At 40.6% G+C, this 144,179-nt stretch overlaps 1 long non-coding RNA gene across 1 annotated transcript; it reads left to right on the top strand.

Annotated features, from left to right (window-relative positions):
• The first annotated feature begins 25,084 nt into the window (after positions 1-25,084).
• LOC135972241 (uncharacterized) lies at positions 25,085-101,403 on the top strand. The gene is made up of 3 exons (XR_010588646.1): positions 25,085-25,243; positions 27,329-27,516; positions 100,414-101,403. It is a non-coding gene; the product is annotated as an uncharacterized LOC135972241 (long non-coding RNA).
• Positions 101,404-144,179: the final 42,776 nt, after the last annotated feature.

The raw sequence follows: 144,179 nt of genomic DNA, 5'->3' as shown, positions 1-144,179 counted from the left end.
GACATACTCCTCCTATCTCTCATCTGAACGAGCATGCTAAAAATAGTAGTGTAGCTGTCGTAGCATGAGCAGTGGCTGTACAAGCTAGCCTCCCCAAATACATACCCACGGTGATCAGGTGGGTTTGTATTTGGGTTGCCCAGCCCATGCTGCTACCCATGGAACCACAGCTACAGTACTATTCTTAGCGTGCTAGCACAATGAGAGTTAGCATTAGTATGTCTACACAATACTAGCACCTAGTGTAGACATACGTGTTTATGTAAGGAGAAGGAGAAAGTATGAGACAAATGAAGGTAAAGAGCATGATCAGGAATGAATTTGCTGTTAACTACTCTGTGATAAAAGAAACTGACAAATATACTAAATGCTTATATTGTTAAACATATTTTTTGAAAAAATGATCTAACATAGCATGGATAGATAAAATACAAAATGTACAGCGGGGAGTTACTTTTATCTCTGATTAAAAATGGTGTATGTGCTGAATGTGCTCCTGATATAACAGTGATCATTTTATTTTGATGGATGAAAAAATATCAATGCAGGTCAGGGCAAGGAATACAGAATTATTAATTACATGAATTTTGCAGAATGCTCTGTAGTATAGATATGTAGATTGAGATATGTAATATGGCATATAGAGTTTGAAAATTAAGGACAAATTTCTGTCTTCAGAGATGAGAGCAAGGCTCCCTTGAAGACAACAGAGGCTGCGTCCTTCATCCAAGATGAGAAATTGATGCTAAAAGTTTGCAGTGAGGTTTGCAGAAGATCTTTGGGCAGACAAGTAGAATTTGAAATGCAACAATGATAAAATTCTCACAACAGTCACTGAATGCTGTGATAGGAATAACTTGATCAGGTACTTCACTGAGACTGGCTTGAAAAAGCTGATGTCTAGGCCAGAGTTCTTAAAATTATTCAGGCCATTTCAAAGAGATTTTTCCTATATGTACCAGTAGAATTCCAAAGTGTTCGAAAATGTCCCCCTCCCACCCACACAACTTTTGCAAATATTGTTTTTTAATTTAAAGGGATGTGTAAACCCCAAAAATGGAAAAATGAAGCAGAGACGTGTTTAGCATATATATGTGTTTACTATGTATATCTTAGAATATTCATGTATACTATATATTAGTCCAAACATTGGACCTGTCTGGATCAGAACTTCAGTCTCTAAGTGCTTGATACAAGGTTCACTATAGAGATAAGGACCCACTGTGAAACTCAAATCCCCATCCTGAACCTCGTTGGGTGAAATTCTAGACCTAACTGAAGTCAGTGAAAAAACTCTATTGACTTCAGTGGGACCAGGTTTGGTTCCATTTCTCATGACAGAAGACCTACTTTTTAAATAGGTTGTAGATGCTAAAATAAGTGGAATGTACTTAGTGCATCCAGTATACCTCTGCCTTTCTAATTTACACCTCAGAGGTCTGAACAAGAAGGAAGTGAGAGATAATCTGAGACTGCTTTATCGCCACAAAAACTGTGATGATCTCCTGAAACGGGGCATCTGTTTACTAGCTAAATAATACAAAGTACAATGAAACGTATAAGAACAAAATATTTTAAACTGCATGGGTGTGCTATTTCTGGCTTGTTTGCAAAACTCACTAGATACCAGTAGTTTAGGGAGGTGTGAGAGCAAGAAAGAGGGCAATTACAGAGGAGAAAGTACACAGCATCATTAAGTACCTCTTCCCTTCTTCTGACAGCTCTTCTTTTAATTCCTTTCCTTCTAATGTTTTCTTAATTTACTCCTTTATTTTCTGGCACCCGTGCTAAATGTTGAAGAGACAATACTTGTTCTAATCTCAGTGAGTCATGTTCAGGTAATTAATTCAAGCTCCAAACATTTTGATGTGGATTTGTACAGTTAATTGCATGGTTGGGTAACCAACCCACCAGCACTACTAGGAAGCCGCTGGAGGCATATAATTCAGTTTTAATCCATCTCAAATGTATAACTCTACTTTGGCCCTACAACTGCTATATAATGCTTTTATATAATTAATTTATATTAATATTTTAAAAATATACATTAGAACATAAGGATGGCCATACTGGGTCAGACCAGTGGTCCATCTAGTTCTGTATCTTGTCTTCGGACAGTGGCTGGTGCCATATGCTACAGAAGGAGTGAACAGAATAGGGCAATTTATCAAATGATCCATCTCCTGTTGCCCAGTTCCAGCTTGTAGCAGTCAGAGAAACATCATAAAGTATATTACTTAACACTTAAGTATATGTACATTTAACACAGATAATAATTTAGAACCCAATCTTGCTTTCCTTTTGCAATTGATGACTGCAATGTATTTAGAGTTTGTAATATTACTATACTGATCAGGTGAGAGGTTTTTCCTTGTTTGTTTATATATCTTTTTATAATTCTCTAAGTAAGGTGGCTAGGTGATCTAGCATAGCAACAAGGCAGGCAATGGAGAAGCCACTTTGGGAAATTCTGCTTCCTGTGTACATTGAGTCTGGTTCTGTAGCAGTGTGAACCAGGGACTTGCGGAACATGAAAAGGTGTAGCTATTGGGACTATTTAGGAGGAGAATGGGGAAATTATATCTATTTGTAATGGTTGTACTGTTGCTCTGTGGCCTTGGGTTGAAGGTACTTTTTTCCCATAGAGATCTCTTGAACAAAGCCCATTTACTCAGATTTTGTTCAAGTCCCTTCAGATAATAGGAATCTAGTCAGAAGACCATAAAAGAGCGAACTGCAAAGTTAAAACAAGATGGGATTAAGGATTCAGCAGAGACAGGATCAAGGCAAGGATGAATTCTGGCCATGTTCCAGAGGTGGGAATAGGCAGATTTACAGAGAGAAGTGACATACAGTCAAAATACAGGGGAAAAGTAGCTCCGGGTCAAACTAAATTAAGTGTTTAAACATGCTGCTTTCCTTTTGTTCTGGGATCAGAGTTATTCCTTCCAGCCAACTGATCTCACTTTAAGATAAAACCAAACACCTTCCTTCCCCCTAAAACAGCTTACGTTAAAAGAAAAACATATGTGCTGCTGCCTTTCTTCCTCAGACTGATCTAAAAACAATGTAGTTTTATTTATAAAATCTTGGGAATGGGGAGAAGACAGAGACAGAGATAGGAAGAAATGCTTCTGTTTTTATTCTGTTAGGGTATTTAATTGAAATTTTTCCTCGTCTTGGAAGATACTTATTTATAATTAATTCTGTGTAAAAGCTGGACAAGGACAGCACAGTAGGATATAGTATGATATTTTTAAAAGTTTTGCTGATTAGAAAGGTAATTTAAATTGGCTATCTCTCAATCTGCACACTCTGTCTCCTCCCTCTAGGCACAGCAAAGAAATCATATACAGAACAACACTGACACAATGATCTCATTCTGAACGCTATGTTATCTCATTTCAGCAATGGAGGGATTAGATCTGTTAGTTCCCATGCTGACAGTGCACTGGCTGGCTCAGCGTAGTATGTTTCTCAGCAGCTTTCTGGCTTGCTTTTTATCTTAAGACTAATGGGCAAATGGCAGTGAGCTTTCAAGCTTTCTGAAATAGGCCTGCAGGATTTTCACCGATTGCTGGGTAGTTTATTTTACTTATGCTCTGAAAGTTATATTTATGCTTTGTTTTGATAACTACATTTACAGGATAATCTATGGGAAAACATGCTCAATTTTTATACAACTGCTCCATTAAAACCATAAAGAAACAACTGGCAAAATGCAGAATGTGATGTTTATGCAGACTGCGGTTTTGGTCTGAATTTGCCTATTTGCATTTGTGTAAAAGACTTACAAATTTGGAGCAATCTTTCAAAATTTCCATGAAATAGTGTACAATATTTTTCCCTGTTAAGTCTGACAGCAAAACATTGGCTTCAGATTTTCACATTTCTTTTTATGATCAAGTTGGGCTGGTTATGATTGGTCAAATCAGTGAGATGGTATTATTTCTGACTCTGTGATCAGAATTGTTTGTCATATGGTCAGGAGTGTGTGCAGAACCCATTATGACTCATTTTCTTACGAGCAGCCGCTGCTTTGTTTGGAGCACTCTTTAGCCAATCACAAAATGTTGGCCTTCACCTTTCTGTGCCTGAGTTTCCTCATCATTATAAGTAGATTAATAGTATTTACTTCTCATGGGTATTGTGGGGATTAATTAGATAATGTTTTTACAGCACTTTGAGATCCTGGTAAGGAAGAGATGCTGCTGCAGCACAAAGTATTTGATTTTTCCTTCCTCGGGGCTGGATTAAGACATAGGCCTATAGTGCTTATACCTAGGACCCGAATTCCTAGAATCACCTGATCAGATCAGAATTTCAGCTTTCACTTTTAAGAATTGTCTAATCTTTATGACTGCAAAGAAAAGCTTGAAAATGTGATTTAAGTGAAACCCATGATTACCTGAACCTGCAGGGAGCCTGAAAAATAGCTTCAAGAAGTGCCAATTGCCCCATTCATCTTAACTCTGAAACCTGACACCTCTCCAAGGAGAGTAAGAGTATTGGCGTAAAATCAGGGTGGCTTTGGGACAATGGTAGGCCCCATATATTGCCTGATTTTGCCTAAGAAGCCTTTTTTGAGGTTACTAGCACACAATTCTTTCTGTGCCTAGACTCAAGCTCTGACACTTCCAAGAAGTATGAGATGGGAATTACAAATATTATTTGATATGAACAGTATGGTAATTTATATAGGAATGGAGGTTAGACATCTTGTCTATGGTACAGTTAAGATGGCTGTTAATAGTCACAATTAAAAGGATGGAGAGTTAGAGAAGCAAATATTTATATAAACACTGTACATTTTTTAGTGTTTACAATGTATGCTGCTCATCTGCTCAGCTTTCATCTGTAATAACATTGTTATGAGGCAATAAATGTGGATGTAGTTTAATAACAGATGTTAAATGACATAATTTATTTAGAAATGTTAATAATTACTGCAGTGGCAGCATATAAAAGTATTGCATCTTACATTAGATATTTCTTATGTGAAATCCAGCAGAGGCAGTGGGATTGATACATTTACAAATAAAGTCATCTGAATAAAGTTATGATAGCTTTAGAGAAAGACAAGTTACTATAAAAAAAGGATTAGCAATTTTAATGGCAAAGTTAAACAAGATGTAATTGTTTCTTCTTGTTTCTTTAATCCGTCACAGCCCAGTCCTACATTCCTGTGCAGCAAAAATCTTCATTGACTACAATTGGAAATGGAATAAATGAGAGCTGCTTAGCACCTCTCAGGACCAGACCCTATTGGTAATGGTATGAAACTATAGTATATAAAGCTCTGTTCATCTGCATAACTTTTAGCATCTCAGTATGTAAATACTCAATTTCTGAGCTGTGCTATTTTGTGGCTTCCATTTTTGCCTCCATAAATGGGTAGTGAATTTTCTAATGACTATTTGTGCCCACATTATTGCTTATTTTCAGGCACAAAATCAAATCATTATAAAAGGAGGCCATCTCTAACAGTCAGGCCCAGAGTCTTTCTTTATCCTTAGCTGAGTACACGATAGAATTGGTGATAAATTGTGAGTGAAATAGTGGTAAAATGTTAGTGATCTAGTGCAGTAGTTCTCAACCTTTCCAGACTATTGTACTCCTTTCAGGAGTCTGATTTGACTTGTGTACCCCAAGTTTCACCTCACTTAAAATCTACTTGCTTACAAAATCAGAGATAGAAATACAAAAGTGTCACAGCACACTATTATTGAAAAATTGCTTCCGTTCTCATTTTGTCTGTATGAAATTTTAGTTTGTCCTGACTTTGCTAATGCTTTTTATGTAGCCTGTTGTAAAATAAGGCAAATATCTAGACAATTTAATTTACCCCCTGGAAGACATCTGCGTACTGCCAGGGGTGCACGTACCCCTGATTAAGTGTTTCCTGATTTTTCAGACAGTAATGTTGCCTCAGCCTTTCACAATAGAGAATGAAGTATAATATATGGATACCAGGGATCAGTAATGTATATAAAATTGATTACCTACAAGAAGTTGGTATAGCAATAAATAATCCTCACAAAGGGCCTAGTCCTGCAAATGCTTACTGACACAAGTAGTTGTCAAGTCTGTTTATGGGAACAATGGTTAATGTGTCACTCCTGTTCTCATTGGATTTAAAGGAAGTTTTGCAATTGACGTCAGTAGGAGCAGGAGGATTTGGCCTCAAATTGTCATAGCTGTAACATGCAGTTTCCAAAATGGGTGTAAGACTCCATAGGTCTAGAACACAGACCTGCAAAGCTACCAAGCAGCTGCCGTCTCCAAGCTGCCACCCAGTGGCAATTTCAACCAGCTTGTGCTCCACTTACCATAATCTGCTGTGGACACAGATCATGGGAAACTCCTTCTCAAGGGTTTGATAGACAGCAGCCTCCTGGCTGGCTCCCTGCCATATATAAACCCAAGAGGCACTCCAGGAAGTTTGTAGGCAACAGCATGTAGCTGCCATGATTGCACCTGAATTCCTGGCTTTGGTTTTGGCTTGATTTGAACTTCACCTCCTGAGTCAGACCCTGAAACCTGAGTCAGACTCTGATCCTTGGTATTGACCCCTGCCTAAAAGCTGACTATTAACTCCTCCACTTCTCCCAGCTGCAGGTTTGCCCCTGCTCTGACCTTTGGTCCTGACTGCCCTCGTAGGGATCCTGACAATGGGAAATTATGGACAATTGCTATGTTGTGCATAAGTTCCCCCCCACATTTGGGGCCTGATTCTGCTTCCATACTCCTACTGAATAGCGGCTTGCCCCCCAGTAATTCCTTTTACCATGATCCAAATTCTTCTTCTTGTTCATTTTATCATGAGGCCAAATGCTCAGCTGGTGTAAATTGGAATACCTCAATTGTAGGTAATGGAGTTACTGATTTATACCAACTAAGGATATAGGCCTAAATATCAATTTGTTTCCTGAGCAACATCTCAACACTGGCTTGAGTTTCCCTGAAATATACAGTAAACTAGAAAGGTGTGGTTTCCCAGAAGTTGGTGGTAATAAAACACTGACAACAGCCTTTTTTTTGACCCTCTGGAGAAGCCTGAGGTTTGCCTTCCCAGCAATTGTCAACTGTAGATTAAAGCAGAGGCAACTGTGTCTATCTGAGTGATGTGGGAGTTAGGAAGGAATCTAACTAGCCAGCATGTTTCATGTTCTGAAGGCTCTCCCTCCTGGTGCAGATCCATCATATTCCCTGCAAAGTTATTTTTATGTCTTGAGGTTTTTTTCCCCCCCCTAACCACAGTAAAATATAGCCCCATACTATCAGGTCATGCAGTAGCATTATAGCTGAAACAGAGCTAGGATCATTGGTTTAATAGAAATGTGTTTTAGGTAATGGTTTGAAAATCAACAGTTATTTTACAGATTTAATTATCCATGGACTTTGTTCTAACTAGCATACTTCGCATGTATGCAGGACAGAGTAGGGAAGGAAATAAGATGACTTTCCCCTTATGTGGCTCACATGTGAGCCAGATAGAATTGCAACCCCTGCACGCAGTGAAGCATGGGAACTATTTCTAAGTTACTCCTGCAGAAGCACACAGGACTCAAAAGGAGGTTTTGCCTTCCCCGCACTGTGCAGGAAGAAATATGCTGCACCCCTTAAAGAGGTACAACCATTTTCAGCGCTCCCGTAGGCACTGATTTTCTGCTTTTTTTTGTGCTCCCTTTGAGCCAATACAGCTTGGTATTACCCACAATCCAGGACAGGGCCTCAGAAGCACGCTGTAGCTCAAGATTGTAGATGACTCTTCAATATCTCCCCATCTGTTTTCTCTCAAAATATGTATTTTTAAGTTAACCCCAGATGCCTGCTATATTTTCACTGAGTAACCAGAGGCTGCCCACACCAGTTATCATTTAGTTACTTTACAGGGCTGAGGAGATAGGTAATTTGTGGGGGTAGAATCCAGTTTTACTTGCTTCTCTTGCCTGGCTTAAAGGATTAGCTGTGTTAGCTCAAGTCAGTGATAAGCAAAGACTTTCTTTCCCATTATTCCTCACAATAAATAAATTATAAAACACAAGCTATTTCAATGGGCAAAATCCTGGATGGCGCTGAGCACCTGCTAACCCCATGAAAGGTCATACATTGTATATTCATAGATTCATAGATTATAGGACTGGAAGGGACCTCGAGAGGTCATCGAGTCCAGTCCCCTGCCCGCATGGCAGGACCAAATACTGTCTAGACCATCCCTGATAGACATTTATCTAACCTACTCTTAAATATCTCCAAAATATGTTTTGCCATATGTAGAATCTCAAAATTAATATTTCAATTCCATGTATTTTATAGCAACCAAAAGTGCGTGAGGCATTGCAACACATAGCTTACTGGGTACAATTTTCAGAAGTGCTTAATTATGTAGCAGCATAGGTCTCATTAGACATACCTCCACTAGTTATGTTTGAGATAACACCTAACAATAGCACTGTGTCCACGGCGATATGGGTGATGACTTGAGCTAGCCGCCCCAAGTACAATCCCACCTGACCCCCCCGAGGTACGTACTCAGGAGGCTAGTCCAAGTCACTGTGTATGCAGTTGTGGACATGCTATTATTTTTAGGTGCTAGCTCAAGAAGAACTAGTATGTCTACAAGCTGGGAATCACACCTTCCGAGTCAAATGTAGACATATTCTTAGTCATCTTTCTTTGGAACTCTGCCTCAGGTTTGTTCCAGGCAACTGGTATGTGTTTATTTAGCATTTTGCCACTTCAGCCTTAGATGGCAGAGTGCCTATGGAACCCCTGGATTATCTAAAGCTGTCCTCTGAAGTATAAAACTGAGGGATGGTAGTGGTGGAAAAGTACCTGCCTTCTTCGAGTACAGCTATCTCCCTCCCTGACACAGGTAGTTGCCCTCGCTTCTTCAGCCGTGAATTTGGCCTCTAGTTTAAATGTTATAAATCAGAGAGAAGAGAGTTCAGAATGACTTGTTGGGGAGTGGGAGGAAGAGGCGGGATTTTAATTTAATGAGATTGCACTTCAAAAAAGCTGCATATGTCCACTTTTGTTTCCTTTCTGTCAAAAACCTGGGAATACTTCCAAGCTTGGATTTACAGAATTATTGTATTCCTACCAAAAAAAAAAAAAAAAAAAAATTCTGAAGTCCTTGGCTTACTATAATATTAGAGCTTGCTTGAAGCAGCTTGGCTGTGATTGAAACAAAATTCCCTCTGCAGCTTCCAAGTGACCAGTTCTTTCTTATCAGTCTGACAAGCAGGGATTGGGGTGAGGTAGGTTGAGACACAGGCAGAAATTTGTGAGCAAAGGATAATACTGAACATGCCTGTCAACAGTTCCTTGTTGAGAAACCCGGCTTTGCTACTTGGATCCATTTTCCTGCCCGTGTTCCCCAAGTGGAAAAATATGTTGGCACCTGCTTGCTTCCAACTGGCATGTGGTATCACGCACTTAGGAAGCAGTTGCCTGTGATGTTGACAGTCCTCATCATGTAGTTTAAGACCAGTACAGAATTGAAGTTTACTCTTATGATATTAAAATGAGTGGAGATCACTAGATCACCTATCCACCTTACTTAGAGAATTATAAAAAGATATATAAACAAACAAGGAAGAACCTCTCACCTGATCGGTATAGTAATATTACAAACTCTAAATACATCTCAGTCATGTGAATTATTAGGCTAAGGCTAATGTGATACAGGATGCTGAAAAGGTCAAACTTCCACATTGTAATTACTACCACAACTCAGAGAATATATTCAGCTTTCAGCTTCTCTAATTACTTGTATTTATGGAAAAAAATATGACAATGAGCATAAAAAGGGTCAGCTTGGACTGCTTTTGAGTCAAAGGTTAGTAATGAGACTTGGAAACTGTACAGTAAGTAGTACTCTTTCAGATACAGTCTTTAAAGCATATATTTTATAGTCTCCTTTTAGGCATAGACGTGAATTTAAGGACCAACATAAATTTTCAAGTTGTTGTGTTAAAAATTAAAAGGAGAAACCGATCTAAAGACAATTCATTTGGCACCTGGTGAGGGAAGAGAGAACATAACATTTGGGTGTGGACCATTCCCCAGCCTCTTAAGTGATATCTACATTGGGGAAAGGTTTCATGTTAACACCTCAAGAAAACAGGGGCAAGCACTGTTTAAAAAACTGCTTGATCATTCCTGGGCTTAACCACAACCAGCTAAGACATTTGTAGACATGACTGTCTTTACCTATAATAAGGGCAATATTATGTTTAATGTAGTGTTAGTTAATGTTTTCTAACATAATGCATTTTCTCAGTGCAGACTAAGCTAACAAAATTTTCTGGTCCACCATTTACACAAATTATTCATATTCTAATCACGGTCACCCTCAGTCCCAGTTGAAATTACTTGCTGTGGAAACTGTTCTTCATCTAGAAGGATAGTATATTTAGGGGACATTTTTGGGTGCCTGTCTGCTGATCAAATGATGGTGGTGTCTGTCCTTTTAGTCTTTTATTTGCTGGGTGTTTTTAACCATTTTTTTGCAGATGCGGACCTTCCTACAATAGTCCAGGCATTTGTCACTTCAGAACTCGACTGCAGTAATGAACTCTACATCTTAAATCAACCCAGAAATCAGAAATGCTCTGCAGGCTGCATTGGCTGTCTCTTGATTTTTGTGTGGATGTACATTTGATTTTGACCTATAAAGCCTGAAATGGTTGTGGACCTATTTATTTGAGAGACCGCCCTTTTCCCAGTATAACACAGCCACTGCTGCTATAAACAAGGGTGCCCGAGGTGGAGTCTCTTCAGTTTAAAAGAGAGAGATGCACCATCTGGTCATTTTCCATAAGTGAATTTACTCCCCTGTTTGCTGTGAATTAGCTTGAATTTGTTGTGTTTCAGGGCATAAAAGGCCCATCTATGTAACCATGCTTCTGGGAGGCCAGGACATGATAATGGCTGGTGTCCTTGGATGAGAGATGTTACTGTCTGGCGTTGGTTATTTTCTGGTTTAGGGCTGAGTGGAAATGGCTGGCTTATTCTGTGTAACTATTATTTGTAACTTATGTCAAAGGTGCCTAGAGCCTGGGAGCTTTTTTCATATTTACCTAATCTTATTATGAACGAAAAGAGAGAAACTGAAATGAATAGTTCTCTCAGAAGGCAATTAATAAATCTACTGGTATCTGAGCAGTATACCATTCCTGCATGAATGGCAATCCTTCCATTAAACTGGCAATTCCATTGTTCTGTGTAACAAATGTGATGGTCATCTTTATTTCCTAGGAACTAGACTGTTACCATAATATCACTTTACATTCCTGGGGAACAGCCATCAAAAGATTTCAGTGGTTGTCTGGGCCACAGTCAAACCAGTAGAGGTGTATAGCAGTAACTCTGTCAGTTCTCTGATCAGCCAGTGCTTTCAACAAGAAACTTTTTAGGTGTCTACAGACAGGGTGTAAAATATAAAATAAATGTGTTACCCTCCGTAATAGATATATGAATAGCAGTGTTTTACAGGGCCTTCTGAAGACTCCCATTGTACTTACTGTGATTGGAAGACCCCTCCCCCAAAGAAGCAGTGGGTGAGAATATTAAATATTGTTTCATTTTCTTGGGCTCCTGTAGTCTACATACATGTGAGAGACCTTATGTGTACGTTGGGTCAATTTTTTTTTTAAATGATCAGAAAAATAGTGCTGAAAAATGCCAAACCGATCTAGCCAAAGAACCATTTCCCTCATTTTATTTGAAACTTTTGGGATTTCTTGTCTTCCCTAGTTTTGATTATTAATAGACTTATCCTTGTAGTATTGTTATTTTTGCTGATGTTCTATTCTAAGGCTGCAATACTTTTCAAATTTTGGTAAAACAGATTGGGTCAGAATTTATCCATTGTGAATGGTCCCAAACCACAAATTAAAGTAATTACATCAGTGCAATACCTTTGACTTTAACAAAGAGGAGAACATGGGCAATACTATGCAAAATAAGCTTTAGCGTGTACATGTATTCTGTCCAGCAGCTGCCCAATTAGCCAATAGTGCCGGCATAGAGTAGAAATAGACTGACTGAAAGAGGAAGGATAGCCTTGTGATTATGGCACTGGTCTAGATTCCTCAGGAGACCTTGGTTCAGTTTTTGGTTCTGCAACACTTCACTTCAATACCTGTGCCTCAGCTCCTCATTTATAAAATGCATCCCTCTCTCACAGGGGAGTTATGAAAATAAATCTATTCTATTAACATGTATGAGAGTCTTAGGTAAAATGCCATTCTAAGGAACCATAGAAGGGCAGAGATTGATATGTGAGTGCCATTGTATCTCATTGCTTCTGTGGCTTCTCTAATGGAAGGCCTGTAAAATAGTCTCTGTGTCAGTGTCGGTAGGAGCCAGAATGGGAGAGGAAAATTCCCACCCGGTTCTCTCCCCTGTTGAATACAGGCTTTCTTGCTGTCAGAATTTGAGCTATGTTTTTTCTACCTAGGTAGCAACTAGAACTACACTGATAGCTATTTAGAAAATGCAAGGCTATTCTTATCAGCTCTGAGCTACTTGAAGAAAAATTTAATATTTGTAATGTTTATATAGAGATTTATCTCAGAGCCACTTCTCTCATATACATTATTTCCTGGTCTAATCTAATATTTGCTTGGAATCTTTCTTGTGTTCAATACTTTTTAGAACTGTAATAAATAATCCAATTCAATTTAAAAAATAATGTTTTCCTCCAAATTCTAATAATCCTGTGATACAATCTGTCCCCAGTTATAGTAACATGTAGTAATTTCCTTTCCTTTTCAATTTCTTTTAAAGTTCTTTTTTTTCAATTAATTTCTTTTTTCTAAGAGGCTCTTTTGTTCAAAGGGTTTGGAATGGGATGGCAGGATCTTTTTGAATTCATAGTTTCATATCTTTTTCAATTTCTTCATTTAATGTACTAAATATTACTCTTGTAAAATTATATACAGTTATTAACGGATATTATTGCTTGCCAGCACACACTTTTCATTCATACATATAAAGTTAAACATAATAAGTGTCTTGATTGTTTGTTTTTTCTGTTCCATCATCTTGTGGAGCACACAGTTGAGGACTGTGTGGCGTGATTGGTTCCTGCATTATTTTAGATAGTTTAAATAGACATCCTATGTTCTTTTTATTAATGCATTGATCTTGGAGGATAAGGGGATACATGTCATATTTGGGAACATTATTGTCACCAAGCAGCCTAATGTCACTCCAAGATGTAGTGTTACGATATAGTACCCAGCTCTGTCTTAAGATATGTCTTCACTGCAATTGGAGGTGTGACTGTAGCACATATAGACATACCTGAGCTAGATTTAATCCAACTAGCTTGTGTACAAATAGCAATGAAGCCATGGCAGTATGGGCTAGCTACCACCATGTATATCCAGGCTCCCTGGTGGGCTTGTACTTGACTGACTAGTTCATACTGCCGTCTTTGCTGTTGTGGCTTCACTGCTATTAGTATCTGAACTAGCAAGAGTAAAGCTAGCTTGGGTATGTCTACATATGCTGCAATCACTCCTCTGACTGCAGTGTAGACGTACCCTTAGTGTTGCACTATTTGTACTACAGACTGCAATCCACCAGGGCTCCGATATGCGGGAATAAATGCCTAGCCTTGTGTCACCTTACCCTTTTTTTTAAAGTTATAATTTATCTTTATACAAGCTTTTAAACTTTATTGTTCATTGCAAAAGTTAATGTTTTCAGTATAGCACCATGTAGAATAAATATTATTTTCTGTGACTAGCTATTTATTTGTGCAAACCATTTTAATGGGTGTGGGATTGTGGGGAGGAGAAAATAAGTTGTGTTGCCAAGTGTGGATAATCAGAGGGAGCAGTACAAATCATGCTCTTGTGTGATAAGGTGACTGGCCTCACAATCAACTAGTACATGGTTTGAATGGAACCCCTTCTCCCATCTGAAGTAATCTCATTCCCTGAGGAGACTGCGCTAAGGGCAATACAAGGGCAGTTGATCATTAGAATTTTCTCAAGACTTGCTGTAGGTATATCCCATCTCTAGGGAAGTTATATTAACTAACCCTCCTATGAATGGCACATGGCACTTCCATGCAGGAGAAGTGGCAGGCTGGATTCTAATACCTGTGATTTCTTCACATAGCTCTCTGGTAGGCACTTGTTGTGCTCACATTAACCATCACAGATAGAGCATGGCTCCTGTGTGTTTGGCTTTACAGATTGCTCCATAGCTCCACAAATTGGTTCATGATTGCTTCTGTCACACCTGGATCTTTGCAAGAATTTCTTCTGTGACGTACAGAGAGCTACTCTGTAGGGCCCCAACACAGCCATTCTTTCAGACACTCTTTCCCCTTGTACCACATTTGCTTTGATACTCAGTGGTTGGGCACAAACTCAGGCCATGTAATAGCATCCATAATGGCCTAATGTAGGGGCATTCAATGCTTTGAAATTTTGGACTTAGGTGTCTCCATTTTTTCCTGTAAATTAAATGTGTCACCTCTGTAGCACATATTCCCTGCTCAGCAGAGTTTGAGTGCCAGGTAAACATCGACACAGGTTTAATTAGGGTGGCTTAGGGAAATATTCTTTATTCTGGTAATCATTTAAAGGATACTATTGATTCTTGCAATTTTAAAGAGAAAAGCACTAAGGATTTCTACATAAATTTAAAAACCTACATACAGTGAGCTCAGATGGGGATCTGATGTCTTTTTTTGTTATTTTTTCTTTTATGACTGACTAGCATTTCCTCTTAGTTTGGAGACCAAATCATTTTCTACTAAATAACTAGCACTGCTCCGAGATGTGATATTACCTGGTACAAAACATGGTCAGCAAAACAACTTCCCAGAACAGTTAGTCATATCTTAACTCCCTGGAACAATCTTACTTTACAAAGTCTAAAAACATTATTTTTGTTTTTCTTAATGCCTCTAAGTCAAACCTTTTCTTTTTTGCTGCTGTGGGAGACAGCTAGAAGACCAGTAAACTGTTTTCTGAAAATCCTTTTGTATCAAATTTTTTACTGGACTATTTTTCTCTCTGTAATTAGGATTATTATGTTGTAAACCTATTATTATGCCAAGCATGCTATTATTAAAGTATTACCATACTATTATGTGATGATCACTAGAACATGCTTTATAACAGTTAAGCAATGAGGCAAACTAGTATGTCTGTTACTGTCATAGAAGGACACACCCTCTCAAGTTTGTATTACTGGGGATTAGGCCAAAGGATGCATGCCCCCATCAAACATCAGGTGTGTTTTTGTCAGGCATTATAAAAGAAGTCGTTCAAAATGCAATTAAGAAACCAGATTGGCTAATGTAATAATGAGATATTTAAGTCCCTTTACCATGGAAGCCACCATGTTGAAGCCTCCTGATCAGTGTGATTCTGGGTAAAGAAGACGGCTTCCTCATAACCTTTCCAAACTTCAAGGTCCAGCCTTCTCCCAGACACTAAAACCTTTCTGTTCCATTAAAAAAAAAAAAGATTATGAATATTTTATTCATTACTTATTATTAGGGCTGTTGATTAATCGCAGATAACTCACAAAATTAACTCAAAAAAATTAACTGTGATTAAAAAAATAATCACAATTAATTGTACTGTTAAACAATAGAATACCAATTGAAATTTATTAAATATTTTTCTACATTTTCAAATATATTGATTTCTATTACAACACAGAATACAAAGTGTACAGTTCTCACATTACATTATTTTATTACAAATATTTGCACTGTAAAAATGATAAAAGAAATAGTATTTTTCAATTCACCTCATACAAGTACTGTAGTGCAATCTCTTTATCATGAAAGTGTAACTTATACATGTAGATTTTTTTTGTTACACAACTGCACTCAAAAACAAAACAATGTAAAACTTCAGAGCCTACAAGTCCACTCAGTCTACTTCTTGTTCAGCCAATCACTAAGACAAACAAGTTTGTTAACATTTATGGGAGATACTGCTGATTGCTTCTTATTTACAATGTCACCTGAAAGTGAGAACAGGTGTTCACATGGCACTTTTGTAGCCAGTGTTGCAAGGTATTTACATGCCAGAGATGCTAAACGTTCATATGCCCCTTCATGCTTAAGCGACCATTCCAGAGGACATGCTTCCATGCTGATAATGCTCATTAAAAAAATAACACGTTAATAAAATTTGTGACTGAACTCTATGGGGGAGAATTGTATGTCTCTTGATCTGTTGTACCCACATTTTGCCATATATTTTATGTTATAGCAGTCTCAGATGATGACCCAGCACATATTCATTTTAAGAACACTTTCACAGCAGATTTGACAAAACTCAAAGAAGGGACCAATGTGAGATTTCTAAGGATAGATACAGCACTCAACCCAAGCTTTAAGAATCTGAAGTGCCTTCCAAAATCTGAGAGAGACCAGGTGTGGAGCATGTTTTCAGATGTCTTAAAAGAGCAACACTCAGATGCGGAAACTATAGAACATGAACCACCAAAAAAGAAAATCAACCTTCTGCTGGTGGCATCTGACTCAGATGATGAAAATGAACATGCGTTGGTCCACTCTGCTTTGGATAGTTATCAAGTAGAACCCGTCATCAGCATGGACGCACGTCCTCTAGAATGGTGTTTTAAGCATGAAAGGACATATGACTCTTTAGCGCATCTGGCACGTAAATATCTTGCAACGCCAGCTATAAAAGTGCCATGCGAACATCTGTTCTCACTTTCAGGTGACATTGTAAACAAGAATCGGGCAGCATTATCTCCTGCAAATTGTAACCAAACTTGTTTGAGCAATTGGCGGAAGTAGAACTGAGTGGACTTGCAGGCTCTAAAGTTTTACATGTTTTATTTTTGAATGCAGTTATTTTTTGTACATAATTCTACATTTGTAAGTTCAACTTTCATGATACAAGTACTGTAGTGCAATCTCTTTATTAGGTGAATTGATGTACTTTTGTTTTTTACAGTGCAAATATTTGTAATAAAAAATATAAAGTGAGCACTGTACACTTTGTATTCTGTGTTGTAATTGAAATCAATATATTTGAAAATGTAGAAAACAACCAAAAATATTTAAATAAATGATATTCTATTGTTTAACAGTGTGATTAATCACAATTAATTTTTTTAATCATGCAATTAATCGTGATTAATATTTTTAATCGCTTGACAGCCCTACTTATTATTTCTATTGCGCTATTAGTGTGCATTTTACTTTACTGACAAAGAATAAAACAATGGGTAACATTTTCAAAGCACCTAGCAGCCAGATTTTTTAAGGTATTTAGACACCTTGTGGGATTTTCAAAAGCTTCTAGGGACCTAAAACTCATTGATTTTAATGGGTATTAGGCACTAGCTGCCACTGGATAATCCCATTTGCTGCCTAAGTACCTTTAAAAATCTGGCCCTAAGTGATTTAGATGCTTAAATCCACTGACTTTTAATGCAATTTAGGCTTCTGAGTGCTTTAGTTACTTTTGGGAATTAGACAGGCTCCTAGAGCGGGATTCACAGAGTTATTTAGGTGGAGTTCAATGGGAGCTGGGTACCTAAATATCTGTGAATCCTACTCCTAGTCACTTGTCCGAGCTCCTAAGTGCTTTTGAAAATTTTACTGAAGATCCCTGGCCTACAAGGATTGGCTACCGTGTTTATAGGCACCTTATAAAATTTTAGGTTAAATGGTTTTACAGTCTAAGTCCCTGTTGCATCAAGGGGAGCATATTGACCAGAGTGTGTGTTTAATACAAAGCATTAAAACCCAGGTCATCTGCAGAAAGATTGGGAATAGGTCATGTTTAAGGTTTTCTATATTGTTAAAGTTCTCTGGTTGTACATTTTGACATTTTCATGAAATAGCACTTGAATTTATTATGATCAGTACTTTCACATGGAATACCACATTAATTCATAATGATTGATGGGATACTTAAAATAAAGTGGTAACCTTTTCATATGGTGACTAGGTGACCCAGCATCCACTTCATTAGTAATATTCCTTGTACTGCATTTATGTAGATGAAGAAGAAAAAAATCAGTAGGCTACTTCACTCCACATTATGATGAGTAAGTCTACACTTAACTAGGTTCTACACCATGCAAAGCATAGCCCTGCTTTAATTCAGTGTTGTACAATATTTTATTCTAATTTCTGAAAGATGTAGTGCACTTGAAATAGCCAGAATGAAATGAGCCACTCATGATTAAAAGTACGCCATAATTCCTCTCACAATGTTTAAAGGAGTGCTGCTTGTGTCTCTCGTTGTCAGAAATGACTATTTAATTTTGCTTTAACAAGTCAGTGGTGAATCCTGGTAACATGATTCAAATAATGTTCTGGTTAAATACTCATGAAGCAAAACTAAAGCCCTTAGGCCACTGAAAATGGTACTTTAGAATAAACGTTATTTGCAAAGGTCTGATTTTTAATATTTAGAAACTGCAGAAAGTGAAAAAGGAAAACATTCCCAACTGTAAATTACTTGGTTATTTTAACACTGTAGGTGTCAGACGCCACAGTTACATTTAGTATTTGTACTATGACAACTATTACTCATACTAGAAATAAGCCTGAACCAACACTCTGGATATAAGCAAGTAGCAAACTTTGGGAAAGTTCCATGCTGGATCCAGTCAGTGCAGTTCAAGTACATCTCTGATTCTTACCAGTTCTATTCTATTATAAACCCTTGTAATGCAGATTTTTATGAGAGAGAGATATATAAAGAGGGTCAAATTTTGCTCAGAGTCCCTATGTGCTTATACATTCCATATTGCAGTAGAGATTTGATTTTTAAAAAATGCTTTAAAATGACTGTTATGCTAATACATTGGGCCATTGCACAAGTTGATGTGTTCAAAAATAGTCAACTTTCTCTTCCATAAAGAGGGACATGTGTAGAACAGAATGAACTTAAAAAAGAAAAACCTTTCCAATTTTGGGGGTTATAAGGTGTTTTTTAACCAGAAAAGGGGTTAGAGGAGGGAAAAGAAGGTGTTAGTTTCTGAACTAAATAAATAAACTATAGATCTTCAACAAGGTTCTGCTTTACATCAAAAAGTTTGGAGATTTACATCAGAAGCTTGGATGTTACACCAAACTTCTTGGGTCTGGAAACTGGGCTGAAAGTCTTGCAACAGTAAGCAGTAGTACAAGAGTGCCAGCATTTTCTGACTTGAGCTGGCCTGGAATAGCACAAGAGTAACCTCATTCTTCTGGTATTTGCTGTTTTGATCCTTCCTGAAATCAGGAGTGGAAGTAGCTCAGGTGATTTTTATTTCTTTTAATTTGCAACTGAACCTTTTCAAACTTAAAAAAAAAAGGTGAAGGACAAATTCTGCCGCCTTTGATATGACTGCAACCATAAGAATGTGACCCATAAAGTTGTAAGCCTGTTCTAGCTTTATCTAAACTGGTTCATCCTATTGCTGTATATTAACTAGAGCTGGGTCTCAGATGCAAAGTTCAGATCCAGATTTGATCTTGCCCTAGTGCTGATTTGGAACCATATTTTTGGTTCAGGACCAGCTCTATCTTTAAACACTTTCATCTTGGTTGACAGAGTCACTCCTTCCAAATCTACCACCTGAATGGGGGTGAGAAACTAGAATCTTATCTCCTAGGCCATTATTTCAAGCACTGGCCCACATAACTTCCTGGACACTGCCCTGCTCCCTGCAAAACAGCACATCCAATCAGAAGCTTATTAGTGTCTCAAGGGGCATGGGATTGCTACAGAACTTGGTATTCCTTAAGTAAATTGCTATAAAAGATCTTCTATGCGGGGGTGGTGTAGCACTGTTGGTCCCTGGATATTAGACAAAGAAGATGAGAGGGACAAGCTTTTGAGCTTACACAGAGCTCTTCTTCTTTATTGGTCTACAGAAGTTGGGCCAGTAAAAGATATTACATCACCCTCCTTGTCTCTCTAATAAAAGATCTGGTCAGCTGTTCCAGCTTCTCTGTGGGATGTGATAAGACATAGCTTCAGGAGACAAATTTTTCCTGTTGAATATGGGAGCCAAATTATTTTGGATTTGGTCTACTCAGTTCTTTAGTGAAGACCTAATTTAAATAATTACCAGCTGGTCCAATCCAATACTGAGAAATTCATATAATCCATGGAATAATGCATCCAGACGTTTCTTACTAGATTATCACAATGGTTTCTTCTGACCTTGGAATCTCTGAATCTTACTGTGATGTTTTATAGCCTGTGATCTTTTACTGTCTTTTTCTAACTTCCATGAACTACCTCTGTGTATTCACCTTACCGTTCAAGATCCATCTTCACAAACCCCAGTGGAAGTCCCTATTAATTAGAAAAAAGGTAAACAAAAGCTTAACTAATCAGGTGTTAACAATCAGTACCAGATTACACTAATGCAGTTTGAAAACCAAATAAGGAAGGGGGGACCCTTAACAATTCATGAAGTAGGTACTAAATCTTGCTGACAGAAGATAAACTTCTTCAGCTCTGAGGCAATGAAAGTGATGTTGATCTATATAGCTGCAGATGTGGCTCCAGGGTGCAATCTGTCCAGCTGCTCAATATCAGCACTGCCACATGGGCACTGCAATAGGGAAGATAAATAATAAAACCTCTTAGTCAAGGAGATAAATACAATCGGTTGTCGTTAGTTTTTACACCAAAAGCCTGCTGCTTCCCATTGTTAGGGAGAGAAAGTGCTACTGAGAGGTATCTAATGAACAGAGAGAAAAGAATAAAGTGTTTTCATGTTAATGCTCTCATTTTAGGCAAGCAAGCATGGCTTTTGAAATTCAATGAAAACTACTGTATAGAATTCACATTGCAATCAATTTCAAATGCCATAGAACATCCTAAAAATCAGGGCTCAGTGGATAGTTTGAGTACCAATCCAAGGAGGCCTAAACTAGTAGCATTTGAGTCTGCTGCCTTCAGCCTGACTGCTGTGAACTCATTTTGATAGACAAAGGGTTACTATTTGTGTCATGATGTAATAGACTTTTCATGTTGCGCTGTGAGCCTAGAAGAATCCTGCATGCTTGGACACTAGTCCTGGAATGCCGAGAGAAGGGGACTGGTTGTGTGCTCATTTTACACCATTGGAATTCAAGAGTAACCCCAATAAGGTCAGTAGAGGTACACTGAGGAAGCTATACAGTGAAAGTCGAATCGGGCCCAAGCCGTTCAGTCTGGGGCTTTGTATTGGACAAAGGTTATGGTCAGCAGCAGATCTGAAAGGCAAGCCTTGGCAGGTTCACCCACCATTTGTAAAAATTATCTTTAAAAACACTGACAAGTCAAAATGAGTACAGGTTCTCACATGATATTTTGCAGATGACAGCTCCATGTCAGTACAAATTTTACCTACCCCGTGCAAATTTATATCAGATGCCAAGTGCTTGATTCATCAATTATAATTCCATCCAGAAGTTAATTGGTAAAGTATTTTGTCATTTCCCCACAACTCTCATTTTGATTTTTAAAAAATTAGTTGATTTTTCTTTTTGAAAGGATTAGAAATTTCTCAGCATGGCTTTTGCTTCCTGCGATCCATAGCACCTCATTGACTAACTCTTTTTGCCTGCTTATAGGTGATCATTTTCAACAGATTAATGAGGTGCAGCAAAAGGTATTACAATAGTCTCCCTTAATTTTATCTGGTGGGAAACTGCTGGTCCAAAGTTATCAAGAAGCCCCTGAGTGTGGGCTTTTAAAAAATTAATAATAGAAGAAAATCAAATCATCTTGCAGGCAGGTGGAAGGACACTGCCTGCAGGACTGTGTTTTCCAATGGCATCCAGTGAGATAATGAGTCCATGTCTATGGAAATTGATTCATTAATATTTCATTAACTCTGCTTCAGTACAATTCATGAACTGCTCCTAGAAATTCAGTAAGTGAATTCAGTGACTCACGGAGCTTAACAAATTTGGAGCAAAAAGTAAAAATACTGGGAGATGGTAAATACCAATGGCATTGGCTGCCTACACTGAGCCTTAGCAACAACACAGTGATGTTAAACTTAAACTAAATCCAAATACAGTAGCCACAACAAAGCTTAATGCAGCTCTAGACCTGTAAAATGATGCTGAAGTAGAGAAACATGGAACTAGTTATGAGACTGAAATAAACCTCAGTTCCAAACACTCCTGGACTTTGGGTTGTTTGAAATCAGCACCCTCTGATAGCCACTATCATTAAATGAAAGAACTCCTCCATCAAACACTACTCAGAGAGGGAAAAATTTATGGGACTTAACAACATAGAGAAAATACAAAGAAAGGCCCAGGATCGACAAAGACGGGAGAGTATTATGATCACTGGAACTGGAGTTAGAGGGACCATGTTTCCTGGAAGGACAGTTATTGACGAGATACCAGGGAAATAGAGAAGGAGTAGACAGCCACATGGACAGAGAAGTGCACAGGGTTTAATAAAGTTCCATTTGTTCAACCTAACTTGCATTCAGCGTCTCTTTTTGTGAATGAAACGGGGAACCTTGTTTGGACCCTAAGTGACATCTGACACCAGGGGAATGAGTTAGACTGTCTTTATAATGAGCCCCTGGTATGTACTACCCAAACTTTGTCATGTTCAGATCCAGATCAGAGTGCAAATTTCATGGCATGACTCTCTCTCTATGTAAATGTGTGGGAAATAAAAATTTTACCACATATACAATGGAACTCATTATTTATGCTTCAGAATCTTAGGCTATGTCTACGCTATGGGGGGGGATCAATTTCAGATACGCAAATTCAGCTACGGGAATAGCGTAGCTGAATTCGACGTATCTGATCCAACTTACCCCGCTGTGAGGACAGCGGCAAATCAACCGCAGCGGCTCCCCCATTGACGGCGCTTACTCCTACTGATGGAGTACGCGCGTCAATTCGGGGATCGATTATCGCGTCCTGACGAGACACGATAAATCGATCCCCAAGAGATCAATTTTCTACCGCCAATCCGGGCGGGTAGTGAAGACCAGCCCTTATTATGTACCCAGAGAATGTGGGACAAATGTGAACATACAAAACAGCTGGAAAGGAGGAATAGCCATTGAATGGTGCATAGCTGAGATTTGGTCACAAACATAACTGTACAAGTAGCTCAATTTACCACACAGCATACGTATCAAGAAAGGCTGATTAGGAAAAACAGATTCAAATTACCTTGTTGGCTAAGTAATTGGTCTTCCGGTGTCCCTAAAAAGGAAACTATAAATTTTATTTTCATTTTGTATCAGTGTCTCCTAGCCCATGTCTAACTAACCTGTATTGATGTCTTTTAATTAAACCACGCTTGATATGCTTACACTGTAGTGGTGCATACTGAGTGTGCATGCTAGGAATTCCAGATAAAGTAATTATGCTATTTGTCACTGTCATGATTAATGTGTGACAGCTGTTATGACAGCTGTGCCACTGTTTTGTCACAACACTATGTTCATCCATAACAAAATTAGCTGTCTCGCTCCAAGGTACACACTTGCTGCTATTTCCTTAAGAAGTCAACAATGAAGAAAACTGAGAAGGAATATTACATGAACTCTGTGACAAATAAGAAAAATGGCATCTTTATTTTTTTTTTTCTTTAAATGAATATATAGACTGACTGCATTGGGAATGTAGATAGCTCACATTTAGCAAACAAGCTGTCACACTGAGCCAATCTCCCACTAATCTAACTAACAAGGTCTCTGTATGTGAAGGGATCGCTTCATAATTTGAATTTACCTTGTCAGGCCAGGCGTTAGATGTTACTCAAATTAGCACCGACTGTAGCTTTCCTGTCTGTCAGGGTGGCAAACAGCAAACACAGTATACAACAGATGCAAAGGAACACATCATCCTCTCCTTTAATAGCCAATCAAGCAGAACACAATAAATAACTTTCCAGGTAATACCGCCCTCCCCCCTCCACATACAAACACATGAATCTCCACTGGGTTTAAGCTAATTCAAAATTGAGACTTAAATCATTAAATTAAATGCTGTTATTAATGTTAACTAATATAATTTCTTATGGAGCCTTGAAACTGGACTATAAAAATCATAAAAGACTGATGTGAAGAGACAGATGGCTACAATAATAGCATAATTTCATTATTCTCTAGATTTGGGTGAAGTGCTTATTGTGGATTTCTTTAAAAACAGAACAACATGCTTTGACTTCTGTTTGGCATGAAAAATAAATATTGGAACGTCAGGACTCTCAGCTGTATAGAAGAAAAATCAAATCCTGCACATTTATGTTCATAGGAGTGTGTATATTTAATAATAAGAGACACACTTCTAATTAATCAACTTATTAGGAAACATTAATATCTGCATTAATTGTACCTTCTTTTCCCCAGGATTCAGTTCAAATAAGAGACATGTGGTGCCTCTTGCTGCCCCAGCCCACTCACAAACCCAGAGGAAGAATATGCACAGTGTTAATTATATTTTATCACATGCCTAAGATAAAGGGGACTAACTCAATTACTGTTATCACCAGACATTTTATGTCAGAAATCATAGGCAGCCAGCACTGCTGTTCACAGCTCAGTATTTAGATCTTAGCCAAAGTGGAATATTTGGAACAAACAGTTAAAAAGTATCTTTATTCCTAATTGGTGAAAGATGATGCATCAGAGACTTCCTGAGTCAGTCCAAGGATGTATTTGATGCATGGCCACTTCTACTGCAAACGATCATTCCAGTAGCATGCAAACAAAATGCTTTTTTATTAAAAAAAATTATCTTGAATAAATAAAAGGTAAACAGCAACCTCTGAATTTCTCTGTAGTTTGTTTCATTCTTTCTCTTGGCTGTATAGATGAGATTAGTGCAGCATGTTTGTGCCAGTAATGTGGTATACAGGGAAATACAATGAACACTTTATTTAGATAAAGAGTGATAGGGCAGAAATTAAAACATAAAAACATGGATGATATTAAACTCCCACAAACACTATATGCAGGTATTTCCTATGGGACGGTCTAGATTCATGGGACTAAAAACACACTATAAGGAAGCCCCAACTCTTTAGGCTCACTGCAACATTGGCTGAGATTAATCACCAAGCTGTTACAATTTCCCAATTAGGAGGGGATGCTGGATTTTACAGAGGTGGCGCTCCTCCTTTTACCAGACCTAAATAGGCAGTCTTTCTTTTCCTGTTAAGAAAGCCAATGTCTTTAGGTGTTGGTGTGGAAATTGCAGAGTCAGGTTCTTTCTCTAGTGGAAACTGCCCTACAAGTGAGTATGAATCTGGAGAATTTTTTCAGCTGTTAATTAATAAAAGTCTAGTGTTTCTCTCCAAATAATGGATATGGACAGTAGAAAATGTGCTACAGCAGCATAAAGTGCCCTGATCTGTGATTAATACCATTGAAAGATGCAAAAACAGCTTCCTTAAAAGTAAGCACAGCCCTAAGATCTATGTTCCAATTTTATAAAGTCAAACAAGCCTCAGTATTACTGAGAAGCATTAGTCATTCTTAGTCATAGGGAGATTACAAAGAGCTTTTTCTCTAAAGTTCTCTTCCTTTTATAGCTTTGGACTGGAAAATTAATTTGGTCTGAAAATTGCCAGGAAATATTTCTGTAAGCACAGTTCTGAGTTGAAATTAATTAAAAATTACTCTGACTTGGAATTTTGACTTTTGTATAATGAATGTTGTGTCCCAATCTAGTACCATTGTGGTTTGTGACTCTCTGTTCCTTTTATGAACTTTCCATATAGTTCAGTTTATTTTACAGCTCAACAGTTGTTTATAATTGAAGAAACTAGCCTATACTAGATTAATGGGTTTGTTGTTATTGGTTGTTGTTGTGGATAACATTTGGATACATCCTGCTCCTACTGATTTCAGTTAGGGTTTGTTTATTCCCATTGAAGTCAATAGAAGCAGGGTCTTGCACTGTATGTATTTGTGAGTATTTTCCTTTCTCTTGGCTGGTTGCAGCTTATAAAGAACATAATGATCCTGCTAGATCTGAGAATTAATAGAAGTTGTATTTTAGCTCACGTGGTAGAGGCAGTTGTTTCCTTGAGCTGTAGAACCAGCTCTTCCAGTGTGTGTGGCTTGTCATGCAGAGGCAGTGGCATCCCCAGAGTGAAGCTTGCAACCAGGGACTCAAAAAAAAGTTGATTTGATCTCCTTTGTAACTATAATATAAACAGAGACTTACCCAGTCATCTTTCTCACAAAGATCAGATATAGGCACACCTGCAATAGAATTTAAGGTCATGCATCTAGGAACAATGTGAGCAATATTTACAGGGTGGTGGCTTGGTCGAATGGGGTGGCCTGTATCCTGGAATACAACTATGCTGAAAAGGTCTTGTTAATAATTATCATCTGACTGTGCATTCCTAGTTTGATACTGTCGCAAAGGGGCTAATGTGATCCTTGAATGAATAAACATAGCCATAATGAGTACGGAGGTGATGTTTCCTCTGTACAGGGAATTGGAGAGACCACTTCTGGAATACTGTGTCCAGTACTGGTGTCATTTTAAAAAGAATGTTGAAAAATTGTAGAGGGTACAGAGAAGAGCTACAAGAATAAGTGATCTGGAATACATGCCTTACAATGAGTGACTAAAAGAGTTTAGGTTATTTAATGTTGTGTGATGACTTAATCGTGATTGCCTTTTAACCTTACACCACGGTATAATTATCTACATAAGGAAAAGATAGCCCAGGTCTCTCTAATCTAGCAGGCAATGACCTAAGATAAGATCCAGCTGGAAACTGAAGTCAGCAAAAGTCAAACTGGAAATAAGACATTTTAAAGAGTCATTGTAATTAACTTTTGGAACAGATTATCAGTTAGAATCTTTAAATCAAGAGGTGATCTTTTTTTCTAAAAGATTAGCTTTGGTTCCTACACAAGTTATTGGGCTAGATTCAGGAATGCTATGGCTTGTGTCATGCAGGTGGTCAGACTACATGATGATGATGGTCCCATCTGGTCAGAAAATCTATGGCTCTTACTGAAATGATATGTACCTTTGTGATATAACTCAGATTCTGGCAGGAATAATTTTTCTAACTATCATTAGACTCAATATCAAGCATGTGTGTGAACTCTCTTATGTTCAAGAAAACTACACTATTATAGTGATTTGTATACTGGAAATTCTACTTTTCCATTTATGTTTGCATTCCCTTCCCCTTTCTCTCTTACACTAAACCAGGGTTGTCCCTATTGTAAGCTACAAAAGGTTTGCCGATCCAGCTTTTCTCAAAGTACTGGCATTTGGGTTTGAACCATTTCTGGTTTTAATCATCTTCTGCACCTGAAGTTCTTTGTATATGTTTTACTTATCTTTTAGAATGTGCCAAGAATATGCTGTGCTACCAAGCAGAGCTCTTTGGACATCCAGTGTGAACAACATCAGGAGCACTTAACAAGATCTGACAAAGTGGAGGTAGTTCTTTGACATGATAAAATCAAGTCAAGCTTTCTCCTGACTCCTGATGTGCCAGTGAAACTTCTTCCCATGTTGCTGCTGAAGATCAGGTAAGGTGTTTTACATCTTATATACAATAGTTCTTGCTCTTTTTTGTACTGTATATGTTTAATGGGAAATGAAAGGTATCCCTCTCCTCATGAAATAAAGGGAAATGAATCCCTCTCCCCACTCCTCATGTAGGTTAGACACCTCAAATGGCAACAGAATGCTGGCACCTGAACTCATGTTATTGTAAATGTATTTTCTGATGGGTGGCATGCAGCCAGCATACTCCTCCTGCCAAACAAGAAAACAGTGGGAAAGACAAGATGCATGAGGCTTGTGAGCTTAAGTCAGTTGTCTAGGAGCAAAACACTGAGCATCAGAAAGTTTAATAGCTGCTGAGGTTATGTTAAATGGAAGGACTGAGTCAACTGATTCTCTCATATTAAACCACTATTGCTGTGCTTACAAACAATAACTCATAACTTTGTGCATGGGTGGGACCAGATGGATTCTAAAGAATTACAAGCATTTAATAAAATATTAATGTCTCAAGCCCAGATGAGTATTAAATAAAGTAGAGTACCAACACTAAAAGTTAAAGGCTTTAGAAGTACAGTATGTCTAGCAGACAGTAAAATCAGATGATTTCACTAACAGTAATGACAGGGAAATCAGAGACAAGAGAAAAGGAAAGAGCAGAGACAAACAATTACTTACAGCTATCTTTACAACGGTTTAAGGGCAGACATTTGTCCCACTTGTGGATCAGATTTCTAGGAGCGAGTGGAAAAGAACTGGAAAGTGTGTAGATAATAGTAGAACTAGAGGCATGAATAAAATATAGTTAAACGGATAAGTTGCCAGCCCCTCTTTCCTCTCCCCCCCCCCCCCCATAAAAAGAAGAAAAGGGGAAAAAACATTAAAGAGAATTAAAAGAAATTGGAATAGAGACTGGAAAAATTTTAGCAGACATGTTTTATAAACTTGCATTGCACCAAAAAAGGTGTGAGAGGGTTTAGACTGCAGATATTATTACTGTTTAATAAACTATGGACTAATGGTTTTCACCCAATCTCTGTCTCCGCTTACTGAAACTTGGACCCTGACCTGCATGGCACAAAGTCATAAAGTATCCCATAACATGCAACATGTATTTGGGATTGAAAGAAACCTAGAAGAGCGAAACCTAGAATAGGATAACTTTTAGCTCATCTGTAGAGCTGTTTCCTAGAGCCCATGAGGATCTTAATTCAAGCTGAACATTTAGCATGCACACACCATCTCCAGGCATTGGATGGAGGATTCTGATACTAGCTACGATAGTACCTGACCACTAATTGGAAGACATGTGAGTTGTGATGAAATTGCATCAGTTCCCAGAAAGAGATTGGGTGGAAATAAGATATGCAAAGAATGACCAAGCTGAGACTGTAACTAACCAAATACATTCTAATGTCTGACACCATGTAGGAAAACAATAATGTATAGCTCTGGTTGGGTAGGTGAAGAAACTAGATTTGGCTCATTCAAAAAAAGTAGAATTGTGTAATTTCTGCTCCTAGAAAATGCATTGCTTTCACCCTCGGCAATGACCGTTGAAGGATTATCTGCATGAGATCATATTTCACATTCATATGCTTTGCATACTTTAGAGCCTTGGAAGATGTGATCAGCATTCGTGGCTTAAATAAGTCAGTAGGCAAAATGGAACTTGCACATTATGCATAATCACCAAGCAGAACCAGGTTCTGTGCATCAAGTCCATAGGGGAGCAAAGGTAGAAGCCACTGATGATCACGTTATTTTCCTGCAAATCATGGAAGATGGCAGCACTGGAGAGGGAGGAGGCCTGGGCAAGTATGTTGCTGCCTATCAATCATACAGAGAAAGAAATGAAGCTGTGAGGTTAGGATTGTCACTGGGGTACAGGGAAACTGTTTCCTGCTCTTGTGCCTGATTGGAGGGTTGTTGTATGGGAGCACTGAGGATATAGAGTAACTCTCACTGACCTCAGTGAGAGGTGATTTTTGTTTTGCTTTTAGCAGAGGCGGTTGCTCCCTCCCATTCCTCCTTTAAACCATGACCAGCATTGTATAAAGAAGGTGTGGTTTTCTTTTTGTTTTTTAGTTGTTTTGTTTTTGAGAATAGATACTACAAAATTTCACTGACAGTTTAAAGTTTCAGTCAAACAAAATAATGTAAACTTCCTTTCGTTCTGTATTGACGATCTAGCCTGATCCTGGCTGTGGCTAAACTTGTGGAGACTTTCTGCACGTGTCCTATTCTTATCAAACTGATAAGTACTTGTATAATTGTTAGCCTTCTCCTACTAACATAGGAATTTGATTCAAGGGCAGAAAAATGGCATGCAACACTCTTGAATATACTAACTATATTCTAGGTAGATGGTCTGTCCGGGCAGCAAATCTTCACTTTCAAGAATTGTAGCTCTGCTATTTTGCCCACGTTCATTTTCTGGTTTAGTTACTCATATTTTTTTTCCTTTTTAAAAAGAGAAAGCAGGCTTGATTAGAATTGATATTGCCTTTCCATAATATTTGGTGTTTTTGTCTGTCTGTCTTTTTCTCTCTCTCTCTGTCTGAATGTATAAATATGCTTATATCTTCTCATTTTACCTCGAATGTAACACATTAGATTCCATCCCTGCAAACACTTATGTCTGTGTTTCCATTTAAGCTATTGCAGTCAATGGAACAAGTAGTTCCATTGAGTTATGCGTGTGCTTATGTGTTGTGCTGAATCATATCTTAGTTTGCTCAATGACGTTTTTAAATAAAATGTTGCCATCATATAATGATAGTGAAAGAAAATTGAAAGAAATAAAAAATAAGTCAGCTACAGAATTTAATTCCTTCACATTTAATTTTTTTTTTCATTTTCAAAAAGGTTTCTAATATGTAAATAAGACTGGTGCAAATGCATGACAAAATTCTATCAGTGCTCCATACTTGGAGGCGTATGGGAAAGATGACCCTAAAAGCTCCAGAGAGATCTGGAGAATAGGGAATGGAGCTGAGAGTAATTTTTGGGGTCTGGCTTTTTAGCTGAAAGTATTTTTTCCCCTCAATGTTGTCAAATTTGCTGTCACATGAAAGTGATTTGTGTAAATAAGTATCGTTGGTTAAAACATCACCAAAAAGCACCACATGACCATGGTCTTGTTGTACTTCCCCTCCAACAACTTTCAAAATTCAAACCTAACCTGAACTTAGAACAAGGACAGGAATATTTAGCTTTTACATCTCTCAATGCATTGCCATAAAACTACCAAAGTGGCAATTAGACCTTAGGTGCCGTCTTTTCTGATTATCCACTGTTAGTTTTAAATAACTGACAAATTAGCAAACATGAAAAAAAAAATCACACTCTTGGACAACACCCCTCTTTCTGATTATTTTAAGTTAGTTTTGCTTAACTGTACAGCCCTGCAGAGAATAACAAAATAATTGCAGAGTGATATCCCGACAATGAGATGCCATGATTCCAAATAATCCATCACACATTGATGCAGTGCTCTAATGCTAGCATCACATTGCAGTGGCAGGACATTGTATCATCATTAAACTGTGTGTCTGGAATTCCACACAATCCAATATCTTATCCCGCTCCTTCCTCATGCCTGTCAGGAGGCGTGAAAAGGGAGCCTGGCAGCTACTAGTCCATTAGTTTGTCATTGCCTGTCCTGCATTGTGTGTGTCAAAGAATATCAGGAGTGCACAGCTTACTCTGCCTATTGATGGTCTGATCAAATCTGTGAACTCTAGAAGAACTGGATGCAATAAACCATTACACTGTGTGTGTGTGTGTGTGTGTGTGTGTAATAGGCATTTCAAGTCTTGTCCAACTGCATTATTTAGGTATGTTCTGCCAATTACTTACCAAACTACAGTGAATACTGAGAGTACTGCTATTCACCAGCATTGTTCTGGGCACCTTAATTGACAGGTCCTGCTAATTTTTATCACCGGTGTCTTCTATTGAACTTCTCTATGATATGTTGTGAAATCCTGATGACTGACAAGTGCAGATCAGGTATCCCACTCCCATGAGCGTTGCTTTAAAATCCTATGTATAGTACCTGCAAAATATATTGATCAGATTAGGTAAGAAATAATCCCAGACATTAGCAGGGCTGTATGTCTACTAATCCAATAGGTTTCTACAGATATGCACCAAAGGGAAGAGAAGTATTTAGCAATCACAGTCTCCACTTCTATAACGATGAGAGTGTTCCCTATTGGAATGTTTCAGAGTAGCAGCCGTGTTAGTCTGTATCCGCAAAAAGAAGAACAGGAGGACTTGTGGCACCTTAGAGACTAACAAATTTATTAGAGCATAAGCTTTCGTGGACTACAGCCCACTTCTTCGGATGCATATGCATATGCATCCGAAGAAGTGGGCTGTAGTCCACAAAAGCTTATGCTCTAATAAATTTGTTAGTCTCTAAGGTGCCACAAGTCCTCCTGTTCTTCCCTATTGGAATGTTGTTTCATTCTGCTTCGTATAATACCTTTTCCCTAGCCAGTAAAATCTATGTAGAGAGGACTATAAAAACATCACTTACTGCTGTGTGGCCAGCTTTCTGCCACAGCAATTTTTTTTGTCCAGTCAGGTTACAAGGACTTTCCTTCACTGGGTTATCACACATGGCACCGTCACAGGTTGCTTTACTGCTTTGTCAATGGCAGCCAGTCAGAAACTGACATAAATCAAATCCAAGTCAGCATCAGGAATGTTACACAACACTTGCTTCCAAGTTTTACTTTAATACCTGAGGTTTGCATTACTGATATTAAATAAAAATTCTTTGCAATGAATTTTAAATGAAGCAAAAGCTCTCACCAGAGATTTGTTAAAAGCAGACTAACAGTTGTTCTCTCTCTTTTTTTTTTTTTTTTTTTTTTTTTCATCCTTTTTAGTAGAAGGGCTTTAAATTATATATTAACCAAAAAGGTAAACAGAATAAAATGGGCAATTAAATATTAATGGAAGATGTAGTGGAATTGTCCTGTGCTGCACTTAAAACGGCCTGAAAGATTGAGCTGTGAATTGCTCTCCCTTAGGTATTGAAATATTCATCAGTTCTATTTAATAAATGTTCGTATTCGTAGCCACTCATGTTTACACTACAGCACTTGCAGGAGAGTGCTTACTAAAGAAAACATTTTAATGGAAGGTGAACTTTCCTGTACAGTGAGTCACCTTAAATTATACAGAGTATGGAGCAGAGGAGACAGAGAAATTTCTGAATTGACAAATGAGAAGGCTGCATAACTTAAGAGCATCTTTTGTTAAAAGAACTGCCAGTGGCTGGGAAAAGGGCCTTATGGTTCCAAGTCTATTTTGAAGTTTTTAAAAATTCATTTTGTTTGCATTTTAAAAATATTTAACTTTGCCTGCCTGTGCTGAAGTTGTTTTCTGTGATGACTTAGTCTCAATATGGGATTACTGTAAAACCCATCTGCCTGACAGGAAGGAAGGGGGACATGCAGCAGAATAGAACTTGCATCACAAATTAATTAAACAATTGAAGTAAAAGTTCTTCTTCAGGTGACACGGCACTGGCTCGGTTTGCTTATACAGCATGTTAAACTGTATTAATGATTGGTAATTAATATTTTGGGTTAATTAATGACCACACCAATGATTAAGAAATAACAATGCTTAATGCTGATCTAGAAACTAGTAAGCATCCAAGGATCTCAAAATACTTTATGAACATTAAGAATTCAAACATAGTCCTGCAGTGGGGGGTGCTAGGAGGCTGTGTTTGCCTTTGGGGAGCACCTGGAGAGGATTTCCTCCCACAGCTCCTGGATGCGCAGAACCTATGCATTCCCTTCCTTGTGCGTTTGGAGAGAGAGGATGGTGGAGAGAGCCATGTTCTCCCTATCTTTTCCATGCTCTTGAGAGGATAAGCATGGAGCAGCCCCTGTGCTTTCCCAAATGACTGCAGTTCTGCCTGGCCTTTACTTTAGGTATGTAAGGGGGTGGGAGGGAGGAAGGGGGGAGATTTCAAAATTTTACAGTAGTTTCTTCTGAGCTGTGAAAGCCAAATTGCTCATAGTGAACCTGATTTTCAAAAGGGCAGAAACCCTGAGTCATGCATAATAGTACATGGCTAAGGGGTACTATGTGTACAGCTGTGAGCTTCATTTGTGCAATTATCATGACTACATGCATGAATCAACTGGCAATTAAATTGTGCAAATGAGCATGGTTCAGAGCTGCTTCCCTTTTGGAAATCAGTCCAAGGATGAAGTTGACTAGAAACAACAACTGTGGGCATTTGGCGGCTATATCAATAGCTACAGTATTGGGAAATTGGTTTGGATAAATTGGTCTAAAACTTCACTTAAAACTCAAACTGAACCAAACCTGAAACTTTTCTTACTGAAAAATGAGTGAACCTCAATCTTCTACATTCTGGAGTTTGAGAGGGAGGGGAGAAACTCCACTGTGTCAAGTCATTTAGCAGCCTGGGCCCCATTAGAGAGCCTGGCTGACAGAACAGTGTTAGGCCCATTCAGTGAAGATGACTAATTGAACTGATAAGCCCCACAGATCTTCAACAGAAGGTGGTGACTAGAGCCTGGGAAAGAAGGAAGAAGCTAACTGTGGTGCGGATTTGGGCAATTGGCTCACCTAGAAACTTCCAGGGGAATGTGAGGTTATATCAAAAGACTTGAATTTGAGGATAAGAATCTGAACTGTTGTTTCAAGTTGATGGATATACCAATAAAAGGCAGGTGTTGTCACACATGCTTTCTTGATTTGCATCAAACCCTTTGAGTTTTGCCTGTCATTAACTCATATAATGAATGATGCCAGAACTGTGGGTTGCTCCCCTTCAGATGGCATGGTGATAATACAGAGTTGAACATAGAGACTGAATAGATCTGCTACATATTTCCTTGTGGACGGTCGTTTTCTTTATAAAGTAGTACGTTGAAAAGTCAGATTTGTCTTAATTGCAGTACTGAAATCTGTTGGTGAACTAAAATTTAGTTTAATGTTTTTCAAAGTTTAGATTTTAGCTGTTGTGTGCTATTCAATGTAATTTAACATAAAGTCAACCTTTTCAAAATTCAGATCTGGCATCCAAGGAACACTTCTCAGAGGTTATTTTCAAGCTTGCAGTAGCAAACACCTATCACAAACCAAGGATACGCCAATCATAAACTTTTCAGTATAAAGTGCTACCCAGTGAAGTTGAGTGGAAAAGTTGGTACCATGAAATCCTGCTTTACTCTTATTGATGTCCCTTAGCTTGATGCATGTACCCGTAAAAGGGGAGGCGGGGAGCTTTACCACTCAAGTGAAATGATAATTTTACAAGATAAAATTGAAGATGTCTAAAAATCTGAGAGATTTTTCTTCATTATTTGCCTTTAAAAAAAAACAAAAAACAACTAGATAAGATGAACAGTTTTTTTTTTTTTTTTAAAGGGGGGGTATGCATGGGGAAAAATTTTTAAAACAAGATAGTTTTAACACTTTGAAAATGTTTTACCTGCAAAGCCTTATAATAAGGGAGAAGAGTTATACAAAACATGAAAAATGTCATCTGAATTCATTCAAAACTAATCTGGATTTGGTTGTCATTAATGAACCAGAAACTCACTCCGAGTTTGTGGATAGGTTTCAGGCCCTCTTATGCTGACACGTTTCGGGAGGAGTGGTAGGGGCTGCAATGTTTGGCACTATGCAATGTTTTTGTTTTGTTTTGTGTGGGAATACCCTGTAGGCAGAAGCTGTGCCTAAGAAATTATTCTGAGAGAGAGATTTAGGGTGGAACAAACTTTTCTGGTGACATACTCAGCTTCTAAAAACTGCCTCTGAGTTGATTGAGCTTTGTTTCAAGAGTGGATTGTTAAATTTTCACTTAGTGTTATTGTTATGCTTATCTGCAGTAATGTTGTCCGGTTTCTCCCAATGATCTTACAACGGCTGTTGCACTTCAAGTCCTTGAACTATGGTTTGGGAATGTCTCTCTCTGTGTGTCGGGGGGGGAGGGGGGTTTGGTTTTTTTTTTGTTTTTTTTTTAATGACCGCACAAGGGATCATAGAGCACAAGGACAACATAAGAGATTATAGAACATCTCTCCCCAGGCTAAGAACATGTGGTTGCTGATAGGAGAAACAGAAGCTTCAGGACTGTATAGAGGCAGAGGCTAGGGCTTACACTATCAACAAGTGTTTTGGAGGGCAAGTGAGAGAAGTTACAACAGTTGCTTTCCCACCATAGATTCAAGTTACAGGAGAGTGGTTGTCCAGCACCCACATAGGGACTAAATGGGCCAAAAGTGGACCAGAGGAAGAAAAGCATGACTTGCAGGTTGGGATATGCTCTCCCCCAGAAGCATTCAATGGTATTGGAGTAAGGATCCTAGGATTGTGATTGGGGACTCAAGCAGACCTTCCTCCCTCCTAAAAAGAGTAATCTTGATTAAGCCTTTTAAAGTTTCTGGAGCAAAGTCTGTTTTCCAAACAAACCAGCTGACTCAAAGAGATTAAATCATCTTCTGTCACATGTCACGAGTTCACATGTGACACAGCATGGCCATTTCCTCAGAAGAAAACCTAAAGTGAAATCACAGATTTCCCCACAAAGCATCTGTGTGAGAAAGATGTAGCATTTAAATAATTCTTCATATGTGCATGGAAATAATGGACCTCAAGCTCAGAAACATCATAAATCACATTGTTGCTATGCGTAATATTCTTGCTAATTGCAAAAGTGAAGGAAATGTGTCTAGCTTCCTATTATCCAGAGCTGGAATTGACTGATGTTACAGAGAGCTCTTATTCCTGTTTTATTTGGGGATGAATATAAATCTATATTTTCTTCAGCACTCTGCTCACACAAACACAGCTCTCAGGTTCCACTGTGTGACTGGAAAAATGCAGCTGTCTTTGTAATGAGAACATTGAAAAGTTGCTGGATCAACTGGTTTAAGGCCATCCTGCCTTCGGAACAGAATGGATCAAAGAAATTTGCTGAAAGTTAGGACAAAGAGGCTGCAAAACCCATGCACTATGAAAAACAGTCCACATACCGTGTTGCAATTTCATCAGCATCCTTTCAAAGGTAGAATCACAATAGATCCATACAAAGTTCTCACCATTGCATTGACTAGGCAGTGTTGCCTCATCTTGTACTGTTGCAAGTATGGAACTATTAGTGTTAATACAAGTATGTATACTATTTGAGAAAAGTACTGTCTTAAAAGTAGGAAACCCTCAAGGTGAACACACAACACCGCTTGTCTGTCTTATCACAAGTATAATGAAGCATAACCATCTTCCATTTTTTAAATTTACACTTCCTCCCCATTCATTTATCTAGTTTAAAAATGGTTTTAAGATTTTCCTCTATGGATTTACTCCAGGCCACCTCATAAACCTCTGTTTTCTATTCCCCTCTCTGTTTATTTAGCACCAGGCTCCCCTCTCCTCATCAGACAATTGCACTACTACTGGCATATGAGTCTTTTTCTCTGAAGATCACCTAGTACAGAAAACTTATTGTACCTCTCAATCTCATTTCAGATCTCTGCTGAAAATTTCTCTTCTTTTCCTGTACCTCTTAATTTATTTCTTCCTTTGCTGTGCATTATTAACATGGTACCTGAATTATTTACAGTAACTTGGTAAAATGTCATTAGTGAAAGCAGTTTCACTGATGAGGAGAGGATGAAAGCCAGGTTGCAGGAAGCTGAAGAGGAGACAGGAGATGATGGAAGTTGGACAAGCCAGGTGGAGAGAAGAGAGGGATTTTAGGAAGGCAGAAACAAAAATGTAGAGAGGAAAGTGCTTGCAGAGGAAGAGAAGATTAGGATAAGAAATAAAATGTGGTACAGCATGGCCATTCACTTGGGGGGAAAAACAGAAGAAAATACTAAAGGGAGCTAGACATTGGGGTGGGGTATTGGTTGAGAGAATAGGCACTCGGATACAGTGGTGATGAGCATGGAATGAAACCCTAGATGGGGTGAGGTTGGAGGAAGACAGGAGAGAGGCTCATTCAATAAAGGAGGATGAGCCTATGAAAAGAGGTAACAGGAGAAGGGGAGGAGAGAGGTGCTGAAGAAGAGTTTGTGTTGGATGGTGTTGATTTTTGTTTTGAAATAGAGAAATCTTGAGGAAATGGAAGGCGATGGAGTAGCGAGTTGAAGAGGAGAAGCCAACGTAAAGAAGGGGTGGTGATGGTGAAAGTCGTAGGTGTCCCATTAAGGAAGGAGAAGAATAGTTTCTTAGCATGGGAGAGATTTTGGGAGAGCAGTACTGAAGAGGAGAATCATATATTGAAGGCAGACAACTTCTTCAAAGAAACTCCATGTAGGAGTGAGGTTATAAATAGAAACTCTGGAATCTATGAGGGGAAGAACACTCATACAGGAGGAGAAAGCTGAGAAGTCAGAATGATCAATACACTTGAGATTCTGGAGGGAGTTAGTGATGATGGAAAGGAAGAGTAGTTGAATATTAGAGATAGGGACCTTCTAGAGAGTAGTTGCTGGTGAAGATCACTTTGTTCCATTTTCCTTGAAATCGTTCTATCTGCGCCTCTTTCTCCCCCCCCCCCCCCCCATTCTATAGCTGTCTCATATAATGCGCTTTGTAACATATTCCTTTAACATCAGCCAGAATCCTCAGTACACCTATTAAAGTACCCCTTGTCCTTCCCTAAACCAGATTAGGTATATTATCAGATTTTGGTGATTCCCATTAATACATAGTTGTGGCAATTTTAGTATTCCATGTACTTTCTGTAAAAGATTAGTCCGTATTTCATAGATAATGGGGATATTTTAAACTTCACCAAGTGAGCTTGCATACAGCAGTTCTGAGCAGTTCTGTCTTGGACCTGCAGGCTTCATATGTAATTACCATTGAGGTATATAACACATCTGGCTTACACGTAAATATTCACACTGTAACATGGTATGCAGTGACATGTTCACTGAATCTTCTTTATTAAACGGAAGGGGCCATCCTGTCTGCCCTCCCCACACATAGCTCCCACTGAGGTCACTGGGAATTCATCTCACGTGCTGGATCAGGCCCCAGAACTGCATATCATTTGTGAAGAGAAGGGAGGAGAGATTGGTTTGGATTGAGAATCTAAACATTCAATGCAGTTTCTTTTATAATTAAAGTATATTTGACTTCATTTTCCATTGATGTGTGTTTAAAATAAAAAGCATGGAAAAAGGTGCTCCAAAAATGTACTACAAAAGTATAAATTGCATCCTATTCTCCCATTGAATCCACATGAACCTGCAACGTGATAAACAATCAGTCGCTGGTAGGTCAGTTTCAGTGAGAATAGGGGTTTTGCATCAGGAAGTGCAAACAATATTTTCTTAAATGTGGAAAAGTACAATCATATACAGCCCCGGAAGACTCAACAGATTGCTGTGGTAACCAGCAATCTTCTCAATATGAAATATCACTATTGTGCATAGCACAGATGCGTGATGGTGGCAGTTGGAGCTATCAGCAGAAACGGGTAGACAGGCAGCAAGAATTGTTAGATGAGTGGATAATGTGAATGCTGTTCTGTATCCCAGGTGAACAGCTAGTAGGAAAATGGATGTGGGGGTGGAAATTGTTAAAAACTGAGTTCCTAGTTTTGATCAATTTTTTTTTTAATCCTGTTCTACCTGTAAGATATAATGAATTATAACAAGACTAATGGCTCGAACCACACCACGTTTTGGAAGGTCATGGCAGCGTTTTCTGCAGTTTTCTTAAAATGATCAGGATATATGTACAACCTTATTATGTTCCCTATCCCCTTGCTCATAAATTAGCATAATTTTTGGTGTAACTTGCATTTATTTGGTCAGGTGTACCATGCACCAGATGGAAGAATTGAACCTATATTTTCCCCACTACATGACCCGTTCAGTGATGATGATATAGATGCAGAAGACAGCATTTAAACTAGTCTGCTTTCTTCCTCTCCTGCTTCCTACATGGATTAAATAATATGAACTAATGAAGTAAAATATGTGTAATGTTGACTTTTCTACCAAAGCAAGCAGACACATAGATGGACTGGCAGACTTCAGTTTACAGTTTCCACAAGAATACAAGGGAGATATCTTGTTAGTTCAGGTACAGCATTAAGGATACAGTTGAGTAAAGTATCCAGTAGGATATTAGACATTTTTAAGACTTAACCAGTGTGAATTCTAGGTAATAGCTCAGAAGGAGCTGAGCTAATTAAATATTTTCAGTTTTTAACTGAATGTTGGTTATTAATGGAAGCTGCAGAAAATTCAAGAAGAAATAGAGCAAGCACAAAACATGAAATGTAATTTGTTAAAATATCTATATTACATAGCAAAGGTTTAAAAGTAAGATCCATGTTCATATTCTTAATCAAGTAACTATGTTGAATCAGCTAGGTGTAGTGGATAGGGTAATGGATTGAAAATCATGAGACCCGGTGCTACCACTCTGCAAACTTGGACAAGTCATTCTAGCTCTCATTTTCTCTCCCACCTTTGACTGTCTTACCTATTGATATGGTAAGCTCTCTGGGACCGGACTTCTAATTTGTGTAGATCCCTCTGTATGCTATCCCTACCCTCCAGCGTATCTACCACTCCTTCCAGTTTAGTGTCCTCTGCAAACATGCTGAGAGTGCAGTCCACGCCATCCTCCAGATCATTAATGAAGATATTGAACAAAACCGGCCCCAGGACCGACCCTTGGGGCACTCCGCTTGATACCGGCTGCCAACTAGACATGGAGCCATTGATCACTACCCGTTAAACCTAATGATCTAGCTAGCTTTCTATCCACCTTATAGTCCATTCATCCAGCCCATACTTCTTTAACTTGCTGGCAAGAATACTGTGGGAGACCGTATCAAAAGCTTTGCTAAAGTCAAGGAATAACACATCCACTGCTTTCCCCTCATCCACAGAGCCAGTTATCTTTCATAAGATGAGGGATAATGTTGTCCCTAGAGAATAAAGTCTGGTCTGCACTACAGACTTACGTTGGTATAACTACGTCACTCAGAGATGTGAAAAATCTGAGCGACCTAGTTATACTGGCCTAACCTCTGGTGTAGACAGCGCTATGTTGGTGGGAGAGCTTCTCCTGTTGACATAGTTGCTATCTCTCAGGGAGGTGGATTAACTATACCGACAGGAGAGCTCTATTCCATCATCATAGAGCGTTTTCATTAAAGTGCGACAGTGGTGCAGTGGCATCGTTTTAATGTAGATCTGCCCTAAGTGAATTACAAAATGAAATATGGTTATGCCTGGAATGAAGACATGTAAAAGGTAACTCAGAGCAGGGAACAAAAAAAAAATCAAGTTGTTATTAATATATATATATACACACACACACACACACACACACACACACACACACACACACACACTCCCTGTTTCAACTGGATAATGTTCAGGGGGTTCAGATGGGATGGGATAAAGCTCTTGAGGGGGACCCAAGAATATCTTTGTATGTTTTCAGTTCACAGTGGGCAAACCATGCACTTTATTAGCTTATTCCCTTTGTTAGGTTTGGGGTGGGAAGAAGGGAAAGGGAGAACAAACATGAAATCTTTATGGGTAAAAAAGTGCATATCTTAGCTGCTCAGATCCTCCACCTTGAATGGAATAGCCTCTGAGCACTGCCTCTCCCCAGAAGACTAGCACAGATAGGGTGACCAAATCACAACACTAAAATATCGGGACACATTTGGGGTGCCATCAGCCCTGCCCACAGTCCACCCCTGCTCCTCCCAGGCTCCGCCCCAGGTCCCACTCCCTCTCCACTCTGCCCCCACCACCGTGCCCTTCCTCAACCCCCCTCCCCAGCCCCCTGCTGGCTTACTGCGTCCCTCCTCACCCCTCTGCCCACCTGCCAGTTGCTCACTCACCTCTTCACCCTCCCTGCTCACCCCTACGGTGCCGACTTCCCCTCTGCCTGGTGGGTGCTCACCCACCCCCTGCCTCTTCCTGCCCAAGCATCCACCCCTATTCCCCCAAGTCCCCGCCCCTGCCCTGCCTCTTCTCCACCTCCTCCTCTGAGCGCATTGTGTCCCCGCTCCTCCCCATCCCTCCTGAAAATCTCTAAGCACCGCTAAACAGCTGTTTGGTGGCAGGAAGCGCCTGGAGGTAGGCAGAGGAGCAGGAATGCGGTGCACTGGGGGGAGGGGGAGAGAAGGAGGAGGGAGCTTGGCTGCAATTTTTCCCTGTGGGTACTCCAACCCTGGAGCACCCACGGAGTTGGCGCCTCCCTCCTGCTCACCTCCTTATCTGAATATCGGGACAAATGGCATCCCGATCGTATGTTGATCAGGATGTGGCACAAAGGGTTAAATATAGTGACATCTGGTCATACTAAGCACAGAAGATCCACTGCTTTAAATTAGTGGTTCATAGAAAAAACAATACCATCTTCCATACCTTCCCATATATAACACATTCATAATGCTTCCCCGCGGGGGAGTTTTTTGGCAAGTACATGCTAGTTGGTGCATCATGGAACATTTCAAAGGCAAATATTGTGGTCTTTTGAAGTATCTTTGTGAGCCAGGGATAAGTCATTGCTGGAAGAATTGCTTCTAAGATGCAGTTGAATAATACCAGAGGCATAAGAGTCCCTGCGTCTCTTTTTCCATTCAAATACCAACCAAACTTGGTTGAAATGCTTCTGTTGGTGTCACATGTATTCCAATCAAAGTCTCCATCAAATAAATGTGAAGAGCTAAGGGGATTTGAAAAGCCTGCCTCCGTGAATCACACTGTGCAGAATACTTATCCTGAATACACTTATGTGGGATATCTAAAGTTAGAAATAGTTTGTCATACAGTGTGAACATTGAGTGATTAGCTATTAAATCCTCTGGCACAAGATGGAGATCCTCTGGCACAAGATTTTTGAATGTGAATGCCCCTTATATTTCATGTAAAGCAGGGAAACCAGAGATACGCGATCAGTCGCCTGTTAGAAGGGCAGTGACGGTATGTTTACTGTGATAGATTAAAAAAAACTGCCACAAAAGTAAAATGTTTTCTTTTTGAAGATAGCAGTCTATAAATAATGTTTCTCAGAACAATCTTCTGGTTTGAATGTGGCTTTTGTGGCAATGCAAACAGAACAATAGGGTAATATATGTATGTTTTAATTCCATACGTTTGATTATATATGGTCATAGACTCCAAGGCCAGAAGGGACCATTGTGATTATGTAGTCTTACCTCCTGAATAGGGCTTCCCCAAAATAATTCCTAGAGTAGATCTTTTATAGAAAAACTTCCAATTTTGTTTTTAAATTGTCAGCGATGGAGAACATAAGAACAGCAATACTGGGTCAGACCAAAGGTCCATCTAGCCCAGTATCCTGTCTTCTGACAGTAGCCAAAGTCAGGTGCTTCAGAGGGAATGAACAGAAACAGGTAATCATTAAGTGATCCATCCCCTGTTGCCCATTCCCAACTTCTGGCAAACAAAGGTTAGGGACACCGTCCCTGCCCATCCTAGTTCTTTTGGAACCCTGTTATAGTCTTGGCCTTCACAACATCATCTGGCAAAGAGTTGACAGATGTTGACTGTGAGTTGTGTGAAGAAATACTTCTTTTTGTTTGTTTTAAACCTGCTGCCTATTAATTTAATTTGGTGACCCCTAGTTCTTGTGCTATGAGAAGGAGTAAATAATACTTCCTTATTAACTTTCTCTGCACCAGTCATGATTTTATAGACTTCTATCATAGCCCTCTTTAGTCATCTCTTTTCCAAGCTGAAAAGTCCCAGTCCTTTTAATCTCTCCTCATAGGGAAGCTGTTCCATACCCCTAATAATTTTAGTTGCCTTGTTGATCTTTTTCCAATTCTAATGTATCTTTTTTGAGACGGGGTGACTCCATCTCAAAACCCACCATTACCCTTGATATATTGATGGTTAATTACTCACTGTTAAACACTTAGACAAATTCAGACCAGAAATAAGGTACATCTTCACCTTCCAGTCATTTGTTTGTGTTTAAATCTTTCTCTGCTAGACTGAAGAGCCCGTTATCAACTATTTATTCCACATGCAAGTACTTATAGACTGTAATCAAGTGACCCCCCCCCCTTAACCTTCTGTTTGTTAAGCCAAATAGATTGAGCTCCTTCCACTCCACCTGGTTCCAACCCAGGGCCTTAGGAGGCTGGTTCAGCTGCTCACCCGTTGGCAGCATTAAGTCAGCTTCCCTGGGTCACTTCCTAACTTGGTCTGCACCCCATCCGGCTGCCGCCCGTCTCTGGATCTCTCTCCAGGCTTTCAGCCCTGGTCCCAGTCGCTGGGTGCTCTGCCTCCTCTGCTCTCTGGCTCGGTGTGGGCTCAGCTCACATCCTCGCCTGCAGCTCCCAGGGCACACCCTCCTTCCTGGCTTGCCAGCCCCTGACTGAGCTGCCTGACTGGGTTTTAAACCCTGCTTCCAACTCGAGCATGCTTGGCATGGGCAGAAGAGTGAAGCCTCCTTAGCCCAGAGTTGCTCTGTAACCCCCTCTGTTCTAGTGAGGGGTTTATAATAATCCACCACAACACCAAATCTTTTTGAGTCACAGCGTCCAGGGATGGAGTCCCCCATCGTTAAGTATGGCCTGCATTCTTTGTTCTTAGATGTATACATTTATATTCAGTCATATTAAAATGCATGTTACTTGCTTGCACCCAGCTAACCAAGTGATCCAGATCGCTATCAGAGATCTGTCCTCGTCATTATTTCCGACTTGCCCAGTTTTTCTGCCAGCTGTAAACTGTATCAGTGAGGGTTTTGTTTTCTTCTAGGTCACTGATAAAAATATTAAATAACATAGAGCCAGGAACCAACCCCATTGGAAACAAACCCGCTCAATGATGATTTCCCATTTACAATTACATTCTGAGACACATCAGTTAGCCAGCTTTTTAATCCATTTAACGTGTGCCATATTAATTTTATATCCTTCTAGTTTTTTAATAAAAATTTCATTAGGTACCAAGTCAAACACCTTGCAGAAGTCCAAGCAGAAATCCAACACTATTGCTTTTATTAACCAAACTTGTAATCTTATTTAAAAAAAAAAAAATCAAGTTAGTTTTGACATGATCTATTTTCCATAAATCCATGTTGGCATTAATTGGCATTAATTACATTACCCTCCTGTAGTTCTTTATTAACAGAGTCCGGAATAAACTGCTCTATTATCTTGCCCAAGATCAATGTCAAACTAACAGGCCTATACTTACTCAGGTCATCCCATACCATTTTAAAATGTTGGTCCATATAGTAGTATGCAATGGATATTTCTGCAAAGTTCTATTATCTTTTCAGCTTCCTGCAAAATAGCTTTCATGAGTCTTTTTTCTTTCTTTGGTTGCTGGGTTTCATGTAGAATTAAACTGTTAAGAATTGATTCAATCAGATCATGAATGCTGCTTATATAGATTTAAAACCCAAGAAATTGCGGTTTTAAGTTGAAAATAGAACCCACCCACCCCTATATCCATAGGTATTTCAGAAGTCTCACATCAGTGCACTACAGAATATCCCTGTATATTATGCATATACTGCAAATCAGGGAATGGAGAATAATTAACGTTAGTGTTTCTCCTCATTGTGATTGTCCTTGTTTTTTTTGATGTGTGTGGTGGGTTTTTTATTTTATTTATTTATTTAATTTTTTAGAGAAAGAGCTTTTATTGGACCCACTTCTTTTGGGGGAAGGGATAAGCTTTTGAGCTTCACAGAACTTCTCTTCAGAATCTCAAAGATTTGCCCTTCTACCTACAGAAGTTGATTCAATAAAAGATATTACCTTACCTACCTTGTCTTTCTCATATCCAAGGACCAACATGGCTACAACAACACTGCAAACAACTTGGTTTTTGTTTTGTTTTGTTATCCCCTTAAAGCAATTAATCTCATTTGGATTTATTTTTTCCTATGGTGGTATTCAATATCTCTGGATTCTGTGCAGGTCTGCCTTTGAATACATATTTAGTTACTTCTTTTAAATGTATATTTATTAAATTAGGATGTTGAAGAATCTTGAGAGCAATTAAGATGAAGTATGGTGTAAATACATGGGGTGACATTTTATATGCCAGGCATTATCTGTGTCCTTTGGAGCCCCTCCAGATCTGTAACTTATTATTAATCCATAATATTGAATCATTGCCAATTAACAATGCCGTGTGAACTCACTACATTTAAGGCTTCACTGGGATCACTATGTGCTCAGCATCTCTGCATATCAGGCCAGTTTTTAATTACATAACTTCTGGCATCCAGAGCTGAAAATTTTGGACATAGTTTTTGTTGCTGCTGCTCTGAATATACAAGGCAATGTGCATAGAGATCATGTGCTTTCGTAAATGCTACATTGGCCTAACTCTGTCCCCTTGAAATCCATAATAAAACTCCTATGACTGCAAAGCATACTCTATTATTTTATTTATTTATTTTATTATGACCATAGCACCTAGGAGCCCTAGACATGGACCAAGATCCCTGTTGTGCTAGGTGCTGTACAAACCTAAAACAAAAAGATGACCTGTGCCCCAGAGAGTTTACAATCTAAGCATAAGACAAAAGACAATAGATCAATACAGAAGGCCAAAGTAAGAGCTCGGGGGTCACATAACTAATTATGGTCTTAGTCCAGTGCTGAGCCCATTTGAAAATTTCAACCTACATGTCAGGAGTACGTTGAGACCCCCCACACACACACACACACACTACTCTCAAACCTGCCCTCCAGAGAGGGCACTGCCAAGGAAATTCCATGGTGCTCTCTTCTTCCCTTCCCAGCTCTCGTGAGATTTTCCCCCAAGGAAATATCATTTTGACAATTACACTGGAAGTTCACATGTTCGCTTGGGGAAATATAGGACTTGAAGAAAATGCAGACGCTGGAGATGCTGAGTAGCATTGAAGTTGAGCAGGCAACATACAATTCTAATTAAATACATCCATGCAGTAACTTCCGAGCCTGATACAGATATATATGATTATATTTTAATCATACATGCAATGTGTCTGGGTATTTTTACTCAGATTATGAATGTTAAAGTCATGAGTCATAGAATATCAGGGTTGGAAGGGACCTCGAGGTCATCTAGTCCAACCCCCTACTCAAAGCAGGACCAATTCCCAACTAAATCATCCCAGCCAGGGCTTTGTCAAGCCGGGCCTTAAAAACCTCCAAGGAAGGAAACTCCACCACCTCCCTAGGTAACGCATTCCAGTGTTTCACCACCCTCCTAGTGAAATAGTTTTTCCTAATATCCAACCTGGACCTCCCCCACTGCAACTTGAGACCATTGCTCCTTGTTCTGTCATCTGCCACCACTGAGAACAGCCGAGCTCCATCCTCTTTGGAACCCCCCTTCAGGTAGTTGAAGGCTGCTATCAAATCCCCCCTCATTCTTCTCTTCTGGAGACTAAACAATCCCAGTTCCCTCAGCCTCTCCTCATAAGTCATGTGCTCCAGACCCCTAATCATTTTTGTTGCCCTCCGTTGGACTCTTTCCAATTTTTCCACATCCTTCTTGTAGTGTGGAGCCCAAAACTGGACACAGTATTCCAGATGAGGCCTCACCAATGTCGAATAAAGGGGAATGATCACATTCCTCGATCTGCTGGCAATGCCCCATTTATACAGCCCCAAATGCCGTTAGCCTTCTTGGCAACAAGAGCACACTGTTGACTCATATCCAGCTTCTCGTCCACTGTGACCCCTAGGTCCTTTTCTGCAGAACTGCTACCTAGCCATTCGGTCCCTAGTCTGTAGCAGTGCATAGGATTCTTCCGTCCTAAGTGCAGGACTCTGCACTTGTCCTTGTTGAACCTCATCAGGTTTTTTTTGGCCCAATCCTCTAATTTGTCTAGGTCCCTCTGCATCCGATCCCTACCCTCTAGTGTATCTACCACGTCTCCTAGTTTAGTGTCATCTGCAAACTTGCTGAGAGTGCAGTCCACACCATCCTCCAGATCATTAATAAAGATATTAAACAAAACCGGCCGCAGGACCGACCCCTGGGGCACTCCGCTTGAAACTGGCTGCCAACTAGACATGGAGCCATTGATCACTACCTGTTGAGCCCGATGATCTAGCCAGCTTTCTATCCACCTTACAGTCCATTCATCCAGCCCATACTTCTTTAACTTGGTGGAAAGAATACTGTGGGAGACCGTATCAAAAGCTTTGCTAAAGTCAAGGAATAACACATCCACTGCTTTCCCCTCATCCACAGAGCGAGTTATCTCATCATAGAAGGCAATTAGGTTAGTCAGGCACGACTTCCCCTTCGTGAATCCATGCTGACTGTTCCTGATCACTTTCCTCTCCTCTAAATGTTTCATAATTGATTCCTTGAGGACCTGCTCCATGATTTTTCCAGGGACTGAGGTGAGGCTGACTGGCCTGTAGTTCCCCGGATCCTCCTTCTTCCCTTTTTTAAAGATGGGCACTACATTAGCCTTTTTCCAGTCATCTGGGACCTCCCCCGATCGCCATGAGTTTTCAAAAATAATGGCTAATGGCTCTGCAATCTCACCCGCCAACTCCTTTAGCACCCTCGGATGCAGCGCATCTGGCCCCATGGACTTGTGCACGTCCAGTTTTTCTAAATAGTCCCGAACCACTTCTTTCTCCACAGAGGGCTGGTCACCTTCTCCCCATACTGTACTGCAGCAATCTGGGAGCTGACCTTGTTCGTGAAGACAGAGGCAAAAAAATCATTGAGTACATTAGCTTTTTCCACATCCTCGGTCACTAGGTTGCCTCCCTCATTCAGTAAGGGGCCCACACTTTCCTTGACTTTCTTCTTGTTGCTAACATACCTGAAGAAACCCTTCTTGTTACTCTTAACATCTCTTGCTAACTGCAACTCCAAGTGTGATTTGGCCTTCCTGATTTCACTCCTGCATGCCTGAGCAATATTTTTATACTCCTCCCTGGTCATTTGTCCAATTTTCCACTTCTTGTAAGCTTCTTTTTTGCGTTTAAGATCAGCAAGGATTTCACTGTTTAGCCAAGCTGGTCGCCTGCCATATTTACTATTCTTTCTACACATCGGGATGGTTTGTTCCTGCAACCGCAATAAGGATTCTTTAAAATACAGCCAGCTCTCCTGGACCCCTTTGCCCTTCATGTTATTCTCCCAGGGGATCCTGTCCATCTGTTCCCTGAGGGAGTCAAAGTCTGCTTTTCTGAAGTCCAGGGTCCGTATTCTGCTGCTCTCCTTTCTTCCTTGTGTCAGGATCCTGAACTCGACCATCTCATGGTCACTGCCTCCCAGGTTCCCATCCACTTTTGCTTCCCCTACTAATTCTTCCCTGTTTGTGAGCAGCAGGTCAAGAAAAGCTCTGCCCCTAGTTGGTTCCTCCAGCACTTGCACCAGGAAATTGTCCCCTACACGTTCCAAAAACTTCCTGGATTGTCTGTGCACCGCTGTATTGCTCTCCCAGCAGATATCAGGGTGATTAAAGTCTCCCATGAGAACCAGGGCCTGCGATCTAGCAACTTCTGCTAGTTGCCAGAAGAAAGCCTCATCCACCTCATCCCCCTGGTCTGGTGGTCTATAGCAGACTCCGACCACGACATCACCCTTGTTGCTCACACTTCTCAACTTTATCCAGAGACTCTCAGGTTTTTCTGCAGTTTCATACCGGAGCTCTGAGCAGTCATACTGCTCTCTTACATACAACGCAACTCCCCCACCTTTTCTGCCCTGCCTGTCCTTCCTGAACAGTTTATATCCTTCCATGACAGTACTCCAGTCATGTGAGTTATCCCACCAAGTCTCTGTTATTCCAATCACATCATAGTTCCCTGACTGTGCCAGGACTTCCAGTTCTCCCTGCTTGTTTCCCAGGCTTCTTGCATTTGTGTATAGGCACTTAAGATAACTCATCGATCGTCCCTCTTTCTCAGCATGAGCCAGGAGTCCTCCCCTCTTGCGCTCTCCTGCTTGTGCTTCCTCCCAGGATCCCATTTCCCCACTTAACTCAGGGCTTTGGTCTCCTTCCCCCGGTGAACCTAGTTTAAAGCCCTCCTCACTAGGTTAGCCAGCCTGCTGGCGAAGATGCTCTTCCCTCTCTTCCTTAGGTGGAGCCTAGCACTCCTCCTTCGTGGAACACCATCCCATGGTCAAAGAATCCGAAGCCTTCTCTTCGACACCACCTGCGGAGCCATTCGTTGACTTCCACGATTCGACGGTCTCTACCCCGGCCTTTTCCTTGCACAGGGAGGATGGACGAGAACACCACTTGCGCCTCAAACTCCTTTATCCTTCTTCCCAGAACCACGTAGTCTGCAGTGATCCGCTCAAGGTCATTCTTGGCAGTATCATTGGTGCCCACGTGGAGAAGCAGGAAGGGGTAGCGATCCGAGGGCTTGATGAGTCTCGGCAGTCTCTCCGTCACATCGTGTATCCTAGCTCCTGGCAAGCAGCAGACCTCTCGGTTTTCCCGGCTGGGGCGGCAGATAGATGACTCAGTCCCCCTGAGGAGGGAGTCCCCGACCACCACCACCCTCCTCCTTCTCTTCGGAGTGGTGGTCGTGGAACCCCCATCCCTAGGACAGTGCATCTTTTGCCTTCCAATCGGTGGAGTCTCCTTCTGCTCCCTTCCCTCCAGCCTCCATTCTGCCAAAACAGAGCACACTGAGACCTGGCAGAAAAGATGTACCATAATGTAACAGCCAGGATAAACAAGCTATTCTCATTCAGTAGGAAGACAGGTAGGCAGAACTAGATTGTAGGAGAATACTAAGAAGAGCGGGATGGGATGGGCATTGAAAATCACGAGTCAGCTGGATAGATGTCCTGGACTCTGATGGTGGTTGGATTGTTTGCTTAAGAAGGATAGAATGGTATGTTTATCACTGCTCTCTCAATTCTATAAAGCATGTTTTTAATGCAAGATTGAAAACAAAAAGCATGTCCCATAGAATCAGAACACATCATCTCTATATAAATTGCAGTACTTTATTACTGTTTTTTGTTGTAGTTTCAAACTTCCATTCTGGGGCCGGGGGAAGGGGCATTCTGCTGGTGAGAAGAGAGAATTCACAGTGCTCAGTGCCTGCTTGCTGCATTAATAAAAATCAAATGAAAAAAGCAATCTGATTAAATTATGTGTGTCTTTTTCTTATGCCAATGTAGCTTAACTAAGCAAACAGAAGCAGTGAAGTAAATCAGTGTTGGTTTATTAAAGATCAGAATTCAATATCTCAATGGTTGAAGGGCTTATGCACCAGTGTGCTCACTGTTTAGCTTTTCTATGCAAAGAAAGTAAACTCAATGGCATTGAAGGAAGTCTTGTTAGGAAAGTGACACAGAAGCTTAGTTTCCTAGCAAGGAAGATGCTGTTCTCTCTCTGTTGCAACATGCTCCTTGCTGAAAGATTAAAATGGAAAGGTCAAAACTACCTGCGCATTAGGATTTTATGTTACGATAGCTGTATCGCAATGTAAAATTCACTTTTTTTCCAATGAATGCATAGTTTAAGTTTCAGAGTGAGAATAAGACAATCGTTTACTGCACTTCATTCTGATTTAGATGTGGAATAACCTAGAGCTTGGCTGTTTTGGTTCACAGCAGTTAGTAAAAAAACTTTTTTTATTTTGTTTTCAATTCACTTGTTTTACTCTGAGTATCTGTGAGATCCTGCTTCCTCTCCTTTTTGTTCGTCATGCACAGGCACTGAGCGCAGTCACAGTCCTTGGGATCTACACTAGCCATTCCCACTGCCTCCTTCACCCCAGTCATTGGAGATAAAGGGCCACAAAGAGGAAAGTACCCAGAATGCTCTTCAGGAGCATACCAGCAGTAATGCTCCTTCTGTGAACCAGGAACCTCTTGCTGTACATTATACTGTGTCAGAGTGGCAACCATGTTAGTCTGCATCAGCAAATAGAACGAGGAGTCCTTGTGGCACCTTAGAGACTAACACATTTATCTGAGCAAATTTGTTAGTCTCTAAGGTGCCACAAGTACTCCTCGTTCTTTTCATTATACTGTGTGTGAGCCACAATACCTCAATGTGTTCCTTCTAAGTGGCACACCTTTGTGTGGCCCCAACATGGACTAGTGCTTAAGAAACCCAATCCTGCCCATTATGAATATCTGGAAAAATAATAGATTATTGCCTAATGCTTCAAGTATGAGAGGAATTAATGAAGAATCATGAGTAAGAGATAGGCAACAGTAAAATCATTATCTTGGATAAGATCTGAATCCAAAACTTTGCCTGAAGTTGGCAAGAGATTCCTCTTCCTTTAAATAGCTGTTTTTTTCAGCTGTGACGCGTATTGTATCATGTATCACAATATGTGCAGGGTGAGTATGATAGGGTGAGCTGCTCATCATACCTGAAAGGCTGGGAGGAGATCTTCTCCCCTCCTCTCTTCTGCAAATACTATTGCCTGCTCTTTCTTGCCCCTCTCATACCAAAAAGTCCTCTCTACTCCTGAGGTTCAGGGTGAGGGGAAAGCTGTGTCTGCCTCCTGCAGCAGCTGTGATTCCTGCCTCCTGGGAAAGAGCAGCTAAAGCAGGGAAGTCAAGCAGTTCAAAGGGGGGGTTTCCCCTGTTCAGTGATGAAAAGCACATGATGTCTGAAACTTCTTGCATCCTCCATTGCCAGACCAGCTCCAGCAGGGGCTAAAATCATGTTACTCCATTAAATCTCAAAAGTTGGCAACACTGGGTAAGTTCTTAGAAGGCTTGGTTAAGGCCGAATCATGGGACTCTGCTGCCTCTGGGCTGAATTCGTTAGTGCCTTGCAGCCACTTAATGCCAGCTACACTAGTGTAAGGTGGCTGTGAAGGCCTTGTAGTTCCCTTGAGGAATAACCCTGACATTGAAGACTTCTCCAATAGGTGCAGAGCTGACTCCCTCACAGGAACCCTAGTAGTGTAGTTGGCAGGGACAGTGAGAGGAGGCAGAACAGTTTCTAGCTCATTTCTGGCTGCTACAAGGCCAATAGGGGCCCCAGCCATGAGGGTTCCACTGGGAGCAGCCCTCAGGCTGACCTCATCTCTGACTGGGATTGAATTGTCCCTTTACAGCCCCTAGAATACGGAGGTGAAGCTACTTCCATTCAATTCCTTTGAAAACAGAAAGGGCACAGGGGAAAATGGAAGCCCCTTGAATACGTGGGAGGCTCCCCCTTCCTTTTCTCCTGCATATGAAGAATTTGGGCAGGACCTTTGTGGGGTTTTTTTAATTTATTTATTTTTGAATGCTGGATACGAGGGGAATTTATCCTAAGGAGTTGTCTCTGGGTGCGTATGCTGCTGAGAGGGGGCAGTATCTCGTGAGGGTAGGCAAACTTGGTTATAGTTGGAGGTGCTGTTTGGGAAGAGGAGAGAATCAGCTGGCCTCACCTCAAAATTTGCAGGAATGGTTTCTTCTCCAGAATTGAGTGGTATGTTTGCAAGACCTTGTGTTTGCTGAAGTTCATCTAATGGACTGTTATTGGTGGTTATAATATTTCTGTTTGTTTTTCTGTCAATAAGTGGCCATTTTTACGACATCCAGGACTTTGAATTTTGTTTACCAAGAGCAGGATTCATTGTCTATCTCTGTCACAAATGAAGAAAAAAAGATAATATCTAATGGCATGTTCCTTCACAAAAGCCAAATTGTCCAACAACTGGGGTCATGTTCAGAGCCTTAAATTATCTTGTGGTTTCTGGACAGAATCCAAACTTTGGGCTATTTTTTCAGTCCATCTCTTGGCATTTAAAAAGAGAAGCTCACCATCAAATCTTGAACAGTGGTTGTTTGAGAAACTCTCTGGAAAAAATAAATGTTTAAATATATGATATTCACTTAAGAGCAATGAACCCAGCAGAGAATTGGAACTGCCCACTACTTATAGAATGACCTAAAAATAATATTAGCTTTGATTGGATACTGTAAACATCTAAGATTTCCAAACTGCTGGATTGTTTGATCACTCTTGCAAATTCTTGCCAGCTATAGAAAATAGAAGGGGAAAAGTTGTACACTTAGGGTATGTCTACACTACGAGAGTAGTTCAATTTTACTTAAAGCAAATTTGTGGAACCGATATTACAAAGTCGAACGTGTGTATCCACGCTAAGGACAGTAATTCGACTTTGTGAGTCCACTCTAATGGGGCAAGCGTCGACATTGGAAGCGGTGCACTGTGGGCAGCTATCCCACAGTTCCCGCAGTCCCTGCTGCCCACTGGAATTCTGGGTCGAGCCCCCAATGCCTGCTGGGGCAAAAAATGTGTCGAGGGTGATTTTGGGTAACTGTCGTCATTCAACCCTCACTCCCGCCCTCCCTCCGTGAAAGCGCCGGCGCTTTCAATCAGTTCGCGCACTTTTCTGGTGATTGACAGCACGGACACCACAGCACTGCAAGCATGGAGCCCGCTGCAATCATCGCTGCAGTTACGGCCGTTGTCAACACCTCGCACCTTATCATCCACCTTTTTCAGAGGCAGATGCTGAGCAATCGGGCGAGGAGGCTACGGCAGCGCGGTGAGGACATGAAGTCTGAGAGGGGCACAGACCTCTCACAAAGCACGGGACCCCACGCCGTGGACATCATGGTGGCAATGGGTCATGTTGATGCTGTGGAATGGCGATTCTGGGCCCGGGAAACAAGATTCTGGGCCTGGGACCGCATAGTGCTGCAAGTCTGGGATGAATCACAGTGGCTGTGAAACTTTCGGATACGTAAGGGAACTTTCCTGGAACTTTGTGAGTTGCTGTCCCCTGCCCTGAAGCGCAAGGACACCCGTATGCTGACTGTCCAGAAGCGAGTGGCCATAGCCCTCTGGAAGCTTGCAACGCCAGACAGTCAGTCGCGAACCAATTTGGAGTGGGCAAATCTACCGTGGGGGTTGCTGTGATGCAAGTAGCCAACTCAATCGTTGAGCTATTGCTCTCAAAGGTAGTGACCCTGGGAAACGTGCAGGTGATCATAGATGGCTTCGCCGCGATGGGATTCCCAAACTGCGGTGGGACTATAGATGGAACTTGCATCCCTATCCTGGGACCGGACCACCAGGCCAGCCAGTACGTTAACCGAAAGGGCTACTTTTCAATGGTGCTGCAAGCACTGGTGGACCATAGGGGGGGATGTTTTACCAACATCAGCGTCGGATGGCCGGGCAAGGTTCATGACGCTCGTGTTTTCAGTAACTCTGGTCTGTTTAGATGGCTGCAGGAAGGTATTTACTTCCCGGACCAGAAAATAACTGTTGGGCATGTGGAGATGCCTATAGTGATCCTCGGGGACCCAGCCTACCTGCTAATGCCCTGGCTCATGAAGCCATATACAGGCGCCCTGGAAAGTGAAAAAGAACTCTTCAACTACCGGCTGAGCAACGGCAGAATGGTGGTGGAATGTGCTGAAGGGGAGATGGAGAAGCTTACTGACTCGCTCTGATCTCAGCGAAACCAATATCCCCATTGTTGTTGCAGTTTTCTGTGTGCTCCACAATCTCCGTGAGAGCAAGGGGGAGACGTTTATGGCGAGGTGGGAGGTTGAGGCAAATCACCTGGCTGCTGATTACGCCCAGCCAGACAGCCGGGTGATTAGAAGAGCGCAGCGGGATGTGCTGTGCATCCGGGAAGCTTTGAAAGCTAGGTTCCAGAGTGAGCAGGGTAACCTGTGACTATTAAGTTTGTTTAAACAGAAGCTGAACCTGCCCCCGTTTCTTTACCCATTTAATATTGACTATCCTCTCCAGTTACCAACCCCTTTCCTCCACCTTCCAACACACCTTTAAAAATAAAATAAATGAAACTTTGTTCATTAACACCGTCTTCTTTATTAAGGATTTTGTGGTAAAGTGTTGAAACTGGGAAGCAAACTGTGGTGGGGAGTGGGTGTAGTGATGGAAAGGATGCTTCTAAACTCGAGGATTGACAGGCTCCTGCTCCTAGAGTGGTCCGCAGTGGTGGACTGGTTGTTTCAACGGAGCCTGCCATCCCTCCTTTTCGGGACTCTGTGTGTGGGGGCTATGTGACTTTGTGGTGGGTGAGGGCGGTTACAGATCCCCTGCTGCGTGGCTCTGTCATCCAGGCTAAGGACCGCTGCATAAGATCTGTAACCACCCTCCCCCACCACAAACTCACATAGCCCCCACATACACACACAGAACATGAAAACCACCTCCCAGACTGACCAGGGTGCCTAGTGACTGCAATGTGTGTGTGACCTTCTGCTGAACCTGCCCCCGTGTCTGTACCCTGGTAAAGGTGACTGTCCTCTCCAATTACCAACTCCCTTTCCCCCCCTTCAAACACACTCTCCTCTAAAAGAACATGACGGAAACAGTAATTAACAGAAACGTATTTTTTATTAACTACACAGTTAGGGGATGAAACTGGAATGGGGGCTTGGGTGAGGTGCTTTTGGAATGAAGGAAAGGACTTATCAAATCTTTGGGAAAGAGAGCCTTCTGCTACTTGAGCAGTCTGCAGGGGTGGAGTGACTGTTTTCACGACCTCTACTGCCCCTCCTTCTTGGGACATTGGGTGAGGGGGGGATGGGACTTTGTGGCGGGGGAGGGCGGTTAGAGAGAGACTGCAGCGGGGCTCTGTCCTCCTGCCTCCGGTCCTGCAGAACCTCTACAAGGCGCTGGAGCGTGTCAGTTTGCTCCTTCATTAGTCCGAGCAGCGTTTGAGTCGCCTGCTGGTCTTCCTGCCGCCACCTGTCCTCCCGTTCGCTGTGTGATCGCTGGTATTGCGACATGTTCTCCCTCCACTGGGTCTGCTGTGCCGCCTCAGCTCGGGAGCAGCCCATAAGTTCTGAGAACATCTTGTCCCATGTCCTTCTCTTTTGTCGCCTGATCTGCGCCAGCCTCTGGGAGGGGGATGCCGGGGTAGCTTGGGAGACACTCGCAGCTGTGGGATGGGAAAAAGGGAATGAATTCCTCACAAAGATACAGTTTTGCGAACAATGAATATACTCTTTCTCTGTGAACAAGACCATGCACAGTACCTATCACATGCGCACTCAGTATAAGGTCGAATTTTCGGCCTTCACATTGAGTGCCTGGGGTCTTGCTGTACAGATCACACAAGCGGGGCCGGACAATGGAATTCGGCTAGCAGGCGGACATGGTAAGCCGTAGACTTTTGGCTGCTTAAAGCTTAATTTATAGCAGTGCCCTGCTTTCACGTTCCAAGCAATGCTCCTATCGTTGGCCAGTTCCTGTTGCTGGCAATCTGGCCAGCATGAACTCTGCCCCTGTCCCACCCCCCTCATGGTTGTCCCCAGGAAAGATCCCTGCACGCTGCCCCTGTCCCGCCTCCACTGCGTGGCTGTAAACCGCCGGTTACAGATATGTAAAGGAACAGGCAATCAGTCCCAATACTAACATTCCCCTAATTCAAAGCAGGTCACCATGAGTGATATCACTCTGATGAGGATTTCAGAGACAGAGAAAGACCGCATGCTGTGTGAATGCCAGCAAACACCAGGGCCGTATGCCACCATGCTTTGCCAGGCAATGATCCCGGAGTACTTGCTGCTAGCCTGGCTAGGAAAAGTTTCCTACCATGGAGGACGCAATAAGGCCGCTCTCCCCGGGAACCTGATGCAAAGGCTTTCACAATACCTCCAGGAGAGCTTCGTGGAGATATCCCAGGAGGATTTCTGCTCTTTCCCCAGACATATTGACAGAATTTTCCAGTAGCTGCACTGGCAAGGACTAAAAACTAAAGCGCCTAGGGCAAAAACTAATCATGAAAAACCCATTGTTAAGATACCATTCCTATTCTGTTCAAAATAAATGTTTAAAACACTTACCTACTGATCCTTCCCCTGATTCACAGTCCGGGTTACCGCCTTGGGAGGGTTGGTAGTGGATCTCCGTAAGGGTGATGAAGAGATCCTGGCTGTCGGGGAAATCAGCGTTGAAAGCACTGTCGACTGCCTCGTCTTCCTCATCTCCTTCTTCATCTTCCCCGTCCGCGAACATCTCCGAGGAAGCGGCCGTCGACAGTACCCCATTGTCAGAGTCCACGGACAGTGGTGGGGTAGTGGTGGTGGCCTTACCTAGAATGGAATGCAGTGACTTGTAGAAATGGCATGGCTGGGGCTGGGATCCGGAGCGTCCGTTTGACTCTTTGGTCTTCTGGTACCCTTGTCTCAGCTCCTTGATTTTCACGCGGCACTGCATTGCATCCCGGCTGTATCCTCTCTCCGTCATGGCTTTTGAGATCTTCTCATAGATCTTCGCATTTCGTTTTTTCGATCGCAGCTCCGAAAGCACGGACTCATCGCCCCACACAGCGATCAGATCCAAGACTTCCCGATCAGTCCATGCTGGGGCCCTCTTTCTATTCTGCGATTGCATGGTCACTTCTGCTGGAGAGCTCTGCATCGTTGCCAGTGCTGCTGAGCTCGCCGTGATGTCCAAACAGGAAATGAGATTCAAACTGGCCAGACAGGAAAAGGAATTTAAATTTTCCTGGGTCTTTTCCTGTGTGGTTGGTGGCTGGTCAGAGCATCCGAGCTCGGACTGCTGTCCAGAGCGTCAACAGAGTGGTGCACTGTGGGATAGCTCCTGGAGCTATTAGCGTCTAATTCCATCCACACCTACCCTAATTTGACATGGCCATGTCGAATTTAGCGCTACTCCCCTCATCGGGGAGGAGTACAGAAATCGATTTAAAGAGACCTCTATGTCGAAATAAATAGCTTCGTTGTGTGGATGGGTGCAGGTTTAATTTGAGTTAACGCTGCTAAATTCAACATAACCTCCTAGTGTAGACCAGGCTTGACTGAGCACAATGTGCACCACACAGTATTCATAATAGAGTGTCAGTATATAAATTATTTGCAATGTTGTTGTTGTCGTCCTGTTTGTCCCAGGATCAGAGAGAGAGAGAGAGAAAGTAAGTGAGGTAGGTGAGCTTATCATCAAAGCAAGCTCCCCACAGACCAGGCCACACCAATTCAAAGGCCTCTGCCAGAACAACAGACAGACCGCCTGTAGTGTTATCTCCACTGTTACGATGATCAATAACCCTTACAACACACCTTTCAATGTCCATGGCCCTACGCATGCCTGTCATCACATGTGGTGTGCCACATCCAATGCATCAAATACCCCAACAACAACTATGTGGGTGAAAACAGGTAATCACTATGTTCCTGAAGGGACTCTCAGAAAATTTAAGACAAAAACCAAATCACCCCTGGATAAACGCTTCACAAAGCGATCATTCCATATCTGACCTCTCAGTCTTCATTCTCAAAGGAAACCTGCACCAAGCCTTCAGAAGACAAACTTGGGAACTTAAATTAATAATTTTGCTAAACACTAAAATCCCTGGACTAAATAGATACACTGGTTTTATGGCTCATTACGACAATTGTAACACACCCTACTGCTTGCTAACCTGTACTTGTTCACATCATTTTAAGTGTGAACCCCTTATTCTTAACAATGTATCTCAACTTGTTAGCTTAGACACTCTGGTTACCTTCCCCGGACCTGAAGAAGAGCTCTGTGAAGCTTGAAAGTTTGTTCCTTCCACTAACAGAAATTGGTTCAATAAAAGGTATTACCTCGCCTACCTTGTGTCTCTCAGTATATAAATTATACTAGTTTAATGATGGAACATTAACAGCACCTGAAAGCCACTGGTAAACAAGCCAACTTGGTAAGCTGAGGTCAACAGCTAAAATCATAGCTGTTTTAGGATGTACGCTGAATATCAATATGGCTCTTTTGATAGCACCTGCTTTCATTCAGAAGACACTATATTCAATCCCCTCAACAAGAGCTGGGCTCAAACCCAGTGCTGACTCTACAGTCCATTACTAGATAAATGCTGGAGTCTTGGTAGGTGGCATTGACCTTTAGCTGAGACATTAAAATCCCCTTGCCAACATTGCCAACTGAGCATTCGGTGGGACTGTATGAAAGACATTGCTGAGGGAAACAGCACCAGTGGTTGCCCACAATATTAACACAGTAATAGAAGCTTGTAATTTATTCCTCCAAAAAATGGGTGTGTAATAAAACCCAGTGTAATAAATCTCTTTCTGCAAAGATTATGATGGCTGAAAGTAAGTGTCCCTCAGCCTGCTTGTAATGTGGTTTTTTCATATGAGAAACTATTTTTATTCCGTTGCAAAGTCAGAAATCTTTGTTACACTGTAGCCCAACCTATTTGTATGTGAAGATTGTGCCTTTTATTGGGTGAGTAGTCTTGTTATCAATACACAAAGTGAATAGGAAATGTGTAAACATTTTAAAGATAAATTTACTAGTCTAAACATCACAAATGGAACTTGGATTCCAACACTAAGCATTTCCATCCAAGAAGACTTCAATAATTCATCTGAAATATTTCTCTCTTTAAAAAAACATAAAATGAAGTCTCTTAAACAAAGATGTGATATTAGAATGGATCCTTTATGTATTAAGTTAATGGAGCACTAGAAATGGGTTAACCAGATTTTGCTGAACTGGTTTATCTTTGAAGAGAGGTGTAGCGAGGCGAGGACTCACCCGTGCGGCGCCTCCTGCTGGTCATCCTGGGAATTAGCTCTCCAGCTCCAGAGCACCCTCTGCTGGCCGATGTCCCGCTTGCCTCAGCCCCTCTCACCCCCCCCGTGTCCCTCCCAGATCCCGGTGCCCCTTACCTTGAGGTTCTGCCCTCTGCAGTACCCCTGCAGTCTCTGGGTCTCCCGTCCCCAGGGAACCCCCAACCCTCTATCCCCACCTTGCCTCAGTGGCTACTGCCAGTTATCGTCTAGCCCCCCACCCACTGGGGCAGACTGCAGTCTATAAACCACTCATTGTCGGCAAGGGGGGTTTGGACCTGCTGCCTTTCCTAACCGTGGGCTGGACCTCTGCAACCCCAGTACCTGCTTTGGGCCTTTAGCCAGGCCTGCAGCCTGGGGAATTGCCATTTTCTGTGGAGAAACATTTACTGCTTCATTCATGTTCTATAAAGCTGCTCGGAAAAAAATTGACAACCATTTTCTATTGGAAAATGTAGCTCCATAAAAAGTGAAATAATTCACAAAATTGACTCAATTTCATTTTGGAGAAAAACCAGAAACATCAAAATACCCTGTTTTTACATTGTCAGAACAAAATGTTTTGGTTTATATTGTTGTTTGTTTTGAAACACCTTTACATTTCTAATTTTTTAAATTATATATTGTAATATAAAAGTTTAAAGTAAAAATCAAAAACACATTTCAATTTTGTTGAAGTGAGTTCTGATTAATCTGGGAAAAAAGATTAAAAAAATCAGAATTTTCTTTCACAAAGAATTTTGAAAATTTCAGGGTTTGTTAGAATTTAAAACAAAGCAAAATTTTGAAATATCAAATTTCTTCACCAAACAAAATTTCTGTTCTCTTTACAGCACTAATATTTTACTTTCTTGGCTCCAGAGACCCTCCTTTGAATGTTACCGTCTTTGTTGCTTTTTGGCACTGTCCAGAGTCACTTTTACAAAAGTGAATGCAAGCTACAGAATATTAGGATTGGAAGAGACCTCAAGAGGTGGTCATTTAGTCCAATCCCCTGCTCAAAGCAGGACCAACACAAACTAAATCATCCAGGCCATAGCTTTGTCAAGTTGGGCCATAAAAATCTCTAAGGATGGAGATTCCACCACCTCCCTAGGTAACCCATTCCAGTGCTTCACTACCCTCCTGGTGAAATAGTGTTTCCTAACATCCAACCTAAACCTCCCCCATTGCAACTTGAGATCATTGCTTCTTGTTCTGTCATCTGCCACTACTGAGAACAGCTTAATTCCATCCTCTTCGGGAACCCCCTAGTTCCCTCAGCCTCTCCTCATAAGTCATGTACCACAGCCCCCTAATAATTTTCGTTGCCCTCCACTGGCCTCTCTCCAATTTGTCCACATCCCTTCTGTAGTGGGTGGGCCAAAACTGGACACAGTACTCCAGATGTGGCCTCACCAGTGCCGAATAGAGGGAAATAATCACTTCCCTCAATCTACTGGCAATGCTCCTACTAATACAGCCCAATATGCCGTTGGCCTTCTTGTCAACAAGGGCACACTGCTGACTCATATCCAGCTTCTCATCCACTGTAATCCCCAGGTCCTTTTCTGTAGAACTGCTGCTTAGCCAGTCGGTCCGCAGCCTGTATCGGTGCATGTGATTCTTCCTTCCTAAGTGCAGGACTCTGCACTTGTCCTTGTTGAACTTCATCAGATTTCTTTTGGCCCAATCCTCCAATTTGTCTAGATCACTCTGTACCCTATACCTATCCTCCAGCATATCTACCTCTTCCCCCCCCCCCCCCCCCCCAAGCCTAGTGTCATCTGTGAACTTCACAAATTTTATAGCACAAATCACAAGTCTTCTGGGGCAAACTGTGAAATTCTGTGAATTTTCTCCAGGGGACCATTGCCATGTTTACCAATCAATGTCACCCTTATTCCAGTAAAATGACATTTTTTTTTCTGCCTGCAAAAAGAAACAAACCAAATGCTTTCTTTTTCTTAGGATGAGTAAAAATAAAATGATTTCCCCATGATTTTCCCCACCAAGAATTTATTCTTGTCTCACAAGAAATGTGATTATTTTTCGCACAGTTCTTGGTAGAGACATTGATGGCCCCTGTGAGTCTGACATGACAAACATAGCTTAGTTTACAATGGAAATGACTGATGAGACTAGGTCAGAGTATTCACCCGCTATGACATATCAATCAGACTAGTGGCTGTTTGTGGTTCACATCTAAGCAATGGAGAGCATAATAGTCAGGCATTGCTATAACTTGTTCAGTGGATCGGTTGTCAGCTACAGTTATTGCTGTAATTTAAAATATGTATGATAAAATAATTATAATGGGGGGGGGGCTCACAACTGGTACCTGACGGCACCTAAAGTCTCTGCTGCCAGTTTCTTTTTGCTGGTATTTTACAATCACATTATTTATATCGGATTGTATCCCTCGCCCCTACTCTCTATAGTTCTTGTCTTAAACTGTAAGAACTCTGGGGCAGGGAGGGTGTCTCCTTACATGTTGTAACATCTGATAGCAGAAGCGGGACACATTACTAATTGGAATCCAAGTGGAACCCATGTAGCCCACCCCCAATGTGTTCCCACCAGTCCCTTTGCTGACACAACCGTCCCTTCACAATGATGATCTGAGACCAATGCAGGGACCCTATCTACAGAGTGAATTGCCTGAGCTCAGGAGTCCTACTAGAGATAAAGCAGAAAGAAGGGTAGCCCAGCTGATGGAGGTACAAACGTTCAATGATGTTAAAGAAGAGAATATCCCAGCAGACTGAACTGGTGGCAATTGTATCACACAAACCGCACAAGCAACAGTTGTGATGACTTGAGCCTATATAATGTGTTTAAAGACCTACTCCTTTGGAGGGCACCTGTGTTGCGCTTGAAGGATAAAAAGAATAGTAAATTCAATGTCGCAAACTGTTAATGGTGCATTATAACCTAACTGGGAAGCTGCACATATAAAAGCTTTAAGGATCCAATTTATTTTTTTTAAAAAAGAGGACTGCTCTGTGGACAGAAATAAGCTCACAATTTTGTGTGCACAAATGGTGGCTGAGGCACCAAAATATTCACTTGCATGTGCCAATCATTTGATATGCATATGCAGTTGTGATACATGCACACAAAAGGAGATGCTTTCGAGTGCACACACTCCAGGCCCTCCTAGAATTTAGCACAACAGCTAGAATATTACATTAATTCTACATAATAAATATGCACAAGAGACAGAGCTATTGTTGCTGTTAGAAGTATAACTTAGAATTCTAGACTCTTGCACATTTCAGTATTAACTCATTTGATCTACTCTGGAATGGAAGTGGTCTTTTACGGAAGGCATTTCATACTCAGAGTTTCCACAAACAATGCATTAGATCTTGATAAAGAGATGACCCTGTAGAAAAACTCAGCAGCTACTACATACTGAGCAGTAAGTCTCATTCAGCCTCAGACAACCAATGTAATTGACAGAGAAGGTTGGCCAGAATAGTGGTACTATTTCGTCTGCCTAATCACAGGCTTTTGGCCTGAGACTTGGGCTTTTAGAGGATTTCCCATAAGAGTGCCTTCAAAACCTCAGGAATTTAATGATGCCATCGGTACAATGCAGTATCACAGCTGTGAAAGGTATGATGAATAAAACAGAGGCAAAATGGAGATTATAAAAAGTACTAGAGTACCGCGATGGTACAAAATGCAGCATTGTTTTGGGTAATCAGTGTGGAATGTTGTATTGCTTAGAGGGGTGTGCGTTGTCTAAGCAGCCTGCAGAAAGATAGTACTCTGCTTCCTCACCACCATTGTTTGACTTTGTAAATTAGAAGATCTATTTTCCTCATTTAAAAAAGTAATTTCAAGAAAAACTATTTTTGCCCAGTGGCAAAGTCTCTTCTCACCCCCAATAGGGGCTAGGTGCAGGTGTCAACAGAAAGAAAGGAAATTGTCAGTCTTTGCACTTTGCCATTATAGGTGGAAATGCTTATCTCCTACTCTTTTCAAAGTGGGCCCAAGTATCTTTAACTTTCATCTGGATGGCTGACCTCCCAGAAGGGCTCCCTGGTTTAACAACTCACTCGAAGGATGAGACTTTGAGAAAGTATATTGCCCTTCCTTTAGCATATACTATACTGTTAGCTTGAGCCAAAGCCCTGCAGTGAAATTCTGCATCCACTGAAATCAGTGGCCAAACTCCCACTTATTTCAGCTGGGCCAGGATTTCACCCATGTGGAATTTGAACCCAGAACCTTTTCATTTGAATCTGAGGATGCTACCTCTTGATGTAATAAGGAACTGAGTGCCTGCTTTGTTGATTGACTGTTGAATTAAAAATAGACTGAGATTATTAACTGACCTCAGTGGGACTATCCATATACTTACTTAGGCGCGTGCTTAAGTACCTGCTGAATCGGAGCCTAAATAAACAAGCCTAATTAATGAGCACAATTTGTTTACACAACTTTGTCAGTTTTACATTACCGTATGTAAGATTAAAAAATCCCTCTTAAATGAGCCACAAGTAAAATAAATCTTTTGAAGGAATAGATTTACTGAGCGCTATCATTATGTATTTAAGAGGTCCCCTCTCTTGCCGTTATTACTGATGCAATCAGAGGTAGAGTAAAAGATTGCTACAAATGATTAAGGGTGCTTTATTTTAGATTGATAACTGCAGTGGCAAGTGTGGGAAGGAGAGCAAGGATGAAGTGGATGATATCATTGTGTACCTGCCTAACATCGCTGGCTTAACATTTGTATTTTAGACCATCTCCTGCCTAATAACACCATGTAGTGAAATAAAGGGTCCATTCTGGAGGTAATTGTTATGTGGTGGAATATAAACAAGTCCCATTCTGCAGTATATTTACCACAGCACATATTTACGAGTTGGGTTTAATTAAAAGTCGGGAACACCAGAGCTATTTTTTAACTAGATGCCTATTATCTAGTGTCAAATGCTTGGTTTTAATCACGCATTTTATATCATCGTGACCTAGATCACTGTCTGTGACATGCGAGTTAGTGTGTTGTCTTTCCTGAGAAGATGTAGCCAAGCTTGATGGATGTTTTCTCATTCCTAACCTCATTACTACTGGCTTCCCATCCATCTAATAAAATGCTATGATAGAGAGTGGGAAGGTGCTATAAATCATAATATTCTAGCTGCTTCGAGCAAATTCATTAGGAATGCTGACTATATATCTCGCAAACAGAAAGTCAACACACAAAGTAGGTTGCTGCTTCTTCCTGGGCTGGAGTCATCTACCCTCCCCCATCTAGTCCAGCTAGCGTTTGTTTTTAATGGCAATGATGACATTTAATGAAGTTCTAGGTGACAGGCTGCTTTGACCTGATTAACCCAATAAATATTCCAACCACTATTGGTTTAAAGCTGTAGCCTGTTCCTTTGCTCAAGTTGTTAGCAATGATACATTCTCAGTAGTGGGCTAACTAATGAACTAGTGTTTGCATGAGGCAAGGGAGGGTTTTTTTTGTTTTGTTTTTGTTTTTTGTTTTTGTGTTTTTTTTTAATTAAACAAAATCATTCTTCCTGATGAAGTGATTCCTGTTTCTCATTAAGTTTGGGCTGGGTCTCTCCCCGCCCCCAAGGGAATATGTTCATCTATGTCCTTAATTCTATGAAATGAAAAAAGGCTATTAAAGGGTAAATGTCCCAGACCTGTTCCTGAAGCAGAAGGAGCAAACCAGCTGCTTTATCTGAAGTACAAGCTCTGAATCTGCACTTCAGGGTCACACCATGTTTTCTTTCTTGATTTCCACTTTTGAGCAGTCTTCACATGTTACAAGAGGTGACAACAACTGTAATCTTGCAAAAGGAGCAAGGTCACCAGGGGGAGAAAAATAGGAAACTAATTTTAACAAATTCAGCTCTAAGAATGCAGTGCCTTATATGTCCATTTGGTTTTGCTATCCCAGGTGTTTGGATTTTCATGTGCTTTTTGTTATAGCTGCCCAAAGCTGCTGGATTTAGCTGTGCAACATTTCCTTTGGTAACCAGGTGATAAGTTGTAGCCTTATGAATCCTTTATCCTTATTCTGGAATTGGTTGGCAGATCAACCTACACTAAAGGTCCCCCAGAGATCCCGCCTTTAAAATTAGTTAGTTCATTGTACTGATGTGTCTTTCCTCCCCCCCTTAATTATACTATTTATTTTATTATATAAGCATAATCAACTTTTGTTCTCTGAAATGAAGTCAAAAGGCATCTGTGGTTTAAGGGCTCTCCTAGAATTGTGTGGCCATGTGTTTACACGGATGGTGGAAATGAGCTGTCAGTCAAGCACAGGTAGTAATGAACTGATAGGAGGCAACAGTACAGACAGCTTTGAGGAATTGTTCAGGCAACGAGTCTGGCCACCATTTGGTTCTTATCTCTTTCTGTGTTCTCATTAGATACTCAAAAGCCATCCCATACCATATTTTGAATGAGATAGTGGGTGACTTGGGAGGATGAGTGTGGTATATGAGATATTTAAGGGGGAAATGCACTCTATATTTTCATACAGTCTGAAAGCAGTGGTTTCATTAGAACTCACTGTGATTTCTAGTATTCAGTGTCAAACTATTGGGGGGGAAACAATTGATAACTGTTAGTAATCCACAGCATTATGAATGTACAAATTTAAAAGTAATCAGAGGTTTTGTGTCTCAGTTAATATAATTCACTTCTTTTGAAATGTGCTAAAGAGTAAAATTCATCTTTATTGTATTGACAATTCACAGCTTTGTTGTGATATTCGTAAATGTATGATTGTAAAACACATATGTGCAATGCACCTTGACAGTAGTGACCTGATTTTCAGAGTTACTAGCCACTAGCAAATCGCACTCAGTGGGAGCTGCAAGTGCCCAGCTCTTTTGAAATTGATATACATTTTGATATTCTAACAGGGAATTTAGAACTAAGGAAGTAAAATCTCTCTTCACTGTTAGGCAGTTGCCAGTTACCAAGCTATCACTCAGTTATGAGGCAGTGAGAAGACACTGTGAGGGCAGACAGCCTGATGAACACTAGGATCTACTGTAACTACTGTTGAGGTCTTATTCTGTTTTATGATCACACTAATGACTCCACCCTTTTTTTACAATGTTCAACCATCTTCTATAGCAAACACTCCAAAATTGGAAGCAGCATTTTGAACTATTCATGTAAAATACTTTTTTTTTTTTTCTGGAAGAGAATTCCAGGATCCAATCAAGTCAGACACATTGTTTCCATGGTGCAGTCATGTCCATCATATTATATTAGTGTGAAAGTACTAGGCACACTTAAAAATTCACGCTTGTTTCAGATATTACTGATTCTTGAAGTATTCATCAATTTAAGCATAGAAAAATAGCTGGAACCAAGAATATCACCAGAATGAACTTGAAGTGTGTCTGTGAGACTAAATTAATCGTCATTCAGTAGAGAGAACTGTCTTAAGCATACTAACACCATTTTTATTAGTGGTGTGTGAACTTCACTTTACACTAGAAATACTGAGATTTAAGGGTTAAGCCCAAGTCTGTATGTGGAAAACGCATATCAAAGCAGAATTTGACTGTTACCTGCCACTTTATGAAAAAAAAAAACCCTATAAAATGGGATTTTACCATTTTGAAATGCCCTTGTGAAAAAAATCCTATAAAATGGATAGGGATAAAACTAGTAGGAAAATACTCTAAATCCCTATAGAATTTAATATGCAATATAACAGGCTTTTTATGGATTTTTAAGCCATTGCATAGAAACCTATCAGAGATATAGTTCTCTATTAAATGCCATAGATCTTTCTTTCAGAGAGAGAGGAAAAAATATATTGATTGATTTTTTTTTCCAGTTCTATAGAACTTTTCCATGACAGTAAACCTGGAGAACACAAGCTATTTAGTTTTGTTTGTATGTTATGGCACTAATATCTTTTTTTTTTTAATAAAATGTGCAGAATTTCTTCTCTTGCATAATTGGATGCACTTTATGCCTCCTGCAGAAAAACAATTTGGGACACTTTGAATGTTCTGTGACAAAAATAAATGAAATGTCAGAGGTATAGCAGTGGCCCATCACTCTGCACCTGTGTGAAACCTTTTTCTGTGAGAAGCTTGAGCTATTTTTACTTCAAAACACATTCATTTAGGTTCAAATGTTGGCCACTTCTGCAGGGAAGAAAGCTGTGGTGATAGGTTCCTTCCTGGCTATACCCCTTAGTAATGTTGGCACTGCCAACATAACACCTCATGGCATCTGATCTCAGAGGAGCAGCCATTGGGCTTCTATCTGATTGGGAGAAAGTCATGGTGCAACAGACCTGCCATTCTCTTATGCCTTTGAATGCCCATCCCAAATTAGTAAAATTTAAGGTTACCACCCCACTCACGGGATTAATGGAAACACCTTCTACAAATACAGAGACCTTAGAAAGTCTATTGCAGAGACATTTATATTTACACTACAGACCTTACAGGGGCACAGCTGTACTGCTGCAGCTGCTCTGTTGTAAGGTCTCCCATGTAGCCACTCTATGCTGATGGGAGAGAGCGCTCCCATCGGCATAATTAAACCACCCACAACAAGCAGTGGTAGCTATGTTGTTAGGAGAGCATCGCCCGCCAACATAGTGCTGTGCACACGAGTGCTTATGCCAGCAAAGCTTATGTCACTCAGGGGTGTGGGGTTTTTTTTCACACCCCTAAGCAACAAAAGTTTTGCCGACGTAGGCCATGTCTACACTAGCACATCTCTCACTGAAATGTAAAAATACTATCATTGTCAAAGGCAGTGTCTCCTGTGTTTTGGCTGACATATCAGGGTAGAGGTGTAGCAGTTCTTTCAGATAACATGAATTCGGATATAACGCGGTAAAGCAGCGCTCCGGGGAGGTGGGGGCTGCTGTGCACTCCGGCAGATCAAAGCAAGTTCAATATAATGTGGTTTCACCTATAACGCAGTAAAAAATTTTGGCTCCTGAGGACAGCGTTATATTGGGGTAGAGGTGTATAATGTAAATTATATTGTTTCACACACTTTTTGCCAGAATTACTATGGAAATACAAAACAAAAACAAACTCCAAAAATCCCTCTGTGATACTGCACCCCATATTCTTCATAGTGATATTGTTAAGATATGGTTAGATCATAATTATGATGCATTTTATGCAAGACGTGTTGTGTGAGGTGTCATTGGAAAAGCTATGTTTTGCTGAATATGATTATCCTATTCATATGCATGTATCTTTTTGGATCTGAAGTTATGAATATTGACTATGTATCTGTATTTCAAATGTAGTTACACCTGGGTAACGCCCACTAGACAAAATGCTTTCAGTCTAGATAGCTGGTTGGGAAGGGCCTACTCAGGGCAATGAGCCATTAGGGAAAAAAATAGGCCTTAGGAGAAGATTATCTCCCACCTGGCGAGTCTTCCTGAGAACACTCCAAGCAGCCTGTAAACAACAGATGCTATGACTCTACAAGGACATGTGACCAGGCCACATGATGCTGGACTCCATCTTGGGATGTCAGTATTTTTCCACAGATGAGTCTGGGAACCAAGCTTTGGAACAAAGGGTTCCAGCCATATGCAAAAGCTATACAAGGCAGGAAGTGATGTCATCTGTGGTTCTTCACTCGCCACACAGAAAGACTCCTGGAAACACCTAAGGAACAAAAACGGAACTGGGGGAAGTGCTGGACCCAGGCTAAAGGGATTTCTAGCTTGTGTACAAAACACCTGGGTATTTCAAGCTGTAAAGCAAGTGCAGCTTGCCCCTTAAAGATCTGTAGCCTGCTTGTATAATTTCTCAGGGTGAGAATCTGCTAATTCATATCCAAACTATTTAGTATATTAAACTTAGTTTGCATTTTTGTTTATTTCCTAGGTAATCTGCTTTGATCTGTTTGCTATCACTTATAATTATTAACTACAAAAGATAGTTTAAGTTAACTTGTTTTTGTTTTAATCTAAACCAGTGAGCTTTGACTGGAGTGCTTGGGGGAAAATCTCTGCTTGGTTACCACAAGTGTGCATTGCTTTCTTCACATTGAGGGAGAGGCAGACTGGGTAAACCCATATACCGGCCAGATTTGACCAGGGCAGGATGGTACTGCTCTGGGGTCCCAGGCTGGGAAGCTGGTGGTTAGAGATCCTGCAAGTAATTATATGTATGCTGGTGAAAGTGCAGGCTGGAGGGCTTTGCAGGTGTGCAGTGTGAGAGGGAGCCCAGACTAGTGGGTCAGGGGGCTCAGTGGTGCCTCAGTTCCAGGTGTCACTCAAGGGAAACCCATTCCCTCCCCCCACCAAAAAGAAACCTCTGCAGAATAGTACAAATCTGATTTAAATCAGAATGGATTTGCTTTTGGATATCAGTCTACCATGCAATGCTGATTTTTGTCAAATTATACAGAGATAGATGTTTCAAAGGTCCACAGAATGTTCACATCATGGGGTAGCAACACTAAATAATATGAATTTGTAAAGCAAGAAGGGTTTATGCTCCTATATCTAGGCAAAAGGGCGGTGTTAAGAGAGCATGTATTCTGGGATATCATGAACTGTAACAATATTGGTGCAGAAGATGCCACAGAACTCTAAACAATGTTTTAAAAACAGTAGTAGTTACTATTGTTCGGAAACAGTGGTTTAAACCACTATTTTATCCAAAAAATAGCGAAATATGAGGAAAATCAAGCAAATACGTGAAGATATTAAAGGGATGATTTTTCAGAGCTATTCAGGAGTTCAACCTCATTGACTGTACCAAGAAATGTCTTGCTAAAGCTTCATGCAATCCTTTGAAAATTGAGAAATAAATGGTACAAATGTTGAAAAATAGCTGTAATTTTTATATGCACTTTGATAGACCAATATTTTTTTGCTATCTACCGTCACATACTATATATGGTTTGTATTTTCTGGGTTCTGGTGGGCAGGTTAAAAACCATCTGAATTTCAATCATTGTCATGGTTTACAAAGCTGCCAGAAACCTTTGCTAAAATACAGCGTTCTGTTGGGCAGTTGTTTTTCTATATATAAATTACACTCTAGAGGAGAGAATATATAAAACATACTGACTAGAACAGAAGTTTACCATGAGGAAGCTTGTCTGAAAAGCTGGCCAACAATGGGAGATAATGGCCAAAGCTTCTGGGATGAGGGGCATTATCCTCAGCTTTGGAGTGAGTAGTCTCCAAAGGGAATTCTGAGTCTTCAGGGACAGAGCTTCTGGCAGGGAAGTTCCTGTGAGACCCCCAGTGGGAAAAAGTGTGAGTGTGGACTTGATGGCTATTTAAGATCTCTATATGGGGAGTTATTTTGTTATTTAACAAATCCATCCCCCATGAGGGGTGTTGCTGACCCAAAGAAGAGTTTGTTGTCATAATTTGATTGAGAAAGCCATAAAGTGTGGGGAACTGAGGCAGGACTGCTGCAGAGTGACTTCAGGCCACGAGGGGATGCTTGGGAGGTGACTGGCCCTGCTACAGTAATATCATATAATTTAATTTTTAAAGAGTTGAAATTGGAACATTTTGATTTAATCAGAACCAGACATTTTGACTGACCAAATTTTGTTTTAGAATTTTGTTCCACAGGAAATCTCTTCTTTGTTTTGTTTTTTTTGTTCCACTTTTGAACAATTTTTTTCTTTGAAATTGTGAAATTTCCTGAGAAACTGAAAATACAGTTTCCACCCAGCACTAGTAAGTAGAATGTAGTCACTAATATTGCATTAACACAGCTTCTACATTTCTATTCCTTGGTTTTAAAAAAACAAAACCAAAAAAGAACTTTTCAGCTTTTGTCCAATCATGTTTGAATGACCACATGTTGAATATGCAACCATTTTCTCTTGCTGAGAAACACACGCATATGTGACCTCATAATCCAATGCTCCAGATATGTTTTAATGTGAATAATTGTGCTTTTGGGATGGGATTTTCAAAAGCACTTCGTGTTGGCCTAACACTGCTTCCCTTGGAGTCGATGATAAAACATTCATTGGTTTCAGTGAGAGCTGAATGCTTTTAAAATCTCATCCTCTCTGCACAACCACTGTGTGTGTTCATGCCTCTGCAGCTTCCTGCTTCTCTTTATAAGGGAAATTAGCTCCTCTGTACCCAGCTGATTCTAATAATTAAATCCCACACCCCATCCCATGTGTGGGGGGAAGGACTATTGGACAGGGCTGGCTGTCTCTTGCCCTTAAAGAGCCAGGCTGCCCTGTTATAGTCTTTGGCGTATCTAGCGCCATTGCTAGTTTACTGATTATGTGTAATCACTAAAATAGGTACAACTGTTTCTTTCAGTGAGTCTGTCTTACAGAACTGTGCCCCCAATGCAGGTCGGAATTGAAGAGTTAAAACAAATGCTGAAGTTCTTGTCCTGCCAAAACTCCTCTTCAAGTTGCTGGGAATTTACCCTGTTAATGACTGAGTAAGAACAACATGATTTGGCCCAAGGAAAGTAGCATTGACCCTATTTCAGCAAAATCACATGCATAAGTGCTTCCCCATTCTGCAAAGCACCCAAAACATGTGTTCACCTTTACAACTTTTGCAGTCAACAAGATCTAAGCATGTGCTTAAGAGTTTTGCTATATCAGGAAGGACTTAAGCATATATTTAAGGGCTCTTCTGAATTTGGGTCTTAATGAATAGTATTTTGTCAGCTCTAGCTGAGAATGGGCTGAAGTTCCTCATGCCAGAAGGCAAGTTTGGGAGGGAGACTTGTAAGTGCCTGGAAATAGGGACTTGATTCTGCTCCCATTTAAGTCAAAGGAAATTTTCTCCTTTGCTTAAATGTAGCAAAAGGGCAGTTTGGGAGGGCTCCCAAAGCAGACGGGATTATAGTGCTGCTCAGGTTTGGCCTGGCCACCCCTCTGTCATGATGGAGGGGCGACTGAATCAAACCTGAGTGGTGCTGTGTCTCCGCATGCCAGGTCACAATGCCTGGAGTGGGGAGCCAGATCCAGCCCCACAGACCAGGAGGTGCTGCTGTGGGATGAGTGTAGGATGGGTTTGTTCTCCAACATGCCCCTCTCATCCCCCGGAGCCTCCTCACAATGGTAACTTTTTTGGAAGGAGGGGGGCTTAGTTTCAGATTTTGTCCCAAGTCCCCAAAGGTCTCTTTGCGGCTCTGGGATCAAGCCCGTAGAATGGAAGTCATAATTATAGTTCTGAGCAACCTAAGAGAGGGAGAACACCGCTTCTTCTACCAGCAGTGCTTTCCCCTTTCTTCCTCCTTTGATTTGTTCCATTTCCTGTTTCAGTTCTAACAAATTATTACTTCCCCCTTTCTTGCTTCCATTCCCCTGTCCAATTCCCCTTACCTTCCTGTTAGTCGCACTGGTACCGGGTATCCTATTGAGCTGAAGAAGGTGATGTCTTCTGATTTCTGATCCACTCCTTTTGCTTGCCCATCACAAACATCCCAGGTTCTCTCTCTCTTCCCAGCCTTTCCTTTACGGTCCCGTTGGGACAGTTCTGGGAAACCACACAGACTCTCACATATGGGGAAATCTGATGTCCCTACTGGGTCAGAATTAAGGGAGTGGTTGATTGTACACTGATACTGTATATGTGATGCTTGTGCTAGTGGTAAAGTTTTTCTGTGACAGGAGAAATGGACAGTGCATGGTGTTAGAGGCTTTAACCAAGGCAATTAAGTTTTGTGTTAGGTATATTATATGTGATATACAATGTAGTGTATAAATATTATTAAAGTTAATGTTTAAAATTAAATATACACAAGTTAAGAGAGAAGGTACTGTACATCTGGGGTCAGGCTTGAGTTATGAGGGATTACAGGTATTGGTTACAAGGATGAAGAGATACATACATATCACTGTAGTGAGTCCGCGTGGCTTCCCACCACCCCAGAAGGGGAACAGCCCATCCGGAGGCCGGAGTGGGCGGAGCTAGGGAGCTCTGAGCCCGCCCCTCAGAGGATCAGGCGGCGACCCGGAAGTATAAAGGTTCGCCCTCATAGCTCAGTCAGGCCCTAGCCACCGGAGAGACCAGATGTCTCCAGCCTAGCTCGTGGCTGGGAAGACCCCGTGGCCCAAGGCGGCCACCAGGACTGGCCGGGTCTGCCCTGCGCCCGCTACCCAGAGGAGCCACCGGGCCTGCCTTGCGCCCGCTATCTGGAGGAGCTGCTGGACTTCCCGAACGATCCCTGGCCTGACGAACCCGTGGTCCAGGATCTCCCTGAGGCCGACACCAGCCCCCAGGTAGGCCCCGAGAGGGAGTGTGGAAGTAGCCTGGGGGCAGCCGACACCATTCTGGCTGCAGCAATGCCAGAGCCTATGTCAGTGTGTTGCGGCCAGGATCCCCACTGACTAAGCAGCGGGCCTTCTGCTGCTGCTAGGGCTCCGGGCTGGGACGGGCCTGCGTCCCCCCTGCCACCTAGGGCCTGGGCTTAATACTGTGTCCTATTGTTGCTCAGCGCTGATTGAGGGCCTGAGCTCCTGATTCAGCATTTGTTGCCCCACCCTGACCTAGGGCCTGGGCTAAATACTCCTGCTTGCGGCTCAGCCCTGACTGAGGGCCTGAGCCCTGACATAGCATTGGTGCCCCCCTGGGCCTGGGTCGGGCTTACTGTGTCTTCCAGGACCGCAAGGGCTGCCGAGGGAGACCCTGCAGCCGGACAAAGTACCCAAGCACCAGGGGGTAGTGAGCCGGTGTGGCTCCCCACCGCCGCGGACAGGGTCGAGCCCCGGCAAACTCTTGTACAATCACATAACCAGTATAGACTCACATTGGGGTGAGGGAGTTTTTAGAGTGTCAGTGGACAAGTGGGCTCGGGTACGCCACCCATGGAATGTATAAAGAGTCCAAGTCCGTATCGGTGTAGCGAATAAGTACGTGGGTGGTGTGCATCCCTTGGTTCGTCAGGGAAGGAAGTGGGTTATTTCCCTGGTCGGCGGTCTCGATTACTCAATGTGATATTGATAGTGTCATGTGATGTGTTCCGTATAAATGTCTCTTGACCACCTGATGGTGTCGGACACCATGAGTTGTCTCATGAGCCGGGCGTAGCGTTGACCGACTCCGCACACTCTCAGTACCGGCTCGTTGTAGGGATCCCACGAGCCCAGGACTCCCACAATCCAGGCGTGTATCTGGACCTCGTAGCCCTGGGCCCTCAGGGTCTCAGCCAGCGGGGTGTACTTCAGCACCTTCCATGCTCGGGCCTCGTGGAAGGCCGGTGACCTGTTTTCAAATGGCACTGTGACATCTACCACAAGGACCTTCTTCTTTTCTGTGTCCGTCATGATGATGTCTGGTCGCAGTCGGCTGTCCATCCCGGGGATGGCGGAGTCGACGGTGACCTTCCCCAGGGACGGCGGGATGGCTTTCATCAGCCGGTTCTGGATGGTGTTGTGGCGGTGCCACCAGGCTCTGGAGTTCTGTTTGCATCTACACAGGACGTGGGGCAGCTGCACGTTTGCGTAGCCGCGCTTCCTGCAGCGCTTGTCCTGGTTGCTGTGGCGGATGGCTCCGTTGAGGGGAACGCAGTTGAGTCGGGCCCTGTGGATGAACCGCCAGTCGGTGAACCTGATGAAGTTGCCCCCGGGTAGGAAGTGGTTGCTGGTGTCCCACTTGCTGGTCACCTCGAACACCTTGCCCTGGTCCGGCTTCCGCCTGAGGTTCTCAGCATAGTGGCAGTGGATGGCGTCTTTCAGGGTCCTTTCCAGCATTGTTCTAGATTCATCTAATCCAAATTCATCTCTTTCATCTCCTCTCTTCCTTTCAGCTCTCCTTCTTTATGAATGTATCAGCTGGTGCATTGTATCCTCAAATTACATGCAGATACTCTAAACACAGCAATTAGGTGAATTTAGTCTTGCAGTATTCCTAAACACCTATATTCTCAACTAAATTGCTGTGCAACCTCTACAGGTTTTTAAAACTAACAGAAGCAAAATCTAAAATACTTGTAATCTTCCATATCTCTTCCCTGTAACCCACACACCTGCTCTGTAGCTGCATGATATATAATCAAAAAGTTCAGGTGCTCAGTATGATTGAATTGAACCCTTCCATTTAGTCTATTGCAGTTCTAATTCAGGACAGAGATACAGTGGGTGTGATTGAAGAGATTGCTCTCTAATTATGGAGATTTTTTCTGTGCAGTGTTGGAGGATATTTTTTGTATTATTTACAGTGTTCTGTCTGGCAGTAATATTTCTGTCTGCTGATGACAATTACATTGCTCTTGACTGGTGCAGATCAGTAATCTGTGATATCTTTGAAAAGCCTGTGTGTATCACATGTCACTGGCAGACATATTAATGTCTGAATTGAGGAGTGCAAGTGATGTAACAAGATTGGATGGCACCAATATAAAGGACCAACTCTAAATCCATGGATAACCAAGAAACAGCTAGATGACAACTGTCAATTATTTATTGCTCTTGTCCAACGTAATATTAATAGCAAGGAGATGTCACTTTTCCTTTCTCTTTCTGACGCTTAGTACTCGACTCCTCAGTTTTACCACTAGGCATTTTCAAGGCATTTTGCTCTGAGTTATCATTAAATGATCAGCAGAAAAAGTGATGCGGTTTATCCCCATGACATGTAAGAGAACCTCGTTAACCAGAAAAAATTAATTAGTTTCAGATGCCTGCCTTTACCTTAAACATTAACACATCGCATCTTCTTTTTGCTCTTCTTTCACATACTAGACAAAACGTTAGACAATATATGATAAACAATTCTGCCATGAAAAGGGCATTTAGTAATGGGACTTTGTCTCTGACCTCTTGGGAATCCTGCATACACAATTTAATGAACTGCTGATTAAACAAAAGTTCAAAGATTTCAAAGAAAAACATGATCTATCCTTAAGTTGTATTCACATGTATGAGAATTAAACACCCAATATTTGTTATCACTGGAGCAATGAGGAGCTGTATGTTATGAGTGCCACAAAAAAAAAAAAAAAAAAAAAAGAAATTAAATCTTTGGTTTGGTTTTTACATTGATTTTTAAATTTTGCCTTTTTAATGCCACATGTTTTTGCTAATTTTTTAAAGCCTTTTCCTATAGGGTGGAACTCGGATTTAGTGACTTCTTATAGCTGTAATTTTAAATAGTAGAAGTGATATATAGGACAAGAAACCTCAGCATGAAAGTACTCATATTAAACAGAAGGGGGAAAAGTGAAAAAAGAAAACAAGATATAGTCTATTTCCTGATGTCACTCTGCCCCCATCTCAATAGGCAAACAAAAATAAAAGGTTTATGTAGTGCAGACTATATTCAACTCAGGTATTTAACTTGTGTAACTAAATTTCCCCTAGCTGCAATATTTCCTATAGCTTCCAATGGATAAGTTATACTTCTCTTAAACAGTGTTCTCGTGCTCTATTAAATGGATTTAGCATAGGAAATTAAAACAATAAAAACAACAAAAGAACTCCACAATGTTAATGAGATTTTGCATACACAAAATTAATAAAGTTCATAGTTGATTCCTATAACAACCTTAACTCTGCCCCATTGCATGTTTATGTTACAACAGAACCTTTTGCTACTATATTAGATTAGATATTATCCAAGAGTGTAATAGTGTTTTACAAATAATACAATATTTATGCATTGACTTCACTAACTTGTAAAGTTGTTCCAGTAATTAATATAACTCTAATGCAAACCACCTGAGATGAGCACTAATGTTTTTTCAAAACCTAAGCCTTACAAGTATCAATATGATAGAGAAGGTAACTTGTATAAATGTAGCATCAACCTAATAGTTTTTATTGAGAAACAGCTTTTACTTGTAAAAATTCACCTTACAGATTTCATTAACTCTGACCCACAAGCTTTACTTAATAAGTCTTTTGACATACTCCCAAAGCATTGTGTCTGCCTCTATGTGGAGATCGTGTTCATCTGCCCTGCCCCCTCCTGAAAAGTATGGCTTAAAGCCAGTATTTTAGCCCTTTATTTTCAGACTTCAATAACACCAATATTACTCTTTGCACTTCATATCTGTATACAGTTTAATTTATTTTTTACTTTTAATCAATTAGTGAGCAGATAGAAACTTGCAAATAACTATCTACACCTATAATAAATCTACTGAATACATACTTATTAGCAGGACTTTTTCTGCCCTTTTATAGATTAAACTGCTTTCATTTTCTGTTGTTTAAAGACTTCAGGGATGTAAAAAATGATTAAATATTGAGTTCTAAAAGATATAAATTGACACAGGAAAGACTCAAGGGGTTTCAGTCAAATATACATTATACCATCATCTAAACTTGTTTTATGTTGGCGGAAAGTACATTTGCTAGCATTTGTGTGGCACACATGAGAGAGAACCCCTGAGTACTGGCAAATATCAATAAAATACATGAAAAGCTGCATTGGGATAATAGATTGATGCCCACTATTAAGGGGGTGAGACTCATAATTCACAAGCAGTGAAGCCACAAGTGAATTATAAAGGTCTTGTCCTCCTTCAATGGAGATAAATGAATCTTCCTAGTTCATCCAATCATATGGTCTGTTTAGAAAAGGTCTTCTCTGTCTACAATCTTTTTTCACGTTAAATTGTGTTCCAGGATGGATGCCACAGGAAACAGAAAATAAAACACTCACACGAGGTTTCTTCCTCTACTCTCCTGTTGGAGCTCTGAAGATGATCCTATTTTCCTTACCCCAACCATATATCAGATTCACCATTTTTTGTGACAGGAATAGGAGACAGGACTTTCCTTATCTCTCTCTTGTAATTAGCTAGATAAGTTGCTTTTATTGATATAAAACATTCTCCTCATCAGTAAAGAAATGCACTGCCTCTGTGACATATAGTCCTTTCTGTTTTGAAGAGAACTGGAGGTGACCCATCTCCTTTAACATGACAATATAGAGTATTACTGCTGGACTACTTGCTGATACCTGTCACACAAAGGGAGCAAACCCTGAAAGTCCTTACTCAGCCTTCCTTAAGGTCTTGTTGTGCTGAACATCTATGAATAATTGAGGCCAAAGAGATTTAATGATGATCACACTAGTGTTTATTTTTAGAATATAAGCATTCAAATATACTTATTTTGGATAATAACTAAGGCCTTACACTGGTGTAAATCACACCGGAGTTATAGACGAGAGTGGGGGCTGTTTAAAATCAATATAAGTGAGATCAGAATCAGGCTTTCAGAGTATTGAGGCTATGATCTAAATGTGCTTAAAGGCAGTGCTCAACCAATGAAATTGATAGGTAGCAGGTTTAAAACAAAACATAAGGAAATACTACTTCACATAATCCACAGGCAGCCTGTGGTACACATTGGGAGGGGATGTTGTTCATCCAGGATAGGTTCATCAATGGCTATTGGGGGAGGGATAGCTCAGTGGTTTGAGCATTGGCCTGCTAAACCCAGAGTTGTGAGTTCAATCCTTGAGAGGGCCACTCAGGGATCTGGGGCAAAAACCTGTCTGGGGATTGGCCCTGCTTTGAGCAGAGGGTTGGACTAGATGACTTCCTGAGGTCCCTTCCAACCCTGATATTCTGTGATTCTATTGATCAGGGATGCAACCCCATGCTCTGGGTGTCCCTAAACCTCTGCCTGACAGAAGCTGAATTTGGATGACCGAGGATGGATCACTTGATAATTGCCCTGTTCTGTTAATTTCCTCTGAAGCATATGGCACCAGCCACTGTCAGGATACTGGGCAAGATGGGCCATTGGTATGGCCGTTCTTGAGAGTTCAATTATAGTAAAACAAAAGGAAATTTATTTAAGAAAGAAGAGAGATTCAAATAGAAACAAGTGGGAACAAATGGTTACATCCAAAACAAAATAATAAAATGTGAACTAGAGCCTACACTTATTAATAGTTCCCTTTATCTACTAATAAACTAGATTCTCACCCCAGATTTCAGTCTTTTGCTGTGCTTGCTAGCCCCAAGGAGCAAGGAATCAGTCTTTTGTGAAATTCTTCCACTCATCACGGTACCTTCTAAGTTAATGGATCCAGGATGTCTTTCTCCACTCTGATGCATTGAATCAGTCTTTTGCCTTCATTCACAGGCAGAGCAATCCCCTCGCTGTCATATCATTCCTTTTCATGTCTAAGTGGTTCCGATGTTTATAGTTTCTTTGCTGGCTGTCCATTGACTTTTCCAGTTGGTACCAACGTAGACAATTGAGCAATGCATTATGTAATAGGCAAGCTAGGAAGGGGTGACAACTCCCTCCTGCTTGAATGAGTCATCACCAAGACATATTCCCTGGTGACTAACATTCACCCTGAGGCCATAAGGGCATAATTGTCAATATAGTTACATTATTCCTTAAATATTACCTGTACACACAGCTTGCAATGATTACAAGCGTTGATAAGTTACAAACCTTCAGTAGAGATCCAACGTGTTACCCTTTATGGAGAAATATTATGAAAGCCATGCATTAGTTGTAGTGAGTTTGTCAGGTCTGAGACAGGAGTTGCTTGTAAAGGACAGTGAACCTTTTGCCAGTTGGCACCAATGGGTATCTGTGTCACATTCAGTTCCCCATGTGCAAAATGGGGATAATAACAACACCTCAGCTCACAGGGCTGTTATGAAGTTAAATTCACTGATGTTTGCAAAAGAACTAAGAGAATGCAATGACAGCACCATTGTGACCCAAAGCACCCCTGTATTCACCCCCTACACATTATTGTAATAATTGTTGTGCAAAATATCCTTTGTTAGGTCTCATTTAAAAACTAATAACACACTGATCGTTAATATTCTTGTGTAATGTATTCTGAAATGTGTGTTAAGAGTTGTGTACATAAACTGAAATTATGACCACAGGTGTTTACCGGACAAGTCTGGGGAATGGGTAAATCAGTTTCTCAAAGACCAAGGACAAGCTGATGCATCTAGCCAGGTTTCATCAAAGTTGATTGGCAATCAACTGTAAGGTGGCAATTCTTTAGCAAAGGAGGGAGGCAGGAACAAATTGATCTGCATTTTAGCAAACAACAGCATGGAACCTCTTTCACCACAAGACTCCATGTCTTCTTCCTCACAGCTGAATGAACTTTGTCTAGGGGTCTCAGGAAAATGCATTTCAAAGAGTGACTATAAATATGAGGTTGGGTCGGTCTCTCTCTCACCCTCTCACCTAGAAGACAAAGGAACTAGCCCTTTGACTTTGGGGAGGAGATCCTCACCTAGAATTTGGTCAGCCATGTTGCTGGGAACACATGGTAAGGATTTTGCCTTAAATCATGTCTAGTTTATTAAATTTTACCTACTAGAAAGTGTTAGATCTTTATTTCTCTTGTAGCCATTTCTGACTTTAATAGGATTTTAAGTGAATTCAGGTATCATATTTTCTTTTGTCAATAAATTTGTTTTATTTCTTAATCTAAAGCAATCCAGTTCTGTGTTTAAACTGAACTGTTTGGTAACTCTTGTTAAAGTAGCAAACTATTGAATATTGGCCCTTTACAGGGGCAATGGACTTCTAATATCTGAACTGTCCAGGAGATGGCTGGACAGTGCAGAACACCTATTTTTCGGGGAAATTTTGGACTAGGAGTGTGTTGGGGCCACCCTGCGGGTAGTAACCCAGGCTGGTGGAAGCCAGAGTGTGACTGAAGTGTTGCTGACAGGCTGTTGCAGCCAGAGTTGCTAGACCAGGCTGCAGCTATACACAGACACTCAAGGTATGACTTGCATGCTGTTAGGCTGTTTGTGAGTGGCCCAGCTTGGGAGCTACAACAGTAAATCATTGTAAGGCACCCAGGGTTATGGGGCAGGCAGTGACAAAACCTCTCGCTGGTCTGGATTGTACCCTGCAATATGACAGTTCCTAGAAAATCCTATGAAGAAGTTACCAATTATGTATTCAGCGCGGGGTTTGGATGTTGTGTAGTAAATAATGCATGTGGCCACGCACTGAATGTTGAGGATAAAAAGAAATATTGAATAGCTACCATTCAGTGAGCACCATCCATCCTGAGCATTAAATGAGGCCAGAGTCCTCTGGACAAAATAGTATGTGATCATGTAATTAAAGACTGTGTTGTAATACATATGCACAGGGAGGCTGAATTAATATTGCCTGGGCAACCTTTTGAGTCTTTAAGGTTGCAAAGTTGTTTTAAAATGTAATTTAAAATTATAATCTCCATTTAAAAAGGACAGGCAAGTAACACTTGTGCTTAGGCAGGTTTTTGCTTTGCAAAGCTGTGGTAAAATTAAGAGACAGATTTGAGATCTTGACTAAGGATTTGATTCTGTAAACATTTATTACCAAGTGTACTAGAATTGTGAAGAACACCATTGACTGCGGTGGGGCTATGTTTGGGAGTTTGCAGGAATAGGCCTTAAAATGGTCTTCAGGAAGAAAAAAGTACAAATTTCAGGTTGCTACAATCAACGGTTAGGATTAAATTGCCTTTAAGAGCGATCTTTTTTTCCTTAAAGGAATCATTTTGTTCCAAGAAAAATAATAAACAGCTTTGCATTATCTGAGGCATTTTGTGGAAGTGAGTGAATGGGCAGCATTTAGGGAACTGAAGTTTGGTCTTGAACTTCATGTTTACAGAAAGAAATGGCCTGTCTTCCTATGAGTAGTGATATCCCCTATTACTCTGCTTGTTTGTTCAGCTTAGGGGTTGAGACTTTATTTACATTCTGTAATGCTAGACGAATGCTTTCCTTGGTATTTCTTTTAAATACTAAATTAAACATGCCTTTTTGTAGAAAAGATATTTTTTGAAAAATGGGGATGATTGCTGCTCATCTGTGTAAATATTTACACAGATCACATAAATAAAATTGAATGTACACAATTTTTAAGGCTGCGTCTGAAATTCTAAGAGCCATCATGAAACCCTCAACTTCTTCTGCTGTGCTTTCTATAGGGTTCACAGAAGTCTGAGAGCATTATGGTAAGGAATGGATCTACATAGTAACAAAAAAATTAAAATAATAATGTAAATATTTGTGCAGCATCCAAAAATGTGCTAGGCACCTTACAGACAAATAGCAAGTCATGATCCCTGTCCCAAAGAGTTTACAACTTACCTTGCTCCTGCTGAAGTGAAGTTATGTCATTGACTTTAATGGTTGGAAGATTGGGCCCCATGTGTAGATAATTAACTTAAACATTAATAACTTGGACCTCTACGTGTGTATTGTAGAAATACTTAATGGGTCCAATCAGGGCTGTCCCTACAAGGGTGCGGGGCCTGGGACATAGGCACCAAGTTTCTAATCTGCCGGGGGATGCTCCCCCCGGTTCCGCCTAGGCCCCACCCCCACTCCACCAATTTCCCCCAAGGCTCTGCCCCCGCCCTGCTGCTTCTTGCCCTGCCTCTTCCCGCCCCCTCCCCCAAGGGCGCTGCGCCCTCACTCCTCTCCCCTCCCTATCTGATCTGTGGCAGGTAGTAGGCACTGAGGGGGAGGTGCTGATTGGCGGGGCAGGAGGTGCTGGGGGGAGGTTCTGGTAGGGGGGCTCCTCGCCCACCCACCTGCCCTTCACCTCCCCGCCCCATTCGCCTGCTCACCTCCCTGCCCATTGGGGGCCCCCCAAAGCGTGGGGCCCAGGGTAGTTGCCCTGATTCGCCGTACCCAAGGGACGGCTCTGGGTCCAGTTGACATCTGGAAACATTTCATTTTGAGATTCTCTCAATACTGCAGAAAAACAATTTAGATATTTACTTTACAATTCAGACTCCATATGAAGTTTAAAGCTGCTCTCCACCAGTGGAAAGTCCAAAGGGAGAGTGGAAGTGGTTATACTGCCTGCATTCCACTGGATAAATCTCACTAGGGCCAGGCTGGTACAGGGAGGTCTAATTTAGAGCTTCCTATGCAACTTTAGTGCCTCTGACCCATTATCATCTGTGTTGATGACTTTGTTTGCCAGATTCCAATTCATATTAGAGAGAGGTTCCAAATCCCAAAAGAGAAGAGTTTATAGTGGAAATGATGACATCTTGAACTATAATGAGGCTAGCAAGGCCTACAGTTTTTTTGTTTGTTTTGTTTTTTTTAAACTATTTCCCAGTATTTATTGCAAGAGACTTTCAGGGTGTTAGTTACTTTTACAATTTATTTATTTTCTTTTGACAAATCAAGGCTTAATTAACCAGCTGTCATGTGGCGGGGAGAGAGGAGGTGATGGAATTTTCCAAGCTCTGCCCACAAAGTAAGGTCTGCCCATGTGAGTTGCCAGAGTGAGGCACCTTTCACAGTAGATTCCACATATGGGAAAAGATGATTGTGTGCCGCTTGACTCCACTTGGCCCCTCAAGTTTGGCTGCCACTCAGTGGGGCTTGAATAGACCCACGTCTCTGCTAAGCTCCTTGGCTTTTGCTCTTTTTTGGTGTAGTAAAAAAAAATGGTGGTATCTTCCAAATAACAATTGTTTGTAGTACCAAAATGAGATGACATTCACAGTAAATTGTACAGATCTGCGATCCTCCTCCTGCTTGCTACATAAGGAATGAAAGTTAATACTGTTGATATTTAAATTATCCTCTCTGGGCATCTGAGTTAACCCCTCACTGAGATGAATGGAACAGTTCTCACCTCTCAGAGCTATTGTTCTGGGCTCTTGTCATGCCCTTTTCATGGTCCCTCTACCCAGCTTCGTTGAATGGTTCCCAAGTCGTAAACTCCTTGTCCCTGACAAGCACCAACCTCCCTTTAGAAGGTAGGAGTTAATCCTAGGATTGGATACTGCTCTCAACAATAAAGCAGTACTTAATCCAAGCAGGGCAAGCCTTTAGCAGAGGGGTCAATACCAGAAGGAGACCCCTATTGGGAGTTACACATACACAGTCCCCAGCAATAATACAATGTATCCATTCCCCAATGCCTACACATGCAGATTAATGCTCTCTGAAATGATTAATCATTTTAATAATCCTCACCCAATCTCTCTCTCCCCTGCAGGGTACGGACCACACTTTTGCTTTAGTCACTGGTGTTAGGGTACCCAGTGAGCTCATGAGTGGTGGGTTCTTATTCCTGCTGGGTTGGTCTAGACCTCCTGGCTCAGTCCAGCTGTTCTCTGGATCAAATCCCTCCATTTCAGCTCCTACCTGTCTTTTTCTCTCTCCTCTCTACTCTTTCTTTCAGCACCAAACCAAATTACCCATGCAATGGCAGCATCTTTTCTGGCCCTCATCCCTGTGCCAGCTGACTGGCCTATAGTCCTCCAAACCCCCCGTTTGTTTGGAGTGATATCCCTCTCTTCCAATGGAATTCAGGTCACCAGCAACAACCTTTTCTTTGTTCAAGAGTGATACTCTTCACCTCCAATGGGGATCGGCATTCGATAGCCAATCACCTGCTACCATCCCACTCCCACAATAGGACACATTCCACGTTGGGAAGATGGGGGCAGTGCCCTTCCCTGCCTCTCACCAATCAGGGCTTTCCCTGAGGAGCAGAGGCTCTGCATCACTCCACTGACTCATCTTGCTTCAGTTAACCTCAAAATGTGAAGTGAGAATTTCTCCTAAACTATAACAGCAACTTCTTAATCTTTTATTAAAACTTTTAAAAGGAAACCTGAGATTGTGGAGAACAAAATAGCACCTTCAGAGATGTGCTGGTGCAGTGTGTGGCAAATATTGGCTGTTCCCAAACCGGGTAATTAACAGGAACACTTCGCCAGTATATAAATGCCAGTATATTATATGAGCAAAACACATCTAGTGTGGACATAGCTATACTGGCAAAACTGTGCTTTGTACTGGTATAGTAAAACCACTCCAGAAGTCAAACAAGATGTACTGGCAAAATTGCACTTTTATATTAGGGGCTTCTGACAGCACAGCTATCTCAGTCAAATATGTTGACTAATATATGCTAGATAGCATACATATGTATCATATTAATATATATTCTCTGCAGCATGTGTGTGTACATATAAATATAAGTATGCATTAAGCACAACTATTATAACAGTGAGATAGCCTAAACTGGCCTGTACCATAATCCTGTTCATATATGCTAAGTATCCCATAACATCCTTCATTTGCTGAAGTAAGTATTTGGTATAAGCAGATAGGAAACTTGTCAAAATCAAGATACTATGCTTTAATCATTCTATGGCTTAGTACAAGCTAGGGAAGTGCCTTCGTAGAGCAGTACCTGTAATGCTGGTATCCAAAACACATATAAGGAAGGAACAAAACAACAAATCAGGGAACTAGGAATTTATTAACAGATATTACAACTCTCCACCCCCACTCCCCCGACCAATTTAGCTGTGCAGACAGACATCTGTAGCCTAATATTAAAGATCTGCATCCAAATTCTCAGTGTTTCCATTCCTGGGATTGGGGAAAAGAGTAAGTTAGAGCAACCACAAAGCTTAAATGGTTTGAAAAATTCTGACTAATATATTTATTTTGTGTGGAAAAATGACTTTTTTGCAAAAATAAAGATGAACATTTTTTTAAACTATTCTTTCAAATATTTTTAATGGGGACTTTGAACAAAACTAACCTTTTGGTTTTTTTTATGGTGATTTGCCTTTTTGATGATTGTGTCCTCTCCTCTCCTCTTCTTGTGTACCATTGTCAAGCAATCTCTCCTCTGCTTTCATTGTTGTGTTCCTTTTGTTGTTGTGCCTCTCCATATTTTTGTTGCTGGGGTTCAAACTTTTCTTGTTCTGTGTTTGTTCAGTTTTTGCTCATTGTACCTTTCTTCCTGTTCTTTGGTTGGTTACCACATAAAATAAGTAGAGAGGGTTCACAGATAGATGTCAATTGACTAAAGTCATAGAAAAACTCTCCTAGGAAGAAAGAGACACAACACTGGGCCTGCATAATTATCAGACAGAGTTGAATAAGAGACATGATAACAGTATACAGAATAACAAATGAAACTGAGAAGGTAAATCAGGAATTTCTCTATACCCTGTCTCATAATTCAAGAATGAGGGGACATTCAATTAAGTTGAAAGGTTGAAAATTCAAAACTGATAAGAAATATTTTTCAGTCAACATACAATTAGCCTATAGATCTCATTGCCACAGCATATCACAGAGGTCAACAGCTCAGTAATAGTGTGTTTAAAAAAAAAATGTGACATCCATATGGATTATAAGAACGTCCAAAGGAATAGTATAGTAATAAATATTATTTTTAAAAAGGATTATTTTGCATAACATTTAAAGCAGGAGTGTGGACTCTAAATAAATTTTATTTTAATCTTTTTAAATGTTACCTGTTTTCATGGGCATCACTGTCTTCTAAATAAGGATTTCTGAAAGTACCAGTGCTAGGAATAAATGTATTAAATTTGGCTCTTAAAGTGAATATGGATGAGAACAGACAGGAAATGTAAGGTCACAAAACTTGTTTATCTGAATGATGTAGTGCAGTGTCGAATTTGATCTTACTGCACACCAGAGAAATCCAAGCTGCCCAGCAAATATGAACCAAAGTTTTTTGATAGCTACTTGCCATTTGTTTAAAAATAAAAGTCTATATTAGTGTATCCCATAGAGTTTGTTGCAGATTAAACATTTTTGCAGTTTTTCTTTATTTTTTAGTATTGCTATAGTTTGTTCATTTGGTGAGTGTTACATTTATGCATTGAAACAGAAAAATGTACTGAAATGTGTCGTGTATAGGAGGATATTTTACTTGGAACTTGAAGAAAAATTGGATTTCCAAACTGAGTAGTAGTGTTGGAAACAAATGTTTTCCAATTCTGTGGTTCAAATAAAAATAGTTGTGACTTAAGCAATTAAGAGACCTATGGTGAGCCATTACATGCTGGGGACTTGTAGTCTCCAGTGGTGGGCTATGCTGGCAGATCCAGATAGAGAAATGCATACTGTGGCTATATATTAAAGATGAGGGTGTGACTGCAGATGTGCCTGTTTTGGTAAATGGCAGCCCTTAGGTTCTTGGCAATTTGCTCAAATGAAGGCTGCACTGATGGTTTGGACGTCCTTTAACTAAATGATCCTAGTGGCCCCATTCTTCCTTCTGGCTCTGGACAATGAATAATTCCAGCTCTGATATTAATACTAATGATGATGCTAAAGTGCATCAGAATCCCCTTGTGTAAGAGACTATAAGCTTGAGAACTATTTTGTCTGTGTCTTGACAGCTCTTCAGGCCAAGGGGCATGATGCACGGTAGACATACAACACCAAGCAAACTGTTGCATTCAATAAATAATAATAGTGAGCCCAATTGAAGTAAATCTTGTCACTCTCTACTCGCTGTGTTTCAGAAACATGATGCAAATTTCTCATTTCTCCCTTTTTCAGTGTGTAAGTCCTGCTCAGGAGCGACAGATTTTAGTCCTACTGTCACAGTCTCTAGTATACACCTATTAGCCATGCATAACAAGTGAATTTGGGGTGGGAGGATTATTTTTAGAGGTGTGGGTTGAATAAAAGTAACTGCCATGAAATCAGTACTTACTCTTGTCATATGACAGTCTCCGGGATAAGGGTTAATTCCCTGATTTCTTTCTAAAAGGTTTGTTTATTTTAGTTTAAATAATGTGCCAATCTAAAAGATGCTATGGATGAAGACCTGGTCCCACTGAAGTAAATGGCAATACTCCAATTAACTTCACTGGGGACAGGAATTTACCCAATATATTTAATAGCTTGTTTCAGTGGTGGTCAAATTAGACTTAAATGTCTTGCCTTTCTGGTGATTGTCTTGCAGATAAAAAAAACCGCAGCAAAATTGTAAATGAATTAATTGGAAGTCTACAAAAACTGTGGACTAAGTATTAACAAAATAGCAAGAATGAACCAGGTGTTCAAGAGCAATTACCATAACATAAACACTTCAAAATAATTAAATGCAAGAAAATTTTATCAGAGATAGTAAACTTTTATAAATCTTATCAAGAACTAAAGAACACTTATTTTCCTAACTGAAATCCTATGCTGAGTAATAGTCTTACCACAGTCTACTTCTTCAGGAGTTTCTGTTCAATTACTCATGTAGCCTATCATATCAAAGACATTCACCCTTTGTCTCTTGCATCTCCAGACACAAATGGATCATCCAATCTCAGATCCAACTATTCAGCCTTTAGCCCATGAGTTGGTCATTCCATCTCCTCCAGGAATTGGTGTCTACCCTGACGCTGAGAAACCCACCACACCCTAGTGGGTTCCAGCCCCAGATTGGCTTTACAAATCCAAGCTATTAAATGCTTTGTACAGCTGTATCCTCAGCCATGAATAGAGATAGGCAAACTATTTAACTATTTGCAGTGAACAGCTTGTTCAATATATTATATTTGTATGACTTCTTCTGTAAGTGAATAAAAAGGATCACAAGTCCTGTTAAACCAGTGAATATGTTTTATTCAAACGTATGTTCATGAAGACTTTGTTTGTTTATTTTATTTTGGTACTATTTGCCCAGTGCAAGTAATGATTATATTGTGCAGCCAGCTAAGTCTATGGCAACTCAAACTGTATTTTTTTTTTAAAGCAGAGTATCTGAAGAGAATTCTTGTGGCTCAAGGTTTTATTGCTTCATGGTTATTCATTTTTGTGTATTGCCTTTTAAATTTTGATTCTAGGGAGGACTTAAGCTTACTGGGGTTTTGTTTTTAGTGAGGTTCAATAACATGGATTTCCTCAGAGATAATTAATTTATGTTATGCTGCCAATTCCATGTCTCTGATTCCCTAATTTCATTGATGTGTGCAATTCTTTTTAATCTACTCATGTTGAAATAGATGGTGCCCACTATAGGTCTGCTTAGCAACACCTGGGGAAGGGAATAATTATTTTTAAGTGCCTTCACAAACCAAAAATATCTGAAATGTATAAAAGCTCCCTGTGTGTCGTCATTTTTATACAGTCTATAATCTGTTTGTCAGAAAAGTGTGAATTAAGGGAATTGTTCCACTCATGTAATTCAGCCCTTACCTCTACAATTACCACCATTATCTGAATAAAGGGTGGAGAATAAATGTCTTCTGAGTGGCTTGCCTACCCCTCTCCTATGATACCCATATATATTATTAGTGCAGCCCTTCCAATACCTCTGTTAATGCTGGGAGTAGAAAGGAGTAAGGTATCCTCTCTCATTGACAGTCAATGGGAGTTGAGTGCCTACCTGCTCTTTGTGCCTTTGAAAATCTCCCACAAAAACTTCACTTAGGCAAAAGTACGGACTCAAAACTTAGCCTTGTTTCTCAAAACTTTTTACATAAGACTCCTTTTCAATACAGATTAATGAGTGAGGGATGATGGGAGAGAAACCCAGTCTTTCTGACCTTCAGTCAGGTTCATTTTGAGGTTTGGGTTGGTTGTTGCTTTATTCCAGCTCATGCTCTGTCTCAACTATTTGCTCTGCACTATGGTGGTCTTGTGCACTGCCAAAATAAAACTGCTGGAAGCCCACTTCTAAATGTCAGTGAGCCAGATGCTTCCCAGAATAAAATTTTAAGGCCATTACTTTTGATGCTGCCCTTTGTCTACCACATGCTGCCTTCTGTTGCAAGATGTCTGAGAAAGGGCTGCGACACTTACAAACAAAACCCCACAAATACACCGCTCAGTTTCTTGGTACTGTATGTCATTACATGTCATGTCAGAACTTAGCACGGTGACAGGGGCTGTAAAAGTAAAATGGCTGCCATTCAGTCATGACAAAATATGGTTGTAATACATAATAGTGAGCATGGCTAGCAGCACCACTGAAGAGATAAACTTGATACACTTCTAAGGAAGATTGGAGCACTGCACTATAATGCATGAAGTGGTGAAACCTGTAGTAAGGGGCCTTCTTTGGAAATGAAGGGAACTATTCTAAGACCCTTGCTGTCTGAGATGAAGGTCACATAACACACACCATTTCTGGCTAGCTCCTGTATGCTTAGACATTGATTGAAAGAGCTATATTTTCATGACTTGAAGTGCAGATTTTTCTGACATCAGGTTAATGCTCCTCTAAGTAGCATAATAACTTTCCATCCCAGTCCTGTAGTAAGTTATGTTTCCGGAGTAGCATACCAAGTATTTTTGATTTGCTCTGATCCATTCCCGATTAATTCAGATCACACTCTTTTCAGAGTTTGCCTGTCTTCTGTGTGGGTCCACTTTTGTGTTGTAAGTTTGTGCAGCTACATGCCAAGGAGAATATTTGGGGATGTAAGTCGTCAGAACATTCGTCCTGTTTGTTTGTTTGTCTTCTCCTTCAGCCTTTGCAATCTGTCTGACTTTTCTTTCAGCCACAACCATACTGTGTGAGCCAGATATTCCTTCCACTTCTTCTAGTGTAGAAGATCAAAATCAGGTGACAACTGGGTTTGGGAGCATGGAATGGTGAGCTTCATGAGAGCGAACCTCAAATAATTTTAGGAATTCATTTTGCCCTTTCCTGGATTAGGAGAGGATGACTGGGCACTGTATGCTTTCCTCATCCTTTGTCTAATTTTCACTTCTCTCTTGCCTCCTATTTTATTTGAATAGTATTTTATTGAGCATTTTACTATATGTGCATAAAATGCAAAGCACAAAAGACAAAATACAAGCATATTTAATAACTAAATAGATATCAATCTAGCTTGGGTACATTGTAGAGATAAATATGCATTTACCCTGTTTCAGAGGTGACATGTAAGATGACATAAGTTGATAAACACCAGTAAATAAATATGAATTATTGACAGGTAAATGCAAAAGGGATCAGTGTGTGTTAACATAGGAGGTGTTGTGTGCTGCTGTTTCTGCTACAGTCTACAGTCTTTTGTTTGGTTTGCCCCATAGTATGATGTAAATTACTCATTAAGTTAGTTACACTTACTAATTGAAAGGGAGTTTAGATAACTCCTGCTTACTCACGTGTAACTTACACTATAGTATGCATAACTTCTGAATTTGTTGATGTGTGTATGTTGCTCTAGTCACAGTATGTTGCTCTGCACACAGAGAAATTTAGATAAAATATAAATTCTCTTGCTGGAAGGTTGCAATGCAACATTACTTTATTTCTTGGAGTTCACTACAGAAAGAGATGCACGCAGCTCCTTAAATCAGAGAAGCACAGCTCACCCTGTCTTGTTTTTAACTGGCTTTTTCCATGCTAACTATCATTGCACACTTTGCAACAGAGCCCCCTAACCTGCAAGCATGACCAGGAAACACCCCCTCTCCTCCCATACTCTTAAAAAGTATGTCTACACTGCATACAACTGGTGGTGCTGTATAGGGTATGTGTAGCTACTTGCCACAGTGAAAGGCAGACTGCATCCACACTGCAGTCTGTAGCTACACATGGCTGTGAAATGCTCTGACAGGGGGAGGCAGTGGGACACTAAGCTGCTACAGGTAGTAGGTAGATGGGGAAGGCAATGCTTGGGCAGGTAGAGAGCCATGTAGGGTACATACCCAAATGGTTCATGCATGTCTTTACTTGCCTAAGCAGTGCCTCACCATTTACTCAGCTGTTTATACATATGCTAAGGGGGGCCAGACTGAAAGGGAAACATATCACCCTGGTTCAGTGTTATACTCCGAGAAATGACAGTGATGGAGAAGTAAAGGACAAATTCTACCTTACACTACAGGCAGAGTTAGAGAGAGTACCACACCACAACCTAACTATCGTCATGGGAGACCTGAATGTCAAGGTCGGTAAGGACAACCCAAACAATGACAGAGCAATGGGAAGACATGGGTGTGGCACTATGAATGAAAATGGAGAAAGGCTTGTTGATTTCTGTAATATGAATTACCTAGTCATTGGCGGAACCCTATTTGAACATTTGTGAAATTCAAAAGCTGATATGGTGCTCTGCAAATGGCAGAGATAAGAGCCGGATTGACCATATCATGATCAATGGCAAATGGCGACGCTCACTGACAAATGTGAAAGTGAAAAGGGGTGCAGGTGTTGGCAGTGACCACCACCTTGTGGCAGCCTCCATCAAGCTAAAACTGAGAAGTGTGGGTCCACCAAACAAGGCACATAGACATTATGATATTGACAAGCTAAAGTACCTTGAAATACAGAAAGCCTTCGTTCTGCAGTTAAAGTAACAGCAATTTATAAACAGAGCAGTGAAGCCTGTCTAGGCTACAGGCAGAAGAGAAGGAAGGAGTTTTAGACACACAATCCCAGAAGCTAAAGGACAAATACCACAAGCAGTATGGCAAGGCACACCGGGAGGTTAAACACCTTGTGAGAGCCGACAAATGGCATTATACTGATAATCTGGCAACAGAAGCAGAGGATGCAGCTGCTCGTGGTGAACAAGGAACCGTCTACAAAATGACACAGCTTATCAGTGGTAAATGGCAGACACCAACAAACACTCTCATCAGAAACAAAGAAGGACGCCTACTAACAACCGAAAAAGAATAAGAAATGTGCTGGACAGAGCATTTCAAAGAATTGCTGAACAGGGAGCCACTTAAAGAGGAAGCAAACCTCCAGGAGGAAGACAAAGATCTTGATATCAACAAAGACACCCCAACTAAAGAAGAGATCATTCAAGCCATCAAATCCTTAAAAAACGGGAAAGCTCCTGGCAAGAATAACTTGAATCCAGAATTGTTCAAGGTAAATCCTAAATTAGCAGCATCTATCCCGACCCCTCTATTTACATCAGTCTGGGAAAGGGGAAAAAGTGCCAGATGAGTGGACCAATGGGGTTATAGTGAAGATACCAAAGAAAGGAACTCTCAGTGATTGTAATAACTGGCGTGGTATCACACTTTTATCTGTGCCAAGCAAAGTATTGTGTAAGAGCATAGTCCAGCATATATCAGGCAGTTGATAGCGTTCTCAGAAAAAAGCAAGCTGGTTTTCGGAAAGGGTGTGGATGCACAGACCAGATCTTCACTCTAAGTACTGTTCTATTATGTTTTGTAGAATGGCAACTCTACATAAATTTCATAGACTTTAAGAAGGCTTTTGATAGCATTCACAGGACCAGCCAATGCCGCATTCTGCGGGTTTATGGAATTCCTTTTCATATAATCAACGTCATCAAAAGCTTCTATTTGAACTTTACATGCAGTGCTGATAACAGGGAGCTCAGTTTTGAGGTCAAAACAGGAATACTCCAGGGGTGTGTCATGTCTGGCAATGTTGAAGAGATTGTATTGACTGGGTAATGCGGTGTACAATAGAAGACATGCCAAGAGGCATTAAATGGACACTCTTCTCATTCCTTTAAGACCTGGACTTCGCATATGATGTTGCTCTCCTATCACATACCCAACACTATATACAAGAAAAAACAACTCTACTCAATGCATTCAGCCAGCAAATTGAACTGAATCATCCACAATAAAATAGATACCATGACCTTTAATATTGCCTCACCATCACCACTACAAATAAAGGATTATTTTGTAGAAACATTCACATACTTGGGCAGCGCCATCAGCCAGGATAGTGGAACAAGCCAGGACATCCGGAACAAAATCAATAAAGCCAGGAACACCTTCAGGAGCTTAAATACATTCTGGAAATCATCAAAATACAACACCAAAACCAAACTTAAGATTTATCAGAGCTGTGTACTTTCAACACTACTTTATAATGCAGAATGCTGGGGAGTGAGAAAATATGACATGTCCAAATTGTCTTCATTCCGTACAACCTGCCTCAGAAAAATCCTCCATATCTTTTGGCCCAGAACAATCTCAAACCAAGGTCTATTGACACAGTGCAGCCAAGAGGATATGAGCACCATCACTGCCAGGAGGCATTGGCGATGGATCGGTCATGTGCTTCAGATGGAAACTGATTCCATCACCAGAGTAGCAATAAGATGGACACCTGAAGGCAAGCAAAAACGAGGTCGCCTGAAAACAACATGGCAAAGAGCCGTGGAAGCCGAGCTGAAAAACCTGGGGTACAGCTGGGGAAAGACTTGCCAGAAACACAGGAGTGGAGTGCCTTTGTCACTGCCCTAAATGCCAGCGGCGTAATAGGAACATGATGATGCTGATAAGGGGGGCGTGCAGTTTATGTACTCTACATGCCACCATAAAGACGTGCAGTGTAGATGTACCCTAAGTGACAAGTTACAGTTGCAACACAGTCCTCAGCACATCACATGTGTGTTTCTTTCCTGTATACAAACAATTAACAAGACTCCAGATGTATTTTATATATTTCAAGATGTGCCTTCTAATTTTTTTCTTTTTAGGTAGCAACTTTAATCTTCCAGGAGCAATAAAGGAGAAGCTTGTTTTGGAATAACAGATGTAAATATGTTCTTGAGAAAAGAGACAAGTCATTATGCTGTTTACAGCCTCATCATATTAATACTGGGTAAATAGTGTTTTTGTGTCCATTCCATTTAAATGGAAAAACTGTCATCCGCCAGGTTTGGTATGTGTCTAGTGCTTGAGATTTCTTACGGGCTATGCCACAGAGTTCTAGGTTTTGGTAATGTACCATAGATAGCATAATTAAGATACCATATGTATTAGTGCTGCTAAAGCTGGATGGATTTTGTTCCTTTTTTCAGCTTATTTCATTGAACATTTTTTCCACTGGTTAGCTAGTTTGTAACTATCCACACTCCGACTGCAGTACTTTTGCTATGAGATGGGGAAAAGTCAGTTTGTATTACCAATTGTGAATAAAACTGAAATACTTAGCTGTGTTTTAATAACATCTGTATACCACAATATTGTGTGTCTGTAATACAGATGCGCATATATATGTTAGTACCGGAGTTGTTTTGATGGTGATTAGAAGGATCTGGGCAGTATTGGCCAGTTTCAAAACCGTCTTGTTACTGCTACATTAAAAAGGGATTTAATTATTCTGGCATAAAAAGCTAGGAAAGCAAAATAAATACACTTAATGCAGACAGAATCTCTGCTACTCTAATTGCCAGAGCACTGTAAGAGCTTTCAAATAATAAGTCCTTAAATAATAAATTGATATGGGAGAGAATAATGACACCCAGGTGTGAAACCTTAACCTGAGAGCTGTGCTGCATGCTCAATGACATAATTGTCTCTATTACCATATTCTAGTCTAGCAGGAGGGATTGAGTCATTGAAACTGGATTGAAATGAAAGACAAACTGTGTTCAAATAAGAGGTGAGGTTTGAAGCAGGACTATCTAATAAAGTCCAGGTAACTAAATTGCTACTTGAGTTTAAAAAGCAGGCTTAGATATTATGTGAGAAATTACATTTAAATACTATTCAAGGTCTGATTTACTCCCACAAAAGCAAGGGTTAAGAAAACTCTGTAACAAAATGAGCCTTTGTTAAAGAGCTCTCAAAAACAAGGGAGATTTTTCTTATTCCACTACAAACACTCAGGTTGTTCCTAGATATTTTCCATAAAACAGATAGCACTGTGAAGGTCTCTTTTCAATAGAGGACTGCTCCCCAGACTTCTTTGCTATTTGGGACTTAATTCACACCATAACTCTAACAACAATGATCCAGTACTGCATTTTAGGGCAGAGTTTAGTTTCCTAGTGTGTTTAGCACAGTAAAACATTTAGGAGACTAATTCCATTAATAGGTCTCTTCACATCTCACCAGATATTGCAGCTTGCCAGTTGCTATTTTAACGTGTAACATACCACAATATGAGGAAAGTACAAAATACTCATTGCAATTAATGGTAGGGGCAACTTTTTCAATCCAGTGAGAGATGTTATCTTAAAAACACAGGGGCCAAATTCTACACTCAGGGCTTGTCTACATTACCCGCTGGATCGATGGGCTGCGATCGATCCAGCGGATGTCGATTTATCGCATCTAGTCTAGACGCGATAAATCGACCACCGAGCGCTCTCCCATCGACTCTGGTATTCCACCAGGGCAAGAAGGACTGGCAGAGTCTATTGGAAAATGAGTCTACTGCAGATCACTGAAAGAGCAACCATTGGTGATTATTATTTGCCCAGCAGTAGCCCCTATGCACCCAAACCAGTGTCCCACTGTACTAGACACTCTATAAACAGCAACAAGAGAGTTCCTGCCCTGAGGTGTTTACAATCTAAGACAGTGGTTCTCAACCAGAGGTCGGGGGGCCACGAGCATGTTTCAGGGAGTCCGCCAAGCAGGACCAGTGTTAGACTTGCTGGGGACTAGGGCAGAAAGCCAAAGTCCCACTGCATGGGGCTGAAGTCTGGGGCCCTGAGCAACTTAGCTTCACAGTGCCCCAATTACCCTGCTTGCTACCCCCTAATGCAGGCCCTGGCTTTTATATGCAGAAAACCAGTTGTTGTGGCACAGGTGGGCTGTGGAGTTTTTATAGCATGTTGGGGGGGTGGAGGAAGGCGGGCTCAGAAAGAAAAAGGTTGAGAACCCCTGATCTAAAAGACAACAGCTGGAGCTTCTTGGTCATATTTAAAGTGTCCCAAATAATGATTAAAATTAGATTTAATAATATAGGATGACATCACATATTCCTCTGGTAACTCCTATGGAAAGAGACAGAAGGCTCAGGAAACTCCCTGAGCATCACTATCGGAAGCTTGTAACTTAATGTTTCCCTCGTAGGGGAGAGATTGCATAGGTCATATAGTGCATGCCCAGTAGATCAATGGGCATCTGAAGGGAATGGGGAGCTCCATCAACAGAGCTGGCTCCAGGCACCCAAGCACATGCTTGAGGCGGCACCTGGTAAGGGGCGGCGGGGGGAGCATGGCATTCCGCGGGGGGGGCGCTCCGGTGGCGCGGCGCTGGGGGGGCGGGCTCCGGTTGCGCGGGGCTTGGCGAGGGGGGGGCGCGGCGCTGGAAGGGGGTTCCGGCGGCGCTTGGCGGGGGGCAGGGGCGGGCTCCGGCGGCGCAGCGCTCGGCCGGGGTGGGCAGCGCGGGGCTCAGCGCTCGGGGGGAAGGGGGAGTTCCAGCATGCGGCGCTCGGTGGGGTGTGATGCGGGCGCGGCACTGGAGGGGGGTTCCGGTAGCGCTTGGCAGGGGGCGGGGGCGGGCTCCGCTGGTGCGGTGCTCGGCGGGGGGGGGTGTTGCAGGGCTTGGCGCTGGGGGGGGTGGGCTCCGGCGCGCAGTGCTCGGCGGGGGGGGGCGGCACTCGGGGGGGTTCTGGCGGCGCTCGGGGGGGGGTGGCGCGGCGCTCGGCGGGGGGAGCTGGGGAGCGGCGCTTTTTTTTTTTTTTGCTGCTTGGGGCAGCAAAAAAGCTAGAGCCGGCCCTGTCTATCAAGGGCAAAGGTACTGCCCCATTAAGCTGCCTGGACTCCCATTCCTCTCAGGTGGCATGGCTCCATTGGTAGTTCTCATCATATTTGTGTATTGCCATTTTGCCAAGAATGGTGCAGATGCAGAGAAAGTTTATTCTGCTAGCAGCATCTATAAAACCCAGCCTATAGCTGCCTGTATAACCTGAAGGAAGCATGCATGGAAAGCAGCTGCTTCTCTGCCCTTAGCATGATCTCTCTCCCCACAAGCAGCAGAGCCACAATCCTTTCTAAAGGAAAGAAAAAGCCTCCACAAGGGAGGCAGAGCAAATGGGGCAGTGCCACTGCTCTACTTTTCTGTGTTCCTCACCCCATCCCTTTTTGCTACATAGAAGGAAATGGGTATAGAACCCACGTTACATAAATAACAACTTGAATGCATTGCAAATATATTTATTGGGGGTTACATTTAAAGCGCTAGAGCTAATGACTCTTAGAAGTTAAACCTAAACAAAATACTTTCCTAATAATAGCTGCTCAGTTTGCATGTCTAATATCAATTGGTTATTAAACATTTGTCAAGGTGTAATAATTGTTTAAGTGACTATAGTTATTTATTACATAATTATTAGGACTCAGGAAATCATTCCTAATAAACAGAGTGATTATTTGCATATACCTAAAGTTCAAAAGTGACATCCTAAATTGTGAACAAATTCCACATTTTGCATGCACATATCTGGTAAGCACATGTATAGATTTTTGGATTTTAAAGGGACAACATCAATCTGAAACTAGGCAAGTCTTAAAAATGAGTTTAAAGTAGTTTTTCAGATACTATATTTTCCCCCAGAGTCTCCCTGCCAATTCTTCTGAGTTTACAACTGAGTTTCCTATTTTTAAAAATAGCTTTCTCTGCCCTGTTGTCATGTGAAAGACACTCACAAATAACTAGGGAAATAGACTGTAGTAAAACACTGACACTGATTATGCACAAAGGGCCAGCCTCATTGTACTCAGTTTTTGGAGAGGTCTCATTAATGCAGCAGAGAGGAAGTCAGGCTACTTGAGTTGTACTTGTAGATCTGCTAGTGGCTTACTACTTGGTTTCTCTTTCTGTAAAATGGTGGTAATAATACCCACTTGTGTAAAGCATTCTGAGGCCTGCAGCTGAAAGGCACATTATAAATGCCCATTAATAACACTATTCTCACATATAGTTAAGACCCACTAAATTTTGCCATCTTTTATTTTACACGGTTTGACTTTCTTAATCTGTTCAACTGAGTAAATCCTGGATATAAAAATTCTACTCTAACTTCTTTCCTTCTGATATCCTGCCACTTAAGCTTCTTTCTTTCTTTTCTGCTCTCCACTAGACTACCAAAGGTTATTTGCTCTATTATTTGAATCTGTCCAGTTCGCTCCTTAATTGGTCCAATGCTTTTTCTCATTTTCTTCTTTACCTTCCAGTTTCCTTTTTGCAAACCCTAATCCCGCCCCCCTTTTGTTTCCATGAATGAATGTGAAGCACAGAACCAAGAAAAGACCCTTAGAGCACAAGAATGTTTTATTGTACAAGTATTAAGGTGCTGAACTCTCAATACTGTAGTTAAACACCTCTTGGCATTTCAGTTACAAACTCCTCCTCAAGGGAGTTAAGTTACTTCTCTGTTTTAAAGCACATTAGATAATTGAATCAGTTCAGCCATTTTATTTTAGTTTTTACATTTCATTTTTTCAGCTACTTTTTAAATATCAAAGACAATTTAAATGTAAAACTTGGGGGCTGTGAGAACATATAGAAATATATTCCACCATTGAATACACTCCTAATAAGACAGTGGGAGTTGTGTGTATTGAAGAATAGAATATAACCCTGAGGGTCTAATTTTCCAAATATTAGAAGCTCAGGGCCATGTGGAAAAGTGCATGCATAATTGCACACTTATTCTGAATGTGCATTTACTGTGATTGCAAATGCAAATCAAGCATGTGCGCATGCAAATGTCCAGTTGAGTTTCAATACCAGGGTTTCACATGAAGTCACAGTAATTGTGCATGCAAAATAAGCATGTAATTGGGCATATGTTTTTGCAAGCTGCCTTGTGCCTCTGATACTTTGAAAATCAGATCCTTTGTGTTCATTGTTAATTGGTATCTTTTGCTGTTTTCTTAAAAAATGACAGTGCCAAAATTATCATTGTAATATAGTGAGGGGTGTTTGCACCAGGAATATTATATAGTTAATGCTTCATCAATAATATTGTGCTCCCCAGTAACTTTGGTGGGATTTTTTTTTTTTACAGGTGGGGAACACTTCAAAACACAATGTCCATAGGATAGAAAAGTGGTGGAAGAGGTCTCTCCGGTTCAATCTCAACATTGTTATTTTGCTGATGTAATATAGTATTGAAGGCTGAAAAAATGCTACTTTCATGTCAGAATTTAAAAATAGGCCACTTTTCCTATTATATATGAAGAACTATTTCACTAGGTGACACAATGATCTTGAGCAACAGAACAGCAAGACTAGATATTTTATCCAAATGAGGTTTATTGCTAATGAAACAGAACAACCAACCTAACAGAACTATAATGCTACAAATTATTCTCTGATTTCTGTTCTGAGGTATGATTTAACAAAACAAATCAAAAGAACAAGGAAGCCTGTAGTCTTTTCTTGCTATTCTTCACTACTCCTTTTGGTCCATAGTACAGAGTCCTATTTTAGTCTGCTTTAGTTCTGAGAATGTGACTCAAATCAACCATGTGATCAAGAAATGTTGATCATTACTCAAACCTGAATTTATCAATGTTAATCTTTGCAATGAGCAGCAGGAAGAAGATAAGCGAGATGACGTCAAATTGATCATATGGAACATTTTTCTGAAACTAGGTTTGAAGAAAGGGCTGACAAGGAACAAGGTTTTAAAGTGGAGGTGGAAAAAGAACTCATGTTATTAAAATAAAGAGCTATTTTGGTAGCAGGATTAATGGAAACTTTCTATTCTAGCACACCAGTTTGAATCTAGCACAACAAATTAGGGACAAAACCTTACTACTATCAAGTGGCTGTTTGGGGCCTATATTAAGGTCTCAGTAGAGGTGGTTGGAAAATGGAATTTCTGTGCCATGGAAATTCCAACATTTGGAAATTTTGTTTAATTTCAGAGCAAAACAAAAAAGTCAAAATTTTGTGATTTCTCAGAGAAAAGAAATTCTGAAGAACTTCAATTCAGAAACATGAAACATTTTGTCGTGATAATGTTGAAACATAATAGAATATAAAATATTAAATCATATATTGGACAATGTGGATGCGGTAATATCTTTTATTGGACCAACTTCTGTTGGTGAAAAAGACAAGCTTTTGAGTTCACACAGAGCTTTTCTTCAGGACTAGGAAAAGTACTCAGAGTGTCACAGCTAAATACAATGCGGAACAGATTCTTTAGCATAAATAGTTAACAAATATTTCAAGGGACCATTCAAGGTGAAGTGGCCTATTAACACTCTCCAGTCATAAGGGGGAAAGAAAGGGAGGTGGAGGAAAAAAAAGGTAGCTGGAGGGAGGGTGGTTATTAGTGGGGTTAGTGTCCACTAACAATTCCATCCACCCACTCAAGTGGGGTACCGGAAGTAATGGACCAAAACTGGTGCTTAGGAAATTAGACCTACTTGGTGGTCAAAACAATGAGGAGATGACCATTCCACCCATTGCCCTTTCTGGTACCCTTTTCACTGTCTACAAAAAAGGGACTTTGATGGGTTTTGATTATGTGTTTTGCATAATCACTCAATTTCCATTTTGGTGGTCTTTGCCTTGTTTTGATTCTTTTCCTTTTGTGTGTTTCAATCAGTAAATGTCAAATCTTTGGCATTAATCTTTGGGCTCTTTTACTTTATCTAAATTAATACAACAGGTCTCAGTAGAGAGGCAATAGACTAAATGGCAATGGAGACTTAATTATCCTCACAAGCCTAGAGATGATCCTTCCAAGTCAAAGAAGAACATAAGACTGGGTCAGAACAATGATCCATTTAGCCTGATATCTTGTTCCCGAACAGTGGCTGGTGCCATTATGTTTCAGAGGGAATGAACAGAATAAGGCAATTTATCGAATGATCCATCCCCTATTATCTAGTCCCAGCTTCTAGCAAGCAAAGGTTTAGGGACACCAGAGCATGGTTAATAGCCATTAATGGACCTATCCGCTGTGAACTAATCAAATTTTTTTTTAACTCAGTTATACTTTTGGCCTTCACAACATCCCCTGGTGATGAGTTCCACAGGTTGACTCTGTGTTGTGTAAAGAAGTACTTTCCTATGTTAGTTTTAAACCTGCTGCCTATTAGTTTAATTGGGTGACCCCTTGTTCTTGTGCTATGTGAAGGGATAAATAATGTTTCCTTATTCACTTTCTTGGTTTTATAGACCTTTATCATGTCACCCATTAATCCTCTCTTTTCTAAACTGAACAGTCCCAGACTTTTTAATCTTTCCTAATATGGAAACTGTTCCATATTCCTAATAACCTTTTGTTGCCCTTCTCTGTACTTTTCTAGTTCTAATATATCTTTTTTGAGATAGGGCAACCAGAACTGCATGCAGTATTCAAGGTGTGGACATACCACAGCTTTATATAGTGGCATTATATTTTCTGTCATATTTTCTATCCCTTTCCCAATGGTTCCTAACATTGCTACCTTTTTTGACTGCTGCTGCACATTTAGCAAATGTTTTCAGAGAACTATCCATAATGACTCTTTCTTGAGTGGTAACAGCTAATTTAGAACCTGACATTTTGTAGGTATAGTTGGGATTGTTTTCCAGTGTGCTTTACTTTGCACTTATCAACACTGAATTTCATCTGTCATTTTGTTGCTCAGTCACCCAGTTTAGTGAAATCCCTTTGTACCACTTCACTGTCAGCTTTGGACATAACTATCTTGAGTAATTTTGTATTGTCTGCAAACTTTGCCACCTCACTGTTCACCCCCATTTTCCATAACATTTATGTATATGCTGAACAGCACTTGTTCCAGTACAGATTCTTAGATACCCCGCTATTTACCTCTGTCCATTATGAAAACTGACCATTTATTCCTACTCTTTATTTCCTATCTTTTTAATGGGTTACTAATCCATGAGAGGACCTTCCCTCTTATCCTACAACTGCTTACTTTGGTGAGGGACCTTGTCGAAGGCCTTCTGAAAGTCCAAGTATGCTATATCAACTGGATTACTTTTGTCCACATGTTTCTTGGCCCCCACCCCCAAAGAATTCTAATGGATTAGTGAGGCATGATTTGACTTTTTCCCAGCATATCATGTTCAACTCAATTTGGTGCTGAAGCACACTGGAATTACCCTTATTTTGCACATCTGGAATAGAATCATCAGGGCCGGTGGAGGAAGCACGTGCCTGGGGCAGCACATGCTAAGGGGAGGCATTCCGTCCAATCTTAGGGTGGCACAGTCCGGGCGTGTGGTGGTTTTTTTTTTTGTTGTTGTTGTTGTTGTTTTTTTTTTTTTTGCTTCGACAGTTGGAGTGGCAAAAATGGTAGAGCCGGCCCTGGAAATCATGATTTGGCCCATTATGTTCATGAAGAGGAATTCATTCTTTTTGGTGCTGTGCTAGAGAGAGGTGACAAACTAACTTTGCACTCAATATGTAAAGAGGAAAAGGGAAAACCCTAAAGAGCTGTGACTAATGAGACAAGGATATGATGTAGGATTAGGCATAGGAGAGAGAGAAACTGGACTGTGGATCATTAAATTAGAATATTAGGTTTCCTTACAGCGATTGGTTAGTGGGAAACTCTGGGGAAAGGGACCATGATAACATCACTCCATGGTGATATCACAGAGTTAACACATCAAGGTAGTCCATTATATGGGTGAGTTTTCTCTGTCTTCATTGGCTGACAATTTGCACTTGTAGTGTTAATATGTACTATTCTGGTGAAAGGTGTTTACTTTGATCACTCAGAAAATATTACAGTCTAAATATATTCATTCATTATACCAGTCAAAATATTAGTTAATGGTGCACAGGAAGTTATTTTGTATTATTACTTTTAAAGAGGTTTAATCCTTTAATAGGCTGCCTTTGTGCTCTTCTTTATGTTTTGGTTGGGTGCTGAGAAAATATATTCTGTAAAGGGATTTAGTCCTTCAACAAGTATTTTATCCCAGGTACATGAGGCAGTGAAGTGGGTCCCACTGCACTTTTAATACCACTAGAGGAGGCCTCTTAACTATTGTAAAGAATTCCTCTCTGAATTCTGTTGGAGGCTCATTACTAGTATCTGCTGTCAGAGGGATCAGAAGATGAAAAGGCCAGGAGCATGCTAAAGCAGCAATTGAGCACATAGATATGCCATGACCTGTTTTAGGAACACCTGGTCTTCCACTATGTATTTGAGTTATTAGGTATGAGAAGTGTAGCACCAGGAAATACCAATAAATGGCTGCAGCTTTTCTGTCTGGGGTGATCATGTGTAGCTGTTGGAAACTGGATTAATGAATCACAGGTACTGCAGGGACTTGACATTATGGTGCAAGAAAAAAGCCTATTGAAGTCTTCTCTTATGTTGGGGAGGGAAAGTGGAGGGAAGTCGAAGCCATGTCCACAGGCAGCTTCCAGTGCATCAACCATTTCTTGGAGTGGTTCAACTTATGTCAGCAAGAGTCATATCTATTTACTGAATAACATGGTCTTGCTTGGACAACATCTATATTTGTACTATTAATAATTTGAATAGACTTCAATCCCCAAAGCAATACCGTACTTGTAAAGATAATGAGCTTCTGTTTGCACAGAAGATGAGACTAATTAAACAACATCACTGCTGAGAGTTCCATGACAAGATAACTTACTGACAAGAGTTGTGTCCCTAGGTGAAAATTCATACTCGTTTTTTTTTTTGTTTTTTTTTTTTTTTTAACCTTTGGGTTGCTATGGGGTTTTTTTGATGGGGAAGAGCTGGAGAGAAATTGCCTTGTCTTTCTTAGCCTTACCCCAAATAGCTATACATAAGGCAGATTTCAAACTTGCCTACCTGTCCTATCCATTTTTACTGTAATCTCCTTCTTAATAATAATTCTGTCCTGTTTGATCCACTTTGCTCATCTTCCTTAGTCCCTGTATACCAACCTTCAGAATTACTACTTTCCCACTCAGGTCAAGTAATTTTTTTGAATAAAATAGAAATATTTTCATTATTATCATTGTGGTACATGAAGGTGGGAGGGCAAGTAGCTTGGTTCATAAGCATTCAGGATAACTTTGCAAGGCCCTTGCCAGCTTCACCTCAAAGCTGATCTTCTTCTATCTCCTACTCCCCCGGGACATAACCATACTTCAACGACCTAAAATGGACATAAACATTTCAAAACTTTTAGGCTAGATTTTGGCCCCCACTTTCAATACAAAATGATTGCTGCCGCTATAAAGCGACTGCAACAAGCCAGAAGAATTCCTCTGTGACAAGCGTAGCCATACACTGCCTCCTTCATAAATGCAGACTTCACCTTCCGTGCTGCACCTCCTGACAGCCATAGCTGTTGATGCTAGCGCTGGTATGAAATTTTGTTTTCCATGGAAAATGTTGATATCTTTTTCATTGAAGAATCAAAAACTGAAAATTTTAGGATGAAAACTTTTGGCTGAAAACTGAAAAATTTGTTTTGGAAATGGTGCTAGAATGTCTCATGGGACCTGTCATTCTATAGTCCCATATTCCATTCAGCGGGAGGATACAGCCCATCGAGGAGAATTGAGGGCATGCGGCACCTGAACTACAACTTCCAGAAGGTATGACGACAATATTTCTGAATCAAAATTTTTCCGTTGTAGGTTGACATTTTTGATTGTTTATTTCTCTGATGAAAAGTCACACTTTTCTGCAGAAAGCAGACACTTTTTGTGAAAAATTTGGTCTAGTGAAAAACCCAATTTTCCATCAGAAAAAAACCTTTTTTTTTTTTTTCTAATTGAAAAATTTCAGCCAGATTTGGTTGATACTTGTGTATAGGGTTAGTAGCAATCCAATTTCTCCTTATGTTTGTCAGTGCTGTGCAGCTTGGGGAAGAAGTATTTTGGAAAAATGATTGCTTACCTACTGAAAGTGCTGATTTGCTGGTATTTATAATATCAGGACTGTGTTCTTACTAAGGCTGTTTAGGAATTTTCTGTCCAATTATTTTTTATAGAAAATGCAGTTTCTGCAAAATGGAAATCTTTCAGAGGAAAATCCATTTCCATTTTGCCAAAAAAAAATTCCATCTGGAAAATCTAAATGAAATATTTAATTTTGAAACAGAGTGATCTGAACTGAACGTTTACTAGAGATGTTGTTGTCTGGCTGGAGAGGCAAATGGGGGCATGGGGAACCCGAACTAGAACTCCCAAGAGGCACTGCATCAGCTCAGGGGGACATAAATCAATGTCGTTCCAATTCAAGATGAAAACAAATTTTGAAATATCAGAATTTTCTGTGTGATAGAAATTCTGATTTTTTTACTAGTCTCTAGTTCTTACAGCAGAACATATGGGAAGGTTTTCAGACTGGGAAGGGTTGATAGCAAGAAAAGTACAAGTGAGCAAGACATCAGTAGAGAGACATGGTTACTGTTAAAAGATCCACAATATCAGGCTTGTAAAGGCAGCAAAAATGCTCAAAAAACCTGAGCTGGTAATCAAATCATCTGGTGATGCTCATGTGCTAGATGATTCTCTGGGGGGAAATAAACATAATGGGGGGGAGGGGAATCTGAGCACAAAGCAAACCAATTAAACAGAGTTTATAAAACACATTTACAAGGACAGACTTTTGAACAATGGCAGATGAGCATTGCTTGTAAGCACTGGAGAAAAGTACAGTTGTGTACCCATATCCTGTATCTTATTTTGTCTCTGGTCTGACATGTACATAGCTATTTTTCATCTAATCTGACTCCTCCCCCTCACCATTACACCTGTGATAGGAAACCATTTTAAAGATGCAGTTAATTACCCCTTCAAATAGGAGGTGTAAGAGGTACAGGCAAGCCCCACGGAATCTATGAACTATCAATCATAATATTAATAGAATTAGTCCCCCAGGATAAATGGCATGGCAGGATGTGGTTGGTATTTTATTAAAAGCCCTATTCCCCCCAGTAAGAAAGGGTCTATTAACATCAAACATATAGAACCACGTGAATTAAATTAGGTCACTCTTCATGTTACAGTTTCAGATTTCATAAAGTGCAGCTTGTGGTTATGTCATGTGTTTCAGATCTCAAGGGCTGGCTGATGACTTCCCAGACTCTTCAATATTGTACTACCAGTGATATTTACCATAGTTCAACCACAGCACTTTCAAAGCTGGTATTAATAATACGCATGCCAGTTTTGTAAGTCTCTCCATATTTTCTTTCCCAATAAACAAATATTTGTGGTGTGCTTGCGGGTGATTTAATTGTCTGAGTGCTTTGCTGTGAGCAGCATTCCATGAAGAAAAAAGCAACAATGTACCCTGAGTTAAATATGGGCAGTAATAGTGGTTCATTGAAAACAATCATCATTTTAAAAGGAATGTTACCAAAGAGACCAACTTAGGAACAAGAGTGACCAATTGTTAGAGTGCAAAATACAAAGAAAATGATCAGTTTCAAATCCTCCTTCCCCACCCCCCTTTCTCTTGTTCTGCCTCTAATCCGTTTCCTCTTGCTTTCTGCCCTAAGGCAATGGGTTTTGGGGGGGGGGGCAGAAACTCTTTTAATCATAGTACAGATGTGTTGGCACTATTTATTATGCAATCCCTCTGATCACAAATCAGAGCTCTAGCAAATGAATTGCTAACCATAATAAGAAACTTTTGTTATTTATCTTGGTATGTTACTGTTCCCAGGATTAGATTCTACTGAAAACAAAGACATCAGCAAGTCCATGCTGTCTGTCTTGTTTCACTTAATTCATTTTGTTTGCAGACATAACAAGCGTGTTATTTATTTAGTTGTAAGTACGTACCAAAGTAAGGATGCATTCACTTTAATCCTTTAATTTAACAAGATCACATACTTCAGGAAGCCAAAGGCACTACACCAAGATTAGAATAGAGAGTTCTGTTTCCTCTTAGATTAAAATAGATATCCTGAATATTTGATTTGTGATATATCATTATTTGATATTTGGGCTTTCTCTCAGTGTGGCCTAAATTAGTATGTTTATTAAATTCTTTATAAGTGCCATTTTATTCACTAACTGTGTGTATGTTTTAAAAATGTCTTTTAAGATAAAACTGTAATAAAATAGGAGATTGGGTATATCGCCTAGACTGCTATAGCTGACTGAGATCTGAGTCCTGGCAGGGCTGCATATTACAAAGAAGCTTCATTTCCCTTTAGGTGTGTAGACTCTTTATACAGGTCTGATTTTGTCATAGTACAAATAGAATGACTTAGTCAACATAGTTTCAATGTGCCCTTCAAAATTTAAGATTTTATTTGTTTTCTCACTGCATCATTAAAGAGTCAATTAACATTTGGATTAATGGACTAGATTGAGTAAGAAAAGTCTTTTTTTCAGCAGAGTTGCAACCTTGGGAATAAAGGATCATTTACTTAGCTGAATGCCAACAGATACACAGACCTTGAGGTGTAAATTTCAGTTAAGTATTAAAATAATGTTTTTTTGTGTTTTTTGTTTTTTTAGGACAGTATGCACACCTGTCACTTAAATGCAGCAACTTCCAGAAGTGAAAACACAATAGTTATTTTGCACCAGCAACACAATATATTAATACTAATAATAATAATCATTGTAAATTTAGGCAGCTGTGAAAATTGACATGGAATAAATTTTAGGTAGGCTGACTGCATTTACCTCTGATGGTGTTTGGCCAGGACTTTTAATTTTATGAAAATTCTCACAAGATCTTTATTGACCACACGTGGTAGAGACTTACTTTTACATCTCATCTGAAAAATGAAAAAACAAGGATTTGCACAGGCTGCTTTACAAACTGACTTTGTAATAAATGATGTGACATGTACTGAGAGTTAGTACATAAGAATTGGCAATAAATGGAACATTTAAAGCAAAATGACAAGTAAATGAGAATACGATATACTAATATTTTATGTAGTTTCTTTTCTCCCTTCCCCCTGTCCCACCCAGAAAAGGATTTAATTAACCAGTTTCATGTGAAAATAGAATTAAAACTTTAAAAACCCACTACATATTTTTGGTTATGGAACAATATAACTACACAAGTGATAATAGATATGTATTAGTATCAATAATTAGATTTGTACCTCCACTAGACCTTACATTAGCATCAGCTGTAGGACTTCAATACTGAAGTGGCAAGAGGAAAAACTCATTAATAGAATCATGATCAAAAGGACAGAACCAACTCCGAAGCTGTATAAGACAGAAAATGTATAAACATGAAAGAAATTAGGTAACTATTCACTATCATAGAAGAAGCCATGGAGAAATGAACTGTCAAGAATGGTGAAGTACACAATGAAAAGAAACTACTACATAGATGTCAGCATGTGAGAGAGATGATTATGAATTATGCAAGATCCCAAGAAAAGGTTAACAGAGTATACCACAGAATTTAATATAATCAAGATATGATATATGCTATATATGCTCCAAGAGGTTGCTAATGGTATGGGAAAGTCCTGTAGAATTTAATAGAAAATGTTATCCTTTCTAAATCATTCTATGGGAGTCTATGTATACATCTAGAAACCAAGAATGTAGGCCATAATTATAGGATAGAAGACTCTATCCTGGGAAGCAGTGACTCTGGGGAAAAAATGTGGGGTATATGATGGACAATGTTGTGGACAAAAGGACTAAAGTAATCGTTGAATGCATAAACAGGAGTCTTGAGTAGGAGTAGAAAGGTTATTTTAATCCAGGGGTCGGCAACGTTTGGCACGCGGCGAGCGAGCCAATGGGGGCGTCGAGAAGCGGCACAGGCGAGCGATGTGCTGGCCACAGCTTCCCGCCGCCCCCATTGGCCCGGGACAGCGAACTGCGGCCAGTGGGGGCCCCGATCGACCAAACCTGCCGTGTCAGCAGGTAAATAAACTGGCCCGGCCCGCCAGAGTGCTTACCCTGGCGAACCGCATGCCAAATGTTGCCAACCCCTGTTTTAATCTCTGTACTTGGCATTGGTGTGATCACTGCTGGAATACTGTGTCCAGTTCTGGGGTCCACAGTTCAAGAAGTAGGTTGATAAATTGAAGGGTGTTCGGAGAAGAGTCACGGGAATGGTTAAAAGATTAGAAAACATACCTTTTGGTGATCGACTCAAGAGCTCAATCTATTTAGCTTAATGAAGAAAAGATCAAGGGGTCACTTGTTTACAGTCTTTAAGTACCTGCATGTGGATAAATATCTGATAATGAGCTCTTCAGTCTAGCAGAGAAAGGTTTAACACAATCTAATGGCTAGGAGGTGAAGATAGACAAATTGAGACTCGAAATAAGGTATAATTTTTTAACATTGAGAGTAATAAACTGGAACAATTTACTTGGGTCATGGTGGATTCTCCATCATTAAATTTTTAAATCAAGATTGGATGTATTTCTAAACTATGATTAGGAATTACTTTGAGTAAGTTCTATGGTCTGTTACATAGGAAGTCAGACTAGATGACCACAGTGGTCCCTTCTGGCTTAGGATCTCGAAATCCGTGAATTAGTGGAGAAGATATTCTCATTTAAATCTTGTATGGTGGTTCAAAAACATTGGGGAAAGTTGTCACTCTCTAGTTCCACATATTCTATAGTTTTGTAGAGAACTTTCTTTGGAACCCTACTGGTTTCATCTCCATTAAATTCTAGAGGCCTTTAAAAAGGAAGAATGAAAGTAAATTATGAGGACATAGGACATCATTTCCCTTAGAATTATGATCCTGCAGTAATTGCAGAAGTGACCTATCTGAAGGGAATAATGGATCTCTAATACATTTACAGAAAGAACAGAGATTTGACTGGAATCCTGAATGAGGGACAATGAAAACATCTCACAAAATTAGTCAGGGGGAAAAGATGTATGTGGAAAATATTTGCCATCTCTGATACCAAGAAAAATGACTCTGGTAGGAATTCTGCAAGGTGGGGGGTAGAGGAGAAGGTCCAAACTTGAAAATAAGACTTCAGCAATACCGGCAAATATGAGAGAGGGGTTATAGCAGAAGTACAACGGTAATTTTACAGCAACTATAAAATAAAATAATTTCATTGTAATAATACTGTAACTACCAGGAAGTTCTATTAGAAATAATAACTGCAAGGCAATTTGCATTATTATGCCATCACTTTCTCCAGGAAATAGTTTTTAGCAAATGTTAATTAGGAACTGGATATGGGAAAACAAATGGGGCTGATTCCAGTTGCAACTGAAGTCACTGTAAAGTGACCCATTGGCTTCAATGAGTATTTGATGGGTCCCATAGAGAGCAGTTGAACTATGTTCTTATTTACAATCAGGACTCCTACAGGTCATAGCACACATGACCTATAAGAGTCGATAAAGGAGTTCAGTAATAGGGGCCATGAACTAGACTGGAAGAAGAACCCAATGAAACAAAGACAAGGCTGGGTAGAATCTAAAAGGCAAATCAGCTGCAAGAGGAACAGTCAGCAGAAAGGTAGAATACCCCTATATACACATAAGTACTCTTCTGCTTTAGCTATATCAGTATATTTAAAGCTCAAGCATGCATACAAACCCTTCAGTTTGGATGCAGTTATATTGGTATAAAGGTGCTTTATGCCATCGTAGTTGTTCCAATATGAGAAGGGGAATATACCTTATTACTTTTTATAACTGCATCCGCCCTAGGTACTGGTATCACTATTTTGGTTTAAAAAAAAATCACACCCCTTAACTGACATAATTATATTGGTACAAATCTATGTCTACCCAAAGCTTTAGAATGAAAGGCTGGAACTAGATGTAGCTTTACCATTTAGGGTGATTTTTTTTTAAAGGGTAAAAATTAATGTGCTGAAGCTAAAAAGGAAAATCTACAACCAAGAAAAAAGAGCATAAATCTTACTACCTACACCACTCTGCTGATGGAAGGAACAATGACAGGATTTATGACATAAGAAACTAAAATAAATAATTCTGAAAACAACTAAGCAACAGACATACTAGAGAAGATCTCCCCCCCCCCCCCCCCAAAAAAAAAAAGTGGGGCAGTCTCATAATGGATGTCCTATATGGAGAATGGTTGACTGAGATTGACCATAAAAGATTTAATATATTTTAATGTGGATCTTTTTCTTGTCTACCTGTACATAGCTGTATATTCTGTGATTAGTTGTTATCTCATTTAAGTGGAAGGGTTATGCAAGAATCAGGCAGAATATTTTGCCTTCATTTCAGATAGAAACTTTTGGAAGCAACTGATTTACATTTTGCCATTTTCAAGGCTCTGGCTTCAAAGACTGAAAATGTTACTTGCAGCTGAAAAGGTTGGATTTGGGGGTTTATTTTTCTTCTGTATTTCATGTGGAAAAGGAGAAAAGTCAGATTTAAAATCAACATTTTCCTCTTTCACAATGTAAATTTATTAGGAATTTAGAAAGTGAGAGAGGGAAAAACCCTAGGAAAAACAAGTAGGAAGTAATAATTATCCCCCTATGAAAATTTGCTATTTTAGAAAATACAGTGGCTTTTGAAAAAGATAAAGAGGATGTGTTAAGTAGTGGACTAGGCCCTGAAGCTCTCTGCTGGAGGCCTGGTGGCCCTGCCATACGCCACCCCAGAAAAGAGCAGTGGAGAGAGTCCTCCAAGCTGCCTAGAGAGGTGGCGTGGGATGCAGCCAATCAGGAAAAAGGCTGCAGGGAGCAGCCTATCAGGGTCCAGTATGCTCATATAAAAGGAGCCACAGTGAATTTTGTCTGCTGGCAGGGCCTCGGGGGAGCAAGAGGTGTTCCTGGCTGGCTGCAGGGGCTGAAGGGACTGGACAGATCAGTTGTTGGCAGGGACCAGGGGAGTCTGAGAATAGTCCCTGGGCTGGCTGCTGGGTCTAAGCAGGTAGTTACTGGCAGGGACCAGGGGAGCGAGGAAGGAGCTTCTGGCTGCAATACTTAGAGTCCCTGGGTTGGGACATGGAGCAGTGGGTGGGACTGGGTTCTCTCCACCAGCCAGTGGGGGAAGCAGGGCTGGCCTTACCATGAGGCGAACTGAGGCAGCCGCCTCAGGTGCCAGACTGTGGGAGGGTGCCACTAGGACCCAGAGTGTAGAAAATTGTCTACTGCTGGTACATATGTATTCTCTCTGCTCTAGATGCACAGAGATGGTGGAGTGCTGTGCTGGAGGAAGGAGGGCACAAGAGACATAACAGGCAGGCAGGAGAAAAGGTGAGAGGGAATAACAGAAAGCAGCAGGAGCTGCAGGGAAAGAGAAGAGGAGGAGCCTCTTATGTACCTCTCTAGCATCCCCAGGAGCCTGACTGATTAACACCAGCTTCTCAGGGAGCTTCTGTTTCCTGCTGCTTCCCTAAACCCACTTGAGGAGAACAGGCAGTCAACTGAAGTAGTAGGAGCCAGTTAGGCCCTTAAGACGCTGATATCTTCCCTCACTCAGGCCCTGCTACCAGCCTGCTTATTTGTCCCCTTCAATTGAGTGTTGAGAGCCACTATAACTGTAACATAATAGCAGTCATGAGTGAAAGAAGAAAACGACCCTCTTGGGCAGCATTCAGAAAAAGAAGAAAGCAAAGGAAGCTTTTCTATCTAACCAGGAAGGAGCTTTCCTGAGATACATAGACACAAATGTTCACGGTGAGCCTTCCGGCCCCAGTGAGGATGTGAGTGGTCAGGAGGTGCCTGATCTTCCAGTTAGTCAGAGTGCAGGTGACCTGGCAGCTACTGCAGCATCCATATTGCCATCTCAAACGCACATTCCTGAAGAAAAGTGTAGATCAGAGAAGAGTGTGTGGAGGCACAAGAAACAGCTGCTGCTGAGTTTAGTTCCTTAAGTCTAGATGATCCAGGACTGTAGACCCAGTTGAGCAGTAGCCTGAGGGACTTCCTTGTACTGCATGGGCCACAGCAAATGAAAAACTTCACGTTCCCCAAAGACCATGAAAATAGCAGTTGCCATCCAACACATTACTGGCGTGAAATCCCCAATGATGTCAAAGTGGATAGGCCATGGCTTATGTTCTCAAAAACCCAGAATGCTGCATATTGTTTTTGTGGCAAACTCTTCCAGTCTAATGTTCCAGCCATATTGGGTTCTACAGGAATAAAGGACTGGAAAAATCTGGCTAGAAATCTGGCATGCCACGAGAAGGCAACAAATCACCAGAGAGCATTCCATAGGTGGAAAGAGCTTGAGATGAGACTAAGGTTAAAGGCCACCATAGATGATCAGCATCAAGAGAAGATTGCATCAGTCTCTCTTTACTGGCAAAATGTTCTGAAAAGGCTCATTGCCATTGTGAGAATGCTTGTTACCCCAAACCTAGCACTGCCTGGCACTTCAGATCAGCTGTATGTGCCAAACAATGGAAACTTCCTTAAAATTGTGGAGCTGATGGCTGAGTTTGATGCTGTACTCCAGGAGCATCTAAGAAGAGTCACCACCCTAGAAATGTACATGCACCACTACCTTAGAAAAACCATTCAAAATGAGATCATACAGTTACTGGCAACAAAATCTGAAGATTGTGTCAGATCTGAAGTCAGCAAGATATTACTCTGTTATTCTGGACTGCACACCTGACACCAGCCATACGGAACAAATGACTTAAATGGTGCGTTTTGTAACAACAACAGAACTTAGTGAAAATGTCCCTGCAATGGTGACTGTCAGAGAGCATTTTCTAGAATTTATTGACATTGATGATACTATAGGAGCTGGTATGACAAATGTGCTTCTTAAAAAGCTGGAAGATACGGGAATTGCGATAGCTGACATGAGAGGTCAGGGCTACGATAATGGTGCCAACATGAGAGGAAAGAACAGAGGAGAGCAGACCAGATCCGAGAGTTTAAACCCTCGAGCTTTTTTTGTCCCATGCAGTGCTCATTCATTGAACTTGGTGGTCAGTGATGCAGCATCAGCTTCTAGTGAGGCTGCTTTATTTTTTAATGTAATTCAAAGCATCTATGTATTTTTTTTCTGCATCAACTCATCGATGGCAAATTTTGAAGCAACATCTGGGAACATCCTCTCTGACACTGAAACCACTGAGTGCCACATGATGGGAAAGTCTAGTGGAGGCGATAAAGCCTATCAAACAGCAATTTGGGAAGATAGATGATGTCATAGTTGCCATTATGGAGGATAATGCTATGACAGGAACTGTTAGTGGGAAAACAGTGGCAGAGGGAAATGGAATCACCAGAAACATACATAACTTCAAATTTTTGTGTGGTTTAGTGTTGTGACATGACATACTGTTTGAAATAAATGTTGTAAGCAAGAGACTCCAAGGTGTTGACTTTGATATATCTGGAGCAATGGAACAACTGGACAAAGCAAAGTCATACCTATAGTCTTACCAGTCAGATGAGGGATTTAAAAATGTTCTGAAGAGTGCACAGAAGTTGGCAGAGTGATTTTCCCACCCATTCAAGAATACAAGAGTCACCAAAGAAGAAGAAATTTTGATTACAAGACACCGGATAATCCCATAAGAGACCCCAAACAACAATTCAAAGTTGAATTCATTAACCAAGTGCTAGATTGTGCAATACAGTCAGTTGAAGAACGTTTCATGCAGCTCAAGGAACACAGCAGTATATTTGGGATGTTGTACGATATTCCAAAGATCCTCACTATACCTGAAGAAGACCTACAACAGCAATGCAGGGCACTAGAGACAGTGTTGACACATGATGACATAAGCGATATTGATGCGAGTGATTTTAGGTGATGAACTGAAAGCCCTTTCAAGATGCATTTCAGCAGTTCAAATCTTTGCAACCAAGAAGGCACAGAAAGCAGCACTTTAATTATTCAAACAGATAAAAATGCCAGTGTTTACTATGCAGACAAGAAAAGTTATATTTGCTGTTCAGGCATTTGAAAGTTAAGTGTTACTTAACGTTTTTGAACAAGGCATTTTAAGTTGTTAGTTCTCCTTTATTGGGGTACGTAGCAGAGCAGTACCATGAGAGGAGTAGAACAGAAAGAAGACAGAATTGAGACCTTTCAAAGTTTTGGCCCAAGTGAGAGGGCATGGGGGCATCATTTGAGCTCCCTGCCTCAGGTCCCAAAATGTTGTGGGCTGGCCCTGGGGGGAAGTGGCTACACCTTAAGGAAGGGAATTAGAATTGTTGAAGGTAAAGATTGAATAGGCATGTAGCCTGAACTACCCTTTTGGTGATGGTGATCTTTTAAGCAACAGTGAAAGGCAGCATGATAGATAGATATATAATGCTGTTGCCTGTGCTGTACCCCTTCGGTGAATAAAGAGAGGTTTATCATTCTTCAAGTCTATCAATTGAGTATTTTTGAGCATAAAATTTTCATACCAAATTGGATTTGTAGCCATGATTGGGGCCTCAGGTTAGATTTGAACTGGTGTGTGACCCAGTGGTGGAAAACTCTATATCCTTTTAACTAAAACCCTTGAACTATCTACTCACCAAATACATGCTTAAGGTTGTGATCCAGATCTCACTGAAGTCAATGGAAGTCTTTCCATTAACTCTAATGGGCTTTGGATCAGGCCCTGAATGGCTTGATGAATTGGAGCCTTGATCTCTCTATGCTTCAGTTCTTCATCTGTGAAATGAGGATAATACTTCCTTTCTTTTACCCTTTGTTTGTATGGAGTAGGGCAGGAACTGCCCCTTACTAGGTATATATTAAACAAGTAATATAATGGAGCCCCAATCTCAGTTGAGACTTCAGATCCTACTGTAATACAAATAGTAATAATACATATCTCTTACACAGAGTTTTTCATTAGTAAATCTCAATACTCTTTACAGGGGAGGTCAGTATCATTATCCACATTTTACAGATGGGGAACCTGAGGCATGGGAAGTTGAAGTGAGTTGGTCACTGAGCAGACGACTGGTAGAACCAGGAATAGAACCTGGATCCCCTGAGTTCGAGTCCAGTGCACTATCAACAGGTATACTAAGTATAATTATTTATTATAATAAATGTTTCCTGATGGTTCCTCCCCTCCAGACGAAGGGGTTCACAAATAAAAGAGCAGCGCCATGGTCCTAATTAATTTGTTTATAAGATATTTAGGGACAGTAACTGTTTGAGATATGACAGTTTTTATAGAGCTCTTAATGCTCCATTATTATGCTTGAATAATTAACTTGTATACAATATCTACCCTAATGTAAATTGTATGTAATGTTAAGCATATTTAAGACAATTTAACACTTTACTCTGGATTTTTCTTGGGACTAAAATTTACTGAAAACGCTTTAATCATTTTCCAACTAGTATGGCAGAACATATTAATTGGGTAATAAGCTATAAATTTTTAAAATGTTAAACAGTTTTTTTTTACCTCAAAGAAGTAGTATGAATGAATGCTGAAAGCTGGCAGTGTTACTAGGACCAAGGGGGAGAGGAGACCAAGGAATTAGATGTCTCTCAGAGTAAAATTGAGTTTGCCAGCATGAATTTAACAGCCACACCAGCCAAACCAAGAAAAATCAAACTATTAACATTGAGGGAGACTTTGGAGCAGACAAAAAAAATAGCACCACATTCATTTCACCTCTCAAAAGATTATCACAGCAGTTGCTGTTACTACAGTGTGGTTTTGTGGTTATACTTGTGCTGCACTCTGGTGCACAACAGGGGGTTCAAACAACTTCTGGCCGCCATGGTTTTACATAACGGCTTCTACTACATTTCTGACACCTGGACAACATTACACTAAGCTTAATAAAGGACCCCTTTGAATGGATGTACAAAGTCAGATAATAGTTATGTAGTTGAGTGAGTAAAAGCTTGACTGCACTGGGTGTCATAGTTTATTGTCATAAGTCTCTTTTCCATAAACCCTCAGTCTCAACTACTGGCAGTGATTTTTTTTTTATATAAAAAACAACCTCTAATTTTCCATCTCTGACTTCCTCAGAGTTCACACAGCAGTCAAAATGTTATCAAGCTTTAAAAACAAATCATTAATGCAGTTTATCTCCCTGAAGTCTGTCCCATGGTTTTAATTATCATTAACAAATAGAGCCAATGTTATAAGGGCTATATAAGATGGCCCATTCACAGATGCACCATGTTTGCACACAGTATAAACCTATTAAGACATGATTTTCTTACCCGTGTCAGTAGCATTAAATGTGTTCTGTCGGAGGCCTTCAAAACTTGCACCCATTTCAGTCACTCAGTAAAGGCTCATAAATTTGAGACCTGCTGTGGGGAAAACTATATACCGATGCATAATTTAAAACGAAGTGCCAGCTTACCTGAACCTGAAGTTTTTACATGCTTTAAAATATAGATAGATAGATGCCAAGCAGAAACCATTAACATATCTTTGGGGCAGTGTAAGTATTTGGAATATTTGTGCCAGACTGTACTGCCTTCCAAAGAGACTATGATGTCAGTGAAAACCAGGCTATTAGTTCTACAAGTCAAGTAATTCTTCTGAACAAGTCGTCTTTGAAACACTCTGAAAACCTTAGGTTAATATTTATTTATTTTTTGGTGAAAAAGATACTGCTGCTTCATGAAATAAGAATATTTTAACTAGCAATAACATGAATATGTACTGCAGCAAGGAGACACTACCTCCCTGTTCCCACTGCTAATTATAACATTGTTTTGGTCACAAAAACTTGGCAGAACAGGTCCACTGGTCTAGCACTGCTAATTTCTCCCCGGTGAAGGTAGTTCAACGATAGACAAAGCCCCAACAGCTCATAAAGACTCCCTTGCATACCAATTTCAGAAAGTTTTAACCTGCTTTGACTAATTTCACAGGTAGTTGAACTGCTTTCCTTCTAGATAATTTTAAGAGTAACTGCAGCCATTGTTAGTGATTGAGAAATAAATGTGAGTGCTGAAAATATATTGTATTACTTTGACTTTATCCATGAGAAGGATAAACTGCTAGGTGGTGCTGTAACTTCTAACTCTGTTGGTGCTGAATGGTGTTGTAAAATCAGTTTAAGATGAGAATCTAATAAGACAAGGATTTTTCTTAAGAGCATTGAAAGTCCTGACTAAAACTGGAATGCAAAGCTTAAGTTTATGGGTTTTTATTAACAGGATCTTAGTTTATTTTTCCTTCCCTAAGAATGTTCACTTCCTTTAGAGAAAAGGAATAACAATAATAATTAGATACAAGAAAGGAGGGGAGAGTGGAGTATCAAAATAAATTTAATTGCAACAACAAACAGTTAATTATATACCAAGTGAATATTTAGAAATGCACGTATCTTTGTAAGATAGTTGTATCGCTTACTGTATCTTTTGCAAATCCTCCATATGCATTTTTACTAGTCTGCTAGTGTTAGACATACAATAGCTATATAATGAAATCCAAATTAAAAGTCTATTTGAAACAATATAAAGAGACATTAAAAATAAGAGCATGCTTCAATATTCCACACTAGGCAGGAAGTTGCAGTGATTCTTTTAAAGTGCTTTCAGAAACCTGTTACAAACCATTATTGTACCTCAGCATATGGTATGAAGAGAAGACTTCTTATTAATAGAAAGAAAAAAAGTTCTCTTTCATATGCTGACTTTAGTGGTTTTAGTTCTTATTATTATAGTCATCTGTAAAGACTTAAAACAAATTGAAAGCATGTGATTTTTCCATACGACAAGAGCATCAGCATGGAGCCAGACTCTGAGCGTCACAAGTTTAATTTACTGTGCAACAATATGCTGTAGAATGTACTGTCTCTTAGGCTGTTCATTTCAATTTTTTTCATTTTGTGCTGAAATACTCTGTGCTTCTAGTTATATTGTGGGTTTTTTTTTAATTGAATGGAGGTGTTGAGCAAAGGTGGCCTCAATGAAAGCCCTGACTGTACAGTAAGACACAAGACCCAGTACTGTAGGTACTCTGTCAGAGCTACTTTAAAGTTCAGAAGATTTCTACATCCTACCTAGCAGGTTTTCAATAGTAGTTTGTTTTTGTCCTAATGGGCACTGAGCTCAGAGGGTGGGCACTAGCAAACTAGCTTCATTCAGCATCCTGAAAGCTGTACTAAAGCTTGATGAGGAGCCTCTGTTCCTTTGCTTCCAAGACTTTCTGTTCAATGTACTTCAACCTCATTTAGGACCCCAGTGAGCCCTCTCTTGAGGAAATGGTTAACCACATTCTTGTGATCTACTATAATTTGCTGCTAAGGAATACAGCAGTATATAACAGAAAACAGCTGTTGGAAAATTCACTCTTCCTGGCTAGAGTTGTTCTTAAAATTAAAATTCTGCATTATCTCATGACTGATAACACCCCATTAGCCTTACCCAGATTCTTACCTGCAAAATTATTTATTACAATTATTTTAAGCTTCATCCCAGATCATTATGCCCAAGTGCACCTCTTTATGGAAAGTATTACTCTGTCTAGGCAGGATTGCATCATACAAGCACTTGTAATACAGCATTACTCTTTGATACAAAATACTATTCACTCATGGAGGATGTGTCCATCACCGTGTCAGAGGTGGATTTTTCACAAAAAATGGAAAACATATTTTTTACTGATTTCAACAGCAGCACATATTGAGGGTGTTTTTTTAATTGAAATTTTAATAGCTGTATTTGAGGAAAGAATGAGCGAAACATTATCACCACAGCTTTCTTGTAGGAACGGGCAGAAACTACTTAACAGTGCCCAATGTTCAGTCATACTCATCCAATCATCCGGATTATTGAGATCAGCCTAAATGACTGAACAGCCATTTTGAGTTAAAAGAAATGTTGGAATTACTGGAAATTTTACAACTTCACATCATGGCTTGGTTTGTTGTTTAGATGCATTTCATCGTTTGCAGAGGGGAGAAAATAGGAAGGCATAAACACTGTGCTTCTGATGATTTTTCACAAATATAGCATATGTGCAGGAGGTGCATAGGATACAAACCAGCCCAAGATACTGAAAGTACCTTTAAAGGGGATGGATGATGGGGGAATAACAGCACTAGTGTGCAATAGATATGGGGAAACCTAGTGTGGACAATATAAGACCCTGAGCTTTCAAGCAAAATTCTAATTGAGTCTTTTTAGAGTTTCATTACAGTTTGATTAATGACTCTCTTTCAGGTCTGTGTGCCCCTAACCTTCCTCTTTTTTGATAGTGGCCTCCTTTGTAAAGTGCTTTGAGATCTATTGATGAAAAGTGCTATATAAGATCTAGGTACGACTATTATTTTGTCCAGAAGCAGAAATTGAATGGAGGTGTTGATCAAAGGTGGCCTCAATGGAAAGCCCTGACTGTACAGTAAGACACAGTACCCAGTACTGTAGGTACTCTGTCAGAGCTACTTTAAAGTTCAGAAGATTTCTACATCCTACCTAGCAGGTTTTCAATAGTAGTTTGTTTTGTCTAGAATGCTGCACAATATAATAATAATAATAATAATATTTATTATATAGTACTTGTGAGTTGCAAGCTTTAACTAATGAATCCTCACAGCATCCCAAAATGAAATTAAGTGCTCTGTCTCAATTTGAGGTTTTCAAAAAGAGGAAGAAATTAGGTTCAATCACTATGATCTGGATCCACAAAGGAACTTAAACATTGTAACAACTAACTTTTAGACAGCTTGAAGATCACTGGTATCCACAAAGCCTAGGTTAGGTGCCTGTGCTTCCTGTACAATGAATGGGGAGAGATAAGCATCTGAGAATGGGATCCACAAAATCCAGCATACTAGGTAGGGAGCCATCTCAACTAATGACATATTTTGGGAAGAGAGATGTATCCAGAGTGAGGCACTTAAGTCTGGGTTACAGGGAGGCCTATCTTTGCCTGTGATCCATAGCTGGGAAGCCCTGTGCTGAAGTCAGGCAGCTTAGGCAGAGGAGGAGGAGATGATGATGCCTTCCTTATTACTTTTATCCCAGTGGTTATTGCACTTCTGATGTGGGAGACCTGGCTTCAAGTCCCCTCTCTCTGCCAGAGAAGAATAAGATTTGAACAGGGGTCTCCCACCTCTCAGGAGAGTGCACTAACCACTAGGTTATGGGCTATTCTGGTGAGGGGCTCCCTCAATCTCTCCTGTTGAGCCGTTCCACTTTGGCCCAATGATTGGCTAAGTATTTATCCAGAGAGAAAGTGATTCTAGAGCGTGGTGGTTAGGGCACCCATTGGCGAGTAGATGACCCCAGAGCCCAGTCTCCCTGTGCCACCTCCTCTTCCTCCAGCAGGAATTTGAATGGGGCCTGATAGGGTAATTGGCTCACCTATAATCTCTGGGTATGAGGATCCCATAGGGGCTTAGACATTCAAGGGCCTAGCGTGAGGCAGCAGTGCACATGTTCAGAGGCAGAAACTTTGGCATCTAGGGAACTTTTACAGTGAAAGTTTGGGTGCTGAGGGAGTTTGGACATCTTCAGCAGCTGAGCGGGAGGTTTGTGGATTGCAGTGGTACCTAAATCTGGGATTGAAACTCCTAAATACCTTTGTATTGGCCTTTCTCCCTAAAAAGTGGAATTGGTAAAAAGAATAGACACAGAATATGTTCATCTACAACAGGACTGTAAGGGAGAAAGAACAAGGTCAGATGAAAATGGAATGCTTCCTTGACAAAAAGAGGTCCATTAGGAGAACCATAAGAACTATCTGACACAGCTGTAGTTAGAAAACAGGATACAGATAATAAAAGAGCAAAAAAAGAAGTTGGTGCTTTGTTGGCCCTAGTGACTGATTACCATGCAGAAAGGAAGCCCTGTGGTTAATGGGATCTTCCCCAATGGCGTTGTACATCAAGAAGATGAGATAAGGGATGGATGCAAGAGCACTAGCCTGGTGAAAGTGATAGGAAAACATCTGGTGTAGATCAGATAGCTTCAAGAAAGACCGTTTTTAAAAATGAGAAGGGAATAGATAACTAGTAAGTAGAAGTGTTTCCACTGATATAGTTAGGTGGGCCTATGGTGAAATCCTGTTAAAATGTTTTGGTAGATAGGCAAAGAAATGAAAAGTGGACACACAAATTGAAGGAAAGTGGAAGATGAAAAATAGGTGAAAAGGTAAGGAAAGAATGAGGAGTAAAGAGAAAATGGAAAAGGGGGTGGGGAGAAAAAGAGAGAGAGAGAGACTGACCAACCAGAAAGAAGGGCAGAAGAAGGAGGAAAGAAAACAAAGATGGTTGGAGAATGGGAATGAGGGGACCAGAGAAAACTTGAAGGGGAAAAGAGTAGATAAAAAGGAAAGGGAGGGCAAAAATTAAAAAGATCTGCCTATCTAACAGACTACCTCTCTCCATGCACCACTGCTGCATTTGCCATTCCTGCTGAAATTTTCTCAGTTTAAAGGAGAAGGAACTACTGGCTGGGTGTCCTCTGTAGGTGTCCCAAGTCTTTGCACTACATTTCTCACCATACACCTACAATTATTATTATTTTATTTTATTTGCCGCACCAATGATCTCTAGTCATGGACTAGGACCCCACTGTGCTGGGTGTTGTACAAACATAGAACAAGGAGCTTACAGTATAAGATGAGAGACAACAGATGGATACAGACAGACTGACTGGGGAGTACCAAGAAATAATAAGGCAATATTGGTCAGCATGATGGGCAGTGGTCTCTGCACAGGAGCTAACTGTAGTCAAGTTTTTTAGGCATCACAGCAAAGGAGAGTTTTAAGGAGGAATTGGAAGATGGATAATGAGGTAACTTTGAAAATCCCACAGATATTTTGGGGCTTAACTACCTTTGAAATCTGGCACATGGTATTGAAATACTTCATTTTAGCACAAGTAGACTATAAAAACAAAGGGGGAAAACATCCCTGTTTAGGATCAAGAAAGCTTTTAAGTACGGCCATTTAAAGGTCTGAAAGCTCTTAAGACCAAGCACCAAGACCATAGTTTGGAGAAGCTTGAGTTGAACCCTCCAGTTAGGTTATTAACAGCTATGCACACAAAGAAGTGTGCTTTTATGGTGACCTTTTGGGTCTAGTTAAGCAGCAGGTGGTAGCATAAAATGAAACCTTTATGTTTTCTCCTTGCTTGATATGTGCCAAAAGTTTAAAAAACTTTTAAAGTACTTTCACCCTCAAAAGAGTCGAACTGGAAAAAAAAAATTCCTTACTGCTGGGAACACTGTTCTTGTTATTCCTTCTTATTAAACTTGAAAAATGTTAAACATAAAAAGTTAGGGAGAGTTTCTTCTATCTGTATGTTGAGTTTTACCCAGCAGTGCTTCAGCAGATTCACTTTTTGGAAATATGGACATCTCTCAGGAGATGCCCCTGCAACTATATTGTATATATTTGAATTTTTAAGCAAGAGAATATAATACTTCAGAGCCATCTGAGGAGTTGCATCCATTTGACTCATGGGTAGAACAGTAGGGTGGTCAAGGCATCCATAGTGGGAACATCCTCAGTTGATCCAACAATATTTTTAACCTTAATAGTATTAGGAGGTTTTAGACAAGTGGGAGAAGCTTGGTTATAATTTTCTTGTTTGAAAATAATGGGAGTTGTACTCCAGGTAGCAGGCTGACGTGCTCTAGCAAGCAGCTTCCAAAAGCGTCATAAGCATCAGTCTTTTTTATTGCAGCACGAACCTCAGGGCAACAGTCATAGTGCTACTTCCCAAGAACTGTCCCTTTGGAGAGCAGCTAACCTGTACTTTTACACCCGTTTAATTAATTAAAGCCATACTTTTCTCTCTCCCCCCCCTTCTTTTTATTTTTAAATTAACCGTGGAGTTACTCTAAAATTTATACGGTGTGCGTGTGGGGGAAACCATGCACTATTTGCTAAACGACCAACAGAAAAATCATCTGTAATTTACTCCACAAATAGTAATGTAAACCATAGAAAAATAAGCAGACAAGGAAAATCCCATTCATTGGCTGGAAATCTAATGAACAATGAGGCTCAGCGAACAGATAGTTTGTAGAGCAAGGAGGAATTTCTTCCAGTCCCTTAGAAATAAATCATAGTGACTCAAAGTCTGCTTGTCAGCATTAAGGGGCAGAATCTTCCACCCTTAAACTACATCTACACTGCATGCCAGTATCAGTGGCTTGTAGAGCAAGTGTAGTTGCATACCACAGTGAAAAGCAGGCTGCATAATGTGGTGTGTAGAACATGTCGGTGAAAGGCTCAGGCAGCAGGGAGGCAATAGGGATAGGCTCAATCAGTAGGTTTGCCAGGTGTCTGATTTTTTGACAGGCATGCCCGGTCGAAAAGGGATCCTAGTGGCTCTGGTCCCGTTAAAAGTCCAGTCGGCAGTGCAGCAGGGGCCCAGGGCTAAGGCAGGCTCCGTACCTTCCCTGGCTCTGTGCTGCTCCAAGAAGCAGCCGCCAGGTCCCTGCAGCCCGTAGGTGCTGGGACAGCCAGAGGCTGGGACGCACCGTGCGCTGCCCCCGCCCAGAGTGCCAGCTCTGCAGATCCCATTGGCCAGAAAACGTGACCAATGGGAGCTGTGAAGGGCAGCGCCTGCAGGCGTGAAGGCAGCGTGCACCACACAGAGCCACCTGGTTGCCCATGTACCTAGAGGCCGCGGGGACCTGGTGGCCACTTCCTTGGAGCCACAGAAAGCATTGCTGGGATCCTGCACTCTGTCCCACACTCTACCCACACCCCAGCCTGGAGTTCCCTCCCCCACTCCAAATCCCTTATCCCCAGCCCCACCCCAGAAACCACACCCCCAGTCGGAGTCCATCCCAAACCCCTGGCCCAGCCCAGAGCCCCCTCCTGCACCCAAACCCTTATCCCAGCCCTCACCCCCCATACCCCAACCCCCTGCCCCATCCGAGCCCTCCTTCTGTACCCCAAGCCCCTCATCCCTGGCCCTACCCGAGAGCCTGCACCCCCATCCCAGAGCCCATACCTCCTTCTCCACCCAACCCCCTGCCCCAGCCCTGTGAAAGTGAGTGAGGGTGGGAAGAGCGAGCGATGGAGGGAGGGGGGATGGAGCAAGTGCGGGAAGGGCCTCGGTAAAGGGGGAGGGCATGGGTGAGGCCTCAGAGAAGGGGTGGGGTGTTCGGTTTTGTGTGATTGATAGGGTTGCCAACTTTCTAATCAGCTCCCTGCTGCTGGAACTCTTCCCCTGCCAGAAGGATAGACTCTGGCAGCGGGGAAAGGCTCCAGCAGGGGAGGGCAGCGGGAAATTGCTGGAGCCCTTCCTTGCTATCTCCCCTCTCTGCCAGAGCTTTCCCCCACTGCCAGAGTCTTTCCTTCTGGCAGAGGAAGGACTTCAACAGCAGGGAGCTGACTGAGCCTTTCCCTGCTGCCTTCCCTGTGGCAGGGAAAGGCTCTGGCAGCGGGATGCTACACTGCTTAAAATAGCAGTGTAGATGGTGAAGGCACTGAGAGATGTGTAGGGTACATACCCGGGTACATACTGACAGGCTTCAGGCATGTTTTTATTTTACTTGTCTAAGCAGTGTCTCACCATCTACATTGCTATTTGTACTGTGGTACTGGGGCTAGGTGTGTATGTAGTCTGCACACTGCCCTAAGAAGTGTGCAGCTTAGACATACCTTGACTCTTGTTGAGGCAGTACCTTAGGCCCTGATTCAGCAAGATACTTAAGTATGTGCATAATTTAAGTACTTGTGCACTCCTGTAGACTTCAACAGAACTACTCTTGGGCATGAAGTTATGCATCAAGGCATTAATTGGCTAATACTCCCACTCTGTCACTCTTATTCTTTCTGTCCCCAAGCAAGTAGTCTCACTGAAGTCTTGGGTTAATAATTTTGGAAATAACCAAAGCTTTTTATGAACTGGGCAAACACTTTTCACTTTTTTTTTTAGTCTGGTAATCAACAGGGATTGATTGCATTTCTATAGACATTCAGGTGCTATATATAAGAGGATTAAGCTATTAATCAGTGCGGAGAAAGACACATTGAAACAGATTTGTGAACAGATTGTGAGGCATATAATAAAAAATGTTTTAAGCCTCGATAGTCAAAAATGGAAATATTTTTTGTGTATCTGGTGCTGCAGGACCTTTAAATTCGTCTGGGAAAAGAATATTTATCCTCATTTTGAAGAGACAGAACATTATTTTGGCAGTAATTTAATGTTGTTGATGAAGCCCTTGGAGATGGAATAACAAAAGGAATATAATTTCACATATCCTTATTCTTTGCTATTGAGTCATTTATGCAAACACCCTTTAAAAAAAAAAAAAAACCTTCCAGGTGCATTTAGTTATCTAATTAAATTGGCATTTAGAGTACTCGGAACTTTACCTGGAAATGTGGGTAATGCTTTTGTAATTTATTTCTGTTTTATTTAAGTAGCAAGTCCTATATTATAGTGCAGGGGTGGCAACGTTCGGCACGCGGCTCACCAGGGTAAGCACCCTAGCGGGCCGGGCCAGTTTATTTACCTGCTGACGTGGCAGGTTCGGCCTATCGCGGCCCCCACAGGCCATGGTTCGCCGTCCCGGGCCAATGGGGGCGGTGGGAAGCCGCGGCCAGCACATCCCTCGGCCCGCGTCGCTTTCCGCCGCCCCCATTGACCCCGGACAGCGAACCGCGGCGAGTGGGGGCCACGATCGGCCGAACCTGCCACGTCAGCAGGTAAATAAACTGGCCCGGCCCGCTAGGGTGCTTACCTGGTGAGCCGCATGCCGAACGTTGCCGACCCCTGTTATAGTGTGTGTTCTCAAAAGAGAGTGTGCAGGAAGAGGGGAGAAAGAGAAATGTTGTTAATGTCAATTTAAACTACAAAACTAATAGTCTAAAAATCTAAGTCTAATCTCTTGATAGCTTTTTGCTTGAACAAAATGGGCCAAATTTAACCTTTGTGTAATTTCATCGACTTCAAGTTATGCCCGGGATGAATTTGGCAAAATATGCTGTGTTGCTATACATTATTTCAAAAAACTGGGTTTGGGGCTTATTTTCTATTTTGAAATTCAGCTAGCAAGAGAGGGCAAGCAAACATGACACCATGGAATATACAAGAGCCGTTCACATTATGATGGCAAGTAGCAGTTCTGATCTGATCTGGGCCTCATTTAGCTGAACACTATATATACAGTAATAGACAGTTCCAGACTGAGGCTCTTGCCATCAAAATTACAGCCAAATAATTGGCATCTTAGATAACAATGGGGTTTGTTCACTCCACCTTTCCCCCCTCCCTGAAAAAGTACCCCATAATAATTTGCAATGGTGTCCAAAGGAGGCCTCTATTAATGAGCTATTCCTAGCATCAAAAGAGGATCCTTATCTTGGAAGCTTTGTCTACCAATCTGCAGAAAGAAATCTTGATTCTAACCAGGTTTGTTTTCCTGTCAGAAATGGAGTAGCAGGAGAGGAACAGTACTTGAGTAAAAACAACGAGGAGTCCTTGTGGCATCTTAGAGACTAACAAATTTATTTGGGCATAAGCTTTTGTGGGCTATAACCCACTTCATCAGATGCATGGAGTGAAAAAAGTAGGCAGGTATAAATATATAGCACATGAAAAGATGGGAGTTGCCTTACCAAGTGGGGGGTCAGTGCTAACGATGCCAATTCAATCAAGGTGGATGTGGCCCATTCCCAACAGTTGACAAGAAGATATGAGTATCAACAGACGGAAAATTATTTTTTTTAGTGACCCAGCCACTTCCAATCTTTATTCAGGCCTAATTTGATGGTGTCAAGTTTGCAAATTAATTCCAGTTCTGCAGTTTCTCATTGAAGTCTTTTTGTTTTGAAGTTTTTGAAGTTTTTTTGTTGAGGAATGGCCACTTTTAAGTCTCAGAGGGTCCTGTGGCACCTTTAAGACTAACAGAAGTATTGGGAGCATAAGCTTTTGTGGGTAAGAACCTCACTTCTTCAGATGCAAGTAATGGAAATCTCTAGAGGCAGGTATAAATCAGTATGGAGATAACGAGGTTAGTTCAATCAGGGAGGGTGAGGTGCTCTGCTAGCAGTTGAGGTGTGAACACCAAGGGAGGAGAAACTGCTTCTGTAGTTGGAAAGCCATTCACAGTCTTTGTTTAATCCTGATCAAATTTGCAAATGAACTGGAGCTCAGCAGTTTCTCTTTGGAGTCTCTTTTTTTGCTGTAAGATGACTACCTTTACATCTGCTATTGTGTGGCCAGGGAGGTTGAAGTGTTCTCCTACAGGTTTTTGTATGTTGCCATTCCTGATATTTGACTTGTGTCCATTTCATCCTCTTGCGTAGTGACTGTCCAGTTTGGCCAATGTACATAGCAGAGGGGCATTGCTGGCATATGATGGCATATATAACATTGGTGGACGTGCAGGTGAATGAGCCGGTGATGTTGTAGCTGATCTGGTTAGATCCTGCGATGGTGTTGCTGGTGTAGATATGTGGGCAGAGTTGGCATCGAGGTTTGTTGCATGGGTTGGTTCCTGAGTTAGAGTTGTTATGGTGCGGTGCGTGGTTGCTGGTGAGAATATGTTTAAGGTTGGCAGGTTGTCTGTGGGCGAGGACTGGCCTGTCTCCCAAGGTCTGTGAAAGTGAGGGATCATTGTCCAGGATGGGTTGTAGATCTTAAACAAAGACTGTGAATGGCTTTCCAACTACAGAAGCAGTTTCTCCTCCCTTGGTGTTCAGACCTCAACTGCTAGCAGAGCACCTCACCCTCCCTGATTGAACTAACCTCGTTATCTCCATACTGATTTATACCTGCCTCTACAGATTTCCATTACTTGCATCTGAAGAAGTGAGGTTCTTACCCACGAAAGCTTATGCTCCCAATACTTCTGTTACTCTTAAAGGTGCCACAGGACACTCTGTTGCTTTTTACAGATTCAGACTAACACGGCTACCCCTCTGATACTTGACACTTTTAAGTCTGTTATTGAGAGTCCGGGGAGATTGAAGTGCTCTCCTACTGGTTTTTGAATATAACAATTCTTGATGTCTGATTTGTGTCCATTTATTCTTTTGCATAGAGACTGTCTGGTTTGGCCAATGTACATGGCAAAGGGGCATTGCTGGCACATGGTGGCATATATCACATTGGAACAAGGAGAGAGAGAGAGAGAGAGTAGGAGTGAAGGGAAAAAGGGGAACACAGTATGAGCTAGGACAGGGGGAAATATATAGAGAAGGAAAGTATGTAATATTTAATACGATACAGCGGTAAAACACATTAGAGTGCCACAGTTGCAGGGGGAGCTGCATTTCAGACTAGAGTTGAGCAATTGATTTTTGGGTTTGGTGGTCAAACGAGGTGAAAAAAAGAAATTCATTTTGGGCTGAACCAAATCAACATATTTTTGTGGGGTTTTTTTCTTGTCGAAATGAAAAACCAAAAATAAAAAGTTGTTTTGGGTAGAACAAAACATCTCATTCAACATGAAAATGAAATGTTTTGTTCTGAAAATATCAAAACAGAATATTTTTTTGGCTGAAACTGCTTGTTGAATTTTACCTAAATTTGCAAATAGATTCAGTCAACCTGAAGCTATGTTTTTTGATGAATAAGCTATTTGTCCAAAATATTTCACCCAGCTCTCCTCTAGGCCCCTTTGCAGCCCCTCTTGAATACACCGCTCAGGTGATAGGCTTGACTTCCTTCCCTGCTCTGTGGGTGAAATCCACAGTCCATCCTGTCTTAGTCTGGATGTCTAGGTTGCAGCTCCTCTATTTAACAGCCATGTTTCCTCTGGCAGGTCCAAGTGGGCTTAGTCTTTTCAGGGGACTTCTCTTCAGGAGATGTGATCAGCAGCTGATTGAGCTGACTCAAAAATGTTTGTTTCAAAACTAATATATTGTTTGTTCACCCAAAGGTATGTAATAAGCAGAGTTAAGTGTTTATGCAATAAAGTCGTACATGTCTGGGTCCTACCTAAATCTTATCCTTTTGTTGCAAGATTTGATCAGTTTCATTAGTCCAGGCACTCTTACTTCTGGGAGGGACAGACGGCCCTGCTGCATTCTCTCTCTGTCTTTCACTGTCTCTCCGGCTGCATCACTCCCCAAACAGCTGCTGCCAGCTGCTGCCACCCCCCATATTTTATCTCTAGGCAGAGATTTGTAATGGTTTATTGTCTTCTGATCTGAGGCCCCAGCCTTGGGAAAATGAGCCTGTTAATCTGACTAGAGCCAGATAGATGGGCATTTCCCAATTAATAGCTCACCCATTGTTCTCTGAAGGACCCTTGAAGTCTTTTGCCTGGAGATATCTTATCTCTAGACATTGTTTTATTTCCTGATTGTTTCCCAACAGGGCCGTATGAAACTGAGCCAATCCGTTCACACATTCCAATACTGTATATGGCTAGGTAATCATTATCTTGATAGATAGGGCTGAAATTTATAAAATTAGTACAGATTAACCCTACTTTCTCTACTGGGGGCCTTATTCATTTAAATAATCTGAGCCAGATTCTGAGAGGTGCTGAACTGTCATAACGCCCACCAAACTGAATTGGAGTTCCAAGTGTTCAGCTGGTTTAAGACCTTAGTTTCCAAATTTGGATAAAAACCAAAGAATCAGTATTTTAGTGGATTATAATCTAGATGTTTGTGAGGTGCAAAAAAAATAGATGTTTCATTTTATTACCATCTAATAAGGTTTTATGGGACTGTATTTCTCTCTCTTCATGCATTATTCCCTTGTTTTGCATCATCTTAATCTTTGCTGGTAATCAGAGCTGGGAAATATTGCAAAAATACTCCATAACTATTTGCACTCAGTTCTAGAGGTTGGATAGTATTAAAAGAGTTGTATTAGCTTCATTGTAAAGATACCCCATGAGCCAAAAGTGTGGCCTCGCTAGGCTTGTTTTGAATCTTTTCACTGATTTCTTCCTACCTTCCACGTCAAATTTGAGTCCCTTATTCTTACCTACTCCTCCTCTTTGTTCCCACGCTCATCTCAAGCCACTCTTCTAACTGTTGCCCTTGTCTCCTTCACACACTCTTATCTTCACACCGTCTTTCGGTCTGCCTTTTATACTTGGAACAGCTGACAATTAATGTTCGTGGAGGGTTCTCCCCCTCCTTGACAAAACCTCTGAAGAGCCCTGTGTTCCATGACTCATTCCAATTCGGTAAGACCACATCTTTCTCTGTGTGTGTATGTAATTTTGTACTGAATTTTACTCCCTTTTGCCTTTACAATGTAACTTCTTCAGAACGGAGTTCTCTGTTCATCACAATTTACTCATGCAGCTCCATGCAACTCTCATGGCATACTGGCCCCAGTCCCACAAAGCATGCAAGCATGTGCTTAATTTTAAGCATGTGCATAATCCCATGAAAGTCAAAGGGCCTAAGGGAATAACTGTAGCAGTATATAAACAGTGGTGCTTTAGGGAGTGATGTTACAGTGCAAGGCAATTCATATTTTATAGTGATGCAAAATCATTCTTAGATCGTTTGAACTAACGGGCCAAATTCTCAACTTCTGTAAATCAGGAGTTACATCAATTGTACAATCAATTACATCAGTTGCACCAGCTGAGGATCTGGCTCTAATAAGTGATCTATACACATCCACAGGCATATATGACCAGCCCTCATTTTTAGGACAATTCAAGGTTGCTAAAACACTTTAACCCTGTTCCATTGAAAACAAAACTAGGAATTTTAGAGAATAGGCCCTCTTCAACTCCCCATTTTAGATCAGTATTTTGAAAATATACTGTCTCAGACTACTTGCTTATATACCACAGACCATAGAACTTAATATTGGTATAAAAAGCAATTTTTGTATTACATATATTATTTTCCTAGTCTAAATGCATAATATGGTGTTTTCTCCTCACATAGATCGTATTTCTTGAAGTTACAAATGATTTCTAGATAATGCAATGCCAGGGGGGAAAAAACAAAAACCCACAGAACTGTGTGGATGGGGAAAACAACTTTGGGGCTAAATTCTGCTCTAACTTTATAGTTATAATGCAAAGCAGAATTTGGTCCTTTTATTTTCACAAATATTAAACACCATTGGACCAATTCAGTTCCCAAAGGTGATCACTCTTTTCAGTGTGGAAGACTAGGATGCTGGTCACAGGTTTTTTTTGATTGGGAGCGTAGAAAGGTTTTGGACAACTGATTAGGGAGATAGAAAGAAGTGTCCACTTGCTCTGTCATAATAAAATGTTAACATGTTACAGTTAAGAGTGGATGAGAAATGCCTCCTATTACTGAGGAATGAGTTAATCATAGCTGATAAAGTAACTTTCTATTTTGCATACAGATTCCAGAACTGTATGAGTATGAGAACCACCTTTTATAAGTGTTTAGAAAAGATTATCCCAAATGCAAGAAAACCTAAAGACAAGACCAGTGCTTTAAAAATTGGGTGCTTAAAGTTAAGCTCCTAAATCTATTTTAGGCAACTAAATTGTCAAATGTGCAGACCATGCACAAATCTAAACCCAAAGCTGCCTGTTGGCTCACCACTCACATCTCCACCCAGTGTCTGAGAGTGTCTGACTCCCTGTGGACCTGACTGTAAGTTTGGAGAAAAGCCTGTACAAGATCTCAGAGGGCAGCCACCTGTGTTTTGACAATTTTACTGGCTCAGCTGGGCACATAAAACCCAGGACACTATACACTACACTGGTTACTATAAAATAGGGGCACAAAAAAAGGTCCTAAAATCTAGGACATTCCGAGTTTCCAGTGATACCTGGTCCCCCTAAGTACACACATTCATCTATCTTTTATTTTAATATGGTTTCCTATTAGAGGTGAGACACCTGGTTCAGATAAAATAAAATAAAAACGGTCTCCCGTTTTGAGGTCTGAAACTCAAGCTGAACCCAAATGGATTTTGAGATCTGAAAAAGATTGGTTGACTTGGACAAAAATAACACACAACCTCCCCTATCTGCACATCCAAAGTTCCCACAGTATTATTCCAATGGGTGAAAATCAGCCCTGGGCAGAGGATCCAGCCAAGGAGTCTTTTAAGGGTTTCATTTGTTGTGGAGAGCCTTATATGGACCCTTTGCATGAGGCTGAATTTCACCTAGCAGAAAAAGGCATCTCACAATCTGCACAATATGACGGTATTGAAGAAGAATACCTTAATCAAAGGCAACATTTCTCTTCAGGTCAAGGGCTAAGCGAGATCTGTAGGTTCTATACATTCTGGCTTCCAAAACAGTAGATGTAATTGTTTTAGTGCAATAGTCTTCTCGTTCTTCTTCATTCCTGTGCATCTTTTGTTTCCATTTTAATTCACAGGTTGGGAGAAATCCTGGCCTCCCTGAAGTCAATGAGAGTTTTGCCTTAACTTCAATGGATCCAGGAGTTCATCCCTTCTCTGATAATTTAGATCAGATTCCTGCAAAGTTGTCTTGCAAAAATTCAAGTAATAGCTCATATTTATGCTGGGAAACAAAGAAAAAAGAACAGGAGTACTTGTGGCACCTTAGAGACTAACAAATTTATTTGAGCATAAGCTTTCGTGGGCTACAGCCCACTTCTTCGGATGCATAGAAAAAAGAGAACTTTTGCCTTTCCCTTTTGGTTCACAATTGAAGTGGAAAGGCATACCGAGTGTGGTTCTGCAAGGGGTCTGTCCTGTGTCTGGTTCTATTCAATATCTTCATAAATGATTTGGATAATGGCATACGGAATACACTTATAAAGTTTGGGGATGATACCAAGATGGGAGGGGTTGCAAGCACTTTGGAGGACAGGCTTAGAATTCAAAATTGTCTTGACAGACTGGAGAATTGGTCTGAATTAAACAGAATGAACTTCAAAAGGACAAACACAAAGTACTACACTTAAGAAGGAATTGCACAAATACAAAATGGAAAATGACAGCCTAAGAGAGTACTGCAGAAAGGGATCTGGTGGTCATAGTGGATCACAAACTAAATATGAGCCAACAATGTAATATTGGTGCGAAAAACAAACAAACATCATCCTGGGATGTATTAGCAGGATTGTTGTAAGCATGACACGAGAAGTAATTCCTCTACTCTATTCAGCACTGATAAGGTCTCAGATGGAGTATTGTGTCCAGTTCTGGGCACCACACTTCAGGAAAGGACAGGACAAGAAGTAGTGGGTTTAAATTGCAGCAAGGGAGATTTAGGTTAGCCATTATGAAAAACTTCCTAACTGTGAGGATAGTTAAGCACTGGAACAAAATCAACAAATTACCTAGGGAAGTTATGGAATCTCCATTATTAGATGTTTTTAAGAACAGGTTAGACAAACAGCTGTCAGGTATGGTTTAGATAATACTTAGTCCTGCCTCAGTGCAGGGACTGGACTAGATAACCTATCAAGGTCCCTTCCAATCCTACATTTCTATGATTTTATGATTCTAGGCTTAATTTTCAATAACCTTTTTGATTTAGAAATGTAAAATTTTAATTCTATATGCTGAAAACCTGTTTGGATTCCAAAGATACTAGTCAATGTATTTAACCTTGTGGATCCACATTTAATTCAAAGCCATTGAAATAGAAAGTTACATTGATTAAAGCTCTTGAGATTCAGCTTAGCCATTAAAGAGGCACTGAATCTTCTTAACATCCATTTCCTTAATAGTAAAGGTAATACATCTTTAAATAATTTGTAAGTGTGTTATATCTGCCACATAGTTATTGAGAGCTTTCCTTCAGCAGATAGCTGGCTGCAAGCTCCAGATTTCAGCCAGCTGTCATCCATTAAATATTTTAATATTGAGGGAAATTAACTTTTAAATCAATAGCAAGGATGAAAAAAATCATCTCTTTAGCCAGAGTAAGAGACGTCAGTGTATAATTTGTCATTTTCTTATTCAGCCCTTTCCATTTGGTTTTGATTTAGCACTAGACCTCAGAAACCAGAGCCGGCATCCTCACACAAAAGCTGTTTCAAATTATGAGCAGCAAGTTTTTAAGCACATTAGCAACAAGAACAAGCTGTCCTCATGCTAACTGGTCCTGCTTTGTTCTTGATTGTGGAAAATCTCACTTTAACTGCCCTCTAATTTGTTGCAGATAGCTACTGCACTAACAGCTGCCTTGGCATACAATTAAACACACCAGAAAACATTACTTTTCCACCCAAATTATCAGTGCCAAAAAAGCCACAAAAATCTCTTTCAGAAAAATTCTTTTCTTCTACCAGAATTAAAAAAAACCCACCAAAACAAAACACACCAAAAAACAAACAACCCAACTTCCTCCTCCCCACTACATCCATTAAACAATTACACCTCAATTATTATTTTAAACATAAAAATGTATATTTGGTTTTTTGCTATGGGACAGTTCAGTAGAGTTAAACCGATTTACACCAACAGAGGATTTGGTCCCTTGTTTCAGATAAAACCCTTCAGACTAAAAGTAAAATAAAAATGTTGAACCTCTTTAAAAAAAAAAAAAAAATCTCATAATAGATAAAAAAGAACAGGAGTACTTCTGGCACCTTAGAGACTAACAAATTTATTTGAGCATAAGCTTTCGTGCAGGCTCCTCGAGCATTGATCAGATAGAGGGAAACCACCCAGTCCTGTGTCTCGCCTACATTCAGTTATTTCTAAGTACTATATACAAAATAGATATTATTTAGTTTAATCTTAAAATGCAGTCAGTTCTGAGCCATAGTATAAACAGAGGCAAAGATAAGAACACGCTTCAGATTGAATTTATTAAACAAGCCAATATCTACCTATAATTGCACGAAAAACCATTTTAATGCTGTCATTGATCTTCTATGTAATTAGATCCGCAGACCTTATTTATTTGGCGTAGCTGTGAATAGAGGTACACGATCTTGGAAATGCCTGTGCTTTCACTAAGTGTGCTGGGTGAAAATATCTTTGGTAATTAAACCAAATAAAACTAAATCAGTTTATAAACTTATTACTCCTGGGGAGTGCAAGAAGCAGCTGGAAGTTTTGGTGGTGGCAATGTTCGTGTGCTGTAAATCCTGCCATGGTATCATTATTCTGTTTCAATGGAGAGGTCTGCCACCCGATTAACAGCAATGAATGTTCCATGTGCCATCTGAAAAGGAAGCTTTCAGCCAAGCTTAATAGAAGAGTGGCTACTTGACAGGGAGGGTAAATTGATGACTTAGTTGGCAGGGGCCCTCTCCTGATTGTTTCTGCCCTGAGTATATTCATTGATTTCTATCCCTCCTGGCTAAAAGGACACAGTTGGGAGACCTGTTGGGAGAGTGGCAGATTATTGCTGGGGGAGATCCATGGGGGTCAAATAAACAGGAGAAAAATGTGTACCCTTCTGAGCTCAGATTCAATCCCAGTCTTTATTACCTGGTGTGCATTTCTGTCCTGGTGATTACAGGGACTCGATGTGCTGCTGTGGCTATGGACTGTGCCAAGCCCTATAGCAGTGTGCAATAGGGGAAAGGGATACACAGAACCTCTTCCCCCTTTAGTGCTCTGGCACAGGGCCAGATGCAGTTCCACTGATCTCTGTTGGCACACCCCTCTAGCACTAGCTAGTTGAAATGGACAGAGGGAGTGAGGCCATGGCTGGAGTAAGGGAATCCTGGGCTATGGGCATACTTGCACATGAGGTCACCCATAGCCACTACCTCAGCAGAGGGTGGACTGGTGGTGGTGAATGCCTCCACATTCCGACTGTGGCAGGAGTGGCAGCATGGGCCCCTTTTCCACACTGAGCAATGACAGAGTGTCACCTCCAGAGTTGTGGCAGCAGCAGAGTGTCCTTCCCACCCAAGCAGCAGAGAACTGGTCTACTCTGGTGATGGATATGGGGCTAGGTGCCTTCCTGCCTGGTTCTAGTGGCTGCTGTTCCTCCTGCTGCTGGTGGTTTTCTGCATGCACAGGCTGATGTTGCTTCATCAGTTATGCTCGGATCATGTTTTCAATAATTTCTTTGCAACCATGAGGACTTGGAATGCAACTTTTTAAAGTGGAAGCTGAGATTCTGGAGCCCTTGCCATGTGCCTATTATGCCTATGACTTAATCTAGCTCTGGACAATTCCACTATGCAAGTCTCTCCCGCATCACATTGCACTGCCCGTCTTGATTATATAAATGTTGTTAGAGGAAGGTGACATTTTTGTAAAAAGAATTGAATTTCTTAAAACAAAACAAAAGTTGTTGACATTATTTTCAGTTTTCAGAATGTCATTGAAATTTCAGAAATAAAAAAAACATTTCTAACAATTTTCATCACTGTTTTTGCTGGACAATAACCAGCTCTAGTCATCGCTAAAGTCTAGTGCCTCTTTGTCAGTTCCATTTCCCTGCGTGATTGGCCTCCAATCATTTTGTCCCTTCAGGATGACCACCTAATCGTTTCTCAGTATAGTTTTGTTGTACGATAAATGGATTCTAGTGTGTATTTTTGAGTAGCATGAGATATATATGGTGTTGCTTAGTCTCTCTCCCAAAGAACCACATTCTTGACAATATTGCAATAATACGAGATCTCAAAGCTCCCACTCATTTATATTCTTTCCTGCAACCACTATAAAAGACTCATCTTCTCTCTCTCTTCTCCCATCCCCCATATCTTTGTATGTTAAATTTGGGAGCGTTTGTCTCTGCATTTCAATGGGGTAGTTTAGGTGTGCACTCAAGAATTTCATAGAATTCTTCAGATCTGCTGCAACAACCATAGTGTCTTCAAACCATGCACTGATCTCACTCTGCAGGAAGAGGTATAAAATGAGACCTAAGAAAATATCATATTCACTTTGTTCTGCTTCCTTCTGCTAGCTAGTTTTTCATGAGCCACTTCTAACTTTCTCAATATCTTTAGAGTAACTTTTGCAAATAATTGGCCTTACACAAGCAGTTCATTTTCAATATTCAATATCTGGAATTCAAGCTGCATTGGTTAGTTTTGACTGGAAACAAAGGACACCTAATATGATGCTCTTCCCTCATTGGATGAAGATCAGGTTTCCTGATCTTATGCATTCAAATTTCAATCTTATGCATTCAAAATTCACTTCCAATGCATATTCTGTAATACATGCTGGAGCACTTACTCTTTGTGTGGGCATTCCTGCCAGTGAAGTCCTGACAACTAGTGACCAATAACATGCTATGTCTTTCTTTGAAAAGCTAAAGGTGCTTAATCACAGTATAATAGACAAATTCTAATGTGGAAAATTACATTTTACTGGTCAAAATTTCCCAAATAATGAGTTTTCAAATATATTCGTGTTGAGAATTCAATTTTTGGTGAAAAACAAATAAAAAAAATTCAGAGGAAAAGTGTTGTCAAACATTTTAGAGGATTTGGCCAGCTACAGAGCTGGTTGGATATTTCCCCCCATATTTTGACATGTCAAAAATATGTAAGTATCAAACGATGTTTCTTTAAATGATTATTCTACCAGCTCTTTCCCATTCTCTGCCTCTGCTTCCTGTCCTGAACTGTTGTGCTACGGTTCAGTCCTGGGGTGGCTGCACTCAAGTGGTATCTCTTTAACTTTGTATTCTGGCTTTAGAATCAATCTCTAAAGCACTTTGGAATGAAACGCTGAATAGCAATGTTAAATATGCCAGCCAAACCTTCAGTTTGGCACTGGGTGAGCATGGAGCTTTCCCACAACTCTGTGGTCTGGCCAGGCTCATTGTTGCTTGAGCTTTACTCGCATCCTGAGAATAGAGGTCCCCAGTACAGCAGCCGGAGAGCTGCTCCACTGAGGTGAGACAATGGTGAAATGGTAGCTCAACCCTTTGGAACGCTCCCTGGCTGCCTGCCATTCAAAAAGATGAGCTGTGAATGGACACAACAACTCTCCTCTCTCTCCCTCTCTCAGCTGCAGCACTAGAGCCATCTGACAACTGTGAAACTGAATTGTCAGCTGGGGATGGGGATCTGTCAAATTAAAGATCAGAGGAGGTTTACTTTCATATCTTCTGGGTCTCTTTGTCTTGGAGAATGGTTCAAGCTGCCCCTTTCCATGAGAGTAAAGATGCTGCATGGGCCCCAGGAGTTGGTCCTAACATCCTTTTTTTCCTATTTTCAAAAGCGAAAGAATCCATTCAAAGTTTTTGCATAAGGGATGACATCTAATTATGAAAAGATGCAAAAAAGGGAAAAGCTGGTCATTTCAACAGTAGATGGAAGGCTCTCTTTTCTCATTGATGGGATGAAATGCAGATGAGGTGATCAAAACACTCATGTTCAATCCAGAAATTTCAATTCCAGTTTAAACTGCTTGTTAGTCATTTCTAAATTTCATTTGCAAAAAAGGCAATTGTGGCTGGTTCTATTTCCTGAACCTACATCCATTTCATAAAGCCATGGCACTTAGGGATGCTGAAACCCAGGTTTCTGAAATTATTCTATCATTAGCATTTCAATTTATTCATAGTGAATTTTAGTAACTATTTCCTTGTGTTAATTTCAGGTACTCCCACGACTTCCTTTCCCTTCCAAAATCTTCCCCGAATGATACAGCAAGCCAGTTTTGAACCTTGACCTTTTTCTATCTTCACAGTGCTACACTACTTTCAATTGCGCTATAAAGAAAAAGCCAAGTTATTCCCTACTGTGAAGTCTGAGAAAAATCTTTGAGGGTGAGCCACATATCCAATTGTTTGTTCAGGTGGTTTGATGTTAGCTACTATATGCTTTTTCTTCAGCTCACTCAAAAAGTTTTCTTGCTTCTGTAAAATATGGAAGTGTACTTTCTTTGGCTAACAGGAAACACAAAGGGTTAAATTCTGCTGTCAATTACACCATTGTAAATCCTGAGTAAAGTTCATAGAAGTGACAGGAGTGTCTCTTGATTTATAGCAGGTGTAACTGACAACAGAATTTGGCCCCTCACTCTTGATGAAACCCTCTACCTTCACAAACAATCCCTCATGGAAAAAAAAGTGATACATATAAATCTGTGGACAACACACAAAGATAGACTTTCTTTTGTGTGCACTCCTGATGTAAATCAAGTCCTACTTTGTTTTTTTAAGGAATGCACTGGGACTCTTTCAGCATCGCAGTTTAGCAGAGAAAAAGCTGCTTTCACCAAAAAAAGGAGTATATTCTCCTTCCCCTTATGCTGTTCCATCATTTTTCTGCTGATTCTTGAGAGTAATCCAATACCTCCCACAATGTTATGCTTTACCCCCCCCCCGCCCCCCCCCCCCCAAAAAAGTCTAAATCAGCATTGTTTTATTCAGTTGCTTTTGGGAACTCTCCATTTTGTATATCTTTTAGATACCTTATGTTGATGCATAGTAGGAGAGAATTAAAGTGACTTGATTTTTAAAGATGTTAAATTCCAAATACTCTGTTTAAATATATTCAAAATGCAAAAATATACTTGCAAAGTTCAGTAGCTTTTACTAATATGTTAGCACTGATATTTCAAAAACATTGCTGTAGAGCTACAAGTAAATGATCCAAAATACAAAAAATGATTAATAGCATGGTATTTGGTTTAATTAGAAAAACTTTTCTGTAACTTCAAAACATTGCTCCCTGTTTCTAGCGCTTTTGACACTCTTAGCGGTAACACTATTGCACCCGAGGTTTTGGAGGCATTTGGCTTCAGTGGAGCTATGAGAATTTACACCAGCTAAGGATTTGTCTCTTGAAGCATAAGGCCAAAATTCAGTTTAGCACATGCTGAACTTTAAGGAAATGAATAGACCTACTGAAATCAGTGTCAGACCCATCCTTAAAGTTCAGCATGTGCTAAAGTGCAATGTTGTCTAGTGGTGTAAGTGGTATTTCTCCCCCAAGTCTAAGGAATATCCAGCTGCACTTAAATGGATTAAGGGACTCATTGAACCATGGTGCAGATTACCTCACACGCATCACTTTATTTTCATGTACATCCATGCAATCATGGTAATGGCTTCCTTAAAATCTCCCTCCCGATGTATGTCTACCAGTGATACAAGGTTTGAAATAGAAGATTTCTTCCCAAACTGATTTTAAAATTGGGATTACAGAAGGAGTGACAGTTTTGCCCATAATCTTAATCAGCAGTCCTTAATTTATCATTACCTGCTGAGGCAGCAAGAGTCAGGGATCAAAATCTCTTTCCTTTCACAGGGCTAATCCTTTTCAATAATATACTCACAATGCTGTGTTTGTTTATAGATAGATAGATTCATATATTCAGTCATTCATCCTTGTCATGAATGTTACTTAACTGAAAGTGGAACTCATTTAATTTCCATGCTTAAATTTTCATAACTGAAGTTCCTAGAAGATACACAGTTTGTGCAGAGTTCTTAAATCAGTGGGCACCCAAGATAAAAGAGATCATCTGACTTACCATTTAATAAAATTATCTGCAAGCAGGGTAATGCAAGGAAATGGGAAGTTCTTTTTGAAGACTTGCTAACCTACAATGGCCTAGTTTTGATTTTGGTGAAAACTATATTTTCATAGCAAACTGATAAAAGTTCGATTCCAGAACCTTTTATCGTGGCTAGAAGCTTTAGAATCATTATAAGAAGAACAGAAGTACTTGTGGCACCTTAGAGAATCATTATTGAATGTTACATCTCTGAATGATTGTTAACATTTATGTAGGATGATCTTTTTCTTCCTGTATACACACAGGTACATTTGGGTTTTGACCCTTTTAGTTAGTCTGCCATTTTTGACCACATTCTAAAACCTCCACCTGCCATTAAGACTCCAAAAGCAATTATGTGTCTATATCCAAAGGGTGAAATCTTACTTTTTATTCACTATGTAACTGGCAACATTTTGCCCTGACCAGATTCCCAAATTGTCACAATATCTGCCCAAATCTCAGGTTTTGCATGAAAATTCTCAAGGTAGAAATGATCAGATTGACACAGATCTGGTTTCATGCTGGACTAAATTTCCATTGTAATATGGCAGCTATAGATGTTGAACTACTCTTTTTTTATTATTATTATTCCTGGTGCTTTATTCTTCTATTCTTGTTTATAGAAACAGCAAAATATACCTGAAAGTTACTCCAAAAGCTGACTAGATTGTAATAATTCTGAACCATGAAAATGCCTCTTCTATTAACAATAACAAAAAAAACCCTTGTTTTGTAACGTGAATATTGTTTCAGTACCACTTGCTTTTATAATCTATTATACTTCATTAATTATTAAACTGTGTTTCCACTTTAAATTAGAAACATCCTGAAATATTTGAAATATTGGGCTATTATTAAAACAATTAGCCTTGGAAATGACAAGAGGATACCCATTAGAGCAGATAGTTAGCCATCTCTGTTCTAGGTTTATAATCATAATGCAAACTGAACTAAGTGATCACCATTCAAAGGAGTTTGTGGTGGCAGAATCCTGTAGTCAGGTCTTCTGGTGTATGTCACATTCCTAGTGCTCTGTTTGTTTAGCTCAAGATCTGAGGTTTTCTTTTCTTCTTCCCGTGTCCCCTCACCCATCTTTCTTTTTGATGGGAGCATCTAAAGAAGAGCTTCAGTTCTATATTTCTGTTTGTTTATTAAACGTCTGTCTTGTATTGAGGGATTAGGACATAAGTGAAACGTCTTGTCTGGCACAAAGCTATAGTTCTCACTTTGTGCTCTTTTAAAAGTCAAAATTAGTCAAACTTCAATGAAGTATAGATATACATGGTGAATATTCCTGATAGTCCCTATCAAGTCAGTTTTCAAAAAGATACTAGGCCAAATTTATCTCTGGTGCAAGTAAATTAAAGCTTGTATCGCCCTACCCCAAGGATGAATTTGGCCTGCTGGGATGGACTCCAGACAACTGGATTTATCAGATTCCAGTTAACTGAGGCAAGGGAAGCATTTTCAGGGTAAACCAACAATAGATGTTTTCCTTATGTGGTTAAGAGCCCACAGCCTGTGGGTACACACATGTAGCCCAAGAAGATGTTTCTTGTGGCCTGCTGGCCTTCACTTTCTGCAGAGTTTGAGCTTCCATTTATTTTAAAAGCAGTTCTGTTTCTGGCCTTTATTCTTCTAGAAAGATTTTTCCCATGTAGTCTGTGTTTTGGTTCAAACTTCCTTATACCTTGCAAGGTCTCAGTTTGGTTCTTCAGCTCTAACACATGACC

This window comes from Chrysemys picta, chromosome 6, assembly GCF_011386835.1.
Source record: "Chrysemys picta bellii isolate R12L10 chromosome 6, ASM1138683v2, whole genome shotgun sequence".
Lineage (NCBI taxonomy): Eukaryota > Metazoa > Chordata > Testudines > Emydidae > Chrysemys > Chrysemys picta.
This window is presented reverse-complemented; position numbering and strand designations above follow the sequence as displayed.